Consider the following 144,179-nt stretch of genomic DNA (forward strand, 5'->3'; position numbering starts at 1 on the left):
TGTCTATATAAAATTGTGACTAAAATTTTATCCTTGAGTCTGAAAAAGATTTTGCACAAAGTCATTGATGTAGGTAGTCAGTTTTCTTGGAAGGTAGGGGTTGATGGACAACATTTTCGTAGCAATGAAGCTCCGAAAGAATTGAAAAAGAGAAAGATCAGTTGTGTTTTTCTCAAAGTCGACTACGAAAAGACATATGTTTTGGTCATCTGGGACTTTATATATTACATGATGAACAAGTTAGGCTTCTGGGGAAAATGTATTGAATGGGTTAGGGCATGTCTAGAATCTTCCTCGGTGTATGTACTAGTAAACAAGAGTTCTACTAAAAAATTCAGACTGAGGAAAGAGTTGAGACAAGAAGATCCTCTAGCCCCTTTTCTTTTTCTCATCGTGGTAGAAGGATTGGCCGGAGTAGTTAGGATGGCGGTCGAGAAAGAGATGCTAGAAAGCCTTGAGGTCGAGGACAGGGCAATTAAGGTAAACATGCTTCAGTACGCGGACGATACTCTTTTTTTTCTGCAAAGCGAAAGTGAAAAGCGTGTTTGTAATCAAAGCAATTCTTAATTGCTTTGAATTAGCTTCTGGTTTAAAATTTAATTTTGAGAAAAGCAGTATCGACATGGTGGGAGGTGATCAGCATAGGGTGCAACGTTGTGCGTCTATTCTGAATTGTGTAGTGATGAAGACTCCATTTAAGTACTTGGGCATGCTTGTAGGGGGATGTTACAAAAGAAGCAAGTTCTGGGAAGGGGTGGTGGATAGAGTGAGGAACAAATTAGGCAAATGGAAAGACAAGTTTATCTCCATGGCCGGAAGACTTTGTCTGATAAAATTGGTTCTATCTTCTTTACCTTTGTTCTATTTGTCTTTGTACAAAATTCCAGCTATGGTGACAAAGGAAGTGGTGAAGTTACAGAGAAACTTTTTGTGGGGTTGAGGCTCAGAGGGAAGGAAAATAGTGCGGGCTTCGTGGAAAGATGTATGTAAGTCGAAGGAAGAGGGAGGATAGAGAATGATAGAGATCAGGCGGTTTAACTTTGCTTTGTTAGGAAAGTGGATATGATGGTTGGGCTACAAGAAGAAGGGTATGTTGAAAGAGGTGTTGGAATCAAAATATGGTGGATGGAGGGACCTTAGGAATCAAAGGCATTGTAGCTTAAATTCTCTATGGTGGAAGGATTTGAAGGAAGTGTGGGCGCTTGAGGGGTGGAGAGGACGCTTTAAGGAGAACTGTACATGGGAGGTTGGGAATGGTAGGGAGATAAAGTTATGTGAGGACAAATGGATGGGTAACACGAGTCTCAAGGCTAAATTTCCAAGGTTGTTCAAAATTTGTGTTGATAGGGAATCTTTCCTTAAGTAGGGAGATGAAAGAAAATATAGGATGGGTTTGGAAGATAGATTGGAGAAGGAATTTGTTCGAATGGGAAAGGACTTGGGAACAAGAGTTGTTGTGTCAACTGGAAAAGGTGAGAGTCAACGTCGAGAAAGATAATACATGGGTCTGGAAAGCTGGTGAGACTAAAGAATTTACAGTCAAATGTGCATACAAAATTCTCAAGGAAGAAATTCAGGAGGATGCGGGGGACTTGTATGCGGGTTTGTGGAAGCTAAAGGCCCAACCTTCAACCCTTTTCACTAGCTGAAGGGTTCTGGAGGACAAGATAACGACAAAAGAAAATTTGGTGAGAAGAGGTATTGGCATGGTTAGCAGCCTCTGCGGTCTGTGTGGGGGAGGAAGAAGAAACTATGTCTCATCTCTTCTGTACTTGCAGAGTTGTCTGACTAGTGTGGTCAAAGTGTAAAGAATGGTTGGAGGTGACCTTGACAAAGCATTGTGAGCCAAAATAGCACTTTATTAATTTTAAGGTATGTGGGATGAATAAAAGAGTTAATCATATATGGGGTTTTGTGTGGGTTGCGGTGGTAGATAAGTTGTGGAAACACAAGAATAAGAAGATCTTTAATAGTAGTAGGATAAACCATATTGAAATTTTTACTATGGTGCAACTAAAGGTTTGGTCATGAGTAACTTGCAAAGTTTGTGGGATAAATTTTTCGTATTCTGATTGATGTCTTGAGCCTTTGATTAGTATGAGATCTGTTAAGGAATGATAAGTGGTATGTGCTTGGTTAGTGTTAGGATCTCGTTGTTTGGTTTAGATGGTTTTGTATAAGGGTTGAGGTATCTCCAAAATACCTCCATTTATTTATTCGTCTCCGATAAAAAAAAAATCTTAACTTGACGTGTCAAAATTGAAAGTATTTTAATTATTTAGATAAACTAAATTTTAAAAGTATTATAATCGTAGTAACGTGATAGTGAGTTTGGAAAAACAGTCATAATATCAAGTACTAAATAGAAGAGTGGGATAAGAAAAGAACTTATTAATATACGTAGTTAATAAAGAATAGTTTTTAAGGAGAGTGTGTAAAGGATATTTAATATAGTTGAATCAATTTAAAATAAACAATTTATGAGAAACTAAGTTTTATTCCTTTAAGTTTAAATTTTATGTTAAGTTGATTCACTAAAGCAATTTAGAATCCCTTGCCCAAGAAAAAAAAGGTTGAGTTAGTTATTTCTAAATGTGTAAGAGTTTGTATTAAGTTTTAAAAAGGTTGAGTTAGTTATTTCTAAATGTTTGAGAGTTTGTATTAAGTTTTAGGTAGTGTCTGGTAACATGAGTTAAATAAGTTCTATAATAATTTCAATTTTTTCTTTACTTTCTATGTATTTAGATTAAATTTCAACTATCTCCACAATTTGTAAATATATATATATATATATATATATATATTTATTCAATGTTATCGAGTTCCAAAATTTATTCTAAAAGAATCCATTAATTTATAAAACTTTCTTAAAAAGTTCTATTACAAGAACAATTAATTTCTCAAATAAAAAAAACACACGAACACACATACACCCACACACCAACATGTTGGTTCACTAATTCGAAGAAAAAAAAGGCAAATTGTGTACTCATGTCAAATCCCCTATATTTGAATACATTCAAATATATATATAAAAAGAGAAACAAATCAATAATATTTTTTCAAATTAGTCAGAACTAGTTGAACATTATTTTTTTCCTATTTATTTTGAAAATAAGATCATATTTTATTTTGTACGATGACAATTTATTTTGTACAATAAAGTACTGTGTCCTTCACTTCCTTCATTTGGAAAGAACTGATTTAGCGGAAGATAAGTTTCTTTGCACCCTCTGAGCAAAACTACCACCAAGCCTGATTTCTTCACTAAATCTCTCAAGAAATTGTTTTATGCAAGATAATTTATTTAGATCAATATCTTTTGCAAACAAAAATGCACAAACTAATATTAATATCTCGACTTATACACAATACTTCAAAAAAAAAATTGTAACTTAAGGTAGTTGTCTAGATATCATCCACATATATATCTTAATAGACTTAATAATTGATGGAGACTATGGACACTACATATAACATTTGTTGGATAAGAAACCAGTGTTATATGTAATTTTTAGGTTAAAAAAATTTATTTCCATATTATTAAGTTTTGTTCATTTTTCTATGTAATATAATACACTATTTTCAATTAATGTCAAATTTGAGTTTGAATAGATTGAAATATGTCCTTATGATGCAGAAGATTTTGATACTGCATATTGAATGATTGATAATAAATTAATATTGGAGTAATTAGGTCAAACACTTATGTTTGAATACATTCAAACTATATAAAGAAAAAAAGATCAATAATGTTTCTTCAAATTGAACTGAACTAGTTTAACTATCATTTATTTCTTTTAGAATTTAAGTTCCGTTATATAGGTTTTAAGTTGTAATGATAAATTAAACATTAATTGGATTTTTGCTTCAAACTCAAATGGAGAATTTTGAAGCAACACTATACCAACTTCTCTTAGCATGAAGGATTTTGCACCGGAAAATAATAATTATCAAATTATACGTCAATATTGTATGCAATATTGTATGATATTGTACCCAATTATATGCAATTAATTTAATAAATAAAATCTCATGATTTGTGGATGCTTACTTAATTAGATTGTAATTTTGTATTTTTAAGTTGTAATGATACAAGTTTTAAATTAAACATTAATTGGATTTTTGTTTCAACCTCAACAGATGGGTAATTTTGAAACAACACTAGAACAACTTCTCTTAGCATAAAAGATTTTTAACCAAGAGCACCATATTTCTTTAATAGAGAAGTTTGATAAAAAAAAGTGAAAATAAGGAAGCTGTGAGAAGGGAAATGGAGAAGCTGCATCACGAATATGACACGTTCAATACTGAAATTATGCACACAAAACTAGTTAAGCTATTAAAGAAATAATAATTATCAAATTATACGTCATTACTGTATGCAATATTGTACGATATTATACGATGTAGTACCCAATTATATACAATTAATTTAATAAATAAAATCTCATGATTTATGGATGCTTACCTAATTAGATTGTAATTTTGTATTTTTAAGTTGTAATGATATAAGTTTTAAGTTGTAATCATAAATTAAACATTAATTTGATTTTGGCTTCAACCTCAACCTCAGATGGAGAATTTTGAAGCAACACCATAACAACTTCTCTTAGCATAAAAGATTTTTCATCATGAGCACATTTCTTTAATAGAGAAACTTGATCAAAAAGGAGAAAATAGGAAAGCAATGAGAAGAGAAATGGAGAAGCTACATCACGAATATGACACGCTCGAGACAAAAATCAAAGTTGGGAGTATTCGCCTGCAAACAAAACTAGTTAAGCTATTAAGAAAATAATCATTATCAAATTATACGCAATTATTGCATGCAATATTGTACGATGTTGTACTCAATTATATGCAATTAATTTAATAAATAGAATCTCATGATTAGTGGATATTTACCTAATTATATTGTAATTTTGGATTTTTAAGTTGTAATAATAAATTAAACATTAATTGGATTTTTGCTTCAACCTCGAAATTAGATGGAGAATTTTGAAGCAACACTATAACAACTTCTCTTAACAGCAAGAATTTTTCACCAGGTTATGTAATATGCACACTCATGAATAAATAATTTGATAAGAAATTAAATATTCATTCACCTTTATCCAGTATCTAAATAAAATAAACAAAATCTAATTAAAGAGCATGGTGCATATGTGAATATATATGTGCACATTATTATTATAATGTTTATCTTTCCATGATTTGTAACATGCACCCTCATGAATAAATAAATTTTTTAGTGGTTAAATACCCATTCACCTTTATCCAGTGTTTAAATAAAATAAACCAAATCTAATTAAAGAGCATGTTGTATATGTGAACATATATGTGCACATTATTATAACATTTTTCTTCCAATGATTTGTAATATGCACCCTCATGAATAAATAAACTTTTTAGTGGTTAAATATCCATTCACATTTATACCGTATCTAAATAAAATAAACCAAATATAATTAAAGTGTATGGTGCATATGTGAACATATATGTGCACATTATTATAACACTTCTCTTCCAATGATTTTACTGGTTGAAAATATTATAAATTGTAATTGTAAGAATTATTAATAGGTTATAAAATAAAATTTCAAGCAGAATATTGGATTATATATATAGATATTGGACGTAAGAATTATCATTACTGAACTCACACGCTTGAACTTCCTCGCCTGAAACCCCAACAACTTCAACTGAGTTTACTGGGAAATCCGGCAATGTGCTTCTTGCGGCGATGCTAGTGTTGGGTCTATTAGTGTCTAAGTTCAAGAGGGGAGGGGTGAATTGAGCTTATAAAATTTTCGCAAGAACACACAATTTTTCAGTATTCCAGAGGCAAAAAAAACAGATTGTTTTTACATGAAACAGATTGATTCTTCAGAGCAGTCTTGACACAATTTGAATTTTGTTCAATGTAAAATTGTGTTCAACAAGAAATATAACAGAACCAGATCAGCTTAATATTGTGAGGATGAAGGATAGAGCTATGCTTAGAAATCAATCAAAAGCTACACAACACAAGATTTCAAGAAGTATGATCCTTTCTCAGGTTTTAATGAATGGTCAGTTTGTTCACAATTCACTTAAACCATTATATGCAGCAACCTTGTTTATGATCAGAAAACTTCAACAAATCAGGAAGAACAGTTTTCACTTAACCCAGAATTAACAGATTCAATTTAAAAAGAACAGATTTAGTTCTTGACAGAATTAAGCAAAAACCAGAAAAGAGTGCAGGGATGAGAATGCAAGATACACACGTTTTTATACTGGTTCACTCATACAGAGCTACATCCAGTCTCACCTTACCCCAAGGTGGAATTCACTAAAAAACAGTGTCAATCACTTACAAAACCAGTAGTTCTTGAACACTACAAGAACACCACACACAATGCTGAAAAACCCTATTTCAGCACACCTTGCACTCCAAGAAACCCTATCAAGGAGTGACTAACACTTACACCTTTACAAAACAGAATAAAGGAAAGATTACACCTGAAAAGAAGATGCAAGAACTCAAAACCAGTAGTTCAATTTGCTGCAGAAACTGCACCAGCACCTTCACCAAGATTCAAGGTTTCCTAGAACAAGCACACTTGAAAATCTCTTTGGAAAACCTTTCAAAAACCCTTTCAATCCTTCTTCTCACATGGAAATTGTTTGATCTCTGTCAAAAGTGTAATTGCTCAGCACTCTTTCATGTGAGAGAGACATTGTTTATATAGAAAACAGTTTCTAACTTCTTTTCAAAAAACAGTTTCTAACTTCTTTTCAAAAAACAGTTGAAAAGCAGTTAAGAAAACAACAGATTCAGTTTTGAACTTAACAGATTTATTTTGTAAAAACTGCCAACTCAGCTTAACAGAAATAACTGTCTGAGTGGTACCTTTGGAGCCCTAACTAACTTGTGAAAAACCTTTCAACTCACCAAGGAATAAACATGTTCTTTCTCAGTGAAACAGATTAAAGTATAACACACAGGCTAGCTCAGCTTAACTGAAATAACGAACTGAGTTTTCCCTTGGTGCCTTAACAGAAATTTAGAAAAGCCTTTTAACAGAGAAGAAATAAACAGATTCTTTCTCCATAAAACAGATTTATTTGTGTACTGTTTTAAAACTGTTAAAAACATTTTAAAAAGCTTTTCAAAAACCATTTAACCACATCATGTGCTTGATCTAGACTTGGTTAGGCATCTAGGATATGTTACACAGCAAAAGGCAATCATACACACTTACAAGCCTAATTACATATGAATCTAAAAACCTATTACAATCTTCAAAGCACCCAAGCCATTTTCTTCATCAAACACACATCAAGCCTTGGTAGGGAAGAAGCTTCCTCCAACTTCAACAGCTAGACCACCTAATCTTCCGTTATCTAACACGGCGATGACACCAACCTGGCATCAACCGATTATGTATACTGCAGAACGCCACTTCCACAAACGGTGACTATGTACACTGCAGAACGCCACTTCCACAAACGACACGACTATGTACACTTCAGAACGCCACTTCCACAAACGGTGATGCCACTTCCACAAACGGCGACTATGTACACTGATGAACACCACTTCCACAAAGCTGCAACACGAATATGACACACTCGATACTGAAATCAAAGGTGAGAGTATTCGCCTGCAAACAGAACTAGTTAAGCTATTAAGAAAATAATAATTATCAAATTATACGTAATTATTGTATGCAATATTGTACGATATTACCTCATTATATGCAATTAATTTAATAAATACAATCTCATGATTTGTGGATCATTACCTAATTAGATTGTAATTTTGAATTTTTAAGTTTTAATGATATAAGTTTTAAGTTGTAATGATAAATTAAACATTAATTGGATTTTTGCTTCAACCTCAACCTAGTGAAATCAAAGTTGAGAGTATTCGCCTGCAAACATAACTAGTTAAACTATTAAAGAAATAATAATTATTAAATTATACGCCATTACTGTATGCAATATTGTACGATATTGTACGATGTTGTACTCAATTATATGCAATTAATTTAATAAATAGAATCTCATTATTTGTGGATCCTTACCTAATTAGATTGTAATTTTCGATTTTTAAGTTGTAATGATATAAATTTTAAGTTGTAATGATAAATTAAACATTAATTGGATTTTTGCTTCAACCTCAACCTCAGATGGAGAATTTTGAAGCAACACTAGAACAACTTCTATTAGCATAAAAGATTTTTTACCAGAAGCACATTTCTTTAGTAGAGAAACTTCAAAGGGAAAATGGAGAAGCTGCATCACGAATATGATACGCTCGAGACTGGAAATGGAAATGCTGCCAAAATGTGTCATTCATGCTCGCTTAAAATCTCTTAGGATTTAGGTCTTTTAGTCTTCCAAACTGCACCTCAAAGAGAGTTGGCCGAACCTCTCACACTGTTCCTGCACATCTAAGGCTTACACAACTCTTAGGTGAGCCTTATTCCACCACAATCCATGGTTGCTTCCGCAAAATCTACCACAAAAACCGAAAGAAGAACTCAAGGTATCATTTGGTGATTTTGCACCGGGAGCACATTTCTTTAATAGAAAAACTTGATCAAAAAGGAGAAAATAGGGAAGCAGTGAGAAGAAATGGAGAAGCTGCAGCACGAATATGACACGCTCAAGACTGAAATCAAAGTTGCGAGTATTCGCCTGCAAACAGAACTAGTTAAACTATTTAGAAAATAATAATTATCAAATTATATACAATATTGTACGATGTTGTACCCAATTATATGCAATTAAATTTAATAAATAGAATCTCATTATTAGTGGATTCTTACCTAATTAGATTGTAATTTTGGATTTTTAAGTTGTAATGATATAAGTTTTAAGTTGTAGTGATAAATTAAACATTAATTGGAATTTTGCTGCAACCTCAACTTCAGATGGAGAATTTTGAAGCAATAATAGAATAACTTCAGAAAGGATTTTGCACGGGGAGTACATTTCTTTAATAGAGAAACTTCATAAAAAAAGAGGAAATAGGTAAGCAGTGAGAAGAGAAATAGAGAATCTGCAACACGAATATGACAGCTCAAGACTGAAATCAAAACTGAGAGTATTCGTCTGCAAACAGAACTAGTTAAGTTATTAAGGAAATAATAATTATCAAATTATACGCAATTATTGTATGCAATATTGTACGATGTTGTATCCAATTATATGCAATAAATTTTAATAAATAGAATCTCATGATTTACCTAATTAGATTGTAATTTGGAAAGAGAAAGTCTCCTACACTATTATATATTTCTTATACATGAAGTAATGCAAATATATACAAGAGAATAAAAAATTCTTCTTTATTCCCATTTTCTTACCTACAATTTTCTTATATAAGCTACACACTAATACAGTTAAGTTGTAGAGAAAACAAGTTTATTTGGTCAAAGAAAAAAATGAGAAGAAAAAGGTGAGATAATAACAAAATTGTTTTAAGAAAAAGATGAGGCACTTCAAGAAAGAGGTGAGATAATCCACCAATTTGAAATAGATGAGATAATAACAAAATTGGTCAAAGAAAAAGATGAGGCATTTGAACAAATTCAAAGAAGAGATGATGTGTAGCAACAATTGAGAAAGCGAAGAAGGATATGAATATAGAAATGCAGGACATTGAAATGTTAAAAGGAATGACAAATGTTCTTTACAACACTAGAAATCACTTTGCTTTCAGATTAGAAAATTAGTTTTATATATTTTTATCTTTTTCCAAATTCTTTCTTCCAATATATACCTATCACTTTTTTGGATGCATCATGCATTTTTTTTTTCTCGCTTTATATCACATGGCATGGCATAGAACATATGCCACACAAATTTTTAAATCAAAAGGTCAATTTCCAATAAGAGATGAGAAGCAAGTTGAATGTTAAAAGGCCAAAATTTTCGTTAGAAGCAAGTTGAATGTTAAAAGGCTAAAATTTTCTTCTCTTTAGATGTGAATTTGAGAAGTGATCTTATTGTTATTTATCAAATAATCAAAGTGCATGAACCAGTGAACTTTTGTACAGTATTTGTTTGGATAATTTTTATTTTCTAAACTAGTTTCTTGTTTATTATGTGAGTAGCATCATATTTTATTTTGTACGATGATCACTTATTTGGTATGATAACCATATTGGTCAAGTCATTAATTTTAATAATATGTTTACACTATATTTTTTTAAAGGATTTTAATTTGCAAATTGGATTGGAATGGATGAGTCATGTATGCATTCAATATTATTGAAATGGAAGAATTTTTTTTTTTAATCAGCAATAAAGAGTTAATAAATAGAAGTACTAGGAGTACTCCAACCCATTTACACAATTCCTTATACTAGAGAAAGGAGGTTTCGAGATAACATGCCTAAACATAGACATATTCTACACATATATCTGCTAATCTTAACCTCTTTAAAAACAACAAGATGTCAATACATAAACCAAAATAGCTATCAAGGAATCCTGCAACTTAATCCAATTCCAGACTATAGGCGTATCAGCTCAAAAGAAAGACTTTGCCTCCTTGCTATCTACTGCATTTTCCAAGCATCCATTATGATTAAAGTTGTACCCCAAGAACATTACTCTCATGCAAATCAAGAATCCAACAAAAAGCAAAGAAAGGGTGTTAATCATCAATGTATTGATTTTAAACATTCATATACATTAATACACCAATCAGAATAAGAGAAATTTGACTTTAGAAATTTATAACTTACCCATGCCCACGCCTTTACTTGGGCCAAAGCAAAAATTTCAACAGGATCCAACACTGCATTATTGAAAATTATCCTATTCCTATGATTCCAAATTCCCCAAATAATAGAAATCCACATGCATTTCCAAACACAATTTTCCAAGTATTGATGTTTTTGAATTGGTTATGTTTAATGTAGTGGTGTAGTTGTTTGATGTTTGGATAGGTTTTGAAATGGACAAATATTGATGTTTAATGTTTGGATAAGTTTTGAAATGGACAAAAATTGATGTTTGATATTTTATTTTAATTGAATTTTTGATGTTTTACTATGTTTGATTGAAATAGAAGAAAAGAATATTGAGGTTTAATGTTTTATATAATAGAATTTTTTTTATTCAATTATAATCAATTTATATTCAATTCTTTTATAATTATTGAATTTTATTATTCAATTTTTTCAGTAACCATGCAAAAAGTAACTTGCTATGTTTTTTCATTATTTTTCAAATTTTCTTTTTTCTTAACTTGATTAATTGATTTTCTTTCGTTGGTACTTGCTCGTCCATAAAGATATACGAAATTAATATTCTACTTTAGGAGATATTTTAATTAAAATTAAGAAAAATCAAATTTCTAAGCGTCTAATAAAAACTACAAATTTACTAAATTTAGTAAATTTTTGCCACTCAAGAAAGAATAAGAGTACTCAAATTTAAAAAATGGTAAAAGCTAGAAAAAAGTACGGAAGTGTAATTTTTTTTAATGTTTTTTCATTTTTAATAATTTATTCATTTCCTTTCCAAAAAGCAATTTAAATATTGCTATGAATAGTGAACTAAAAAAAGCTTATATAACATTTAAGAAAATAAAATGTATTAGAAACACAAAAAATATAAAAAAAATCACACTTTTTTTATGAAAAAAAATTATTAATATCCACCCAATAATTTTAATATTTAATAGTTTTAATAAATTTATATAATTTTAAGTATCTTTTTCTTTTTGAAATTTTACTTATATTAAGTAGATGATGTAGGTTGCTGAAAAAAAGTGAGAGTAGAGGTAGATACTAATATTAATAGGTTTCACTAACAAGTAATATGTAAATAAAAAATTTTGAATTTTACTTACATGATCATATGTGGGTAAATATATTTTTGATTTTATCAACTTAATAGTATATGTAAGTAAAAGTGTGTATATGTACAGATTTTTTTTTAGTGTTTTATTTTAAAATTTGCAGTGACTCCATCATATTTCTTATATTTTGTTTTAATTATTGATTTAACTTTTTTTCTTTCTAAATTTTAAAATCACATGATTTTAAAATTATATTCTTCATTTAATTAATATGAAGAGAGCACTAGAAATGGTTATTGTAACTAAAGGAATAAATTTATTTAAGTGAAAAAACCTTAAATAACTACTATTAAATATATATATATATATTTATTTTTTTTTGTCTTACTATCAAGATTGCTTTTATACCTAAAGTAAAAACTTATTCCTTTATCTTATTTTTTTTATTTAAAACAACTAGCCATTACAATACCTTATACTTTCACAACTTACATGACTATTATATAATATATAGTAATAATATTATCAATGTATAATTATTAATGTTGATAATTATATAAGTTATATAAAGTTATTTATTGAATAATAGTAAGTATATATGAGAGATTGGTTGTCCTTTAAGTTTTCATTATGGTAATTTTTACTTTTATAACAATTTGTTAGACTATTTTATTCTTTAACTATTTTAAAAGTTATGAATACTCTCTGAATTTTTTTCATATCAAATTAATAATATGAATTATTGAAAAGAATAAAATTATTAAAATTAAATTTAATATTTAAAAAAATGAGTTTACATGAACAGAGAAGAGAGGAGAAAATCCTCATCTCAGCGAAGCCATGGCAGCGACCAGTTCTTTCTCTCTGCTAAGGTACGCTTCCTCTTTCGCTTTCATTTTCTCTCATTTTCGTGTAATCCCTTTGGTTTCTCTTCGAATTCGTTGCAGGAGCTGCGCGCCACTGAAACTAGCAACACCTTTCGCTCGCAAAGCCTCCAACTTCAATCTCCTTCTCCCTCTTCAACAACGCAGGTTTCAGTTTCTTTCCTCACTTTTCTGATCGTTTAAGCACCTTCTCTTAATTTCTGAAATGACAGCAAAGGCTTATCGCTGAACGAACTTTCAATTTTTATAATTATCTACTTCTCATTTACCCATCTTAAATTGTAGTTTGCAATTTTTTTCAAATCTTAACAGAGAAAGAATGTGACTGCATTAGTCATTTATGAAAATAGGAATTAAAAGTTTAAAAAATGTTTTGTGAAACTAAACCTTTAGAAGAAGGCCTACGGACCTAATTATTGTTATAATTTGACTAGCCTCTTAGCCCCATAATCATAAGTTTAATATCTGGATCTTATAAAACCTAAAAAAGTTTTTTTTTTGCCTTAAAAATATTTATTTTTGTCAACAGTCAAATATAAGATTATTAAAAGTCTGAGTCTTAAAGATTCTTGCTAAAAATTGCGAGGAGATCTTAAATATGATATGATATTATAAGAGCTACAAAAAGAGAATTAAGACTTTTTGGAATGACTCTTGCAATACAGAAAAGAATATGTGGAGTCGGATAAAGTATTTGATGTGATGTGATACTTACGGGTTGAGGTTCTCCCACCTAATGGACTAGTTATTTGTGTTGAACTCTCCTCTTGTACTAAGTCTTAACAGTTTTTTTAAAGGATATATATATATATATATGTTATGATTGGCATTGTTACAAATGTTTGGGATTCATCTGTTATTAGTAAGACTTAAAATCGAGTGTTTCTGTTGATTTGAAATATACATGTTTGATTTCATCTTATGCAAAATCTTGATTTCATCTTATTAGTGACTGTACTCTGGGTGTGTACTTGCTCTGTGATCTATAGGTGTTTTTTGACATCTTGCTTAGTTGTTACAGGTTGGGCTTTAGTACTCATGCCACGAACAATGAAGAGGCTGCTGCAAAAGCAGCTGCTGTTAATTTTGACAGTGAAGCTCCTACAATGTAACAGCCTTTTCACCTGTAGCATAATTTTTTTATTATGGTTTTCCCCTTATTCATGGATGTATAGTTTATATTGTCATGATTATTGATTAAACTCAAATACAACTGAATGCAAATTTCACTGCATGATATTAATTTTCCAAAAAGATTCCACTAATATTGAACTTTTATCCCTTCGTCTTACTCTAAGAATCATGTTAAAGATGACATTGGTTTTACATTCAAGGAGTTCACTGGGATGTAAAGATTTTAAATCTCAATAATGCAGGTTTCCCTTGCAAATGATAACTGTGATAGTCAATATGAATTTCAGGAACTGGTAATTATAATCAGTGAAGTATGGCTGGAACCCTTTTGGGCTTCATACTATATTCGAGATCTGCATTTCTTGATATTTCTGGACTCACTGGCACACATACATGCACAGATGCATGCAAACTTATAATTGCTTAATCTTTTTGTTGTGTTTCTTGTTTTTGTGTAATTTTGTGATCTCCATTTCCTTTCCAGATTTGATAAGATCATAAATAAGGAAATCCCTTCGAGTATTGTATACGAGGATGAAAAGGTTCTAGCATTTCGAGATATTAATCCACAGGCTCCAGTTCATGTTCTAGTCATTCCAAAATTTAGAGATGGATTAACACAACTTGGGAAGGTCAATAATCGCCCTTTTTCTATGTGTACACTGACAAAAAGTTTTACACGATTATTCTTTTCAGTGGTTCTTTTGCTTTTCCCCCTGTTCTGGCTACTAACATCAAGAAAAATTACAAGGATTTATTATATATATAACTTCCTGTATAGTATTTAGGTGAATAGATTTTTGGAAAAAAATCTAATTTCTCATGAAAGTTAGTTTACTGAAATTGTAATGTCTTTTAAGATGTTTTTGCGGAGACTTGCAAATGGAAGATAAGAAGCATCATTGAAAATAGCTGAATATAGAACTTATAAGTGAGATCCCATGACAAGTCTTGATGAATTGAAATTCAGTAATTTCACATGCTTGTCTAGGAGGAAAACTAATATGAATTTAAACAGAACAAATACTGATTTTAGGTACTCTGAATATGTTGGTTTTGAATTTGTGAAGCATCTCATCCATAATGACCAGATTGCCTTATTTTCCTATTTGTCTCATGGTAGTCTAATTTTGAATATACTTTCACATTATAGAGCCCCTAAAAGTTACATTTTGATTCAAATTTTCTTATTTTCAATCTTTAATTAATATTATTTTCTTGCTGGTTGTCGGGTTTTTGGTTAATTTTGATCATTGAGTTATTTGGATGTCTCATTAGATGGCAATATTACACTGTTTTTTTTATGATCTGATTTGACGATTTTAAAGAACCTCTAGTGTTTATATGCCAACAAAGGAGCAAATTTTTCTTTAAGGCCACTCCACCACTGTAGGATATTTCCCGATCTCTCTCTTTGCAGCAAGGAAAAATTGAGTTCTTTTTACGTGATATATAAAATCTCCTTTTACAGGCTGATAGTAGACACGGGGAAATATTGGGTCAACTTCTCTATGCTGCAAAAATAGTAGCTGAGAAAGAAGGCATCGTTGATGGATTTCGCGTTGTCATCAACAATGGTCCAAGTGCCTGTAAGCTAGTTTCTGGTTAACAATGTCTGATTATTTTCACTTGCTTATAGTGGTGCAACAACCTACTAACTTCCTCTTCTCACATTTTTTTTTTGATTAGGTCAATCTGTGTATCATCTGCACTTGCATGTATTAGGTGGGAGACAGATGAATTGGCCACCGGGTTGAATTCTTGTAAATTATAACTTTGAAAATTTCTGATGAATCTCTTGGATATTTCTACTCCTAGAGTTGTAATTTCTGACCCACTTATAAATAATATAGGAACAAGTAATCCTTCAGTTTCTGGTTAACTGATTATTCAGCGGAAGCTTATCTGTAATTAAATAGAAATGGTGAAATACTCGTTAGTTTTTACTAGGAAAACCCAACCTTTTTATGTCTCGAAATCTCATTTTGAAGTAGGAAACTTTTTCTTAAACAATTTTAAGTTAAAAATAATTTTGGTGCTATACATGTCGCATTTTTTAATTTGGAACTTCTAATAAAAAGGTTTTAATTTACTCTATATTTGTAATTTTTCTTTTGTTCCTATTATTCGTTGTTCTCAAATACTGTGAAATTAACGTGAAGTTATTATGAAGTATAAAAATAAATTTAGAATTTATGGTTAAAATTAGTTATGGTTTGTGAAATTTGGGAGGTGATCCGTGAGAAAGTAGTAAGTGCAGTTACTTTATTATCAACATGAAGGCATTTCCAAATTGTTATTCTTTCTTAACTTTATTGAGAAAGACCTGAACTTTATGTTTTTGTATATATATTTATTCTAATGGTTTAAAATCAATTTTTCAAAACAGCTAGCTGCCTTTTCTGACTGAAAATCAATTCTTCAATCATTAATTTTCTCAAAATAAATTCTAACGCGCTGAATGACTTTTTCATATTTGCTTTGTTGACTCTAAAGAAAACCTTCGCATTTAAACCTTAAAAATAGAAAAAAAATTATGGAATTTTTTTCCTTTGATATCTAAGAGTTTTAGTTATAACCTTTTCAAAAAGAAATATTACTTTCTTACGCTTTCTCTTCTTTTTTAGCTTATACCCCCTCTTTTTCTCTGATTTTATAAAATAATGTAGAGAGAGGTATGACAATGAGAAAGATCAAACTCTATTTTTTATTGATATCATTTTCTTACTTATATTTTTGTGTTTTTATTTTAAGTGTTTTCTTAATTGGACACAAACAACTTATAAAATTACTTGTATAAATATTATTTTTGAAATTTTTTAAAGTAATATAAATTTAGAATAAATTTGCAGAAATTAAAGCAAAATTTTACAAATCATACAAGAGAAAATTCTTTGAATGTACCAATTTTTGAAAAAAATTCCAAAAAACTTTTTATTACCTATTACCTGCCGTTGACAAACGAATAAATTAACATTTTAATTACATTTGATTTATTTTTTAATTTAAAATATTATTATAATGGTTTCTCAAGTTTATGTCTTTTAAATTTTGGATGTGAACAAAATCTTTTCCTTTCATTTATAACCCATTCTTCCTACAAGTATGTTTTGTGACTCAAGATTATTATTACCAGTGGCATAGACAAGACTTTGGCCACATGAAACCGCGTCTTACTTTACAACCTGCTTAAGCAGTTTCCTCTTTCCTTGTCTCAACAATACTGTTTCTCGTTCTTCTTCTTCATCATCATTCATTCACCTTTACTATTTCCACATAAAAAAGTGGCCAAGCACTATCACTTCTCATGCAACTAATTACAAAAGGCTTCTCCTGAGACGTCTAGAATCTTCTGTTTGCTCACTAAAAGAGTCTCACGATCCTCATCACCATGATCACAAATGATTTTTTTTCAACATGAAGCTTAGCTTACTTCCAAGTGCAATTTTTATTTTTCTATTTGCTTCAAATCAAGGTACTTTATTTTCATTTTCCACTTCTAAAGTAGAAACTTAGTGACCTTTCAACGGTGTTTGGCAACATTTCCTGTAATCTGCTGGATCACGAAATAGGGGCCATCTGAACTCCACAATTTGGCAAGTTCGTTTGGTCTCTGGCCCTTTTGTGGTACTTGTTCATGTAAGTTTCCTAAATCCTTTCTGCATAGGGTTTAACAGATGTTGTTAGACTCTACATTGTTGCAAAAAAAAAAAACTTTGATTTTAATTGTTTAAATATGATTCATTTCCCAAGATAAAGTAAAAGTTATGAATTATTGGATAAGCATAATTAGAAACATGACTTTCATACTTTTTAGTACATAACCAATTATGAAGATAACAAAACTGTTTTGGGAGAAACTATATTGTTTCAAATCTTAATTCAACCTCGTAAAACCAAAACCAACTTATAAGGTGAGAGGTTTGCATTGAATTATATAATATGAAATGTTAATCTCTAATTGTGGGATTTCCAACATACAAATTTTCTTGTTCTTGAGTAGTACATAAACTAACTTTACTAAGTGTGTTCTTGAGCATATTCTAATGCTCAATCTGCTTTGCTACTGGAACTTGTTTAACTCGTGTGCTGAGGGTGAAAGTTGTTGTTTTGTTTCCCTTGAAAATGTACAAAGAATGTGGAACCTTGAGTATTTAGAAGTCAAAGACTAATTTTTTGCCTAGACTAGTCAACCCCTTTTCTGCTTTTGGATCCAGCTTCATTACTAGTTATTTAGCAATTCCTTATTTTCTGAATGATAGTACTGCAAAGTTTCATAACTGATTTTCTTTTTTCAATTGATATGGGAGGTATGTTTGAGATGTTCTGTAAGAAGTATGAAAATGAAATTATTTTCTTATCCATTATTCATATATCTTCTTTTGCAACTGTGTTCTTGACTTATGTATCAAGTTTAACTATTTCTAGTCCACTGAGTTAGGTCCCCATGGCGCTAACAAACAATATACTATTTGTTTGTAACAGAGGAAAACACAATGTCACTGATGTTATTTTAGATTTATGTTAGCTTTGCTGCTTAGCTTACCTGGACATTGAAGAAGATCATGACAATGCAAATCTCAAGTAAAAAGTTCGATCGAGCACCAAGCATTCGACAGCTGTTTCCACCAAAAAATCCTGAGGAAAGTAATGGATGTGTCATATGCTCTGGTCAGTCCTTCAATCATCAATGTAACACGCAAGAAACCAGAACCCATCAATGCTATGGTTCAAAACCACTTCTGTTAAAAGATGTGGCTCCTAGCCCCAGAAATTCCATATCTTCTGTTTCCAATGCCCTTGAACATACTGTACCTATGCATCAACTAGTTGATCGCTCAGCTACTTCACCAATTTCATCTCATCAAGTTGATTACCAATTGGATATTGACCACATTTGTTCTTCGGAAGCCCCCTCAAGTTCATTTCCTGCCTTTCGTAAGTTCATCATGCTGGCTGTACATTATTAGAAGTTTTGTGCTCCATGATCCATTACTTAAGCATCTTAGGTACTCATTGTTTCTAGTATAGATTTATAAGAATATTGTAGAACTCTGCCAGCTGTGGTAAGGAATTAGTGGTTAAAATGTGTTGATATTCAATGTTTGCATGACAGGAGATAAAATGCCAATGAGTCTTCGGATGTATTTGCCCTTATATAGAGCTGCTTTGAAAGGAGACTGGGAGAAGGCCAATGAGTTCCTAAATTTGCATCCTGGTGCGGAGAATGCCAGGATTTCAAGAGGGTGGGAAACAGCTCTTCATATTTCAGCCGGGGCTCGAGGCACCAAATTTGTGGAGGAACTTGTCAAAAGAATGGAAACTAGAGACTTGGAAATTCAAAATAAAGATAAGAACACTGCACTTTGTTTTGCTGCTGCGTCTGGGGTTACCAAGATAGCTAAGCTAATGGTGGAAAGGAATGGAAACTTACCTAGAATACGAGGTAGTGAAGGGGTGACACCACTTTATATAGCTACATTGCTGGGCCAAAGGGACATGGTTTGGTATCTCTATTCAGTGACCGATAAAGAGATTCTAAAAACAGAAGACTATTTTAGTCTACTAATTGCTGCTATATCCACAGATTTATATGGTAAATTTCGAAAACTGGTTATGAGTCCTTTTAAGAGACTTAGAAGTTGTAGTTAGTCATTCATGAACTTGGTTTCTCAGATTTTGCCTTACATGTTCTGGAGTGTCGACCACAATTAGCAACTTATCATGGCTTGAATGGGGAGACAGCTTTACATGTGTTGGCAAAAAAGACTTCATCATTTAGGAGTGGCACTCAACTGGGCATCTGGGAAAGATGCATCTATCCATGTAGGTATCACAGCATGAAATTGTGAAATTGTTACATTTTATGAGATCTTCTTACCTTATGCTTTGAATGTCATCTTTATAAAGTCCTTATATAGAAAGATTGTTAGGTCTGGCTAAACACTATACATCTAGATGAAGTGTTAATACCTATAAAAGAAAATGAGACCAATAAGAAGTTCATTTTTTTTTTTCAAAGGATGACTTGTTGAAATTTCTTTTTGAAGGGATCCAAGTCAAACTAGCAACTGAGTACAAATGCCAGTCAAACAACTCGCTATCCCAGGCTCCTTCAACTTTTCAAGGTATGTTAATTTTTTCTGCTGCAAAATATAAGGAGCATCATCCATAAAGAAATGAGCTTTCACATTCAGAGGAAGCTTTAGACTTCGTTAAGTTTTTTTTTATCACATTTATGATACATCATTAGAAAGATGATTGTTAAATTAAGATAGCTTAAAACATATAAACATAGAAAAAAACCATAACATGAAAAGAGAAGAGTGATGAAGAGAAACAAAACAATTTTTTTATTTTCTGCCTAACCACATCGTATTTCATACTCTAAATTATATTTAAGGCCACATACATTAGAAATGACAGTCCATCATCATTCTCATACATGCTGTCAGCAAAATATCATATACCCACTGCATTTAGAGTACAAATCTGTCCAAAATCAAAGTAAATGTATGCCAAAACATTACCACTTACAAACAAACTCACTGAAATAAGTAAACATAATTAAAATAGTAAAAAAAGAAGATTTTTGCAGCCCATTAATTTAACAATGATCTGACACAATCATTCTCAAACCTCTTTCAGTAATGACATTAAAAAACAAAACCAAAATCTTGCAGGGAATGGATTAATATGATCAATATAAAGACATCAACAATGGTATTTCCGTGGTCACCAACAAACATGAATATTCAACATAAATGATATATTGCTTCTCCATTATGTCTATGTAACCAGGATATTTGTCTTGTGATTCATTATTAAACTATGTATTATTGGATTGAAGTTGCAGACCTATTGGTGAATGGACTCTGTCGTGCTGTAAAATATCTTGGTATGCTGCCAGCCTGATTGTCTCACTATAGTTGTTTTTACTTGAGCTAATTTGCTGTACTTATAGTGCCAGGATTTGAAACCGTTCAGAAGAAAAAGATATTGAACTCTCAGGCTTTAAAGTTAGTGCAACATCTTTGGGAACTAGTAGAGTCATCAGACGAAATGCACTATGGAGACTTAATTAAAAGCCCTTTGTCACGGCCCCTATTTATTGCTGCTGAATTTGGAATACCTGAGATTGTAACTGAGCTTCTTTACTCATATCCCGATCTACTTTGGAAAGTTGACAGCCAAAATAGAAGTCTTTTTCACATTGCAATCATGTATCGCCAGGAAAAAATATTTAACCTGATTTATAACATAGGGGCACATAAGGATCTGATAACTTCTTATAGAGACAATAACAATCACAACATACTGCATTTGGCTGGAAAATTGGCACCTTCAGATCAACTTCATGTTGTATCTGGTGCAGCACTGCAGATGCAAAGGGAATTATTGTGGTTCAAGGTCATTGTTGAATCCTCATTCTGGATTCTGCTTTCTCAGTTTGGTTGCTCATTGAGTACTTAAGGTTGTTTTGAAACATTTCATTTCTTAAATTTTCAGGAGGTGGAAAAGATCATACAGCCTCTATTGAAGGAGATTAAGGATTCTGAAGGTAGAACGCCTCAAATGCTATTTACCGAGGAACACAAGGGGTTGGCCAAAGAAGGAGAAAAATGGCTGAAGAACACTGCGTCATCATGCATGCTAGTTTCAACTCTTATTACCACTGTGATGTTTGCAGCATTATTTACGGTACCAGGTGGGAACAACAACAGTAATGGATATCCTATTTTTATGCGCACTACATCCTTCAAAGTTTTTGCTCTCTCAGATGCTCTTGGATTATTCTCCTCAGTAGTATCTATATTGATGTTTTTGTCAATACTCACCTCAAGGTATGCACAGGAGGATTTCCTTGTGTCACTGCCAAAAAGGTTGAGTGTTGGCATTGCGACCCTTTTCTTCTCCATCATTACAATGCTCATAGCTTTTGGTGCAACCTTTTTCATCGTACTTGGCCATCAATTGGCATGGATTGTCATTCCAATAACCCTTGTTGCATGTATCCCAGCAATATTGTTTGCCTTTTTACAGTTTCCTCTTCTTGTTGATACAATCTCTTGTACATATGGAGCTGGTGTATTTGCTCGTTGAGGAAATTAGGTAAATACTATTCATCCTAGGTGATTAGCTAGAGTGTGAATTTTCATTTTGGTTTTGAAATTTTGATGACTCAATTCCTGATATACCAGCAGATTTTCTCATAGCGTTTCTCCAGAATTGCACCTTAGTCTCCTTTTTTGTACTTAGCAAATGCATTTTTGTAACTCTCTGTGGATTGATGTCGCACACGTGTAAGTTCTACATTGTAGAACACAGGGATCACAATCTGTCCATATTTCTCTTTGCATTCAAGTTTTGTCACAAGTTCTTCTTGTTGGTGTTGAGGGAATAAAACAGAGCAAGATATTTGTGAACAGAAAATATATATTTTATTTCACTGTTCTTTTTCAAATAAGAATACAATCTTTCTAAATAGTCTTACAATAGACTTCTCAAATTCTACCTTCTCTCTCATAAAACCTATACTATAATTTACATTTAAATCATAGTATAAATGATTTTCAAAACTAGAATTAAAGATAATAATTATTGTCTATTCAGATGCTAAAATAAAACTGATGACGGCTGAAGGCTTTGAGTTTAATGCTAACAAATTCCCCCTTAAACTCAAACCTTCCATATTATTCACTCAGATTGTTGCTTTTCTGATTGTCATCGCTCACACTGCCTCCAATATTTTCTTTCACTGCATCAATCCGTGCAGAATTTTGAATTGAATTACTTTTAATTTTCCAAACAAAATCTTCTCCACTTTCACCCTTTGAATTAAAAGGATTTAAGAAAGACTTTGACTTCAATGAGCTTCGAAGATAATGATTATACCATATTTCTCTTTCAGATGATGTCTTAACACCATTCCATTTATGGTCTTCTCCTAAGTCAAAACCATTATTTTCAAGTAAAACACATGAACCAAAAGGGGCTTTTAATTTGAATTGTAATTCATTCACCTTTTCTTTTTGTGCCAAAAGCAACAAATGGAGTTCTTCAACTTGATTGACTCTACTTTCCTTGTCTTTCTCCATATCAACATATTTTTCTTCCAATTTTGTAAACCTTTTTTCCAAGTTATCAAATTTTGCTTCAACACTCTCCAATAATTTTCCCATACTGAGAATATTATTCTTCAAGTCAGGTACATAAATTTCTGTGACATTTTCTTTGGATTTAAAGGCAATGTGCTCCTCCTCCATTGGATTGAGAGCAAAACTTTTTCCCTTCATTTCAACTTTAAACAAATCTCTGCCATCAACATCTTTGATTAAACAATGTTTATTTTCAAACATCACCTTATAGCCTTTTTCCAACAATTGACCAACACTCAAAAGATTTTGATCAATCTCTGGCACAAAAAGAACATCTGTAATGATTTTTATACCTTTATAGCTTGTGATAGCTATTGTGCCTTTTCCTTTTACTGCCAGGTGTTCACCATTTCCAATCCTCACCCTTTTAACATCAGTAGTTCTCAATTCCTTGAAGAGTTCCTTGTCATGTGTCATGTGGTTGGTGCAGCCACTGTCAATTAACCAAGATGCACTTGAAATATTGCTGCAAAAACCAGTTGCAACGAAAAGCACATCCTCCTCCTCATTTTCAATTTGAGCATCTACATCTTGTTGCTCACTTTGGTTTCTACAAATAATTGCTTCATGTCCAAGTTGATTGCACTTGTTGCACTTAGTATCAGGGTCTTCTCCAACACTTAAACGGTGGATGACCTAACTTGTTGCAATGCTTACAAGGAGGATAATTTCTACCTTTGTTTCTCCAGCCACCTTCATGTTTGACTAGTAAGGCTCCTTCTATTGCTCCATCTTGTCTCATGGCTCTCCTTTGTTCTTGTGCTTGTAAAGCATTTAAGAGCTCTGCAAGAGAAATCTTTGATAGGTCCTTTGTGTTCTCCAGGGTTGTTATGGTGGCTTCAAACCTCTCTGGAACTGTTACAAACAGTTTTTCCACAATTTTTGAATCTTTAAACACAGATCCAAGCAACCTCACTTTGTTGGCAATGGTTAGAAGTCTGTCTGAGTACTCTTTTATGGATTCCGACTCCTTCATTTTCTGCAATTCAAACTCTCTGATTAGATTCAGGGCTTGCATTCCCCGAATCCTCTCATCACCTTCATATTCTGCCTTGAGGTAATCCCAGATTTCTTTTGCTGACTTCAAGGTCATTATCCTTGTGAATACCATAGGAGATACAGCTGCAAATAGGCATGCTTTTGCCTTTGATCTCTTCATCTTTTTATCTTTCTGTGATTTTATTTGTGCCACCGTAGGGTTTTCTGGAAGGGACTGAATTTCATAGTCCTCTTCTACTAACCTCACAGATCCCTCAAGAAAATAGCTCCGATACCAATTGTTGGTGTTGAGGGAATAAAACAGAGCAAGATATTTGTGAACAGAAAATATATATTTTATTTCACTGTTATTTTTCAAATAAGAATACAATCTCTCTAAATAGTCTTACAATAGACTTCTCAAATTCTACCTTCTCTCTCATAAAACCTATACTATAATTTACATTTAAATCATAGTATAAATGACTTTCAAAACTAGAATTAATGATAATAATTATTGTCTATTCAGATGCTAAAATAAAATTGATGACGGTTGAAGCCTTTGAGTTTAATGCTAACACAGTTTAAGAAGCAATTTCATTGAAAGCACCACAAATAAAGACAAAAAGAATCAATTGTTTATACCTTCAAAAACTGCACCTACATGTTCACACAGCCAACTTGCCACCATAGCTGTTGACTTGGTCCCATAAGAAAGATAAGTGAAAGGGCCAAACACCCACTGACTACTGCTACAAGACTATTTGTCTCCGTGGCTGCAGGCAGCATGCTGGTCATTTAACAGACTTAGGCTTAAAGCCCATGCATCCATGCATGGATATCTTAACCACGAAAAAGATTATTTATTATTATTATTATTATTATTATTATTATTATTCATTAATTTTAATGATTCATAACAATATAAAATTTATTTCAAGAAATATGATAATTTATTGTGAGTTTGAGATATCAGGTTTAGTTATTTATTAATGAATTTATTTTCATTATTTTTCTTTTATTTTTTTTGTTTGTACCTCATGTGTATGCTCTTTTTCCTCCATCAACTCTCTCAAGTGCATTTGCATATATATATATATATATATATATATATATATATATATATATATATATATATATATATATATTCCTCCTTTACAGGTTCAACATTTGATGGCTGTGGTTGGTTATGAGCATTTGTTGCCATAACATGCGTTTCAGAATTTAAGAATGTGGAGTGCCTATACCTCTTTAATTTGTTTCTCTGCTTTTGAATGACAATATGTAAGTGAAAAAGGGTAAAACTCCAATTTGATCTGTGGCAGGATGTATCACAACCCCTTCTAATTTGGATGACAACCACCAAACATACATGTGAACAAAAGAACATGCTCATTGGATCCAACACTTGAGGGATGCCAAAAGAACCCCATATTAATTATTAGGCAATCTGTTCAAGGTCTTCTATCCTATTCAGATGAATACTAAGTCACATGATACAAACAAAATACAATTCTCTATCTGTCTTTGTCACTGCAATTGCGAGATCCACAAGTTGCAGAAAACACTGATGTTGGCCAAATACCACAGACACAATCAGGAATACCAACACAACTTCACTTTCCATCACCATAACAACCACCTGATCAATACTTTGACAATTGTGGACACTCTTTCGCATCAGCACAAGAATAAATTTTAACAATCTATTGGTGTAATGCATTTGCAAAGTATGTACCCTTATGACGTTCCATCTTTTCACTAGCAAGAATCTTATAACCAGCAAGAGACTGATACTTCTTCTGTTCCTTATGTCGATGAGCCTGCGTTGTAAGATCAGCAAAATGTTGATTATGAAGACAACCATACATGATATACAAAGACAACCACGTCACAATCCTCCACGATCACGAAACAGAAGATCTCCACCTTGTGAATCTGGCCACCATCTCAAACTCAGGTCATATTCTTTATCAATAACAGCACACACGTAATATACCATCTTAAAGTTTTGGGTATGCTTGATTCTATTGATTTTAATTGTGGTTTTTGTGTAAGAACATAGTTCTTTTTACCAGCAAGAAACAATGAAAATAAATCCACCCACTTAAGGGTGATACAACCCTCATATTGAGTAAGAAAGGATAAACAGTAATTTTCCACATACATATCAAAAACCATAAAGAAATCAACTACCATAAAGAAATCAACTACTGCCTTTCCCAACACACTACCTATTACAGAAGAAACAAAAAATCAAGAATCAACCTTATAGTGACATTAAATGGAATACATATAAAGAGTTTTAACCACCAGTCAGAACATAGTATGTCCATATGATTACTGTAAAAGTAATATGAACTCACGTTACTAAATTGAATGTTGTAATAATCAATCCAATTCTTATATGAAATATACACATTCTTCCAAATCAAAGATTTCATTGTAAACCACTGGACTAACGTACACAGTTTATCTAAAGTGTCAATCCAACAATGCTCGTCTGTGTACATAATACACTGTCTTTGTCACTTTTACCCTCACCATCTGTTATAGCGATGTAACTTCAAGTTCTCTAGTTGTTGATGGTCCTTCAGATCGACCAAGGATGAAGCAGAAAATGAATCCCAGCTGGGGCGAAGGTGGATCAGAAGAAAGATCAATAACTATACTCAACGATTCAACCGAAAAACTAAACCCTTCTTTCTTTGTTGTCTTATACTCCAACCACTCTGAAACACTGCTTCCTGGATACAAAAAGAGGTTGATAAGTACTGAAATAAAACCAGAGATTGTGAAAGAAGTTATAGAAACAGAAGAAAACAGAGAAGAGTTTTTGCTTTAGGTGAAGGAAGGAAGATTGGAGAAAAACTAACTTCATATTATATATATATATATATATATATATATATATATATAAATAGACAGACAATCAACTTTTTCATTGTTCCTGCTTACGATCAAGTTAGTACTTGGTCTTGAGTAGTTAGTAGTAATAAATGCACGTAACTTTGGATGATGTTGGTCAATCTATTTAGAGGAATGAGTTGGATTCCTATACTTTATAAGTCTGTATTAGAACAGTATTCGTGGTTAACTAACACCATGTATGATTTTGTCTCTAATCCTCCTTTAATCTTGCTATTAGGGTGTTAGAGTGAGGTTTGGTCAATTAGAGTGTTTGAGTGAGGTTTCGTCAATGTAGTTTTTCATGGTCGGGGTCTAACCCGGTGTGTACAATCTTAAAATAAAGATTATCTCTAATATTAACCTATCAAAACAGAGCAAATAGAAAATATGAAATATGATCTTAAAGTATCTTGACAAATCTCAATTACTAACACTTCTCCTTGAGATTTTCTTGGATACTCCAAACTTTGATCTCAGCATTTCAAACTTGTTCTTTGAAAGTCTTTTGTCATGATGTCTACAATCTGATTGTCCGAAATGCAATGCTTCAAGCTGATTTCCTTTGATTTCTAAGCTTCTTTAATGGCATGATGTTTCACTCTGCCGTGCTTATTTCTACCATGCTAGGTAGGATTTTTTACAATTGCACGTGACATATTATCAACCATATGGGAGTAGATTCATTATGAAATGTATTTACCTTCGACCATTGTAATCTCAGTTCTTTCATATTCTCTGATATCAGTGAGATATCTCTAAAGTTTTTGCAATGGTCAAGGTTTTAGATAAACGATCTGCATAATTTTGATGTGCACACAAGTCAATATAGAAAACCAAATAATGAAACAAAAAGAAGATACCAAATGAGTTAGATTAGTATTCCTTGAACTGACAGAAAATTGTAACAGTTAGAATACATACTTTTCATTGACTGGTTTAAATAAGTTTTAGTCCAGTTTTTTTTTTTTTTTAATTCTTACCTTTATGACCAATACATTTTCTGATTTATATGAATTGAATACCTTTCACCACTGAATTTCACTCCTACCGACAGATCAAGTTTAGTTTTCAAAGCATATATATAATTTAACACAAGTCAATTGATTCAACTAGGAGTTATGCTCACATCCAATTTGGAATGATAATTAATATTTGAAATATTATAAGTTATTACTTTAATTATTATACTTGATGGTATCTACTTTAAAATGTTTTGTAAAATTGTATATTATGATACTATAGTAGTTGTAATATATAATTTGATGTAATAATTTTAAAACTGAAAATAGAATGAAAAAGTAGGCCAAGTAAATAATAATAATAATAATAATAATAACTTTTCCTTATAAAAAAAACTTATAACTTATAGTTTTCATTTGAATAAAAAGATATTTCTACAAAATAAAAGGAATAAAAAATGTAACACTAGTTAAAATAGTATTATTATTTTAAAAAATATATTATGAATGTACAATGCATAATTTGTATGTATATACTGCAGGATTGGTGATTCCTCTAACAGAACAAAGATTTTGCTTTACAATGGCTAATGTTAGATCACCGTTTCAATATTGCTCCGAAAACAGCTTTTAACCTAACAACATCCTTCTTCTAACACACTTTGAACTTCCAAAGTACATTATAAGCTAAATCAAATTTTCCCAACAATATCTGGTTAAGCTTATTTACACTTAAGTTTTTTATTTTCTTAATTTTAGAAAACAGAAAATTGTTCTAGAAACAGTAAACAAACACACCCTTAATCTTAACCTTTCCAAATCTTTCTTAAATTTTTCTTACTTATTCTCACTGTTACCATATTCTCTGGTATCTGTATCTATTTTTCTCTAGTTGCTTGTTCTTCACGTGCCTCGGGCCTTCATTGATTTTCTTTCTCAAGCTTTCATTTCTTTTTGCTTTGAGTTTTTTACCTGCCCTCTATCATGTATTGAAGCTTACAAGTGGCTTTTCATTTGTGAAGAGTGTTATTTATATTCTAACAGTGGACTTGATCTGAATACAAAAAATTGACCATCTGCAAGTGAAAAAGGATAAAATCTTTCTGTGCAGGACAGCAAAAGTAGTTCAATCTCTTACTCCCACAATATAATGGCATGTATAAAACTCAACAGATTGGCCTATCACATGTTCAACACCAGAAAAGTTCACAGCACTGCCAATAAAATGAGCTCAAATTGGAGAGATCTTATGAAAAAGGAGTTAGAAAATGGAAATTGTGGAAAGCAAGAACAAACTCACCACCCAGTTTGCATATACAGGATTCCATCTAACTCGCGAAGGGTCGAACCAAAAGCCTACAGACCCAACAACATCTCCATCGGTCCTTGTCACCATGGAGCATCCCACTTGAGAAACATGGAGGCTCTCAAGAAAAGCTTCTATCGTCGCCTCTTCAACAATGCAAATGCAGCCAAACTAGACGAGGCTTTTAAGTTCCTAGAGGAACAAGAAACCAACGTTCGAGGATGTTACAACGAGGACATCAAATTCAACAGTGACGAGTTTCTACAAATGATGCTAGTTGATGGCTCTTTCATTGTTCAGCTCTTGAGGGATCTATCAGCGTGTGAATTCGGAAAAGTCCCCAGTCTCAGCCCATGGATGTTGCCCATCATTCGTCGCGAGATGTTAATGCTTGAAAACCAGCTTCCCATGTTTGTTTTGAACAAGTTGTTTGAGTTAACTAGTGTTGTTTCTGCTCCTTCGGGACCAAATATTGGTTTCAAAGATCTTGCTCTTCGATTCTTTTATCCTTTGTTGCAGGTGGATTCGGAGAATATGCTAGAAAGTAAGAAAACTGATGACTTAAGAGGGCTTCACTTCCTCGATCTTCTTAGGTCAGCCATTAGACCAAATATGGAGGGAGAAAAACAGAGAAAATTTCAACCTCACATGATTCGTTCTGTGACGGAGCTGATAGAGGCTGGTGTGAAGATCAAAGCAGATGAGAGTAAACAATTGCTTGACATAAGCTTTGGGAAAAAATGGGGTTTTCTAACAAGACAACTCACTATTCCTCCTTTGTATATCAATGACCACAGAGGCACTGTGTTTCGTAACATAGTTGCTTTTGAGAACTGTCACAAGGATTGCGAACCCGATGTGACAAGCTACTTGTTTTTCTTCAACGGACTCATAAACTCTGCTGGTGATGTCTCTCTTCTTCATTACAAAGGGGTGCTTCACCATTCCCTTGGCAACGACAACACCGTTTCTGAACTAATCAACAACATCACCAAAGAAATTGTTCGGGACAAAACTGAGTCGTACTTGTACAAAGTGGTCAACGAAGCAAACTCATACTTTGCCTCCTTCTACGCGAGAAAAAGAGCTTCCTTAGTGCATCACTATTTAACCAGCTGGGTGGTGGGAGTTTCAACAATTGGTGCGTTGTTGGCTCTTTACTTCACTTTCATTCAGACTGTGTGTTCATTTGCAGATTCGTTCAAAGCCTTTGAAAACCAAAGCTTTGGATCTGTCTTTGTAGATGTTTTTTGTATACCAGTTCGTGGCATTCCCACCAATCATAGTGAAAGTGAAAATAGTAAAACTGAAGATGCTGCAACAAAATTAGAAAGGTGAACGTACAGAATTTTAAATCTCTGCAGGAAAATTTGAGATTTGTACAAGGAAATTTGTTGTGGAGCTGAATAAGATAGCTCGGTAGTCTGTTGAATTAGTTTTGGTATAATAAGGGTAGAAGTTCATCTAGTTGTCCTGAGAAATCGAAGAATATATATAGCAGTGAGACAAAGAAGCTTCATAGTTTCTTCACCTGTGTTTTTAAAACTGCTTTTTTCCACCCTTATTTCATCACGTTGGTCAATTTTTCTATTTATGCACACCTCTCTAGAACAAGTATATTTTACTATTAGTTTTGGTTAGTTATACTATTTTTAATATGTTGATTTTTTTTCTTTTATTTTACTGCAACTTGCTGGAGAAACATATCAGTTTGTTCATGTGAAAATATAATGTTTAAATTTTATTAAAAAATCATAAAAGAACACCAAGTTTGTTAGCAGAGCCAGGTGGTTCTTCTTAACAGGCCTAATCGAATATGTCAGTAGTGAGCACTTTTTAAAACAACACCAAGTTTTGTCCTACTTATTCTTCTTTATCTTGTTTAGCCAGAGAAACCTAATACAAGGAGAAAAAAACTTGGTTTCATAATTATCTGTACGGATGTGTGAGTTAAGACAAATCTATATATTTGTCTCTAATTGATCCGAGATTTCGATAGTGTCCTATGGTTAGTTTGTGAGAATCCAAAACATAACCTGAAGTCATTCATTAGGTCTAATTTTTAAATTAAAATTCACTAAACTCAACCTATATAACGCCTAATAGTTTAATGAGATGACAGCTGTCATGAACACTATTAACTGTTATATACCAAAGCAAACAATAGAATGTAAAATAGTATAAAAACTTGTCTTACATGTGGGAACAAAACAAAGAATGAAAAATAACAACTAATAACAATAATAGTAGAAAAATAAATAAATAAATAATCTAAACAAATTTATGGTGGAAAACTACTTCCTCTTTGATAGAATAGATAATATAGGACCAATCTACAAAAGCTGATAGTATTAACCTAGAAATAGAAAATAATACTTATCAAATTACTTATAAAAAAAAACTAGTAAATAAAAAATAAACTTAAATATGTTTTCAATCGTGAAATATATTTGTATTTTTACTTTTAGTTACTAAAACTGTTTTAATTAGTTCTTTAAAAAAATGTATTTGATGATAAAAGTAAATTAATTATCCTTATAAATATTGATAAATTAAAAAGGAATAATGACTAGAAAAAAAAATAAAATTCAGATTTGTATTTTGATTTCTGATTTGTATGTTTCGTTTAAAAACAAATGACTTGTTTTAGATTGGTTAAGTTTGTCTTGCTGTTTGTTAGGAAATGTCTTTTTGTTTTGTGGAAAGACAAAAAAACAAAATAACAATGACTAAAATAAACAAATTGTAGATATCATAATTGATTTTTTTTTTAGTAAAAGATTAAGAAAAAACATATTTATATTAAGAAAATAGTGTGTTGTCAACACCTTCATGTCTAGTTGACTCTATATATATTAAAAAAAGATATCTATTTACTGTAAGACTAAGATCTCTTTGAAAAAATTAGTTAATAAAATGAATTGATAATTTATAAAATTATAAAATAATGTATTGAATTAAAAGTGTTTTAATTGAACACTACCTTATCAAACTCTCTACCCGATTAGCAAGCATATCTAAGAACCCGAATGATTTAGTTAGTGAATCGACGTATTTTGTACTTGAAATTAGATGGTAATAAGTTGACACTTGTGATTCCATCGTGCTTACAATTAACCATTTGGCTGACACTAACATTTTGTCGATTCATCTTTTTGGTGTGCAATTGAGTCTGTTCCAACTATAATGGCACATGTATCAGCTGTGTGCTTGGTGTTTGAATTTGATAAAACCAGTAATTTGTTTCCTAAATATTACTTACTAGCTAGCATCATTAGTCAATAATATCTCAGTAATTATTTATTAAGTATATGGATATGTAATGAAAACTGAATAAGTGCAAAGAAAGGTAAAAATAGCAGATAAGTGGGAAAATAAAAAGAAAAAAAAATGATAAAATGAAAGAGGTGCAGATCTTATTGAGAAGGATTGGATACAAAAGGCACACACAGAGAAAGAGAAAGAGAAAGAAAGAGCACGCAAGAAGGTAAGGGGCAAGGGTCTTATTTAAGTAGTAGCACATGGACTATACATAACAAGCAGGCATAGACATAGATACATAATGCATGCATGCATGCATATGTATGTATGTATGACTACATAGTTACTGATAGCATGTGAGTGTGACCCGTGAGATGTATAGTACATGCATGGAAAAGAAAGAGCATAGCATGGTAATATGGTGACCTAATTGGATCCAGTGAGGACTTTCTGTGCCTTTTCCTCAGGGTAGTGAGCGGGCTCATAGTAGAGGGAGGACTGAGCATCTAAAACAAATATTCCAGAGAGTGAAGCAGATGAGATGAGTTGTAGGGAACCCTCAACAAACACCTCCAGTGATATGTTATCCTTGTCCTTTGGATTAGTGCTGAACCCTGCCAAGAGCTTCTGAACAGTGAAGGTGTCTATTAGGGTTTTGTGGAGGTTCACAAATTCTAGTGTGGTGGAGACTTTCTCTTTGTAGTACTGGTAGTTGACCCAGTCGACACGGTCTGGGTTAGCCTTGAACAAGTTCTGGTAGTGGGAAAGGACAGGGTGTGATGGAGCAATGGAGACCACGAGTCCACTGATGTAGGTTTTGAGGTAGTCTATGACTTTGCCTATGCAGTAAGCAAAGTCATTGGATTCGATGTGCTCATAGTTGATATCAATGCCATCAATCAAAGTTTCAAAAGGACTCTTGTACTGCTCTGTGATAATGGATTTCAGTGATTTCTGCGCATTGTCAATCCATATTTCTTTGTCTTGAGGATTGAATGGAAAATCGCTGCCACGACCTCCAATGCTTATTACCACCTTCACACGCTCATAATTTGACTTTAGGATTCTGATACTTTGGGGATCGAACTTTATCACGTCCCAAGTTGCACGAAAGTTTCCCTTCCCTACTTTCTTCTTGGTGTTTGGATCCTCCACGTAGTCCTCCGAGGCAAAGGCCAAAAGGAAGTGGAATTCTGGGATTCTAGGGCTGATGATTTCCACTGGGAAACCTTTTAGGAGATCTGACTCAATAATGTATTCCCGAAAAATGGGTTTCACTTGGATTTTGGAAGACATTCTCAGTGGCTACTTCTCTTTTGTTTTGTTGATTTGATTTGGTTGTGGGATTTGATGGAGAATACCCAACTCTTTATGCCTATTTATAGAGTAATGCACCCTCTCAGTTTGCTATAGTTTTGTCACTAATAATTCATTCTTTATTCCTCATTAATTATACTTCTCTCAGCATATACGTCATTAATTAGTTGAAGATCAGATCATCTTCTATGCAGTAAAAAATATTATCTGAGTGACAAAATATACATGCTTCTACTTCTCTCATAAATTGCACTATGCATTATGTTCATACACTGGTTGTTACGCTCTCTGTCTAAGATTTTATGCCACCTGTGTGCATATATACGACAACAAACTTAGTTACTTATAACATCACATTTCGTTTTAGTACTTGTGTTCAATAAACAATATTATCTCACTGACGAAATACCGTGTACTTCTCTCATTAATCTTTGTTTTTTATTTCTTACATCCATCTATGCTCTGTGTGTACTCATCTTCTGCATACATTTTATTCACAATATTTGGTTGTTGTTTCTGCATAACTCGTTTTTATGTAGTCCATGTTGTCTACAGTATTTAATAAAAAAATTAGTTGATGATAATATTTAACTATACAGATTTCATTAGTATGTTTTTTGTGAATGGTGCAGTCGTAGTAGTAATAGTAGGATTAAATTAAGACGTTATTCTTTGGGTATCACACAACTAACAGTAATCAGAGGGTAAGACACTCTGATTTACAAGTTCCATTTTCTCTCTTTGGTAACCGATCAATGATGCAGAGGACGAAGGTGTTGTTGTAGAATATAGTACACAAACATAGAAAAAGGAAGACAATTCATGAATCTTGGACATTACTTATAGGAACTTTGTGCAATAAAATTCGGAAAGCTTTTTCTATTAAATGGTGAACGGATGCTATGAGTAAATCATCAAAACTCAGTGTAGATTTTATTTTTTTTGTAAGCCCAAGATTATAATATAATTTTTTTATAATGAATATTTTGACGATTGTATGGAAATATTTCACTTTTAAGGGAATTACAACTTTGAACTTTTCTTCATAAATAAAGAAATCCATCCATGTCATTATGATAAAATCATCAATAAATTAACTAGGAATTATCTAGTGTAGTGTTTTGAGAGAAAAAACAAGTTTTAATGTAAAGTGTGGTATTTTGTCGAGATAAAAAACTAGTCATTTTCTCTTTGACTGTAAAATTGCTTGGCACGTTTGGGTTCAATGTTTCGAGTGGTTAGGAGTGTCGTCGGTCACTCCCATCAATACTATTGCTCATTTCACACAATTTTGTAATGCTAAAAAACCTGTCAACTCTATCTTGGGAAGCGTGTGGATTTCAGTGGTGAGTGAGATTTGGTGCCATAGGAACAAGGTTATTTCTAAAGGAGGTGTGGTGGATCATTCATAAATCTTTACTTTGGCTCAATTGAAGGTTTGGTCCTGAGTAACTTCTAAAATACCTTCTGCTTGCTTTTCCTTCTCTCATTGCTATCTTGCTCCCTTGTCGATATAATTGGCCTGTTACTTTTTAAGGTGATAGGTATTTGTTTTTTTGTTGGATGTTGGTTTTTGTGGGTTGTTTGGCTGGTAGTTGGTTTGGTGGCCAAGACTTGTTGTTGTGCTAGTACGAGGTTTTTAGTGGTTGATTTATTTAGCTCTTTCATTGTGCTGGTTTGGGTGACTCAAGAAGTTGGATTATATTATATAAGTATGTATAAGGGTTGAATCACTAAGTGATTCCTGTTATTAGATTCTTATTGCTGATAAAAAAAAATTCTTCCAAAATAATATATTATATGATTAATTAAATTTTAGTCCATATATAGTATATTAAGGTTTAAAAGTGAATTTATATTATTTTTAAATTTTTAAAAAGTTTAATATAGTTTCAATTTTTTTTTAAACTATTTAAAGTAGTTTTTTCAGATAACAAATCTACCTCATTGATAGTGTCAATAAATATTGAATTGTATGGGTTGTTACATTGAATTGTTCTAAATATTGGAAGGTCTTTTTTTATCTGCAAAAATAAATAAATAAAACTTATTTGAGGTATGATGCAACTCTTATATTATGTAATATAGGAACAAACATTCTTTCTCCAGACACACGAGACCCTCACCAACCAGAAACCCAATCACACAAAAAAAAACTACCAGCGAATCTAAACATTTCATAAATTTTTAATCGAAGGCTCGTAACTGTTCCCTTGCATTATTGATTGTTTGGTTGTCTTGAAGTAATACAGGTTAGGAAGACTATTCATGTTTTTCTGGTGATGTGAGTCTTTTCATTCTATTTGAAATCTGTTTTTATAGGGAATGAAACACCTATTTGTACTTCTATTTAATTTTGCTACTTCTATTTAATTTTTCTGATTAAAAAAATATCGAATCATTCTAAAATTAATTAAAACCACCATATCGAATAATTATTTTAAAAATTATGACTTAATTTTAAAAAAATCAAATCAAATTGAACTCTTTAAAAACAATTGAAACGACATTTAAATTTTTAAAATTTAAAAGACTAGAAGCATAATTAAGCTGTCTTATACTCAATTCAAGTTCATATGGATGTTAAGGTAGGATGTTGACGTTATGTTTTACATTTTACTAGTTTGAAAAGCTAACAATTTTTTTATCCATAAATAAAAAATAAATAAATATAATCCAGTTCAAGATTGATCTAATCTTATAAAAAAACAAATACAAATGTAAAAAATACTCTCTTCCAATCGAAATAAGCTCTCTTCAATCCATAATCACCATATATTTTGTGCTAGAACGCCACATTATTATTATTTTTTTAAAAATGTTAATTGGTTTGTTTTGATATATTTGAAGGAAAATGATACAATGACAACCTTGTTCAAGTATACAACTCTCTTTCTTTACCTAAAATTTCAACTTTTGTATGAAATGACAAAAATACCCTTTTTTATATCATAAATTAAGAGTTGTATAGTGGAGCAAGTTGTCCATATATCATTGTTCATGTTTGAAAGATTAAGGTTTGGTCTTGGATCTCTTAAAAAGTACCGGCAATTAGTTTCTCATTCTCTAACTTGTGCCTAAAATCCTTGATATGTATACATTCAATTTAATGTTACTATAAGGGTAATGAAGTTGGTCCTTGACCTTTAAGTTTTTCTATAGTTGGTAGTATTGGGGTAGGCAATTGGAGGTTTCATTTGGGTTTTTTGTTGTGTAGGAGTAAAGGTACTCTTTGTCTCTCTTATTTTGTATGAGAGTTTAATCACCCCTTAAGTGAGCTTTGTTTATTTGAATTGCTTCTTCCTAATAAAAAAAATGTCTACAGTTTGAATTTTCAAAACCAACGTAGAACACACTAAACCTTTAATATATTTACTATATAAATATTATATATATATATATATATATATATATATTAAATGGTGTCTTGATCCATTAGTTTGTATGTTTTCGATTAAAAACAAGTGAATAGTGATAGGTTGGATTGATGTTTCCTTCTGCTGCTGTTTGTGAGGGGTTGTTGTTGTTTAGATTGTTGTAGGTTTTTTACCAGAGCCACCCCTAAAATGATTCATATTTATTTATTTATTTTTGCTGATAAAATTAAAACATTTAATATATTTATTATTATTATTATAATAATATTATCAATAAATTATACATTTCAAATAAAATCTTTTGCAAAATTTTTTTTCTTCACACTTTTGATTTGAAAGCTTTATGATTCTTCTTTATTATTAACATTGTCACCTACACTTGAGATAGAAAACTTCCACTAAAATAAAACAAGAATTTTATCATATTATAATTTTTATTATATTTATTATTATTATTAATGTGAGTAACGTGAAAATTTTCATAAGTATGTAGCTTAAATATAATTTAACAAAAATTATATTAAAACTTTCAAAAATTTAATTCATTTTATTTTAAATTTATATAAAAAATAAATAAATTTAATGTATAAAAAATGTATATAATTTATAAAAGAAACTTTCTTTAATTTATAAAAAAAATAATTTATTTTATTTATTCAACAAAAAGTTATTTTAATTTATACAACAAAAACTTAATTTCATTTATAAAACAAAATATATATTTAATTTATACAACAAAAAATATACATAATATTTTTAAAATTTAAATATGTATTTTTTTTACCCAATTATTATTTTTCTACATATTTCAATTCTTTAAAAACTTTATAAGATAATTTCTTTAAATAATTTTAAATTAAACACTTAATCAATTTAATAAATTTAATTTAACTAATTTATATCTAAATACTTATTATAATATTATTAATGAAATTAAATTAAAATAATTAATTTGAAAAAAAATTAAGTATTTTATATAACATTTAGAAATTTAATTAAATTTTTTTGTTTTACTCAATTATTATTTTTTAACATTTTTCAATTATTTTAAAATTTTTTAAGATAATTTTTTTAAATAATTTAAAAATTAACACGTAATCAATTTAATTTAACTAACATATACCAAAATTATTAAAATTAAAAAAATTATTATAATATTAAAAAAATTAAAATAAATACAATAAACAAGTAAAAATTATAATATTTATTACCATGTTATACATTAAATAAATATAAAATCAATAAACTAAAACTATGCGTGGACTATAACCCATGCTTCCTATTATTTACATTGGCTTTGCGTCGGTCTTAGCCCATGCAAACTGAAATATATTTTTTTATTTAAATCTATACTTGCGTCCATTATGCGTCGAATTGCCAAAAAAATTACTTTTGCACCGGCTTTGCATGGGTTTTGTCCACGAAAATCGTGTCCACACTTAGCCCACGCATACATATGGAAACTAAATCACCGTTTTCTTGTAATGTTCAAATGTCACATGTCCTCTCTAATTTTTTTTATTAAATAAATATTAATTTTAGAAATCAAAATAATTAATTATAATATTAACTAAATTAGAAATCATCTTATAAACTAAAAAAATCATTAGTATTTAACATCCATTTATATTCTCTTTTCTAATCTCACCAATTCCTTATTGATTTCTTTATGGGTAAGAGAAGGTGACATTATGTATGAACACAATATTTTAATAATTGTATGGGAATATTTCACCTACAGTTTGTTAATTAGTTGCTGATAAAAATATATATTTTACTAAATTTTTAAGGAATGACAACTTTGAACTTTTCCTCATAAACATCCATGTCATTATGATAAAATCATCAAGAAATTAATTAGGGAATTTTTTTTTATCAAAAAAAAATTAATTAATTAACTAGGGAAATCTAGTGTAGTGTTTTTAGAGAAAAGCAAGTTTTGAGTTTTGTAAAGTGTAGTATTTTGACTCTGCGAATACATATAAAGGTTCTTCAAAGATAATATATTATATTCAGTTCATATGGATGTTAAGCTAATTGATTCATTCAAACTTATTTAAAAATTATTATGACATGTTTCAATCTTAATATTATTATAAAATAGGACTTGACATATTAGATAAAAAAAAAAAATCATTTTAAACAATATCATCAACAGGTTTGAAAACATTTTATATAAAACCAATTTATAAATTCATATATAGAAAGCAAGAATGGAGAAATTTAAATGTATGTAGACGACATTACAGAATAACAGATAATGCAATGAAATATTTTAAAATCTGTAACAACCATTGGATGAACTTGACCAAAACCTGGGAAATTTAAATTATATGTGTTGGCAAATAGACTAAAAGGAAGAGTTCATAAATAAAGTTATAAATTGCCTGGTCAATGGTTGTTACAGATTTAAAAATATTTCATTGCCTTATTTATTATACTGTAATGTGTCTAGATTTAAAAAATTATCCATTCTTGCTTTCTAGATGTGAATTTTAAACTGGTTTTATATAAAATATTTTGAAATCTGTTGTGCCTGATATTGTTTAAAATGAATATTTATTTTTATCCAATGTGAAGTCCTATTTCATAATAATATTAAGATTGAAACGTGTCATCAAATTGGTGGCATGCAACATATCATCAACATGATGTTTCTCACAGGTGAAGATAGTATAATAGGTTTAATTTTTTTATGAATAAAAAATAAATAAATATATATAAAAGCATTTGAGAGATACATTGGAGCAAAACAAATTGAAGTAGACTATGATGGAGATAAAACAAGATTGTCTAATCATATGCCTGTTTCTTTATTTTACACATTTTAAAATGCTGTGAAATTAGGTTGCCTTGTAGTATGTTTTTTTAATGTTTTTAAAGTTGGTGATATTTTTTAAAATGATTTTTCATATCTAATGTCAATTCCTATATTATGAAGTGTAATTTAAACATAACTTAAGCTCATAAAATCGACTTATAAGGTGAGGTTTACACTCACATATATATAATGAAATATTTTCATCTCTAATTGGGATCTCCTATTTTATAATAATATTAAGGTTAAAACATGTCATAATAAATCAATTAACATTTAAAATAATAATAATAATTAGCAAAATATATGATGATTAGTATCATACAAGAAAATCATTAAATAGAAACCAATTTTAGAGATAAAAAATAATTAATTAGTTGCTTAACTAAATTAGAAATTATTTTAAAAATTGGTTTCTAAATTAGTTTATATTATTGTTAAATAGTTTTTAAATTAGTATCTAATTAGCTATAAACAAAATTGTTACCAATAGAAACTAATTTAGATTTTTTTTTTAATTTTTAAAATAATCTCTAATTTAATCAATATATCAACTAATTATTTCTAGTGTATGATTGTTAGTTTTTCAAACTAATTTTTTTTTATCAACGAATATATAACGTTAAACATTTCATTTTCAAACTAACTTTTTAAAGTAGTGAAAGGTAAAACATAACGTGAACAGCCTACCTTAACACCCATATCAACTTGAATTGAATATAATACAGCCTTAATTATCCTTTTTAGTCTTAAGGCTAACAACCAATTTCATCTTTTAAAATTTAAAAATTTAAATGTCGTTTCAATTGTTTTTAAAGAGTTCAATTTGATTTTAATTTTTTTTTTAAATTAATTCCTAACTTTAATATGGTGGTTTTAATTAATTTTAGAACGATTCAATATTTTTCTTTATCAACAAAATTAATAAATTAAATAAAACATATCATTCTTTTGGTAGTGTGGTTGTGAATTGACACAATTAACGAGGTAGATCTGTTTGAATGAAAACAATTTAACAAAATAAATCATATTAAATCCTTTTAAACAAATTTAAGATTATATTTAACTTTTTTTTAAAACCTTCAAAATGTGAATTAACCTTTAATCCTTAATATATTATATATGGACTAAAAGTTAATTAAGCATATAATATATTATTTTGGAAGAACCTATGTATATGTATCTGCATTAACAAAAACTTAAAACTTGTTTTTCTCTCAAAACACTACACTAGATAATTCCTAGTTAATTTATTGACGATTCTATCATAATGACATGGATGACTTTCTTTATTTAGGAAAAGTTGAAAGTTGTAATTCCCTTAAAAAATTTATAGTGAATATTTTGACGATTGTATGGAAATATTTCACTTATTATATATATATATAGAATAAGTGAAATCGTCAAAATATTCATTATAAATTTTTTAAAATTTATTTACAAATTATTATATTTGGATATACATCTATAGATAAATTTAACACTACATATAGATTATTACCTATATATACATATTCGTTTTTTTTATCATATTCGTAAGTAAATTATCTAAAACTTTATATTTCTAGATAAATTCAGCATTACAGTAGGAACTAATTGAAGGAAATAAGAGAAAACAAAAGGTTGTAGAAACTGATTGAAGGTAATTGCAAAGATTGCAAAACTGATCTTTCATTTTGATTTACTTCAATAATATATATAATAAAATTACAATTATTGGAAGCTATAAAATAGAAATAGAAATACTATCAGCCCAGTAAACTGACCATTAATGCAATAATAACGGTAAAATAGTTTAAGGGTAATAAAATCAGAATTAATAACCAACAATTATTACTCAGATGCTTTGCATTAGCGGCTGGCCTTAGAGTGAACTTTCATAAGACAAGGATTGGAGCAATAGGTGTTCAAAACCAACAACTAAAGGTTTACGCCAATATGCTCAATTGTGCCCAAATGTCAATACCGTTCAAATATCTTGGCTTAAAGGTTGGGGGACATCCGCGAGGAAAAGAGAGTTTTGGAAGGAGAGGTTGTAGACAAAGTGAGGAGGAAACTAGCCACATGGAAAGGGAAGAAACTAACTTTTGCAGGAAGAGTTAGTATGATTAAGTCAGTCTTTATTGCTATCCCGCTATACTATTTATCTCTCTTCAAGGCTCCAATATTGATTTGTAAAGAAATTACGAGCTTGCAATTTGTATGATTAAGTCAGTCTTCATTGCTATCCCGCTATACTATTTATCTCTCTTCAAGGCTCCGATATCAATTTGTAAAGAAATTACGAGCTTGCAAAGAAGGTTTATGTGGGGGTGAGGTGTCAATGAAAAGAAAATTGCTTGGATTAAATGGAACACCTTGTGTAAACCAAAAAAGGAAGTAGGTTTGGGGATCAAGGATGCCAAAAGCTTTAATAAAGCGCTAATCAAGAAATGGATGCGAAAATTGAAAGTGGACTCTTTGGGAATGTGGAGAGAGGTGCTTAAGTCTAAATATGAGACTAATGCTAGGAGAAACATACTTAGTCATAAAATGACACATTCTTGGCGGTGGAGTGATTTGTGCAAAATTTGTGAAGTAGGCCAAACAGAAAGCTGGTTCCACAATCAGTTATCAGCAAATGACAAAAATATACTATTATGGGAAGATATCTAGTACTATTGAATGGGAAAGAGAACAACTGCTACAACTGGAAGTAGATATTCATGCTTGTATTCTAGAGCAAGATAGTCAGGACAGGGTGGTGTGACTAGCTGAAGAAAATGGTGATTTCTCAGTAAAATCTGCATATCGAAGTCCTACACTTGACGACGCCCTCGGAGAGTTGTAAAGCATTGGATATGCTATGGGAAATCAAAGTGATTCCTAATGCTTTAACATTGACTTTATTACGAAGTGGACTTTAAGCCTAACTCAACCCCATAAAACCGGCTCATGAGGTGAGGTTTGCACCCACTAATATTCTCATCTCTAGTCTATGTGGGATCTCCAACATACACCCCTCACGTCGAGAGTGACAGATCGTGCGTGGGACAACATATTAGGTGTGGTCCGATAAAGAACCGATAGCGGCTGACACGATAGGCCCAACAAACACTCGATAGGATAGACTTTAAATGGCTCTGATACTATATTACGAAGTGGACTTTAATCCTAACTCAACCCCATAAAATCGGCTCATGAGGTGAGGTTTGCACCCACTTATATACAATGAAATATTCCCATCTCGATGTGGGATCTCCAACAGGCTTGGAGGATTCTCAAAGGAAAAATTCCAACAAGAACTAATCTACAGAGAAAAGGGATTCTATTACCATCCCTTTTGTGTCCCTTATGTAACCGGAAGGAGGAATCAGTTAACCACTTATTGTGGATTGCAAAGTAGTTTTTTAGGTGTGGTCTATGGTTTCAAAATGGGTAGGACTACAATCAGCTTACCACAATGATCTAAAGTTGCATTTTCTCCAATTCAATGCAATCAGCTTACTACAATCAGCTTACCACAAAAAGGAATTGTGTATCGAGAGTGGTTTGGGTAGCGGTGTTATGGAGCTTATGGAATCATAGGAATGAGATGGTGTTTAAAGAAAGGAAGGTGGATGTAGAAGAGATATTTAGTCTTGCATAACTACAAACGTGGACATGGATGAGGATAAAAGTTAAAGATTTTAACTTTTCCTTCTCAGATTGGGTGTTATCTTAATTGTTTAGAGTCTCTTACTTGAAATGAAAGTTGTGATATTGAGAAGCGATTCAAGAGATTCTGGTTTTGGCCAGGTAGGAGATTCTGGTTTTGGCCAGGTTTAGCAGAGATTCTTACTTAAAATCTAAATCTATATATGTTTAGGAAGGGGAAAAGTGTTGGTTTCTTGCAACTAGCAAAGGAAGAAGAATAAGACACTAACTAATTCAATATTTATTGACACTATCAATGAGGTAGATTTGTTATCTAAAAAAACTACTACTTTAAATAGTTTTTAAAGAATTAGGTAGATTTGTTATCTCCTACTGTGGTACAAAGGAAGACTTGGTCTTGGGTCACAGTAAAAGAAAAATTGGTCGTTTTCTCCTACTCAGATTGGTGTTTGGAACCTCTTTGTTGTATGAGATATTTGAAAGACTGATTTTTTGCATTATTTAACTAACGAATTTACCCAAAATTGGTAGTAGTGGTGTATTTTTGTGCAAGTTTCAACGGTTTCTTCTATCCGGCGAGGTTGGATTGAGGTTTGTGGCCTTGGGTTGCGCTTGGAAGGTGTTTTGAGTTGTAAACAGGTCTATCTGGCTATGATTGCTTCTTGCAAGTCTGGGAGGATTTCTCTAGTTATGTATGGGTTTGTTGGTATTGGCACTTGGGTTTTTGGTGGTCTTCAGCTTGTTGTAAAGACTCTCTTTGTTGTTGGGTGTGTGTCTTGTACTAAGGGTGTGATCTATTTGGTATACTTGTTCCCTTTGTAGGATTGGTGTGTTGAGTTTTGTCACTTGGTTTGATACATTTGCCTGCTGGCAAAGATTTTGTTTAGTTGTGGGGTGCATGTCCTATTTTGAGAGTGTGATCTCTTGTTAGGTTGTTGTAATTGTATTTGTTGGGCTCCTATATCTCGAACTATTTTTTATGGTTGGTTTGTAGTGTATTATTGGTTGGAGCCTGTGTTGGTAGGGTGTTCGGAAACTTGTTTTGGGTGTTTTGTATAAGGGTTGGGACACTGCTGAAATGTCTCATTTTATTTTATTTATTCTTTGCTGATAAAAAAAAACTATGTTAAATAGTTTTAAAAAAAATTGAGACCATATTTAACTTTTCAAAAATTAAAAAATAATTGACACTAAAAGAAAATCATGAAATAGAAACCAATTTTTAGAGACAAAAATAATTAGTTGCAATAGTAACTAAATTAGAGACCATTTTAGAAACTAAAAAAAAATGGTTTCTAAATTAGTTTCTATTATTATTAAATAGTTTCTAAATTTGTATCTAATTAGCAACTAAGGTTTTAACTACCAATTATTTAGTTTCTAAATTTGGTCTCTAAAACCTTGGTTGCTAATTAGATACCAATTTAGAAATTATTTAACAATAATAGAAACTAATTTAGAAACCAAAATTTTATTTAGTTTCTAAAATGGTCTCTAATTTAATTACAATTGCAACTAATTATTTTGATTTCTAAAAATTGGTTTCTATTTCATGATTTTATTGTAGTGTGAATTCACCTTTAAACCTTAATATACTATATATGGACTAAAAGTTAATTAAGCATATAATATATTATTTTGGAAGAACCTATGTATATGTATCTCGACAAAATACCACACTTTACATTAAAACTTGTTTTTTCTCTCAAAACACTACACTAGATAATTCCTAGTTAATTTATTGATGATTTTATCATAATGACATGGATGGATTTCTTTATTTATGAAGAAAAGTTCAAAGTTGTAATTCCCTTAAAAGTGAAATATTTCCATACAATCGTCAAAATATTCATTATAAAAAAATTATATTATAATCTTGGGCTTACAAAAAAAATAAAATCTACACTGAGTTTTGATGATTTACTCATAGCATCCGTTCACCATTTAATAGAAAAAGCTTTCCGAATTTTATTGCACAAAGTTCCTATAAGTAATGTCCAAGATTCATGAATTGTCTTCCTTTTTCTATGTTTGTGTACTATATTCTACAACAACACCTTCGTCCTCTGCATCATTGATCGGTTACCAAAGAGAGAAAATGGAACTTGTAAATCAGAGTGTCTTACCCTCTGATTACTGTTAGTTGTGTGATACCCAAAGAATAACGTCTTAATTTAATCCTACTATTACTACTACGACTGCACCATTCACAAAAAACATACTAATGAAATCTGTATAGTTAAATATTATCATCAACTAATTTTTTTATTAAATACTGTAGACAACATGGACTACATAAAAACGAGTTATGCAGAAACAACAACCAAATATTGTGAATAAAATGTATGCAGAAGATGAGTACACACAGAGCATAGATGGATGTAAGAAATAAAAAACAAAGATTAATGAGAGAAGTACACGGTATTTCGTCAGTGAGATAATATTGTTTATTGAACACAAGTACTAAAACGAAATGTGATGTTATAAGTAACTAAGTTTGTTGTCGTATATATGCACACAGGTGGCATAAAATCTTAGACAGAGAGCGTAACAACCAGTGTATGAACATAATGCATAGTGCAATTTATGAGAGAAGTAGAAGCATGTATATTTTGTCACTCAGATAATATTTTTTACTGCATAGAAGATGATCTGATCTTCAACTAATTAATGACGTATATGCTGAGAGAAGTATAATTAATGAGGAATAAAGAATGAATTATTAGTGACAAAACTATAGCAAACTGAGAGGGTGCATTACTCTATAAATAGGCATAAAGAGTTGGGTATTCTCCATCAAATCCCACAACCAAATCAAATCAACAAAACAAAAGAGAAGTAGCCACTGAGAATGTCTTCCAAAATCCAAGTGAAACCCATTTTTCGGGAATACATTATTGAGTCAGATCTCCTAAAAGGTTTCCCAGTGGAAATCATCAGCCCTAGAATCCCAGAATTCCACTTCCTTTTGGCCTTTGCCTCGGAGGACTACGTGGAGGATCCAAACACCAAGAAGAAAGTAGGGAAGGGAAACTTTCGTGCAACTTGGGACGTGATAAAGTTCGATCCCCAAAGTATCAGAATCCTAAAGTCAAATTATGAGCGTGTGAAGGTGGTAATAAGCATTGGAGGTCGTGGCAGCGATTTTCCATTCAATCCTCAAGACAAAGAAATATGGATTGACAATGCGCAGAAATCACTGAAATCCATTATCACAGAGCAGTACAAGAGTCCTTTTGAAACTTTGATTGATGGCATTGATATCAACTATGAGCACATCGAATCCAATGACTTTGCTTACTGCATAGGCAAAGTCATAGACTACCTCAAAACCTACATCAGTGGACTCGTGGTCTCCATTGCTCCATCACACCCTGTCCTTTCCCACTACCAGAACTTGTTCAAGGCTAACCCAGACCGTGTCGACTGGGTCAACTACCAGTACTACAAAGAGAAAGTCTCCACCACACTAGAATTTGTGAACCTCCACAAAACCCTAATAGACACCTTCACTGTTCAGAAGCTCTTGGCAGGGTTCAGCACTAATCCAAAGGACAAGGATAACATATCACTGGAGGTGTTTGTTGAGGGTTCCCTACAACTCATCTCATCTGCTTCACTCTCTGGAATATTTGTTTTAGATGCTCAGTCCTCCCTCTACTATGAGCCCGCTCACTACCCTGAGGAAAAGGCACAGAAAGTCCTCACTGGATCCAATTAGGTCACCATATTACCATGCTATGCTCTTTCTTTTCCATGCATGTACTATACATCTCACGGGTCACACTCACATGCTATCAGTAACTATGTAGTCATACATACATACATATGCATGCATGCATGCATTATGTATCTATGTCTATGCCTGCTTGTTATGTATAGTCCATGTGCTACTACTTAAATAAGACCCTTGCCCCTTACCTTCTTGCGTGCTCTTTCTTTCTCTTTCTCTTTCTCTGTGTGTGCCTTTTGTATCCAATCCTTCTCAATAAGATCTGCACCTCTTTCATTTTATCATTTTTTTTTCTTTTTATTTTCCCACTTATCTGCTATTTTTACCTTTCTTTGCACTTATTCAGTTTTCATTACATATCCATATACTTAATAAATAATTACTGAGATATTATTGACTAATGATGCTAGCTAGTAAGTAATATTTAGGAAACAAATTACTGGTTTTATCAAATTCAAACACCAAGCACACAGCTGATACATGTGCCATTATAGTTGGAACAGACTCAATTGCACACCAAAAAGATGAATCGACAAAATGTTAGTGTCAGCCAAATGGTTAATTGTAAGCACGATGGAATCACAAGTGTCAACTTATTACCATCTAATTTCAAGTACAAAATACGTCGATTCACTAACTAAATCATTCGGGTTCTTAGATATGCTTGCTAATCGGGTAGAGAGTTTGATAAGGTAGTGTTCAATTAAAACACTTTTAATTCAATACATTATTTTATTAATTTTCCCTGAAGAGATTTTAATTAGTCTTGTAACATCCTATATTTTCCGATATCTAATAATCATAGTTTGTATGAAATATTAAAATAAATATATAAACATAATACAAATATATCTAAAATTTCATTGTTATAATGTTTCAAATTATCTCTATCTACATAAGACTTGAAACATTTACATAAAATTTAAAACAAAATTTCAAAAGAAAAATAAACATTTTTCATCATCTATCTTCTCACCGAGAAACTTTATCACCTGTAACATCATCTGCTCTTGTGTACAATACACGATCATCACAGATTAAAGAAAAACAACCACAAAACACAACAAAGGGTAAGCTAGGTATTTTTAAAACTTATAACACAAATATAACTTTAAACATCCACATAAATCCATCCTTTCTCATGCATTTCACATAACCATCAAGTGTCTATCAACAATTTCAATATTCATCTTTCTCATGTCAGACTTCTACTGACTCATAACACATAGACACTTGACTCTACTTCCGAAAGACTCGTGTATTGAAATTAGCATCCAGAGACCTGCACCTGTCATACTACTGCTGTGAAACCCACAGTCATGCACATAATTATCTCAATATCTCATCATCTTCATGTGACAGGGTAAATCCATTTGATCTGCTTTGATCAGTTCTTTCAAACCTCAGACTCAGCCAAATGGACCTCATTCAACTTTCACCAACTGAATAACTTCATCTATGTGATTCCATTATATCAGTAGAGCCAAGATCATCTCATTCACAAGACACTCACAAATCAATACACCCTAATAACAATCTCAACACGGTATTTTCTTTCCTGAAAATACTGTGTCTTGATTATAATTCATATTTTGAACCTCAAAATATCCAACATCAAACAATCAAATCATACCAATGTTTAGAATTTCCAAAATACACAAGAATTCATTGACTAATTATATAAATGTCTAATTAAAGAGATTTTCAATTAACTATACATGAAATAAAAGTTTACATACTTTATAAGAAAAACTATATAGAAATAAATCAATCAATCTTTTAAAAGCAAATAAAAATTAGTTTAATATTTTTATTTATTTATTTATTTATTATTATTTTTAGACTTTAGCTTGAGCTAGAATTCGCTAGCTTGAGCTAAAATCCACCAAAGAGCACCCAAAATTTTTAGCTTGAGCTAAAATTCGCTAACTTGGGCTAAAATCCTCCAGAGAGCACCCAGAATTTTAGCTTGAGCTAAAATTCTTCAGAGAGTATCCAGAATTTGCGCTTGAGCTAAAATTCGCTAGCTTGAGCTAAAATCCTCTAAAGAGTACCCAAAATCTTTTAGCTTGAGTTAGAACTTGCTAGCTTGAGCGAAATCTGCAGAAAAATTCTGCATAACTTAATATACTTATTAGATTATAAATCAATATCTCATTCAATTCATAAATTATAAATCTACACATTACATTGACAGTTACTGTTCAGTGTGATACAATCACTCTCATTGAATCATTGAGTTATTATGTCCATCTATACATATATATGATTTCTGATTCCGAAACCATTTAAATCAAACAACCAATTCTCAATCACAACACTTTCAATTTCAATTAAACTAAAATCTACTGAAAACAAGAAATCTTGCAACAAAATTTGGAATTGGTGACCACGTCACACTCACATTCAAATCTTCTAACCTAGGGTTCTATTGAAGATTTTAAACTAGTTTCCCTTACCTGGACTTTAGCAGATGCTCACTAAGAGTTTCAAACCCACCAAAAGCTTAAGGATACCCTAACCTACACCACAGTCTTGATCACAAATCCAACTATATCACTAAGACCCTGAGCTAACAAAGACTAATTTTGAAGATAAAAACCTCACATGCAAACTTAAACTAAAAGGCAACCTAACCAGATCAAAACTAACTCAAAGGAAAAGGAGTCAAGAAATAACTTACTCTATCTAATATTTTGATCGGACAATCTTGTAGAGTTCACTGCCAGGAGTCCAATGGTAGACTCCGATCATTGATCTGATGAGCGAGGAGGTCAAAATTTTAGAGAGAAGGTAGAGGAAAGGAGAAGCGAACAAAAATGAACTTACTTTATGAAAGATTCTAATCGGGCAATCTTGTAGATCTCGCTGCTAGGAGTCTAATGGTGGACTCCGATCGTCAAACAAATGAGCGAGGAGGTCAGGATCTTAGAGAGAAGGGAGAAGAAAGGAAAATGAAACTGCTAGAGATGGTGGTTCTTTTAAAATGAAACCTGAATAACTAATTTTCTATTTATATAGCTTTTTCATTTTAATAATAAAATATTCAGGTGTCATTTTAATTGTACCATTTCTACTCTAAGACTATTTTTCTCGATCCTTACAAGTCTTAGAATAAATAGATATCTTTTTTAAATATATATATATATATATATATATATATATATATATATATATATATTATTTAGAGTCAACTAGACATGAAGGTGTTGGCTCGTTGGGACTACTGCTAGCAAAGTAGCCAAACTGCTTAAAAGTGGAGAAGTGAAGGATGTGTGAACCTTTTTTCTATTTATAGAAGTTTTTGGCTTTTTTTTTCATGCCATTGATTTTTGGCTTATTGAATGGGGGAGGGTACTTTTTTTTTATAGGAAAATACTTTTCATGAATACCTTTAAGTGTATAATTATACTTATGTTCTTTTTTCTCTGTTTTAAAGTTTCTATAGGAAAGCTTTTTGTTGGGGTGGCAAATCTATTATTTTTTTCTACACAGGTTTTTGTTAGATTTGATAGGTGATGAGAATCAAAAAGATGTTATCAATTGAAGAAATGGACAAGGGTCAAAGCATTTAAAGTTCTTCTTATTAGTCTTTGTAAAAGATGAGGCCCAAGCTCAAAGCCCAAGCCCAAGAAGGCCAAGCCCAAGAAAGCCCATGGTATGAGTTGGATAGACACTTAACCAGAAACAACACTTTAAGGAGGCTTAAGGACAAATCAATGGAGGACAATGTCATCCAAATGAAGAGTCAAACTCATATACATCATGAGTGTCATGTCCTTATCACAAACACTTGGTGGAATTGAAAGGAAAGCAAGAACAAAACAAGAACACAAATAGAAACACAATTGAAATGTGTAAACTGGAAAAATGGACAGAATTGAATCAAGAAATGAATCTACCGATTGAAATCATCAAAGGAACAAGATGCACCGAATAGAAACTTAAAACAGCACCTAGAACAAGAATAAACGGTAGAAATTGAAGAACAAGCTAAACTACCGATTGGAAATGAAAATGGAGATGAAAGAAGATGAAACTTATGTGGATGAAGACTTGAATGAGATGGAGTTGGAGATGAACACGCCACTTGGTGATGGAGCTCCAAGATGAGTGCAGAAAGCCGCCACTTGAAGCTCTCCAAAAGCTCACAAGATAAGACTATGGAAGAAGGAGAACCAAATCTCACAATTCTCTCTCAAATTGAGTAGAGTTTCTCTATATCAAATATCCAATCTGAATTTTACAAAGGCAAACACCTCTATTTATAGCCTTAGAGGTGCTGAAATGAGAAGTTAATCAAATTCAAATTTCCCTCTAAATGACACTCAAATTGGTGCCAACTAGAGCATGAGGAAAGTGTGACTTCCTTTCTAGTTTTGGCACCTCCTATATTACGCCTACACTCTCCCCCTAAGTCACATGGACAATGTGACTTTATCTAATACATTTACACCTATTTATTTAATATCCACACCTCCCACAACTATACAAAAGTAATTCAAATGATGCTCTTTTATTTAATGTTTGGCCTTGCCCTTCATGGTTTGGACTTGGGCTTTCTTGGGCTTGGCCTTCTTGGGCTTGGGCTTTGAGCTTGGGCCTCATCTTTTGCAAAGACTAATAAAAAGAACTTTAAATGCTTTGGCCCTTGTCCATTTCTTCTATTGATAACATCTTTTTTATTCTCATCAATAGGGGAAGGTAGTGTCTATTTCTTCTTTTATTTAAGTTGAAGTATTCCTAAAATATTATTTTTTAAATTAAATTAGATACTACTTTATAAACTAAATAAATTATTGATATTTAAAGTATAATTTTTATTATTAATAAATAATTTTTATTATTATTAAATGGTTTTTAAATTAATATGACAGAAAGTTTAAAAGATTGTTATCTCTATAAGGGTTGGGATACCCTGAAGTATCCCTATATTTATTTATTATATTCTTTGTAAAAAAAATATATGACAAAACTTTGATTTTGTCTCCAGAAAATTATGAAATAGAAACCAATTTTTAAAGACGAAAATAATTAGTTGCAATAGTAACTAAATTAGAGACCATTTTAGAAACTAAAAAAAATGGTTTTTATTATTGTTAAATAGTTTCTAAATTGGTATTTAGTTAGCAACCAAGGATTTTGCTACCAAATTTAGAAACTAAATAATTGGTAGTTAAAACTTTGGTTGTTAATTAGATACCAATTTAAAAATTATTTAACAATAATAAAAATTAATTTAGAAACCAATTTTTTTTAGTTTCTAAAATAAAAGCTCTAAATCCTCTTATCTCGTTGGGCATTAACTGTCTAAAGCACTTGTTAATTATTTTTTTGTAATTTTGATTTTTTTACTTAAATTATTTTTATTTTTTATTTATTTTTAATATTATAATGTTATATATTTTAAAATTAATTTAATACTTAGACATATTTTATAAAAAAATTACTATATTTAGAAAAATATCATAAAATATGAATTAACCGAATAAATAATTTAGATTTTATTTTTATTGTATTCTTTTTTATTTTAAGTTTTATCCAATAAAAGAGAAAACAAAGAGAGAGAGAAAAAATGAGGATAGCGCTTTATATTTGTATAAGCACCCATGTGTCTTTCTTCTATTTTCTAGTGAAATAAGAGACTATGAGAAAAAGATAGTTTCCTTATCTCCTCGCAAATCCACTCAAATCACTGAATACAAATACATTGTGTCCCTCAAATCTATCGTAACTAACCTGAAACATACAGAGGATAAATAATTTAAGAGTTGTGTTTAAGATTTTCAATAATTTGAAAATTTTATTTATTTCAAAAAATTTATTAAAACAGGACATTAAATAATTTAATAGTTTGTATTAATTTAGAATTTTAATAATTTAAGAAATTTATTTATTTTAAATTTTTATTTAAATAGAACATTAAATAATTTAAAATTTATATTTATTTAAGATTTTGAATATTTTAAAAAATTTGTTTATATTTTTTTTAATCAGCGATAATAAATTAATAAAATAGAGTCTAGTCTCCAATCCATAAACATGATGTATCATATTGATTATCCTATAGAATATTCCCTCAAACAGGTATATTAAAGAATTATGGATGCACATTATGGAGTTTTATTTATGTGAAATATACGTGTTAAAATTTGTGAAATATATTCTCAAACTCTTTTTTTTTCACTTTCTACTAACTTTCACTTTAAATCCAGTCCCTTATACTGTGTTTGCTTCTTGTTTCGACTTCAAGTCGGTTGAAATAGTATCGCTAAGATCAATTACTACATTCGAAATATTGTTCTCTTTAAAGTTTTTAAGCTCCGTCACAACTTTTTCCTTAAAAGGTGCATCGGTGGGTTAAGGAAAAAATGTATATTTAAACTGTCATTGACCTCGACTCCAAGTGATGTGGGAGTATATATTGGTCGTACCGAAACAGTTTTATTGATCACGTGGGAGGGAGGATTGGCGAGCCTGTGCGAAGGATGTTTAATTCTAGTGATTTGGAGGTGATTTGGAGGGGCTGGCGTAGATGGGGCAGCAAGGAGCTTCATTTTTGGGTCATTTGTGATATAGAGAGATTTTAGAGGGTGTCATGTAAGCTTCAATGAATTTACTCACATACCCTCTCTACACAGTTACCTCCTCTAAGACACTGAGCCAATGTGACTCAAATCAATTTTGCAAGCAGTGTTTTAAGAAGGAAAATTGATTTTCTCTATTTTGTTATTCACCAAAATCAATTCTCACTCACGTTGTAATGAAGTGAGAATCGATTTTGCACTATGTTGCTACATATATTGTTGCTACATGTAATGAGAATCGATTCTCTATTATCTTGTAATGCACTAAGAATCAATTTTTGACTTGGGTTATGCTTAAAGGGAAAATCGATTCTCAGTGTTGTTGTATTCTCCACATAATTGATTTTGTATCTTTGTTGGTGAACCAAAATCGATTCTCATTTAAATTAATTTTCAAGATGATTGAATACAAGGAAGAATCGATTCTCTTCTTCTTTTGTTTGTGTAGAATAATTTTTTTTTTGTTAATTTGTTACGAAGTTTGAAATGCAATTTTAATTTTGAATATTTCAGGAATTTATATATTTCATATTTTTATTTAAATAGGACATTAAATATTCATGTTTTTTATTTATTTAAGATTTTGAATATTTTATAAATTTTATATATTTCATAATTTTATTTAAAAATGATCCGATCGGTCATCGGTAGACGATGACGTCAGCAGTAGATAACCACGTGGACCACTCGCAGGGTGACACGTGGACCAGGTGACAGAGAGATCAGGGAGGCGATCGCCCAGAACGGTGATCGGTGGTCAGTAACCAAGCGGCCACCGACAGATCAGGTGGCAGAGAAGTCAGGGGACAGATAGCCCAGAACGGTGATCGGTGGTCATACCAAGTGGCCACCGACAGATCAGTTCCCAGATGAACACCTAGGGGCAGAACGCGAGAAGCAATAGAGCACCTATCAGTCATCGGGGTTCATGGTCATCGGGGTCTCGTGTTACACGCAGTTAAACTGGGACTGAGGTTCCCAGCGAGAGCGTTACGCATGGACCTCGTATGATCATATCTCAGAGAAAGAGGAGTTGCTCGCCGGTAGAGTCGTGCACGAGAGTGGACTGAGGGAGCTAGTACACCGGTCAGTGATTGGTGACTCCCTCAACCCATTACGTGCATGGCACCGCAGAGGGGAAATCGTTTACGCAGAGAGCAATGCTTGGTGAGTGTGCCTAGTCCAGCCACACCTGGCGTTCTCCTGGGAGTGTGCGATTCACCCAGATGAAAGAAACGCGTTAAGTTACTCCGCAAGGGAATAACTTAGGCGCACAAAGAGACGCACTAGAGCCCTTCAGGTGGTGGCACATGTACGGTTAGATGTGAGTTACATGCCTCCACGTGTCACCATCTGAGTGAGGCGCGGCCCAGAGAAAGGTGCACTCCGTGTCGCTAAAGGTACAGACAAACGCAGACACGCACAGACGCTCATGTTTCACTGATTCTGGTGGTACGTCTCTGCAGAAAAAGAATAACAGAATTCTGACACGCACCAGAAAAGTATAACAGAATTCTGTTAGGCACAGATGCAGAGAGAAGTATAAAAGAGAATCAGAGTGAGACTCAGAGAGAGATCTTTTTTGATCACACACATTTTTACTACACTCTTTGATTTTTGGTGGTTCTGTGACCTAACTTGAGCGTCGGAGTGCAAATGGCCGCCAGCGGCGCCGTCTGTGTTTTTTGCAGGTTGCGTCTGAAGTTCCCGGAGACGGTTCCAAGAGCGTTCTTGTAGATTGCACAGTTGCATAGACGGGGCAAGGGAAAGCAACGAAACATTCCCTCCACGCGAGAGTTAGCGGCAGGATCAAAAAACAATATTAAATATTTAAGATTTGTATTTATTTAAAATTTTGAATATTTTAAAAAATTTATACATTTCATATTATTATTTAAATGAGACGTTAAATATTTAGAATTTATATTTATTTAAGATTTTGAATATCTTATAAATTTCATATATTTTATAATTTTATTTAAATAACACATCAAATATTTAATATTTATATTTATTTTGAATTTTGTTTTTAATTATTTATTTTTATGTAATAATTTCTAACTTTTACATATATAACCCTAATGTTACTTATAACCCAAATATTATGTAACTTGTATTTTTCTAAAAAATAATTATTCAAGAATAGTTTACAACAATTTAATTAACTAAAATCTATATAAAAAAGTTTCTTTAACCACAAGAAAAACATGAAATAGAAATCAATTTTAAAGACCAAAAAATAATTAGTTGCTATAGTAACTAAATTAGAGACCATTTTAAAAACTAAAAAACAAATTGGTTTCTATTATTGTTAAATGATTTTTAAGTAGTATTTAATTAGCAAACAAGGTTTTAACTACCAACAAACATTCGCTAGGATAAGCTCGAAAATGATTATGATATCATATTACAAAATGGACTTTAAGCCTAACTTAACTCCATAAAACCGGTTCATGGGGTGAGGTTTGCACCTACTTATATACCATAAAATATTTTCATCTCTAGTCGATGTTGGATCTCCAAAGAAAATCTAAGATTATGAAGATTAAACTATTTGAAAAAATTTGGGTCAAAATTGGGTTTTGAAAAATTGAAACCAAAGTCTTAAAAAAGTTAACCCGACAGAGACAGACTTTGCTCTTACCTATTTATGTTCAAGAGATGTTTTTTGAAAAAGGAGGGTGTTAGGGTAACCTAGACTTTGCTAGTTGAAATTGGGTTTTGTAAGTTGAAACTGGGCTTTTAAAAATTGAATCTGACCATGATTCACTTTACTCTTATGTATTTCCATTGGCAAGAGAAGATCGGGAATGACATAGTTGTTGAGGTTAAAATTTTTTGTATGAAAAAAATATTTTTTAATTTTTTAATTTTTATGTGGACCCCACATGCATTTGAATGGCAAAGTAGTACGTGAATTTACTCTTTCATGCACATTTTTCATGAATATAATTACAAACTCTTTTAATAATAAAATATTATATTTAACTAGTACAAATAAATAAAATTTTAAAACAAAATGAATTATTGGTAGTTAGATGAGAGTGTAAAAATAAATTCTCATCCAGATTTAGAATAGTGGGACTCACTCTTTGCCTCTCTCCTTTCCTTGTTACATAACTTCTCATCCTCCTCCTTCACAGAGTGTTGGGTGTTTTAATACCATAAACAATAGAAAACGTATACTTCATAAACCAATAAAATAATATTTTAATTATAGTTAATTTTTTTTAGTTTTAAATATTATAATATGATGTTAAGTGTATGTTTTTTTTAAGTATGTGATGTCAAAAAAATCTTTTCCACCTTCCAATGCAAGTTTCCATTCACAAATTTGAGGAAATAAACCATGAGATCCATGTGCATTTAAATAATTTTTGAAGAATAAACATAAAGCCTAATGAAAGCAAAGGTGAAAGTTTAGGGTTTAGAGAGTAAAGATGAAGATTTAGGGTTTAGGGAGAGACTAGCTTCCGTTTCTTTTTCATTTAAGCTTTTCTGCAACTTTTTCTTTTTTAATGCCTTGTCTGCACAAATACGTGCATTGTGTTAATGTGATTGAAAAAGACACAAATTTAGAAAACGAAAACGATGTGAGGTAAGGTGAGTGGTGAGGGGACGTGAGAGAGGAAAAAAAAGGTGAAAGTGTGAGATGAATGTAGGAATCTGCAAGGGGAGAAAAAATAAATGTGATCGGTACCTATGACTCTGTTTGTTTCTATGGATGTATTGTTTATAAGAAAACAAGTGAAAGGATATCAATGGTTTAGATCTAGGATTTTGCAGGAAAGAGGAGGAGAAGATATACATGTGAATAGTAAATATCTTCTCCCTCCAAAATGAAGAGATGTAAAGGGAAAGTCACATCAACATGTGTTATTTTCGAATTTAGCTTCATTCATCAGCAAGGGTTTTTAATATTAAAAAATAGTATTTTTTATTTATTTATATAAGATGTGATTTATTTTCTAATTGTATAGTATATATTTAATATTTTAAGAAATTATTTGAAGTTCTCTTTTTATTTAATTTGTTGATGCATTTATATTAATATTTTTTTTATAATTATTATGTTTATCAGTTAGTAATTTATTTCATAATATTTTTTATGAAATTATTTTCTATTATTAATTACATTATATTTTTTTTAGTATTTTTATTTTATTTTTCATTACTATAGGGTTTTTAATAATAAAAAATATTATCTTTTATTTATATAAGATATGATTTATTTTCTGATTTATTTTCTAATTAATTTTCTAATTTTATAATGCATATTTAATATTTTAAGAAATTATTTGAAGTTTTTTTTATTTAATTTATTGAATAATTTTTTTTTCTAATTATAATTTTTAAATTATATCTAATTATATTTAATATATATTTATTTTCTAATTTTAATTTTTAAATCTATGAAATATGTGAAAGTTGTTTATTTTTAAACAAAAATAACTCATTTCATTATTAAAAAGTTTTAATAGGCAAGGATAAATTTGTAAAGTAACATTTAACAATTTAAAAAAAAAATTCACTCACAACCATCATATCACTCACAAACTTCCATAAACTTTCCTCACACATTCGGTCTAACATACTCCAATCCAAACAACTTCACTTTTTTCACACTTTCTTCTCACATCTTCACACATTCACTCCCTCAAATCCTCACACATCCACTCCTCAATCCAAACACACACTAAGTGAAAAAGCTAAATGGATTGTGGGGCGTGTAAAAAGTTAATCAAGAGGTATGGAGAGAAAATGTGAAGTGTTTTTTTTAAAAGCGTGTACTTCATGAATGGGCTAGGTCCAGAACAACAAATTTTTTTAATGTGTATTTATTAAAAAGGACTAAATAAAAATTACCATTTAAACTTTTAGTAATATGAACAATTTTATCATTTTAAGATTTTTTTATTTTTTTATTAATTTAAATTTTTTTATTTTTAACTTTTTTATGAACAAAATTTATTTATCCAGACGAAATCGGGTGTTAAGGCATACCATTTGAGTATCTTGGACTTCCGGTGGAGGGAAATCTAAGGAGAAAATTTTTTGGGAGCCAGTCATGACAAAGTTACGATTCAAGTTATCAAAATGGAGAGAGAAATTTCTAACATTTGCTAGGAAAGTCTGTCTTATAAAATTTGTGCTTAATGCAATCCCTCTATATTAGCTATCCTTCTTTAAAGTATTGGTTTCAATGTGCAAGTTGATTACAAATATACTGAGAAATTTTTTATAGAGTTGGGTGAGCCAGTTCTCAATGAATTTACTCACATACCCTTTTCCCACAAGTGTCAATGTGTAGTTTTTCACTACAAGAAAAACGCGAATTACCACTACAAGAAAAACGCGAATTACATACAGATTTTTACATACGGATCAAAATCCGTATGTAAAATCAACATTATATACGGATTTTTACATACGGATTAAATTCCGTATGTAAATATAAGCACCATAAAATTTATGTAAAAAGTTGTTACTAAATAACCCTTTCTACTAATATATAAATCATAATGACAAAGTGATTAAATAATTTATAATTTAAAATATTTTAAAAATGATACATTATATCAATTTTAATCTATGTAAGTAAATATTTGAAAATAAGATTTTTTTTATCGACAAAGAATAAAAAAAAATTAAACAAAACATTTTAAGGATATTTCAATCCTTATACAAGAATCTCAAATCAGAAAAGAAGTGTAAGATACAAGCACCTATATAGCCATCTAACAAAAACTTCACAACTACCTATAATAACCTATATTTGAAAATAAGATATCAAATAATTTTATATTAATATATATATATATATAATATGAAAGTAAATTTAAATTTAACCATGAGTTTTAAAAAATTAATGATCAAATAAAGAAATATATTAATCAATATATATGTATTTATAGTATTAAAGTTATATTAATATTATATAATTTCTTCCTTTTTCTCTCTATCTATCTATATCTGAATAAAAGTAATATTACTCAAGTCAAATAAAACTACTATACACACACAATAAATATCTAAATGTATATTTATATCAAAATTAATATTAATAATATGAATATAATATTGATAATATGAATATAATATTAATAATATTAATATTAATACTAATAATATAAATACTAATAATATTAAAAAATATTAATAATAATATGAATATTAATATTAATAATAATATTAATAATATTAATATAATGTTAATAATAATATTAATTATAAAATTAATAAATATTAATAATATGAATAATATTTATAATAATATTAATAAATATTAATAATATGAATATAATGTTAATAATAATATTAATTATAACATTAATAAATATTAATAATATGAATAAATATTAATAATATGAATAATATTAATAAATATTAATAATATAAATATAATTTATTTTTTTATTATTATTATTAATAATTATATTAATATGTATAAATTATATTAATATGTATAAATGAATGCTTCCCCTGGTCACTGGAAAGATTTGGGTTCGAATCCCGACTGCTGCAGTTTGCTTGTAAACATTATTTAGGGCTTGGGTTCGAGTCCTAGCCTCTACAATTGCATCTTTTTTTCTTGCTATATGTATGTTTGCATTGCAACAGTGTTTTTATAATTTGTTGCGCTTTTAGTATTTATTTATATTTTACAATTTTTTAAATAATTATTCTAATGTTTATTGTTATTTTTTTACATTTTAATACATTACGTAAGCAAATGAAAAATACATTTATTTCACATTTTGAAAAATATTTTCTAAAGATATTTTTTTTACGCTACTTTTTTAAATAATATATTGATGAAAATGTTTTTTAAAATATTATCTATATTTATTTTTACATTTTGCGAATTATTATATGAAGATATTTTTTAATTATATTTTTTCATTTATATAAACAATATTTAATATATAGACCAAAGTGTTTTTTAAATATTTAATATTTAAAATTCAAAATTTAGATTTTAAAAAAATTAAAAATTAAATATACAAAATTCACAATTTTAAATTTTAAATTTTAAAATTTAAATGATAGTTAAGAGGAGATCTCCTGTATAGGTAATTTAAAATTTAAAATTTAATATTAAATATTTAAAATTTAAAATTTAAAATTCACTATTTTAAATTTAAAATGATAGTTAGAGGAGATCCCCTATATAAAGATAATTTAAAATTTAAAATTTAATATTTAAAATTTAAAATTTAGTTTTTAAAAATAAAGAAGTCACAAAATAACAAATATCTCCTCTCATATATTTTTAAAATAATAAAATAAAACATAAATATTATAAGGATAAAATTTGAATAAATACTATTAAATAATATATGGATTAAAATGTTTTTTTAAATAATTTCATATTTTATATATTTATTTTCACATTTTGAAAAATATATTCTGAATATATTTTTTATTTATGCTATCTATTTTTTCCATCTAAATAAATAATATTAAATTGTATATACATAAAAATATTTTTTAATATTATCATATTTTATGTATTTATTTTCACATTTCGTAAAATATTTTCTAAAAATATTTTAAATTTAGCTATCTATTTTCAGTCACATACTTTCTTTTTTTTCTTGCTATATGTATGTTTGCATTACAACAGTGTTTTTATAATTTGTTGTGCTTTTAGTATTGATTTATATTTTAGAATTTTTTAAATAATTATTCTAATGTTTATTATTATTTTTTTACATTTTAATACATTACATAACCAAATGGAAAATATAAGTGCTTTTTATACATTTATTTTCACATTTTAAAAAATATTTTCTAAAGATATTTTTTTACGCTACTTTTCAAAATAATATATTGATGAAAATGTTTTTTAAAATATTATCTATATTATCTATATTTATTTTTACATTTTGCGAATTATTATATGTAGATATTTTTTAATTATATTTTTTCATTTATATAAACAATATTTAATATATAGATCAAAGTGTTTTTTTAAATATTATCATATTTTATATATTTATTTTCATATTTTGTAAAATATTTTCTGAAAATATTTTTAATTTAGCTATCTATTTTCTGTCACATACTAATTTTTTTTTCTTGCTGTATGTATGTTTGCATTGCATTACTGATTCTTGGTTTGCAACAGTGTTTTTATAATTTGTTTTGCTTTTAGTTTTGATTTATATTTTAGAACTTTTTAAATAATTTTTCTAATGTTTATTAGTTTTCTACATTTTAATACATTACACAACAAAATCGAAGATATAAATACAAAAGATGAAGAGTAGAACGACAAAACCAAACTTGAAGCTAAATATTGCAAACATAAGACGAAGAATGACCATGGAACAAAGGACAAATGAACTATCTACACAAAGCAGAAGTTATAAAGAAAGGAGATTGAAATCAATTCGACATTTGGCTCGATCAATCAATAATGCAGGTAACAAAGATGTTATATAAACATTTAACTTTTCACAATTATTATTATTATACAATTTTGCAGAATACCTCATGCGCATTGGAGATGGGATTGAACCTACAATTCTTGATGATATGGTGAAAATACCCCATGAACTAGCAATACCATGGGAAGGAGAAAGTTCAATACAAAAACTTATACAAGAAACATTTCCCCAATTGCAATTTCATACATGGGATGCTTCTTATATGGTTCAGAGAGTCATATTGACTCCAAAAAATGAAGATGTTGAAATAATTAATAACATGATTATCGATCATTTTCCAGGAGAACAACATAATCTATTGTCATTTGATGAAGTTGAAGGAGACACACATAATCTATACCAACAAGAGTACTTGCACTCCATTGCTCCAGGTGGCTTGCCACCTCATATTTTCAAGCTTAAAAAAGGTGCACCATTAATGTTGTTGTGAAACATAGACCCTAAATCTGGGTTATGTAATGGGACGAGATTATTGTGTCGTGGGTTCTACATGAACATGTTGGATGTTGAAATCTTGACAGGTCAACATGCTGGAAAAAGATCTTTCTTACCAAGAATTAAACATAAAACAACAGAAAGTGCAGGTTTCCCATTTGTGCTTATTAGGAAACAATTTCCTGTGAAATTAAGTTTTGCTATTACTATAAATAAATCACAGGGGCAAACTATACCTAATGTTGGAATTTACCTTCCACGACACGTTTTTAGTCATGGTCAATTATATGTTGCACTATCAAGAGGTGTTTCTCAAGCTTCAACAAAAATTCTTATTAAAGAATGACACCTTCAGGGAGAAGATGGAAATTTTACAAAAAATGTTGTTTATAAAGATATTTTGTTATCACAAAATCAGGTATTGTTCGTTTTATTTATGTGTGACACATAAAGATAAGTATAGGTTATTATTCTACTTACACTATTTCTTATATATATATATATATATATATATATATATATATATATATATATATCAAAGGTAACATAATATACAAGAAGCCCTTACAGTTGAATGAAGATAACAAAATAGGGCATTCACACATTTATTTACACAAACAGGTAATTATCAATATATGTATATTGCATATATTTGTGTGTGTATTTTACATTTATTCATAATTGACATTCTTTCGTAGGGAACAAAATATGTAAAGACGTGAATAATTATAAGGATGATCAATCATTCGCATTGGTTAAGCCAATTGACATCATCAAGGTATAATGATTTTACATAATGATGATGATAATGTAACTTTTTTATTCATAATGTATTATAAATTTATATTGTTAATATAAATGTGTGAAAAATAGCATTTTTTTATTTTAATTTTAATATTAAATATAAATACAATATAAATGAACACATAAAAAATGCGGATACACAGGCGCGAGACGCCTGTGTGCCCGCTAGTATTAATAATATGAATATAATATTAATAATATTAATAATATGAATATAATATTAATAATATGAATATAATATTAATATAATATTAATAATATGAATATAATATTAATAATATGAATATAATATTAATAATATGAATATAATATTAATAATATGAATATAATATTAATAATATGAATATTAATACTAATAATATTAATAATATTAATAATAATACTAATAATATTAATAATATTAATAATAATATTAATAATATTTAGAATAATTTTAATTACAATAATAATATTAATGATAATATTTATAATAATTTTAATTATAATAATAATATTAATAATAATATTAATAATGTTAATAATAATATTAATAATAATAATAATAATAATATTAATAATATTAGTAATAATATTAATAATATTAGTAATAATCTATACCTATATATAAAGGGGATTCCCCCTTAACTGCTTTTGATTTTTTTTCCAATTTTATCCTTATATTAATATTTAATTTTATTATTGTATTATGGTCATTGTGTCATTTCTTATTCCCCTCTTAACTGTTCTTAAATTTTTTTTCCATTTTATCCTTACTTAATAGTTTATTGTATTAATTTATTTTGGTTATTTGGACATTTTATAATATCAAAAATTAATAAAATAATTTTAAAATTTATTTTATTTGTTATTATTTAACTGGAGAGTGGAGAGAGTGGAGAGAGCGAAGAGCGTGGAGAGAGTGGTGAGACTGGAGAGATTGATTAGTTACTTTTCTATTTTAAAGATCTTCTTCTTTATTAAATAAAAAATTAAAGATATTTGTAATATTTTGTGAACTACTTTAGCGGGGAGTGGAGATTTGTTATGTTACTTTTTTTTTATTTAAACTGATATTCTCTTTTATTAAAATTGTAGAATTTTAAAATTGATTTAAGAAAGAGATTTTATGATTCTCCACTACACATAACCCACGTATCCTACTTCTCACTTTCTCTCTCATATATACATACTCCCCACTTTCTCTCTCCACTACACATATTTTAAAATTTTATTTTATTTGTTCTCATGGGTAGGTGAGTGGAGAAATTAGTTACTTTTTTTGTTTTAAAACTAATATTCTTCTTTATTAAATAAGCGTTTTTTAATTTTAAAATTTTATTTTATTTGTTCTCACCTAATGGGCAGAGAATGGAATTGCTAATTTTCTTCATATTTCATCTCTTTTATTTATCTTATTTTGCTTTTCTATTTCTTTAATGTATACATTTTATTTTATTTTTTCCAATAGAGATGTTTAGTTTATTTTATAAATTAATAACTTCAATTTCTTTACTCATTAAGAATCACATTATTAAAATAATATTACATTTGATTTATTGTGATAAAAAATATAATTATTTAATTAAAATATATATATCTATACCTATATATACAGGGGATTCTCCTCTTGAACAACTCTTAATTTTTCCCTATTTTATCCTTATATAAATATTTGATTATATTATGGACATTGTTGTCATTTCTTATTTTCTCTAAAATATGTAATATATGTGAAGGAACAATTTTAAATTGAAATAGAGGTTGGAGACGGTTTTGAATTGAAAAGTGGTTACTTTTCAAGAAAGAAGAATGTCTCTTCAAATTTGAGAGAAAGAAAAATATTAGTGAAAATACTGGAGAAGATGAACGATTTTGAATTGCAAAAGTGGTTAATGTGTGTGACATTCTTAGAAAATAAAATTTGTAAAGAATAAAACACTTAGAATGATGATCAATTACTCGCATTGGTTAAACCAATTCACACAAGTATAATAATTTTACATAATAATGATAATGTCATTTTTTATTTATAATATACTATAAACTTATATTATTAAGATAAATGTACAAATAATAATATTATTTATTCAAATTTTAATATTAAACATAAATATATATATATATATATATATATATAAATGAAAAAAATAAGAAATGCGGATACACAGGCGTGTGAGCGCCTGTGTTCCCGCTAGTATTAATAATATGAATAATATTAATAAATATTAATTATATGAATAATATTAATAAATATTAATAATATGAATAATATTAATAATATGAATATAATTTATTTTATTATTAATAATAATTATTATATTAATATGTATAAATTATGTTAATAATAATAAGTATAATAAAAATGATAATATGACCAAAGAACTTGTCTGGTCTAGTAGTTAACTCTTCTCATGGGTACTGGAAGGACTTGAATCACAAGAAGATTTAGCTCAATAGAGAGAGATTAGTGAGAGAAAGAGAAGAAGCAATGCACTGAGAATCAATTTTGACTTGGGTTGTGCTTAAAGGGAGAATAGATTCTCAGGGTTGTTGTATTCTCCACATAATTGATTTTGTATCTTTGTTGGTGAACCAAAATCGATTCTCATTTGGATTAATTTTCAAAATGATTGAATACAAGGAAGAATCGATACTCTTCTTGTTTTGTTTGTGGTAGAATGAATTTTTTTGTTATTTTTTTATGAAGTTTGAAACACAATTTTAATTTTGAATATTTCATAAATTTTATATATTTTACATTTTTATTTAAATAGGACCTTAAATATTCATAATTTATATTTATTTAAGATTTTAAATATTTTATAAATTTTATATTTTTATTTAAATAGAATATTAAATATTTAAGATCTTGTATTTATTTAAGATTTTGAATATTTTAAAATTTTTATACCTTTCATATTTTTATTTAAATAGGACATTAAATATTTAAGATTTATATTTAATTAAGATTTTGAATCTATAAAAAAATGTTAAATATTAACATAATCGATAGGTATATATTTTATTATCCATTAAGAATAAATAAAATAAAGTTAAGCAGTTAAAGATAATTGACCAAAACACTAATAGTAAAATATACTCGTTCAAGATGGGTGTGCAAAGATAGAAAAATTGACCAACATGACGAAATAAAGGGTGGAAAAAAGTAGTTTTGAAAACACAGGTGAAAGTATGAAGCTTCTTTGTCTCACTGCTAATCTTTGATTTCTCAGGACCACTACATGAACTTCTACCCTTATTATACCAAAACTAATTCAAGCAACTCCGAAATATCTTATTCAGCACCACAACGAACTTCCTTGTAAAAATCTCAAATTTTCCTGCAGAGGTTTAAAATTGTGTTCACCTTTCTAATTTGTTGCAGCATCTTCAGTTTTACTATTTTCACTTTCACTATCCTTGGGGCGAAAGCGACGAAATGGTTTACAAAAAGCATCTGCAAAGACGCATCGAAAGCTTTGGTTTTCAAAGACTTTGAACGACTCTGCAAATGAACACACAGTCTGAATGAGAGTGAAGTAAAGAGCGAAGAACGCACCAATTGTTGAAACCCCCACCACCCAGCTAGTTAAATAGTGATGCACTAAGGAAGCTCTTTTTCTCGCATAGAAGGAAACAAAGTATGAGTTTGCTTCATTCACCACTTTGTACAAGTACGACTCAGTGTTTTCCCGAACAATTTCTTTGGTGATGTTGTTGATTAGTTCAGAAACGGTTTTGTCGCTGCCAAGAGAATGGTGAAGCACCCCTTTGTAATGAAGAAGAGAGACATCACCAGCAGAGTTTATGAGTCCGTTGAAGAAAAACAAGTAGCTTGTCACATCGGGTTTGAAATCCTTGTGACAGTTCTCAAAAGCAACTATGTTACGAAACACAGTGCCTCTGTGGTCATTGATATACAAAGGAGGAATAGTGAGTTGTCTTGTTAGAAAACCCCATTTTTTCCCAAAGCTTATGTCAAGCAATTGTTTACCCTTATCTGCTTTGATCTTCACACCAGCCTCTTTCAGCTCCGTCACAGAACGAATCATGTGAGGTTGAAATTTTCTCTGTTCTTCTCCCTCCAGATTTGGACTGATGGCTGACCTAAGAAGACCGAGGAAGTGAAAGTCATCATCAGTTTTCTTACTTTCTAGCATATTCTCCGAATCCACCTGCAACAAAGGATAAAAGAATCGAAGAGCAAGATCTTTGAGACCAATATTTGGTTCCGAAGGAGCAGAAACAACATCAGTTAACTCAAACAACTTTTTCAAAACAAACATGGGAAGCTGGTTTTCAAGCATTAACATCTCGCGACGAATGATGGGCAACATCCATGGGCTGAGACTGGGGACTTTTCCGAATTCACACACTGATAGATCCCTCAAGAGCTGAACAATGAAAGAGCCATCAACTAGCATCATTTGTAGAAACTCGTCACTGCTCAATTTGATGTCCTCGTTGTAACATCCTCGAACATTGGTTTCTTCTTTCTCTAGTAACTTAAAAGCCTCGTCTAGTTTGGCTGCATTTGCATCATTGTCGAAGAGGCGGCGATAGAAGCTTTTCTTGAGAGGCTCCATGTTTCTCAAGTGGGGTGCTCCATGGTGACAAGGACCGATGGAGATGTTGTTGGGTCTGTAGGCTTTTGGTTCGACCCTTCGTATGTTAGATGGAACTCTGTATATGCAAACTGGGTAGTGAGCTTGTTTTTTCTTTCCACTGTTTCCATTTTCAAACTCCTTTTTCATAAGATCTCTCCAATTTGAGCTCATTCTAATGGCAGTGCTGTGAAGTTTTCTTGTGTTGAACATGTGATAGGCCAATCTGATGAGTTTTGCAGATGCCATTGTATGATCGGAGTAAGAAGTTGAACTAGTTTTGATGTCCTGCACAGAAAGATTGTATCCTTTTTCACTTGCAGCAGGTCAACTTTTGTATTCAGATGAAGTCCACTTTAATAATATAAATAATAAAACACACACTTCACAACTCTCTATATGTTAGGTGTATGTATTTAGTATTCACCTCTACCTCTCTTCGTAGGCACAGTCTAACCTGGTAATGGTTGTAATGGAGTTTATTCTTATACACCTACAATTTTTAAAATTTCAATTTCACTATTTGTTTGAAAAAATATCACCTGCATTTTTTTAATTACAGATTTGTCAATTCGGAATGTATTTTTTGCATTACGCATTATGAAATCACAACATATGTACTGTGGAAACGAAAATTCGCAATAAAAATAGAACTATAGATTTGAAAACCAACAAAAAATTACTTATTTTCTTCTTCGAACAAGAACCGTAAAGAGAAACTACCGAACTACCACCAAGTCATTGGAAACACCATCGATTATCACCAAAAGAAACGTCTTCTTATCTTAAGAGATGGAGTAGCACCACCATTGAGAGAGCAATGTAGTCTGTCAATGTGAAGTCTATGCAAAGGATGATGAAAGAGTAGAGTGTGGGTGTTGTGTGCATTTTAGGGTTTTTTGAAAATAATAGGAATAGGTTTGTCTTTACATAACATTGTGGGGGTGCATGAATAAAAACGTAGGGATGCAAGAAGAAATTGTCTAGTTGTAAACGGGATAATTAAATAAAAAAATTAGAAAACAAGAGTTGATGAGTGTATAAAATAAAAAGGGTGGCAGGTAGCAAAAGTGTGGTGGTGTAGATAAAAAAGCGTGGGAAAATTAGAACGGTGGGACAGTATGGGTCCAGGCTTTTCTTAAAAAAGTTGGTGCGGATATTAAAAGCGCAAGTGGTAACTAGAAAATCTTCTGGGCTGGTCAAATGATTTCATGCCCGTTTTAGTAAATGTGGTGCTGATATAAGAAGCATGATGCAAATAGCAGAAGTGATTAAGGTGGTGATATTAACATTAGGGACAAAAAAGCAACTAATGCATGGAAAAACAAAAAAATGTAAAAACAGTGACCCCATTTTTATGACGTGAATCCCACACGCACATTGATAACTCAACAAATTAAACTAAACAATGTAGACTTCCACACGCATGTGAATGGCAAAAGCAATACTTGAATTCACTCTTTTTTAATGCCTTGTCTGCACAAATATGTGCAGTGTGTTAATGTGATGGAGAAGACACAAATTTAAAACAGGAACACGATGTGGTATGAGAGGAACAAAAAGGTGAAAGTGTGAGGTGAATGTGGGAATCCGCAAGGGGAGAAAAAGTAAATGTGAGGGGTTACCAAAGGTAATAGTGGAGTCTCTAACTGAAAAAGCTAAATGGATTGAGGGACGTGTAAAAAGTTGATTGGGAGGTGTGGAGAGGAAATGTTAGGTGTTTTTTTTTTTTTAAAAGCTTGGACTTCATGAATGGGCTAGGTTCAAAATAACAATTTTTTAACATGTATTTATTAAAAAGGACTAAATAAAAAATACCATTTTCTTAAATTTTTACTAATATGAAAAAATTTATCATTTTAAGATTTTTTAATTTTTTATTATTTTTTTTGGGGTCGGCTTAAGGAGCCAACCCTTAAGTTTCCATAAGTTTAAAGTTTTTGTCTTTAACTTTTTTATAAATAAAATTTATTTATGCAGACAAAATCGAGTATTAACACATATCATTTAAGTATCTTGGACTGTGGGGAAAAACTGAGGATAAATTTTTTTATTTGAGAATGAAATTAGATATAAGGAATGTATGAATAATGTATATTTAGAAGCGACCTAAATGGAAATGTAATATTTTTTTTTGTCTTCTAAACATATTTTTAATTGGATGGTTAAAAATCAAATCTTAAAAAAAAATATGAAAAATTGATTTAAGTAATTGATAATCATAAAAAAATATCTTTTAGTGACCATCAAAATGGATCCTTAAAGTGAAAAAAATATCATTAAAATGAGTTGCGATCGAAATAACGACTAAACACAATTTGTGTCAAACACCCTAGTTGCCAATTACTTATCAACTACTTTTTTCATCGATTATAAAATTTGTGACAAAAAAAAAATCAATTGTTATTCTGGTCGTAGAAGGTTTGGTCACCCTAATTTCTGAAGACCAATTCAACAACAAAAAGTTGATGAGAAATTCAATTGCTAAATTGATGTTAACGAAATTAAATTTAATAATTAAAATTAAATATTTTTTAGTGAATAATTCAATTCAATTATAATTATTAAGGTTGTTGTTATTATTATTATTAATGTTAGTATTAATATTTATTAATGTTAATATTATTTATTATTATTATTATTGTTATTATTATTATTATTATTGTGATTATTATTATTATTATTTTAATAATAATAATTATTTTTATTATTATTATAATAATAATGATTTAATAATTTAATTATATTATTTTTATTATTACTACTATTAATATTATTACTATATTAATAATAATCAAAATAATAAAATATAAATAAAATAATTATAATTTTAATAATAAAATAATTATAATACAAGTTATAAAACTGCAAGTTCACAAAAAAAATACAATTTGTGTCAAATTCTATTTCCTCTTATACTTATTTTGTTATTTATGTTGACTAGTGTATTATATGAATATGAATGATAATTACTCACGAGAGTTAGGACAAATCAATTTAAAAAAAGTATCTTGTTATATATAGGGTTGACAAATAATTATTTTTGAAAAATGATTATTTATTCCAAAAACATGCAGACAAATAACTTCAACTTCTCTAAAAATTATATTTTTTCTATAGATATGGATCAGATTAATAACTTAGTATGTATACCATATGAAAGAGATGGAGAACAAGTTTACCTACAAATAACTTTGAAATGTGAAAAAAATATACACTTAAAAAAGCAAAATAAAAACGATAATTTAGAATAAAAAATCAAAAAATTAAATTGCAAAAATATTAGTTTGATTTGCTTCTTATTTCTTTTAATGTTCAAAGCATATCGAGTCAAATTACATATAATTTTTATATTTAGTTAAGAATTATTTTTTACAAAAAAAATTGAACTAAACTACACTTAGTAGATAATTAGGTTAAAATAGTATTAGTGACGTGAAAATGTAGAGAAGCTACGCATGCAAGGTGACGTAAAAGGTTACACTCTTCTTTTGATAAAGTCATTTGTGGGCCCCAATACATAACTTAACAACTGTCATCTTCAATTATTAACCTCAATTCATGGAACACAAACAACCTTATCCTCTCAATAAGGTACAAAAATCGAGGCTGCTATGGCTTCACAATTATTTTACCTTTTCAAAAACCTTATATAACATAAGTTGAAATTTGTAGAAGGCAAAAGGGAAAGTATATGATTAATTGGAATCTGAAATTCCACATCATTGATTATACAAAAATATCTCATTGTGACTTTTACACAAATGAAGATCAAAATTTAAAACACTTCTTTAAATAGCATATAAAACAACACTGTAAACTAATAAAATAAGTTATACTACAGAACAAATCTGTTTTATTTAAACAAAACTTTTATCTCATAAGGAAACTAAATAAGCTTTGAGGTAGCTTGGTTATGCATTATAATAAAATTATTAAATAAAATTTAATTTTAAAGATAAAAAATAGTTAATTTTTATATTAATTAAATTAGATATTATTTATTTTTATCTAATATGAATTTTTTTATAATTTTTTTATAAAAATTTCTAGTATTTAAATTAATTTTTATTATTAATAAGTAAATTTGATATTTAATTAGTTAGTTACTAACATTATAATCTAAATAATATTGATAACTAGATACAAATTTCTAAATTATTTATTAATAATAAAAATCAATTTAAATATTAATTTTTTTTATTTTTAAATTAAAATTAATATTTAATTTAGCTAATATAATAATTAGTTATTTTTATTTTTAAAATTGGTGTTTATTTACTGATTTTTGTATTTAAATAATTTTTTATTTATATTATTAATAAGGGATAAAATGTGTGGCTTAAGAAATTAATGCATAATTTGTGGAAGAGTTTCAATTTGGACAAAAAGGGAAGAGTGTGAATTAATGATAAGCAGAAGGTGAAATATTAATATATTTGGGTTAATAGTGGGAGGAGTCCACTTTACTTTGGTTTTGTCTGTCACTGTATTATATTCATGGACGGTCGACAATCACACAGCATCATGAGAATTTTCGAATATTGTTTTATTTTGAGTCTTTCGAATTGTCATGTTGCTCCTGATTCATAAATAAATTAATGTTTTTCACCAAACACAGCAATCTGGTTTTGAATCATAGGATGATTAAGGTCACACACACCCACTTACACATTCAATCTGCAAAAGCTTCGTTTAAACAGTCTCTGTGGAAACCATGAAGAATGTAAAGATACACAAAGTGGTGTCTCTATTTCCTTGCTCCAGCTCTTAATTCTGTCTCTTCAAAATCTGGTTCGTATTCTTTTCTCTAATTCTTGTTCTTCTATATCTCAAACTTCCATTCCTGAATGGCCTTGCTTATATATATTTTGAAGAGTTTCAAAACCATTCCTTCTAATTTTTTTGGGGTTCATCACTTCTCTTCCCCTTTTGTTTTTTACAAGAGTTTTTCTTTGGTTTGAGGCACAGGCCTAGGTGGATACTAATCAAAGGCAAGTGCCTTTCTTTCTTAGTAAGAAAATTTGAATCCTAATTTATCAGAACCAGCTTCTATTATACCTTACCATTTGTATCTTTTCAGGCATATATCTGTTTTTCTCATTCAATCTATAATATAGAAAGTTAGTTTTTATTACCATTTGGTGCCTCTTGTGGATACTTTCTTTTTTAGCTTCTTCTTATGCTTTGCCTCTCTTTAGGTAGGGTAGTTTTAGTGCTGATACAGTTTTGTTTAAGCATCTTTTTGGAACTGTTTTTGGAGTTGTAAAGCTATAAGTTTAGATGTTATAATCTATAAGGGGTGTAATACTCTGGTTCTATATAAGGGTTAGAATACTTCTGAGTATCTCTTAATTTTATTTATTTATTACTGATAAAAAATTATTATACTGGTTTTCTCATGAAACTAACTTTGGTTAAGAGGCAAACTAGCATAAGAGAAGATTTGCAGAGACTTAAAATACGTTCAGGTTCAGGTATATGTGGAATACTGAATGAATATGATAAGTTTTGATTTTGAAATTCTTACTGGGAAGAGTAACCTTATGTTTGGATCAATGTTTTGTTGGGTCAATGTTTAAAAATTTGAAGCAAAAGATGATAATGACTCGCATTTATAATAGTATTAGGAGTAAAGTGGATTAATTGCAATATTATTTTCTTCCATTATACTTTTTTTTTCTTCCTTTAAGAATAAATGTTATATAAAAATTGAGGAATTATTAATATAATGAAAGAAAGAGAGAAGCGTGAGAGCCGCCCCCATAATTAGTGTGACCTAACCTGTCCCCTGAAAAGGATGCCTCACTACACCAAATATCTTCCTCGTTTCAACTTCAATTCTACCAATCATTCTACTTTCAGTTTTTGTTTATTATCAATAACTAAAATATAAATAAGAGAATAAAACATTTGAAATGTCCCAGCTCATATAAAAAAAACATAAATAAGTTCAAAAGAAAAGTAAGTACACATCCTTATAAATCTAGATCTCTTTCCCCCAAAAAACAGAACTTCATATTACAATTGGCACCCCACTAAGAAAGACTCAAGAAACACAACACCAGGTAGAGAGACTACTGCCTTTAGATGTCGGCACTAACATTGTAGAAAGTGAAGTACCCCTATGATGAATGTTACTTCAAAGAATATCCTTTTGGGTGACCTTTTCTATGTAGGAAGTTTTTCATTAAAACACAAGCTATGTATTATAAATATTAACACACAAAAATAAAAAATAATTAATTGGCTATAGCGACTAAATTAGAGACTATTTTAGGGACTAAATAAATTTTTGGTTTCTAAATTAGTTTCTATTATTGTTAAATGGTTTCTAAATTGGTATCTAATTAGCAACCAAAGTTTTTGCTACCAAATTTATAATCTAAATAATTGGTAGTTAAAACTTGGTTGCTAATTAGATACCAATTTATAATTTTTTAACAATAATAGAAACTAATTTAGATTAGTTACTATTGAAACTAATTATTTTAATCTTTAAAAATTGGTTTCTATTTGATGATTTTATTGTAATGTATTATATAATTATAAATTAATAATAAAAATTTATGTACACAAGTATGTTTCAGCTTTTTTAATAGAAATATGTTTTTCATGACTGATTCAAAATAATTTGTTTCTTATTTTTATAATCATAATAAAAATTTATACAATAAATTTGAATTTTTTAAAAATTAATGTATTTTTTCGTTTTAAAATTGTGTTAGAATTGTCAGATATTCAACAAATATATTTTGAATTGGACACTTCACGAATATGTGTCATACGAGTATCTTACGAATGTCATTATTCATACGTGTGTTCAACACGGATACGTCATTCATTTAAGAGACGTGTCTGAATTTCATAAAACACAATTCATGATTATAAAATTGAGAAGTAAGGTTATCTGATGAACATGAAGGTTATGTTCAAAGGTTAATGTTAGGTCATTTAGCTAAAAAAATGAAAAGAAAGAATCCTTTACTTAATTTTTGTTGCTTTCTGTTTTCATTTTGTTTTTAAATATGTGTACATACATTTTTTTTTGCGAATTCTTAACAAAAATCTGATTGGAAACAATTATTATTAAAAATTGAAAATGAAAAAATGAAAACAAGAAAAATAAATCTTTTCGTTTCTTTTTTTTATACCTTTCTTCCTCTCCAAAACTAGTATATCTTGAAGAACACACCCTAAAATGTTTCCTTATAAGTTTAAAGACTTGATGTTGGTTTTACAGAAACATGGACACAGTAAACGCGAACCCAGCATCGTCATCACCACAAGCACATGTGGTTCAGATTGCTTCAGCTGATCAACTTCCACACCCTTCTCGTCACATACTGCAAGATAGGAGTACTTGCTCTCTCTCTCTCTATATATATTTTTGTTCATGCACAATTCATAGTTCTTTTCGAAGGTGCAATATGCAACATTACAGCATCCACATATTTTACAATATCCTTATGCTTTGTTGAACTGAAGGAAATTTGGAACTGCAATTTCTTCAGGGGAATACTTACAGAAATGTGTACCCCTTTATAAGGTAGCAATGAGAGGTGATTGGAATGAAGCCAGACGCATGATAGAAGAAGACAGTAGTCTGTTGAACGCTGCCATAACAAAGGAATGGGGTACACTTCTTCATGTTGTGGCAGGAACAAACCATGTTCACTTTGCGAATCAATTGGTTAAATTACTTGACCTACCTGACCTGGAACTGCGAAATTTCAATGGAAACACAGCGTTTTGCTATGCTGCTGCATCTGGAAACATGGAAATGGCTGCTATGTTGATCAAACAAAATGAAGACCTACCCAAAATCAGGGGTGGAGAAGAAGCCACTCCTCTTTATATGGCTGTCTTGCTGAGAAAAGGTGAAATGGCAAGGCTTCTCTACCCTCTCACTACCAACATTTTGGAAGAAGATGACTTCACCATGCTGTTCTTCCGCTGCATAAAATCTGAATTGTATGGTGAGTTCATTTTCCTTACTTCTTCCTATTGATTCATCAAAGTTTACATGCTTTTTTGATAAATATCTCCCTATGCACATAAACATATTGGATCATAAACAATCAAGATTAAAAAATAATACGCAACTTGTTAAGTATCATATAACCAATTACTCAACTTTTGTCTTGGTCAACTGTGTATAATTATATGATTCAGATTTGTTACAGTGTTCTTATTTATTTTGATTTGTCACCTATATATATAACACGTGTGTGTCATAAAACTCATCCTGAATTTATTTCTTATTTAACAGTCGAATACCAAATTTATACCAAAGTTAAATATTTTTTCTCTTGTATTTTCAATTTGTCACTCAAACTTCTCTTAAAATATGAAACAAAATCCAAGTTCAGTTTTGGTAGTTTGAAATGCAGATTCATACTCCTTCCCTTACGTCCAATCATTTCTAAAACGTGAAAGCTACTTCAAAATTGCTTCAAATGAACTCAGTTTCCAAACTTGTAATGCATTTTCCAACTGAATCATTGTCTATTTTTTTATCAGTTAAGAATAAATAAAATTAAAGAAACATTTTAGGAGAGCTCCTACCTCATCGTTGTACACTATGCAAGCTGTCATAACTACTTCAAGACTTCCCTCTGCACAGACACGTTTTTGTCAAACTCTAACTTGATTTCCAGCGAGGATCTCTTCCTAAGACCCTCACTTACGGCTCCTACAGGTCCCTTGATGACTCTGGAAGTGCACATAACTTTGCAGCCTACACAAGCAGTATTATATCTACTCAAGCATTTTCCACCACTCCTAACATGTATTCTGCCCCTTGCTCGTGTATTATAAGTCAGATTTTAAGTTGTGCCATATAAAAGATTTATTCTCCTTGCTTATAAACAACACAGTTCCTTGATCCCAGATACTTCTCACAACAGCCGCGCCTTTCCAAAGTGGAAATTCTCAAAGTGACACCTCCTGATGTTAAATGCCAATCCATTTGTAACAGAGAGACCAGACTTGTTGAGCATGAATTAATGTTTCTTAGTCACATGCCATTTTCAAAGTATGTTCAACTTTTAATGTTGACTAAAGTAGAAGAATACATTGAACTTTCAGGAATTCAGTTAGATCAGTGAATATAAGTTAAAAGCGAATCTCGGTGTGTGGAAAGAGAAATTTTTATCCATGACAGGGAGAATTTGTCTTATCAACTCTATCATATCTACTATATCTTTGTATTATCTCTCCCTTTTCAAAGCCCCTGACTCAGTCTGTAAGAGGATTACCTCTATCCAAAGGAGATTCTTGTGGGGTTGGGGGAAAGAAAGCAAGCCAATTTGCTGGGTTAGTTGGGAAGATGTGTGCAAACCTAAAGAAGAGGGGGGATTGGGTTTAAGAGAAATACGAAAGTTAAATCATGCTCTCCTAGCTAAATGGAGATGACACTGTATCTCTTAAGAGGAAGGAAGGTGGAAGGAGTTATTGGACTCAAAGTATGGGTTGGAGCCTGGAAGCGTCCATACACTAGTCAAACTCCAATCTTGGTGGTGGAAAGATCTCTATAAAGTGTGCAAGGAGGGAGGAGGAAAATGACGGTTTCAAGAAGAACTAAGCTGGAAACTAGGGTGTGGAGGCAAAATAAAGTTCTGGGAGGAGGTGTGGGTTGGGAGCTCTGATCTCAAATCCTTGTTTCCTAGACTGTTCTCTCTATCCTTAAACCAGGGGCAAATAGTGGGTGAAGTTGGTGTGTGGATTAATTCGAATTGGAGATGGAGGCTGACATGGAGGCGTGCCAAATTTGAGTGGGAATCTTCACTGGAAGCAGACCTCTTTACATGGCTATTAGGGGCACTAATGAGAAGGAATGACGTGGATGTGCAGGTGTGGGGGAAGGAAGAACCAGACCTTTTTTCTGTGAATTCTGCTTATGAGTGCCTTGCCAAGCAGTCTCGTAGAACCCAATCCGATGTGTTTAATCTCCTTTGGAAGACTAAGACATTCCCAAATGTGATCGTGACAGCTTGGAGAGTGCTGTTGGATAGAATCCCAACAAGGGTGAGTTTGAGTAGGAGAGGGGTGATGATGGAATCTACGATATGTGCAATGTGTCAGCTTAAGGAGGAGTCTTGTCAACATATCTTCTTGGAGTGTAAATACGCACAATGGGTATGGTCCTTGTGCTTCAAATGGATAGGTATCTCTTTTGTTCAACAGAATGATTTAAATATGCACTTTATGAGTTTTTATCTGAGTAATGCTAGCAAAAAGCAAAACCTGGTATGGAAAGGTATTTGGGCATCTGTTATTAGGTGTATCTGGGACCAAAGGAACCTGATTGTATTCAAAACAAGGCTAGTAGATGCGGAGGAGGTGTTTCAGAAGGCTCAATTCAAATCCTGGCTTTGGATGAAGCACAAGGTGCATTCCTGTACTTATTCTTTCATAGACTGGATTCTTAATCCAATGCTTTGCATTAGAAGTTATAATTAGGACTCCCAGATGCCAAGAGTTTTAAGACTACGACCTATACTGGATTTATAGTTGGTTGGAGGTGTTGGTGGGTTTGTCACGGCCTGCAGCTGGTGCAAGATGGAAAAGACATATGTACTTGTATGCAAGGGAGTCAAAAGGAATGTTAAGGACATGATGGAAGATTCTGTTTTGATGTGTCTTTTAACAGACCAATGGAGGCAGGGTGTATGCTGGTTCAAGGTTCTTTTTGCAGGAAACAAAAACTGTGTTTTTTATGTGGTGTTTTGGTTGTTGTGGAAATCCCTAAGTGTGTTTGCTGATCAACTAGTGGTTTCACATGTGGATGGTAGCAGTAGAGGTTGTGGTGGGGATTCAGACATGTTGGGGGATGTAAGTCGAAGTTGTAAACTCCAACCAATCTAAGTGCGAGATGGACCTTGGCAAGTAGGAAGTTGGTTTCTGATAAAAGTGAGCTTAAAAGGAACAAACAAGGGGAAACCAAAGTCCAAAGAGGAGCGAATGGAAGATGCTGCGTTGAAGTGATTAATTCTGTAACAAGTGCTACAATCGTGTCACTGCAAGCTGAGTAGAAGGAATGTCATTGAGGTGGTGGAGATAACCAATATTTTGGTGTATTTTGGTGGTTTTGTAGTTGCAGTTTGCAGTGCTTATAGTATTCCAATATGAGCACGGTGCTAGTTGAAATAGGAATGTTTAGCTTATGCAGCAAACATTATCTTTCTATTGCTTCTGGGGTCTTTGTTCATCTCTTTATTCTTGGAGATTCTTAATGTGGTTTGGTTTATGTAAAAGGGTTTGTATCCCTCTTAATTTAATTTCATTCTTTACTGATAAAAAAAATATATTCATCTTTACTGAATTTTGAGGATGGACAAGATTATATATATATATATGACCACAAAAACATTCATGAGGACCACATGCTAATCACTCAGGTTATAATCTCTTAGGCTAGAAACACAGAATCAATCAAAGTTTTCACAGACACTTTTAGTAATATACCATGCAGCAATTACCTTCCTAGCTAACAAATTTGGAAAATTTTGCAGATATTGCTTTGCAAATTCTACAAGAACGCTCGATGCTGGCAGTGGCGAGGGATGAGAACAACGACACAGGCTTGCATCTCTTGGCTCGAAAGACTTGTGGTTTTAGTGTTGGTGATCAATGGTATCTTCCAAACCAGATTTTGAACTCTAGTAAGTTCTTACAATCACTGTGTTACCTACATGGAAAACTAGGGTACTGGCTTCATATTCTCCTTATACTGCTTTTCATACCCTCTATAGCCACTGCCTTTGCAAATTCTTATAACAATTCATGTGTAAATATTTATTCTTATATAATTCAAATTTATAACAAATATTTTTTTATAATTTAACTTATATCATTATTAAAATTTATAAAAAAAATAAATATGTTGAAGTTATAAGCTATATTTTGTATTTTAGATTTCACAATTTGAGTTATAATATAAAATTTTATTAAACTATTGACAATTTTCTTTAAAAAAACTTTTGAAATTTAATTCAGAAACTATGCATATTGAAAAAGAATAGACATGTAAGAAAAATAAACCTATAAATAAAAATAATAATAATAATAATAATAATTCAACTCATATTTAAAGAAATGTTTTTTTAGCAGCTCGACCATTTTCCTATGTTTTTTTGGCTTTTGTATTCCAGATACACGAAAACGATCAAAGATAAACTTTTTTTTAAAAAATTTTAAGTTTAATTAAATTATAAATCTTTTATAAATTTATATATTTTTAAGTTGTGTTCTTATTAAATTTTTATATTTTTATATTTTTTTAGTTCAGTTTCTTTCGTTTAATTTTTCAAAACTTGTTTTTAAAAGCTAAAAACTGAAAAGTTCTTCATCTGTTGAAGAAGACAAAACTTTCCACCCATTTTCATTTTCTCAAATCTAAAACAGTTTTAAAATTAGAATTATCAATCAAGATATCTTTCAACTTATTTTCAAAAACTTTTATTCAAAATTAATGAATAAAAACTAGTTTTAAAATCTAAAAACACAAAATTAAACATATGTGTCTCATCATTATAACTAATGACAGTCATTAATTACGAGAAACAGGCATGAAGGCAACTCCATTCGTCCAACTTGTTGAGTGTCTTTGGAACATGCTTCTACAACAAGATTACGATGAAACACAGTTGAGGACTTTCATAAGTCAACCATCACAAATAACATTTGATGCTACAAAAGTTGGAAATTTTGAATTTTTAGCTACACTTATGAGATCTTACCCTGATTTATTATGGGAAGTGGATCATAAAAACCGAAGCATAATTCACATTGCTGTTCTTCACCGCCATTCAACCATCTATTGTCTAATACACGAACTAGGCTCAATCAAAGATTTCATAGCAACTTTTGAAGACGATGAAGGAAACAACATATTGCATTATGCTGCTATGTTGTCACCTCCAGACAAACTCAGCTTAATTTCCGGAGCAGCTCTTCAAATGACACATGAATTACTATGGTTCCAGGTATATTCATACAAGATTATATGATCCTATATTATGCATATATTGATCTTTCTCTTTCAATTTTGGTTTCAAACTTAAACCATGCATGGTAGTTTATAATTACTCTAGAAAGAATATGAACCTGAAAATTTTGCTACATGATCCAGAGGAATTGTTGCTGCATAATCCATAGGAATTGCTGCACAAACCAGAAACACTTAGAAGCAATACTGTTGAATAAACTTTAAATGTTAGTTTGTGGATTTTAAAATTAGAAGTTACTAGAATATTATAGAATGAGGGTTTGGATAGGTGAAAGGTCAAAAGTTGTAAGTGGGATTTTAATTATGTTGTTGCTACCACGGTTAACGAAGGCGACCAGATATGACAACTGGAGCATTCAAATGAAAGCTCTTCTCGGTTCTCAGGATTCATGGGAGGTGGTCGAAGAAGGTTGTGAAGAACCAACAAATACCACGGGTTATACGGCGACTCAAACCAAGGCGTTGAAAGAGACGCGATCGAAAGATAAGGCAGCTTTGTACATGTTGTATAGAGTTGTTGATGAGGCAATTTTTGAGAAGATTGCTGGTGCGTCCACTTCAAAGGAAGCATGGGACATATTGGAGAAGGTGTTCAAAGGAGCTGACCGAGTTAAGCAAGTGCGTCTACAAACTTTGCGTGGCGAGTTGGAGAACATGAAGATGATGGAGTCAGAAAGTGTATCTGACTACATCACGCGTGTACAGGCTGTGGTGAATCAACTCAACCGAAACGGTGAAACTCTGACCGATGCACGAGTTGTGGAGAAGATTTTGAGAACATTAACAGACAATTTTGGGAGTATTGTGTGCGCGATAGAAGAGTCAAAGGACCTTGCGACGCTCACAGTCGACGAGCTCGCCGGTTCTCTCGAGGCACACGAGCAACGAAAGAAGAAGAAGAAGGAGGAAACACTCGAGCAAGCACTTCAAACCAAGGCGTCAATCAAAGACGAAAAGGTACTCTATCATCAAAATTCTCAATATAGAGGGCGTGGTCATGGAAGTCGTGGAAACGGTCGTGGTGGAAAAGGCAGCAACCTTGAAGGGTACTATAAGGAGAAGGAACATTCTAGCCAACCAAATTGGCGTGGAAGAGGACGTGGTAGAGGAAGAGGCGGCCGATCGAATTATTCCAACATCGAGTGCTACAAATGTCACAAATATGGTCACTATGCGAAGGATTGTAACTCTGACAAATGTTACAATTGTGGTAAAGTGGGGCATTGTGCAAAAGATTGTCGTGCTGATATAAAGATATAAGAAACAACCAACCTAGCCTTGGAAGTCGAAACAAATGAAGGTGTTCTCTTGATGGCTCAAGATGAAGTCAACATTAACAATGACACTCTGTGGTACCTCGACTCAGGAGCAAGCAACCATATGTGCGGTCACAAGTACCTATTCAAAGATATGCAAAAGATTGAAGATGGTCATGTGTCATTTGGAGATGCATCAAAGGTGGAGGTCAAAGGCCGAGGTACGGTTTGCTACTTACAAAAGGATGGCTTAATTGGGTCACTCCAAGATGTTTATTACGTACCAGACCTCAAGACCAACATTTTGAGTATGGGGCAACTCACGGAGAAAGGTTACTCGATATTTTTGAAAGATCGACTCCTACACTTGAAGAACAAGCAAGGGCGTTTGGTTGCTCGAATCGAGATGGCAAGAAATCGGATGTACAAGCTGAATTTGAGAAGCATACGAGAAAAATGTTTGCAAGTCAACATAGAAGATAAGGCATTGTTGTGGCATCTCCGTTTTGGTCACCTACATCATGGTGGACTAAAAGAGTTAGCGAAGAAGAATATGGTGCACGGGCTATCCAACATGGACTACGAGGGAAAATTTTGTGAAGAATGTGTGCTCAGCAAGAATGTGAGAACCTCGTTTCCAAAGAAGGCTCAATATTGGGCTAAGCAACCTCTCGAATTGATTCATACCGACATATGTGGACCAATTACTCCAGAGTCCTTCAGCGGTAAAAGGTATTTCATTACCTTCATTGATGATTTCTCACGGAAAACTTGGGTTTACTTTCTGAAAGAAAAATTCGAGGCATTTGAGGTGTTCAAAAAGTTCAAGGTGATGATGGAGAGGACAACTGATAAACAGATCAAAGTTGTACGATCTGATAGAGGTGGCGAGTATACTTCAACGGTTTTCATGGAGTATTGCGAGGAGCAAGGCATAAGGCGATTTCTAACTGCACCATACACTCCTCAACAAAATGGTGTGGCCGAGAGGAAGAATCGGACCATTCTCGACATGGTTCGATCAATGCTTAAGAGCAAAAAGATGCCAAAGGAATTTTGGGCGGAAGCTGTGCAATACGCCATCTATGTGCAAAATCGATGTCCACATGTGAAGTTAGATGGTCAAACACCACAAGAGGCATGGAGCGGACAAAAGCCAACAGTTTCTCATCTCAAAGTGTTTGGTAGTGTGGCTTATGCACACGTACCAGATCAACGAAGAACGAAGCTCGAAGACAAAAGCAAAAGGTATGTTTTTATTGGATATGATGAAAAGACAAAAGGGTACAAGCTACTTGATCCAATAAGCAAGAAGGTGACGGTGAGTCGTGATGTGCAAATAAATGAAGCAAGCGAGTGGGATTGGAAAAATTCTTCAGAGGTTATGATTGAAGTTGGAGAATCATCACCGACAAGTATAAATTTCGAAACAACCGATGATGAAGATGAACCACGACAACCTAAAATTCGAAGTTTGCATGATTTGTATGATTCGACAAATGAGGTACACCTAGTATGTCTTTTGGCAGATGCAGAAAATATCAGCTTTGAAGAGGCGGTGCGAGACAAGAAGTGGCAAACTGCCATGGATGAGGAGATTAAAGCGATTGACCGCAACAACACATGGGAGCTAACAGAATTGCCAGAGGGAAGTCAGCCCATTGGTGTGAAGTGGATATTCAAGAAAAAGATGAATGCTCAAGGCGAGATAGAGAGGTACAAGGCGCGACTCGTTGCGAAGGGATACAAACAAAAGGAGGGAATTGACTACGATGAGGTGTTTGCTCCCGTTGTAAGAATGGAGACAATTCGATTGCTCATTTCCCAAGCGGCTCAATTTCAATGGCCGATATTTCAAATGGATGTCAAGTCGGCATTCTTGAATGGTGTGCTTGAAAAAGAAGTCTACATCAAACAACCACCTGGGTACATGAAAATCGGAGAGGAGAAGAAGGTGCTAAAATTGAAAAAGGCACTTTACGGGTTGAAGCAAGCACCGCGGACATGGAATACTCGTATCGATACATACTTCAAGGAGAACGGGTTCAAGCAATGTCCTTACGAGCATGCTCTTTACGCAAAGAACAATGGAGGTAACATGATATTTGTTGCTCTTTATGTTGATGATCTCATTTTTATGGGTAACAATAATGAGATGATAGAAGAGTTTAAGGGCACAATGAGACGGGAATTTGAGATGACAGATTTGGGATTGATGAAGTTTTTCCTTGGCTTGGAGGTTAGACAAAAAGAGACGGGTATTTTTGTATCACTGGAGACATATGCAAAAGAGATTTTGAAGAAGTACAAGATGGAAAATTGCAACCTAGTATCAATACCAATGGAACCAGGTGCAAAACTCTCAAAGTTCGATGGAGGAGAACGTGTCGATGCAAGTAGATACCGGAGTTTGGTAGGAAGCCTTCGTTATCTCACATGCACGAGACCGGATCTTTCATTAAGTGTCGGCATCATAAGTCGATTCATGGAGGAACCAGTTTACTCACATTGGAAGGCGTTGAAGCGAGTCCTACGGTACATCCAAGGTACTGTATCACTTGGATTGTTCTACTCAAAAGCAGAAGATTACAAGTTGGTGGGTTACTCTGACAGTGATTGGTGTGGAGACATAGATGATTGGAAAAGTACATCGGGATATGTATTCTTTATGGGCAACACAGCATTTTCTTGGCTTTCAAAGAAGCAACCGATCGTGACGCTATCAACGTGTGAAGCTGAATATGTGGCAGCATCTTGGTGTGTATGTCATGCGATATGGCTGAGAAACTTGTTGAGTAAGATGGAGCTAAAGCAACTAGATGCAACTGTGATTCAAGTTGACAACAAATCAGCAATTGAGTTGGCAAAGAACCCAGTGAACCATGAAAGAAGCAAACACATTGACGTTCGTTTTCACTTTATTCGTGATCATGTGAAGAAAGGAAGTGTGGAATTGGTGCATGTGGCAAGTCAAGATCAAGTTGCTGATATCTTCACAAAACCGCTACCGAAAGTCTTTTTCGACAAATACAAGAAGATGATTGGCATGATGGATGGTAGAAACATTTAAGTTTATGGGGGAGTTTTGTTGAATAAACTTTAAATGTTAGTTTGTGGGTTTTAAAATTAGAAGTTACTAGAATATTATAGAATGAGGGTTTGGATAGGTGAAAGGTCAAAAGTTGTAAGTGGGATTTTAATTATGTTGTTAGTGGGATTTTAAGGTCATAATGTAGATCTTTCTAGAAGAGCTTACTAAAGCCTATAAAAAGGATGCTCTATCATTTGTAAGATGCACCACAGAAAGAAATACAATAGAGAGAATTACAAAGAAGAGTGTTTCTTTTAGAGAGAATTTAAGTGTGAGTGAGTGATTGCTTGTTTTACATATACTTCCGATCTAACAAGCATCAACATTAACAAGCATATAGTGTTTTTTTATCAGCAAAAGGAATGGAATAAATATTTGATCATTGAGTTTTTTTATCAACAAAAGGAATAGAATAAATATTTGATCATTTAAGGAATGCTCAATTCCGTATACAAGTAAACCTGATAATAGAACACTACAAGAAAATCATGAAATAGAAACTACTTTTTAGATACCAAAATAATTAGTTGCAATAGTACCTAAATTAAAGACCATTTTAGAAACTAAATAAAAAATTGGTTTTTATTATTGTTAAATAATTTCTAAATTGGTATCTAATTAACAACCAAGGTTTTAGAGACCAAATTTAGAAACTAAATAATTGGTAGTTAAAACCTTGGTTGCTAATTAGATACCAATTTAAAAATTATTTAACAATAATAAAAACTAATTTAGAAACCAATTTTTTATTTAATTTCTAAAATGGTCTCTAATTTAGTTACTATTGTAACTAATTATTTTCGTTTCTAAAAATTGGTTTCTATTTCATAATTTTTTGTAGTGGAATGATCATTTAGTTTGTATAACACATTCCACATTTAACCATGATGTTTTTTCAATAAAACCTAACAATCCAAATCTTGCTAGTTTATAATTACAAACCATAATTACTCTAGAAAGAATATGAACCTGAAAATTTTGCTACATGATCCAGAGGAATTGTTTCTGCATAATCCATAGGAATTGCTGCACAAACCAGAAACACTTAGAAGCATATACTTCCGATCTAACAAGCATAGGCATAAACAAGCATACAGTTTTTTTTATCAGAAAAGGAATGGAATAAATATTTGATCATTGAGTTTTTTTATCAACAAAAGGAATAGAATAAATATTTGATCATTTAAGGAATGCTCCAATCCGTATACAAGTAAACCTGATAATAGAACACTACAAGAAAATCATGAAATAGAAACCAATTTTTAAATACCAAAATAATTAGTTGCAATAGTAACTAAATTAGAGACCATTTTAGAAACTAAATAAAAAGTTGGTTTCTAAATTAGTTTTTATTATTGTTAAATAGTTTCTAAATTGGTATCTAATTAGCAACCAAGGTTTTAGAGACCAAATTTAGAAATTAAATAATTGGTAGTTAAAACCCTGATTGCTAATTAGATACCAATTTAAAAATTATTTAATAATTATATAAACTAATTTAAAAACCAATTTTTTATTTAATTTCTAAAATGGTCTCTAATTTAGTTACTGTTGTAACTAATTATTTTCGTCTCTAAAAATTAATTTCTATTTCATGATTTTTATCCATTTAGTTTGTATAACACATTCCACCTTTAACCATGATGTTTTTTCAATAAAACCTAACAATCCAAATCCAAACACAATACAAGTCAATATAATATAAACAAAAGATTCAAAACTTGAAAATTTCATCAAGTCGAAGTCCAGACCCAAATTCCAAACCTTTATTTGAGCAAAAAACCAACGACACACATTTGTACCAGTCGTTTTGAGATAGAAAGGATAGTTACCTCCTCCACTACAAAACATATAACACAACAACATCGAAGAAAAAAAAACCAGCAAAAAATAGATAAATTATACAATAAAATTCAAACATTGTATAGAATCCAACACCAATAAAAATAGGAAAAATTGCTTTTAGTGTATTTATGATTTATTCAAGTCCATACTTGCCATAATAAACATCTTCACTAGAATCGATCACATTGTCATTAAATATGGTTTAATTTGAGAAATCAATCATGACCTACTTTCAGGACTAAAAACACTTATCATATATAGTATGACATTATACTTTTACATAGTAAAAAAACATTGTAGTTTGATATTGCAGGAGGTGAAGAAAATAATGCTGCTGGTAAATATAGAGAAGAAAAATGCTGAAGGCAAGACTCCTCGTGAAATATTTGCTGAGGAGCATAAAGAACTATTAACAAAGGCAGAATCATGGACAAAGAGCACAGCTATTAATTGCATGCTTGTATCTACACTCATAACCACAGGAGTTTTCACTGCTACGTTTATGGTTCCTGGTGGCAACAATAAAAAATCAGGAAATCCCAACTATTTGCAGGAACAAGCATTCCTGGTATTCTCACTATCAGTTGCATGTGCTCTGATATCAGCATCAGCCTCCATACTAATGTTCTTGTCCATCCTCATTTCAAGTTATGCAGAGGATGAATGTTTCAAATCCCTCCCTTACAAGTTACTCTTTGGTATGGTCACACAAATCATCTCCATCACAACCATGATGATATCGTTCAGTGCTGCTTTTTACATAACATTTTCTCATGGTTTAACCAGGGTTCCATTTTCTATTTTCGTGCTTTCGTTTCTGCCAATACCCTTGTTCAAACCACTATGGTCAGATATTATCCGTTCTTCTTATCTTTGTATGTCTCTCTTTTGGCCTGGAAAATAAATCCTTGCCAAGTTGTTCATATGTACATAGCTTACCCTGTAGTCGTATGGTGTATGAATTCTTCTCCAAATAATAATGAATTTTTTAAGGCTGAGGAATTCAGACCTTGTGTTAATTACTTTAAAAAAATATTTATTTTGTTCAATTAAATAATAATTGAAATATCTGTTTTTTTTATAGTTTAAGTTCATGGTGTATACAAACTTACTTTGACTATTTATATATAGTTGATAAAATTAAAACAGTAAATATCAATAACGAAAAGGATTACAAAAATTAAAAAAAAAAGTTTTTTCAAGTTTGGCATCAATTTTGTAAATTTATATAAATTTAAGAGAAATTTAATACTACCAAATATCATCCTTCTACTTCTCTTACTTTTTTTTATCAACTTTGGTGAATATGATATATGGAAAATATTTCCCAGATGGAAATGAAAACTGTTGTTTTGGGAATTGACTCATTATTCATGTCTTGGGGACATGAGCAATGAGATGAAGGGAACAACTCGCCCGTCGACGAGGGGTTTCCCGAGTGGATCCTCGTCGAGAGCGGGGTTTCTTTAGGTCAGGAGCATACATGGCGAGTAGCATTGGCGGCAGGCGATTTTGCAGAGATTGTGTTCCTCGTGGCACTTAGTGCTCACCAGAGTAAGCTACATGGCGAGTTATTCCCTGCATGGGTAACTTGTCGTGTGGCGAGGTGAATGTAGGTGGCCTCGGTTCTGGGTGTTTCGGTAAAGTTGAATGTTGCTTTGAGGTAACTTGTTGGTTCTATTTTTGGGTACGTTTTTCTCACTTTATGGTTGTTCTGCTCCAACCATAAAGGAGAGTTTCTTTTGTAGATGATATAGAAAGTCCACTTGTGGTTACTGTATATGGGTTGGGATACCCCTCAAGTATCCCCTTTAATTTTATTTATTCATTGCTGATAAAAAAAAAAATCATGTCTTGGGGAGAATCTCCTCCTCGTCAACTCATGATTTCGCTTCTCTATTTCTAAATATTTCAAATTAAGAAAAAATTTCTTTAACACCTACAAAATAAAAAATACATATACTTGACAAACCATTATAATAACATAATAATATTTTAAATTAAAAAATAAATTAAATATGATTAACATATTAGTTTATTGAAGTATAAAGTGTATGTTTTTACTGTGTGTAGCATCTTCAAATTATTATCACTACAAGAAAATCATTAAATAAAAACTAATTTGAGAGATAAAAAATAATTAGTTATTATATTGACTAAATTAGAGAACATTACAGAGACTACAAAAAAAAATTGGTTTTTAAATTAGTTTTTATTATTGTTAAATGATTTCTAAATTGATATCTAATTACCTACCAATGCTTTTGCTACCAAATTTAGAATCTAAATAATTGGTAGTTAAAACCTTGGTAGCTAATTAGATATTAATTTAGAAACTATTTAACAGTAATAGAAACTAATTTTTTTTTTAATCTCTAAAATGATATCTAATTTAGTCACTACGTAACTAATTATTTTTTATCTCTAAAATTGGTTTTCATAATTTTCTTGTAGTGTATAATCTACGTACATTTTTACATGATTTTTTATCACTCAATCCAGAATCGTGACATGTTGAAAATCTTAGTAAATCTTTTATGTAGGTTTGTGTTTCCCTTATCTTTCCACATTAATTTTTTTTAGCAAAAAAATTATATATTTATAAACAATGACAAACTTAAAGTAATCAAATTAATATACTTGTAAGACTAGAACCTCTTAAAAATCATGTTGTAAAGCTCAAATTCTTTTCATATTAATTTATTATTCCTTGTTCTTAGAAGTGGATTCCTTAACTCTTCATTGTGAATTGAGATAGTTCTCATTCAAATCAATATTTTTTCAATTCATACGTGATTCACATATGTTGTCATTCCAACTTCTTATACCTTCAACTTTTTTATTTATTTTAAAATTCGAATTGTCATAATCTCTTATGATTTGTAAAGTATTTTTTTCTCTTCTAACAACCTATCCTCTCATAACCTAACCTTTGATCATTTACTTACCTTTCATAAGCTATTTTTATCAATCCAGTTTTGTTTTTCTCCTTCCTCGCATGCCTAATTTCTCAGATCCCTCCACCTTTGAGAATCCAATTTAATCTCATCCATTATGCATAACTAGATTTCAAAATATATATCTCCACATTCTTAGACTTTCTATTTCTTTTTTGTCACTTCTATTTGCAAAAAGTACGGTGACATTTCTATATTTTATTTTTGAATTTTCGATGAGAAATGACGAAGGTTATCGCTATAACCGTCGTTAAAAATGAAGTTGAGCACAAATAACGAAGATTAGTATACTGAATTGTCATTAATAATGGAATTTGGGCACAAATAACGATGATTAGTATACTGAATTTTCATTAATAATGGAATTTGGGCACAAATAACAACGATTACTCTATTGAATTATCGTTATAAAACTGAATATAAAAAAAAAAGCCCAGCTCGCGCTCTTCGAACTCACTCTTTTTCTCCCTCGTGCACACTATATTTTGCACATCACACATAATATTAATAATAATATGACCAAAGAACTTGTCTGGTCTAGTGGTTAACATTTCCCTGGTCATTGGAAGGACTTGGGTTCGAGTCCTGGCTACTACAGTTTCCTTGCAATATTAATTTGGGGCTTGGGTTCGAGTCCTATCCAGTGCACAATCTCACTCAAATGTTAATGGCGATTAAAATTTCAAGTCTATCTTATCTCCAACCCCCGCGTCACCATCGTCTTCTTCTCTCCTCCTCGCGTCTTCTTCTCACCTCCGCGCTCGAAAACAGTTGCAACACCCCAAAGGGGATTGGGGTGGACCAAAATTCCAAAAAACCACCCATTTATTATTGTTTTTTTTTATTTTTAAGTATTATTTAGGTATTTTAAGGTTTTATTTCCCATACTTTCACTTGTCAAAAAATTCTAAAATTTTGCATGATGTTTCCTACTATAAAGTAGAGATTTATTAAATCAAGATAATATTATAATACATTCACAAATTTATTACTTACTTATACATTACATAATGTTATGTGTTGTAACATGAAATCTTATTATTTCAGTTCTTATTCTGGATATAACATGTTAAGTCGGAGAAAAAGTGCAAATGCAAAGAAGCTCACTTGGATGCACCTTAACGTAACCATGTATAACAGATGAATTATTAGAATAACATAAAAAAATTTCATATATTTATAGAACTTTTTGTAGAATGTTATATGTAAATCTATTGTATGTAGATTTTCATATTTAAATTATGATATTAATGCATTATTGTTCTGGAAATTTGATATTTTATGCTGCTTTAGAGTATATATATAATAATAAAATATTTTAAAAAAATTATATTTATAACGACAGTTCCATCTGGGAACTGTCTTTAAAAGCATGTTTTCAGGTTTATAACGACGGTTCACACTAGAATCGTCACTAAAAATACACTTTTTTTTTCATTTATTTGGTAAAATAACAATAGTTTTTTTTACACGTGTTGTTACTATGGTTTTACAATGACGATTCTAGAACCATCGTTGTAAACAACTGATTTATAACGACATTCACAATAATAACGGTTCCCGCCCTCTTTATATGTTCTTTTTAACCGTCGTTAAAACACTTTTCTTTAGTAGTGATAACAATTACAAAAAATATTAATAAATTATGATCATACTACAAAATCTCATCCAAATGTTATTAAAAAAAACATTGATTGATTACTAATTGGAATCACGATAAGTTAGTTTTGAAAGATAACAAACACAAAGTCTCTTATGAGATACTATTTTTAGATTATTAATAATAATAATTTACATAATAAAAATAGCCATTAATTCTTATATAATATTTTTTAAAATGTTTTTGTATTTATAAATTTTGAATTATGATATTTAATAATTATTCAGACTAATTGTTCATTTTTGTACGATTTTGTACATGGGTTGGATCACTCCTAAAGTGGTTCTTATTTATTTATCACTTCTAAAGTGGTTATTATTTATTTATTTTTTATTATTGATAAGAAAAAACTAACTCCTTTAAATGATTAAAATAAAATATTATTTTTTTAGTGAGCCCGCCCCACGGATTTTGGTAGCAGCCTGCGGACCAGTCATGGCCCGCCTCGCCCCGCATTGTTATCCCTAATATTGAGAATGACTTGATATTACTGCAAAATCAACTTTCATTAAAGAAAAAAATTTACAACCTCACAGGTATGAATCGACTATTCCCCTTCTTTCTTGAGATTTGTTTAAACTATTTTAAGACCCTTAGAATTTGAACCTTTTGTCCAACCATGTATCGAAGGCATTTTACAGATCTTTTATAATATCATCATCAAAACTTCATGTTGGAAGACCAAATGAATGTAAAGAAGTTAAACATGTAGTGTAAGCCAACTATCAGAGGCGAGCATTAAGTTCGAAGAGAATCGAAATGAAGGCTTACTTGACTTGACTTATTCAGATGGTATGTTTATAATGCCAATCTTGAATATCAATGACTACACAAAAATATTCCTCAGAAATAAATCAATGCCCAAATGATAAACAAGTCAACATTGCAGAAGACTTCGTGGACGAGGACCTATTAGTCTGTTGCGCGGATAGCCGTGTGGATTCCTGGGTCATGGATTTTGATGCTTCATTTCATGCTACCCACAACAGTGAAACATTGCAGAATCTAGTTATTGGGGACTTTGGAAAGGTAAGACTAGCAGACAACAGAACTATTGATGTTACGGGCATGGGTGACAGTGTTGAAAACGCAATCGATTTCTGGACTTTGAAGGATGTCAGAGTTGTTCCAAAACTTGACAAAAAGTTTGGTTTTTGTTAGGTAGTTGGACGAACAGGGATATGATGTGGGAAATCAGCAGTGAAAGGTCATCAAGAGAAATCTTGTCATGGCTCGCAAAAGAAAGAGAGGTTTTCCTGTATATGGTCGAATTACCATCTGAGGAAGTGATCGTCCCAATTCAAAAGATAAACAAAGTCTGGTTCACAAAATCTAGTAGGCAGAAGAGAGTTGTCTTTACAAGAGAGAAACCCAGAGCCACAGGTCAGATTCAGGATGAACGAGCATGGAAAGGTTCAGGTAGACCAGTTAGAGGTACTTGTGGCAGTGGGAGCATGGGTTGTGTTTCAACTGAGGTCCCTAGACGACAGTGGGTTAGTAGAACTAGTATTCTAGCTGTTGAAACATCTCCAGAAAATTTCTTATTTGAGTATGTAGAGTGTTTGTTCTCAGGCTGTTCCAAGATCCGGCAGTTTGTGTAAGTGGGAGCCGACAGAAACAGAGAACGGGTCAGTGGCAGTTTCAGTCATGACTAACGTGTTGAAACTTAGGGGAGTTTCAATGAAGCCTTCAAAATGATTAAGAAGGTTGGTGGCAACTAGTGGTGGAACATTGAGTTTCGTTGACTGATTACAGAAGTACATGTACACAGTTGAAGCGCAGGTGAACATTGTTTTGTGGCTTCAAGTGGGAGATTGTTGAGTGTGAAGTCAGAACCAATTGGGTGTCTAAACACCATGTTTTAGTGAGTGGGCTTAATCATTGTGTCCCCTTTATAATCTCTATTTAAAGATATCATTGTACTTGTAATTGGGCATGCAAGAAGAAAGAAATAAAACCTAATAGTTGCCCGTGTGGATGTAGGTTGCAGTTGGTGATCGAACCACGTTAAATTTTGTGTCGTTTATTTTCTGGCGTTGTTTTGTGATTGTGTGTGTTTTTTTCGCGTGCATTTTTCCCATCACCCCATACCAATGCTCCTCTGCTTACACTGGATATCTTCCCCAGCCAACTAAGGCTGCTCTTTAAACAGAAAACAGTTGCGTGGCATTCCACATGCACCAAACAAATCCTTTCAAGTTTGCGTTACTGCTCCCTCCCTCCCTCTGCCAGCACTCACAGACCAAACCCAAAAGATCACCCCCTACCCCTTTACCCACAACATTTGATGCATAAAATGAGATTCAAATTCCAATCAGAAAAAGAAAAGGTAAAGGAATGTAACCTGTATTTCAACCATAACCAATATCTCAATTGTGTCATTTGAAAGATCTCTTCCGCATCAGAGACTCCTAGATTGAAGATGATTTTTTTTCTATGTTCCTATATACTTCTTACAACAGCCGCTCATACACCTTTCCAAATCATAGTCTGCTTAGAGCTCATGTGAACTAAGTAGAAATTCTCAAAGTTGCACCTCAAATCTTTGTGTTGGACAGATAATATACCTATCCATTTGTAACACAACTCTCACACTCGTTGGGCAGCAACACATTCCACAAACAGGTGTTGGGAAGATTCTTCCATCTCTTGACATAGTGCACTCAAAGACGAGCTAACCATCACCTCTCTCCTGATTAAGTTGCTTGTAGTTGGTAATCGATCCAGCAAGCTCCTCCATGGAGTAACCAAAACACTAGGAAAAGCTTTAGCCTGCCACAAGAGGTTGAAAAAGCCCATTTGTTCCCCTGTGGCATGAGAAGCTAAGCAATTATAAGCTGATTTCACAGAAAACTCCCCTGTACCACCTCCTCCCCACAATTGTTGATCCTGTTCCTCCTTGTTCAGAATGTTCGTAGATATTAACCTTAACATATCTTCTTCTTGAATGGATTCCCACTCAAATCTAGCTCTTCTCCACCTAAACCTCCATTGCCAGCCTGATTCTTCCCACTGCCCTACCTCACCCATTATCATCCATTGGTCAAAGGAAATAGAGTGCAACCTGGGAGACAAAGAACAAAGCTTGAAATTTCCTGCCCATGCATCCTCCTAGAGTCTGACTTTGTCCCCAGCACCTACTTTCCAGACCAAAGCATCATTGAACCAACCACCTACCTCGTCCTCTCCACAAGCTTTAAATAAATCCCTCCACCACCATGACTGATACTTTTTGGGCAACAGACATCGATTTGACTCAGATCCATATTTTGATATTATAATATCCTTCCATTTTCCTTGTTCTTTTCTCAGGAGGTGCCACTTCCACTTATCTAGGAGAGCTCCATTAAACATTTTAATATCTTTTACCCTTAACCCTCCTTCCTCCATAGGTTTGCATAATTTGTCCCAGCTCACCCAAGAAATAGCTCAATTCTCCTTACCCCACCCCCAAAGGAACCTCCTTTGAATAACAAACCAATTTTGGCGCTTTACAGAAAAAAAGATAAAAGAGGGGTAATGCTGTGATTACTGACTTTATTAAGCAAATTCGACCTGCCATCGATAAAAATCTTCCCTTTCATGCACTAAGTCTCGAGCTGATTTTATTCACAATTGGCTCCCAAAACTCCTTCCTCCTCGGATTACCACTAACTTCAAGTCTCATTATTTAAAGGGAGTCCTCATAATAGTACAGTTAAGAGATATTGCATAGCATTCAAGGTTGCTTTTGACTACATTTATACCTGCCAACCTAGATTTGTGAAAATTGATTCCTAAACCCTAAACCATAATAGTTGATAATAATAAAAAGAAATTATGATGACAATAATATTAATAATTTTTTTTATTATTAATTTATTATCACAATAATACTAATAATTTTTTTTATATTAATATATATTACAATAAAAATATTATTTCAATAATTTGGAATAATAAAAATAAAAATAATAATAATGAAGATAAATATTGATAATAATAATTATTATAATACAAAATTAAGATAATAAATATATTAATAATATCAATAAAAATAATTATGATAATAACAATAAGAATAATATTGAAAAAATTATGATAATAATTACTATAATAATATTAATAATTTTCTTATTCTTTATAATAATTTATCATATTAGTAATACTAATAATCTTACTTTATATTAATATATATTAAAATGAAAATATTAATTTAATAATATTATTATTAATAATAGTAATAATCTATTATTAATAATAATAAAATACATGAACAATCTCTTTTGCACTAATGAGTTTTCCCAAATTAGTATATAAATGGTATATTTATAATACTACAATTCAACATAAATATTTTAGGTGTCTCTTTTATATCCAAACCCTTGAGTTTGTCTTTTGCAAAATTTACTTTTATACACTAAAAAAAAATTATAATCCAATTAGAGATAAAAAAATAATAATTAATTACTATAGTAACTAAATTAGAGACTATTTTAGAAACTAAAAAAAAATGGTTTCTAAATTAGTTTCTATTATTATTAAATGGTTTATAAATTGGTATCTAATTAGCAACCAAGGTTTTAACTACCAATTATTTAGTTTCTAAATTTGGTAGCAAAAACCTTAGTTGCTAATTAGATACCAATTTAGAAACCATTTAACAATAATAGAAACTAATTTAAAAATAATAAAAAAATAATCTCTAATTTAGTCACTATAGCAACTAATTATTTTTTTGTTACTAAAAATTAATTTTTATTTCATGATTTTCTTATAGTGATAATAACTAAATATAAGTATACATTCCACCATCAATATGTTTTGGATTTTTGCCTAAAATAACAATGTGTCATCCACGACTTATATATTTACTTCTATCTCTTTTGCTCTCACTCTCATCCCCTCTAGCTAGCATATGCTTTTAGACTTCTTGTCTTGTTAGCTATTATTAGATATAAGAAAGGTGTCATCTCCTTCTCTTAAGTCTTTCATTGGACTGAATTATTTGTATGAATTCTTTGTATGACTATATCATTGGCTAAGACTTTTAAAGATTGGAATGACTGATACATATTTACCAACTTGAAAAGGATAATATTATTTTCTTGTTTTTAAAAGTATAATTATTATGAATAGATGATGATAATGTTATAGCTCTAATTGTTATCAATAATATAATTATTTATTTATTTTTACATAATTTCAGTATTGTTATTGAATAAAATAATTAATTATTTTCTTATAATATTCAAACTAATATGAAATCTATATATTTTTGTGATATTTGTTGTCGGTGTTAGATTAAGAGTGGTTTATTTGTAATAGTAACATTATATCAATTATAACATAATTAAATTATAAGATAAGTAGATACAAATATATTAACTTACAAATTCAATTTTAAAGGATTCAATAAATTTACTTTCTAAGATCATTCATCTTCTCACAAGTTTCTTAATATTTATATTCCGAATAACATTGATTATTCCTTCTTGGTTTTTTTATTAGCAAAAAAATAATAATAATAAATACAGAGCATACAATATACTGTAACAAAATATTACTATGAAAATATCCTACTATGACCTAAAATATAATGGATATATGCTATATTTGTACTCTCTTTTCAACTATCAAAACCAGCAAACTATCAGAAACACAACTATTTAAAACTGCATTTATTTCTATATTTTCATATCTCTCCAACTATTGTCACCTAAAACATTTCCTAGATTTTTATAACCCCTTTTTTTTGTGAATTTGGTTGAATTTCTCACTTTTTTTATTAAATTGTGATCGTTTTCACTGAAAAATAAACGTTTTTCCGAATAAAAATGAAATAAAAATATTGAAGAAGTTGCAAACTTTAACACATTTAAAAGAACATAAAAATGTGAATGAAAAAGTAGAGTGGACCCATTTCTGATTCACTATAGGGACATGGTCACGCGGATAGAACGTCACCTTCACTTGAAAGGACTCTTCAAATTATTTTATGTTCTCCCACATACTTTTGTCTCAATAATATATAACTTCATTTTAATTTTATCTTATTATTTTCAATATTTTAATTTTATTTACTTTTTCTAAAATAAATCAATACAGTAATTACATATTATTATTTAAAGTTACTTTATTAATGAAAGTATTTACTAATAGTACTTTTTTTAAAAATTTAGGATTATGTTTATGTGATTAAAGTCATTTTTTGTAAAATAGAAAAAACAAAATTAAAACAAACCATACTAAATATTTTAAAGTAAGTAGTAAATATTATTAAAAACACACATAAATAATATATTTAATAAAATGGTACAGTCAATTGTTTGAGAGTTTATCCCACAAGTTTTCTAGTTTATCTTCTAAATGTTTACCTTACTTTGACTACCAATTCCTCCAAATATATACCTCATCTCAATTGAATTTAAATCATTTAACCATATAGAATACTTATGGCCTTTAACAACCCAGCTTCCATCACTTTGTTCATACAGATTTTAAAATTAAAAAAAAAACAGTGGAAAAAAAATGGAGTCATTTGATTGAGGATAGAATAAAAAATATGTTAATTTGTAAGATATACAAAGTGATGGAAGTGGCTAAGAAAATTATACACTCCCTTTCTCTTTATATCTGCTTCATTTGGTACCTTACTTTCATTTGGTAAGGTTTACTTTCATTTGGTCCCTTAGTTTGTAGAAGTTACTTTATTCCTTTGTATTTACAAACGTACGAGAAGAGTTGAATGACAGAGATTTCGTATCGATAAAATATTATAACATTTTTTATAATATATAAATAAGTGAAAATCTTATTTTATATAAGGTAAGTATGTTTTATAAGATTTTTTAATAAAAAAAATTTAAAAGAAAAATTATCTTTTTTATTTAATGTGGGTTCAAGGTAGGAACATTGAGGTAGAAACAAAATGTAGATGTTATTAAGAGTTTTGTGAAAATTTTAGATTAACGTTTGAGTTAAATTTGACGAGTATTTAGTAGGAATGACAAAATGGTCAAATTTATTTGTTTTTGCTCTAACTCGCTTTTTATCTATTAAAAATGAGTGAGTCGAATTAATAAATATAAATTATACGGATTGATATTGGCAATTCATCTTATCATAGGATAGTTTGACGAATTGACATGTGGATCCGTCAATTTTCAAAAAAAATTGTAAATTTTTTATTTTTTATTTTGAATTTATTTATTTAGTTAGTAACTTATATAATTTTTTCAAAAATAAAAATAAAATGACAAAAACAACAATAAAATTAAATCAATTAATATTGTAATAAAATAATATGTAATACTTAATAAAACAAAATAAATACCAATAATAAATCAATAAACTAAATTATATATAAAAAAGTTAATATAACTAAAATTTTTATATAAATTATTCAGCACCACCAATTTTAATTATAAAACTTTGATTATTCAAATAATAAATAATAAAGGAGGACGGTTAAACATATTTTAAACTTTTAAAGCTAAGGCTCTTAGTTCTTATATAAAATTTATTTACTTTTCTTTATATTTACAGAAAATATGTATTTCTACATCATTAATATTTCAGGGAAAGATTAAATAAAATTAAAAAGTATAAATGGAATGGACGGCTAAAAACGAAACATTCTTTAAAATAAAAAGTCATATTCATAAGAACAGGAACATCTTTAAATGGAAACTATTAAAATAAATTGATAGCTACTTTAAACAGAAAAAATGTTTAAAGATTCCCACTATAGTACAAAAACTATTTTACTGGGAGACTTGAAGTTGGAAGACTAATCTATTTTAAGTTAAAATAGTATTTTACACTTATAATGAATCTTAAAAATTATGCTAATGATCATTAGTTTTTATAGTGTCAATTTTATATTCTGATGGTGTATAACTATTAAATATATAAATAAACATATAAAACAATAGAAAAATATATTGCTATTTAGTTACGTCAAAAATAGATTGCTATTTTAGATTATTTTAATTAATGACGAAATCACCAACCAAATTGAGTTAATATTTAGAAGCCTAATTTTTATTTAATCAGGATTTAAGATTTAGGTTTTAAAGAGGTTTATTTATCACTGTATTTTATAGCAATTATATATACTTAAATTACCATTTCATATTATATTGGTAATGTATATTAAGAGTGACCAATAATTGCAACTACAAACTTTGTAAAAATTTTGATAACTACTTTTATTTTTTTAAGAAAAAGTATTAAAAATCAGTTACAAATTTAATTACAAAATTATAAATTTTAGTCTCTAATTGCAAGCTATTTGTCAAAACAGATGATTTTAGTCACTATTTTCATCACTATTATTGGTATTTTTAAAAGGATGAAAATTTATACCAATTAATAATAGTGAAATTAACATATACTTATTAGACAAACTAAGGAAACATGATTTTTAGTTTTTAATGACATCCATAGTACTTCATTTAAAACTCATAATATAGAATAAAACAAATAAAATTGTTACATCAACATAATGTATGAGTATATTAACACATTGGTTTGAAATCAAATGCAATAGTACTCTATGGAGGAAGGTTTGACACTATATTTGTTGAATATATTCTTGTATATATATTTGTCTCTAAATAAATATTTTTTAAATCATTAATTACTAAAAATATGGTATCTATATTAAGATTATAATTTTTTTAATTAGAATAAATAATAAAATTTTGATAAAATGATAATTTATAATTAACGTACATATAATATTTTAAAGAATATTACTTACATAAATATATTACGAGGTTTGAATTATATGTTATGTAATTTTAAATTATTTTCTCAAGTACAATTAATATATATATATATATATATATATATATATATCATTAACTAAAAGTAAATATATCTTTAAAATTTTAGTATATAAATTGAAAGTATATATTCAACAACAACAAATTACCATTTAATCAAATCAATGCATAAATGAAATAATTTATATTCATTATACAAAAATATATTTTAAAAAATTATATCAGTTTCTTTTTATTATTTAACAATATTAAGTAGATTAAATATGATATATTAATTTTAAATTAGAATAAATAATAAAAATAATATAATAATTTTTGAAATATCATATAAAATGTTAAGATAAATTAATTATATAATTATAAACATTTCAAATATAAAATAATTAATACAAATACGAGGATTAACTTGTATTTTAAGTAATTTTGATTTCTTTCTTAAAGACAATTTAAATAAACGAAATCAAAAGTTTAGGAAAGAAATAACCTAAAATTACAATTCTAAGTTAGAGAGTAAAAGCTAAGCTAAACAATATTATTATATTAGTTTCTTTCTAACCGCGATATTCTAATTAGTTCATTTCCATAATAAATACTGACGTTTAACTATCTTATAACAACCTAAATAATGATTTTTAATAAAAAATAAGAGTATTTATTTATTTTTCATTAAGAAAAATATAATATTATTATATATTATATAATATAATACATTAATTTAATTTTTATTTTGTTTAAATATAAATTTATTTAATATGTTGTATGCATAATGTTTTAAAAATTTATATAGACAAAGGAGATTTATTGTTATTTTAAACTTTTCTATACAATAAATATATAATTTTACTATCTATTAACTTTAATTTCGAATATATTTTATTATAAATATAAATATAATATTTCTATTATCAATTAATTTAAATAAATTTAACTTATATATACGTCATTTTTCTCTTAAGTAAACTAATAAAAAAAATATTTTGATAGTTTAGTAAATTGAGTTTTCACTCAACAAGTTAAAGTAGAATTTCCATAAAACACATTTATTTAATATTTTAAGTATATTTTTTTATAATATTTATAGCCACTAAATAAAAAACAATCTAACAAATCGAATTTGATAGAACTTTCACACTTGGCCGTTGTAAATTTTATAATTTTTGTTAACACAAACATATGAAATAGAAACCAATTTTAGAGATAAAAATAATTAGTTGCTATACTCATTAAATTAGAGACCATTTTAGAAACTAAAAAAAATGGTTTATAAATTAGTTTATATTATTGTTAAATAGTTTCTAAATTGATATCTAATTAGTTATACACATTTTTATTTTTTTATTTATATGTATTTATATTTAATATTAAAATTTGAGTAAACAATGTTATAGTTAATACATTTATATTAACAATATAAATTTATAGTATATTATGAATAAAAAATGTCATTATCATTACGTATATTTTCATTTTTTATTTTTATCATAATCATATGTGTATTCAAATTTATTGAAATGAAGTAGAAACTTATGTGTATTCATATTTTTTAAACATCAATTTGTCTATATACATATGTTCTAAAAAAAAATATGTCTAAATAACCAAAATAAATTAATAAAATAAAATATGAAATAAAAATAAAATAAGAAAAAAATTTAGATAATATCTTAATTTTTTATTTAATAGAAAAGGAGATCACTTTAAAACAGAAAAAAAACTTACTAATCTCTCTAATGACAACAAATAAAATAAAATTTTAAATTTTATTAACTTTTGAAATTATAAAATGTTCAAATAATCAAAATAAAATAATAAAATAAAATATGAAATAAGGATAAAATAGGAAAAAAAAAAAGTTCTCTTTTATCAGCCGTGCGAGATGAAAGTCTCATGCACGGTATTATGAAATATCATTTCTCTTTTTTCTAAAGAAGCCCTTCCTATCGAGCAACTTCTGGTTCGTAGCACTGGAACCAGGTATCCCAACCCCGGACCTGAAGTTATAGTGGAGTTATATATGGATATTGATAAGTATAGATTAATTTTATTATTATATAATTTTTTTGTCAAAAAAAACATTTGATTGCAAAATCAGTTATTTTATAGTTATTCATCGGACTGCGAGGAGCACGCCTGAACGCGGTGTCTGTGGAAGAATATTCTGGAGAAAAGGATGCACAACCTTTGACTCCAATCAGATTCATCTTTGCTCAAATACATTTTTTCTTATAACTTTATTTTTCTATATTTAATTTTATTCTCTTCCTATTACTAACTTCTTTATGAACATGATGAGAGTTTTGATTCTTTCTACTGAAAGCTTTTCAAAAACATTTGGTAGCATTACATAAAGTTGTTTGAGCTAGTATTATAACTGTTACTTCATTCCACCACTTTCTTAAACACAAAGAATTAGACTCATGATAACATTCTATAACCAACCAAATAAAATATGAAACCAATAAGTGGACACCATGTATCAACAAAATCTTTCGTTTTTTAACCTTTTATTTTTTATCGATAATAGTTAAAAATTTATTCATTCTGTTTTTTTCTGAAAAAAAAAACAGAATTATATAATCTTTATATCCTATTTTATAATATAAGAATCTCTTTACCAATGAACATGAAATCTTCTATACCATTCCAAAGCTCACTCCCAAAACAAAACAAAAGAGAAGATTGAGAGTGAGACTAGTGACAAAACAAAAGATAAAATTATAAAATTGCCCCATCATATATATGTCATGCCCCCATGTTCTACTTGCCCACCATGACTTAGATTCTAAATTGTTGTTTCCAATGTTTTTAACCTTTTCATTAAGAGACAATGAATGCTTACAATAATGCATTGGGTTTATTACATAATGCTACACAACTAATGAATCAATATCTCTCTCCACCTTTCTAATTCATCATTTGTCACCACTTTATTTTGTTGAAACTTTAACACATGATGGAGATAGTTCATTGAATCCAAAGATAAATTAGGGTTTAAAAGTTTAGCCCCATTAAAATTTAAGTATGGATTAGAATTTAACATACAAAACATCATTATATTTTCGAGTGAAAACAGCTCTAATCTATTAACTTTTTTTCTATTTTGATGATTTTTTTTTTTCATAACATTTAATTTACAAGATAAAATAACGAGATATTGTTTAAATTCAATCATTAATAGAAAGTAAATACTCAAGTTATTTATGTTTCATGTCAACACCACTCTTAAATCAATCTGATCCAAATTTAACCCGTAAATTATTAAATTCATCTGAGTCTTATATTAGTTTAGGTATAGAAATTCAACACACATAAGATTTAAAAATAAACTATAATCAAACGTATGCAACTAATATTTTAGTTACACTTAGTGTGATAATACCATTCGATTCTGACTAAATATGTTTGAACGATTTTTTCCAATAAAAATTTGTAAAAGAAAAAAGTATGACTTTAGATAGCATTCAACCAATAAAAAAACATAAGTGATGGAAAATTAAAGCACGCCGTTTTTCAATAATTGTCTCAATGACTCGTTGATGACTAAGAGAACGTGGAGAACTTTGCTTCTTTTAGACATTCATTTCACCCTAGTGCTTTCGCAATTTCTCAGTACTGAAAAATGTTTAATTATATGCTTCATATTTATATCACATAAATATTAAATAGTTTGAAGGTGTAAAGTTTTTCCCTCAGCTCAAGTCATTGTTTGGCGGGTGTTGTCTAATAAGATTGCAACCAGGGCCAACTTGAAAAGGCATGGGGTCGTGGTTGAAAGTCTTTGTGCAGTTTGTGCAAGGTGAAAGAAGAGTCGTGTTGTCATTTGTTCTTTGAGTGCAAAATAACCTGACTTGTTTGGAGTCAATGTTACACTTGGCTTGGAGTGGCGTCAGGGGACCACAATGACTCAAGTTATCATTTTTTATAATTTAATTTGGATAGAGCATCTAATTCTGTTAATAACATTTGGGGCGCGATATGGATTGCTGTAGTAAGTGAGATTTGGAAGCACATGAACAATGTTATTTTTAAAGGTGGTGTGATTGATGTTTTTGAAATGTTTACTCTTGTTCAGTTGAAGGTTTGGTCGTGGGTGTCCAAGACATTATCATCTCTTTTTTTCTTAGTTTGACTGGTGTTTTAATCCTTTAGGTTGTATGAGGTTAGTTAAATGACACTTTTTTCGGCAGTGTTGGTTTGTCTCTTTGTTGGTATGTCGGTGTTTATCGGAATTGGGTTATCTATTGGTAGGAGGTTTTTGGTTTTGGTATAAGGGTTAGATTACTTCTGAAGTGATTCTTATTTATTCATTCTTTCTTGGTGATAAAAAAAATATTAATTTTATCTAATATATAATTAAAAGATTAGGTTTCTTGTAATTGGTTTGAATATGGAATTGTATATACTTTAGTTTATCATATATTTTTTACATCAATCATATCTCTATTACATGAGTCCTTTATAAGATTTTAATTTTAATAAAATTTTTGTTGCAAGTAGTTATTTTATGAGATCTTAGTTTTAATAAAATTAATTGTTGAAAGTAGTTATTTTATGAGATCTTAATTTTAATAAATGAATTGTTGAAAGTTATACGGTGAAACATCACTCTTAAGAACATATTTTAATTCAAATGCAATGGTCTTATAACATTCCTATTTATTAATGTTTTATTTAATTATTGGCAGAAATATATATTTTTAAAATAGAAAAATAATTTTTTATTCTTATGATCGAGTGTCTTGTTTAATATATAAATTTGTTTATGTTATGTTACCACAATAAAAATGTTTTATGAGAATAACATCATAATCTTAATTAAGACTCAATGTATAGCCCCTATAAATGTTCTTAGGTTGATTTAGTTAAGTCTATTTTTTCTATTTATTTTAAAAAATCGTTATTTAGTTTTTTTTTTAAGAAAAAATTGTTTCTAATGTTTCCCATACAAGTATCAGAAAATATAAAGCAAATTGAAAACAAGATACAATTTTATAATTTAAAATACAAGTGAGATTTCATGTGAACACTAAAAAAAAATTGAATAAGAATTAGTTTTAAAAATAAAAATTTATTAATTATTATATTGACTAAATTATATATTATTTTAGAGACAAAAAAATTTATTGATATCTATAAAGTAGTTTCTATTATTGATAACTAATTTTTAAATTAATATGTAATTAGCTACCAATAATCTAAATAATTGTTAGCTAACTAAATACAAATTTTAAAACTATTTATCAATAATAGAAATTACTTTAAATACTAATAATTTTTTTAATCTCTATACACTATAAGAAAATTGTTAAATAGAAACTAATTTTAGAGACCAAAATAATTTGTCACTATATTGACTAAATTAGAGATCATTTTATAAACTAAAAAGTGCATATAAAGTAGTTTCTATTATCAATAAACATTTACAAAATAGTTTCTAAATTGGTATCTAACTATTAGCTACCAAGGTTTAACTACTAACTACTTATGTTCTAAATTAGTCTTTATCAGTCTTTTAGAGACTAATTTAGAATATAAAATATTAGTAATTAAAACTTTGATAACTAAGTTAGATACTAATTTAGAAACTATTTTATAATATTTTATTAATAATAAAAACTACATTAGATATTAATAATTTTTAGTATCTAAATTAGTATCTAATTTAGTTAATATATTGACTAATTATATTTGGTCTCTAAATTTTGTTAGCTATTTAATGATTTTCTTGCAGTGATACTAATGTCTAAATTAGTCAATATAATAATTAATTATTTTAATTACTTTTTATTTAATGATTTTCTTATAATGGAACAAACTAATTAGTAATGCTTATTATTTTTTTTAATTACAAAGTTGTTAATTTTTAAATGTTATTCTCTTATATGTATTTGTATGAAATTTTGTCATTTTAACCAATTTGGAACTCCAAAGTTCATCACCAATATTCTACTCTCTTAAAGATAATGATATTATTAAAAGCAAACAAATATAATACAGTAATGAAAATCTACATTTTGGAAGTTCAAATCGGTTTCTAAAGAAATCTATGTCTAATACAAGTTTTCTTGTTGATTAAAAATATGTATAAACAAGTGGAAGTGGACAAAGTCTTTAAACCAAAAAATCTTTCCTCACTCACATTAGTTCCTAAATTTGCTAGTTTGTCAATACTTTTATTACTTTCTCTCTGAACATGAGATATAAAAAATATTACCAATGAAGAGATATTTTCTTATATAGCATTTAATAATGTTTATTCTGCATAGTTTGGATTGGAGAGTAGAAAGTTGAGGGTGTAGAAAAGTGAAAACGTGAGAATTTGAAAAGAAAATGTGAATAAAGTTTAGTGTGCTTGGATTGATATATGTTATAGTGGATGTGTGAGAAAAGTTTATTAAAGTTTGTGAATAATGTGATGGTTGTGAGCAATTTTTTTTTATTAAATGTGTAAAATGTAAGTTTATAAATTTATCTTTATCTTTAATATATTTTGTAAAATTTAATTTAACTAATTTTTATATAAAAAAAATACAAGTCTCTTATCATTTTTAGAACATAAATTTTTTTTATAAAAAAAATTATAAAATAATATGATGACTGTGATTGAAAAAAAATTAAAATTCACCATATAATATATAAAAAAATTAATTAATTAATTAATTGATTTATATAATTTATATAATTAATATTATTTATTATAATATTTTTTTATATAAATAATTATATTTATTATTATTAATATTTAATACAAAATAAAATAAAATAAAAATAATTAATAATAATGATAATAATATTTATTAAAATTAATTGATTTACAATTATTATCATTATTTTAAAAATTTAGTTTATTTAATATTATTATTTAATATTTAATACAAAATAAAATAAAATAAAAATAATTAATAATAATGATAATAATATTTATTAAAATTAATTGATTTACAATTATTATCATTATTTTAAAAATTTAGTTTATTTAATATTATTATTTATAATTTTATTATTATTTTATAAATTAATTTTAAATATAATTATTATTTTAATATTTATATTAGTCTTAATAATATTTTTTTATTATTATAAATATATAAATGTATTTATATTATTATTATATTATAAAATAATATTATATTATAAAATTATATACATAATCAATTTCTTTCGATGTTTTTTAACCAACATAATCAAATTCTTTTTTAAGATTAACCTGGACAAAAGCTTATGTCAACATCATCCAAACATAATGTTAATCATTATATGGTGAGGATATAGGAAACTTCCTAAAATGTGTTAAAGTACTTGAGAAAAATGAAGTTTTCAACAGTTATTCATAACCCATTTGGATCTATTACCTGCATACATAAAAAAAATTAATGCTTTGGCAGATAAAAAAAAAGAGATTTATCAAATGTATGTGAATTTTTTATAGGGCATACTTTTTTCTTTTTATTTTAAATAAAGGTTTGATCACCTCTAAAATATTTATATTTATTTATTATTTTTATTGATAAAAAAAATATCCATACATAAACACAATAATATGCACATCTGAATTTGTGACCTGCTACAATATATGATGCTCTTTAGAGCATCATCAAAGGAGAGTACTTGATATTGTATTTAAAATTCAAAATCAAATTTGTTCAACAATTTTACAATTAAAAATTAGTGCAACACAGATTCAATATATGCATGATATGTTGAGAGGTATAGTTGGTTGATCTTTTGACTATATGATTGCATCTCTAGTTCATGATTACACTTTTTTATTGTTGATTGTTTTAATCTGATCAGATGTGAAACTTCAATCAATCTTTAAAAAGTCTTTGGAAAACATTCATTAAAAAATATTTTTTAATGAACATATGATCTATTATTTTAAGTTAATAATCCATTATCTGAATTAAAATTGAATTTTATTTTGTTAATATATAATCAATGTTGTTAAAAAAATTCAATATTTTTTTAATAAATTGATTAGTCAAAAGAATAATCTATATTGATTAAAATTAATTTTTATGAGTTTTACAAATAATTGGTTATTTTAACTATGCAATCTAAAGGTTATACTTTAGCATATAATCCATTATGTTTAATAATAATTTATTGTATGATTTCAAAATATTATTTTGGATATTTTGAAAAGAAAAATAATTTATTATCATTAAAAATCAATTGATTATATTTGTTAGTAACCACTTTAATGTTCAAATTTCTTTTAAAAGATAAGCATTTGATTGTTTCAAGAACTACTATTTTCAAATACTTATGAATGATTTTAGTTGTTTTTTTAAACAAGAATTCTTGGAATATCATCTTTTACATTTTGAGAAAATTAAGATCATTTATAAGAGCTATAATTTAGTAATATTACAAATTTTAATTGATAAAATAGTTATACTTCAACCCCTAATTTAAACATTTTTACATACTTTTGATTATAAGATGGATGTGAACGATTTATTCTTAAATTTGTGTTAATTTCAGGATTTTAGTGGAAAGTGGAGATAAAAGGGCTAAAGGATAATGAATAAGGTGAAAAGAGAAAGTTGGAACATTAGAAACTCGCCAAAAACTTGTCCAAGCGATTTCACTCTAGTGAAATTGAGTTTTTTCTCATCAAACTCGCTTAAACAAGTAATAACTCGCTTAAATGAGATGCCACTCAGCCTAAACCCAATTAGGTTTAGTTTGATCCACTTGATAGATAATTATTCACCAACTTTCATGAAATTATTCACTAACTTTATACCAATCTTATTCATTGAAAAAATGGTCTAACCACTTTATAATATAATCTTTTTATAATATCTTTTTTCATTTATAACATTTGGATCCATATAACTTATTTAAGGGAAAAGAAATTGGTTCAGATTAATGAGTTGAAAACATAGGGTAGATTTTTTTTATTATTATTAGATTTTTTATTAGCAAGAAAGAATAAATAAATGTGAATCATTTAGAAGTGATTCAACCCTTATACAAAAGGAAAGAACCTCCAAAATCTCCCCCTAAGAAAAAAAAAACACAGACTCCTACCAACGTCAACTAGCAATCCACCACACAAGGAAAAAACCAACACTAAAAGACAACACTAAATCAAATTCCTACAAACCTAAGGATCAACACACCAGTCAGAATAAGAAAACGAGCTAAAGGTACCTGGGAAGTGACCCAAGACCAAACCTTTAATTGAGTGAGCAAACATTTCGAAAACATCCACCCCCCCTTTAAAAATTACATTGTTCTTGTGCCTCCAAATATCACTTACTACATCTATCCAAATGCTCCCCAAACATCATTAACAGATTCAGATGCATTACACATCCTAAACTGTAAAAAATGATCACAAGAAACATAATGATTCACGAACGCCAAACCTAAAACCTAGCATTGACTCCAAACAAGCAAAAATGTCCTACACTCAAAAAACAAATGACGACAAAACTCCTCTTCCACCCTGCACATAATACACATATTGCTTTCGACCGTCACCCCTCTCCTTTCTAAATTGGCATTGGTGGTTATCTTGTTTTCCAACACCCTTCAAGGAGTGACTTGGACTGAAGACAACGCTTTAATCCTCCAAAAAATTTACGTACATGGAAGTGTTTTCCCCCTCCAGTTCACCCCTTAAGAAAACGTAAGCAGAATTGACTGAGTCAGTTGAAAACTCACCATCCTTCCAAACCCAGCTATCTTCCATTTCCAACTCGATCCTCAACCTTTGAAGTTTCTAAAGAAGTTGACTCTCTAAAGTCTTTTCCCACTCAAATAGACTTCTTCTCCAAGCCAATTATCTTCCCAAAAACTAATTTCCTTCCCGTTACCAATCTTCCACTTGAGTCAATCTTCAAACCTCCTTCCCCAGCTCTCCAAAACCCAAAGTTCCTTCAAGTCTTTCCATCAAAGGGACAACAGACAACTTAATACTATTCCTTTGCACTCTCGGACTCCTCCAACCCCCGTATATAGACTCAAGAATATCCTTCCACAAGCCACCCTTATCTGTCCCTAAACGTTAAATCCATTTTCTTGATAAAGGTACATTTGCTATAAGAAAATCACTAAATAGAAACCAATTTTAGAGACAAAAAATAATTAGTTGCTATAGTGACTAAATTAGAAAACCATTTTAGAGACTACAAAAATTATTGATTTCTAAATTAGTTTCTATTATATGATAAATAGTTTTTAAATTGGTATCTAATTAGGTATGAAGGTTTTAACTACCAATTATTTAGATTCTAAATTTGGTAGTAAAAACTTTGGTAGCTAATTATATTCCAATTTAGAAACTTTTATCAATAATAGAAACTAATTTAGAAACCAAAATTTTTTTAGTCTCTAAAGTAATATTTAATTTAATCAATATAACAACTAATTATTCATTTCTAAGATTAGTTTTTATTCAATGATTTTCTTATGATTAAACATTCTTTAATTAAGACCAAGACCACCGGTCTCATAAGCAATCTTTCTTCCGACCCCACCTCCTCCTGAAGAAATTCCTCTGAATCCTCCCTGTCTCCTTCTAACACCTATTAGATTATATTCTCGGAACAATTTAAAAATCACGTGTGTCGTGCTAAGTTAACATACTTTCTATTTTTAAAATGCAATTGCGCTTAGAACGGCTTGTCTTGTCTGTTTTCAACAAATGGACAAAGAGAAAAAGGAGTGCACTCAATTTCGTGAAACTTTCCAGTTTCTTACTATAAAATCTGTTTCTCACTTCTGCTTAATTTACTCCACTGCACTTCTTCTTATGATAAGTGTAAGTTTGCTGTGCTCCCTCCTAAACTTTCTCTCTTTCCCACTTTCTTCCTTCTTTCATTCCTTTTTAATTTGCATGCTTCATTCTATTGCATTATATATATATATGTGTTCACTTCATTAGGTTTTTTTTCATCAGCAAAGATTAGGGTTCTTCTATTAATCATCTCTCATTATCTTTACTCTTTTGCTTATTGTAATCAGTAATGTATATGTTTACTCTGACGGAAAAAGTTTAAAGATCTCTCTCTGGCACACCGCATGCTCATAAAATTACCTAAGAAACTTTATAGGAATCTCATACAACTAGGGTAAACAAATCTTATTAGTGTTTTTACATGTTTTTTGTCAGTACATTCTTCTCTTAATTCCTCTACAAACTCTTTCATTCTGTTTCTTATTATGTCTTGTATTCTTGGACACAGTTTCTTCTGTTACTGTCTATAGTCTGAAAGATTTTATTGCTGACAATCATTTGTTCATATTTGTGGCTGGCATGTGAAGCAGAAAAAAGGTTGTTTGAAAGACTTGGAAATCAGGTATCAAACAACTGCTAATGAAAATTTCATGGTGCACAAGATTAATGAACACAATGAACACATGCTGATAAAAAAAATTAACACATTTTTTTTTCCATGACGTAGCTGCTTTGATGAGGTGGGGAACAACGGTGTTTTGTAATCCACTTTTGAAAAAAGTGTGTATTCATAGTTTACTTTTATAGATACGATTTTAACGAACAAAATTACCATGTGGAATCTTGTGTTATCCACGTATTATTGTTTGCTTTCTCATGGAGTGTTGCATGGTCAAGACCAAAAATGAAAGGAGAAAAAAAGTTATACTTTGAAAAATCAGAGAATTGTAATACAATATTTGATGTGACAATTTAAAAAGAATATAATAAAACATAAATTTATAGTTAAATTATGCAAATATTTTTTTATATTATTTAATTATAAAAAAACAGAATTTTTCTTAAAATAAAGATTTCGTCACATTTCAAATATTAAAAGAAGTTATTAAATAAATTTTAATTTTAAAGATAAAAAATAATCAGTCTTTATATTAATTAAATTATATAGTATCATAATATATTATTATAAAAATTAAAAAAATTATTGATTTTTTTATGAGATTAATCATAGGTCTTTCAACTATTTTTTTAATTTATTTTTATTTTACAGTGAAATGGCTATGGCAGTTGGAAATACAACAAATCCAGAAGAACTACAGATAGTGATTCATAGATTTGGTTCAGTTGAATGCAGAAGTCCTTCATGTGATCTATTACAGAATACAAGTACTTCCTAATCTCTCACTCTTAAGATACTAATCAACAACATATTCATATTTTTTTTTATTGTTTTAAAGAGTGACTTTTGCTAAACATTTTCTTACGTGCCTTTACTCCTTTCTCCTTTTTGACTTGACCTTCTTTCTCTTACGTCCTTTCATTGTAAACAATCATATTTGCATGTCAATCATACTGAAAAAAAAAATCATTTATATTATATATATATATATATAATAACTATATAACTATATTGATTTTTGTAATAATTATTTAAAAATCATATTAACTATTGTCAATTACATGAATAACAACATGCATAATTATAATTAATATTTCTCTTTATATAGATATAAATAAAAACATATAAAACTCGAGTGTTTAGATACTTGTAGAATTCTATAAACGCACTCGATTGGTTGAATTCTATAAATTGACTCGATTGCTAAACTTTTAAAAGTTTATATTACATGAAAAAAAATAGTTATATCATAACAATTCTACTTTGAATACTATAATTATAATTAGTGAAAATAGTAGAAAATAATTCAATAATTTTAAAATAAGTAAATTAATAATAAGTGAGATTTAGAGACTCAGAAATAAGGTGATTTTTAAAGGAGGAGTGATGAATGTTTCATAAGTGTTTGCACTTATTCAACTAAAGGTTTGGTTTTGGGTTGCATCAAGGAACCTTCAGTTTATTTTTCTTATTCTGACTTGTGTATTGATACTTTAGTTTGTCTGTATCTGATTTAGTGTTGTTTTTTAGTGCTGCTTTCTTCTTAGTTGTTTGGTTGGATGTTGGCTGTTGTACTCCCTGCTGTTAGTAGGTGTTATTGGTTTTTATGTTTAGTTCTTTGAAGATTCGTTATTGTTCTATATAAGGATTGAAGCACTCTTAAAATAGTTTATATTTATTTATTATTTTTTACTCATAAAAAAAATAAGAGTGTATAATACATGAATCTAACATATTTTCCTTTTAGGGGATTATGTGAAGAAATGTGCTCCCATTTACAACCTTGCAATTAAAGGAGACTGGAAAGAAGCTAGAAGCATGTTATTGGCAGATAGCAGGTTGAAAACTGCTGCCATTTCACAGGGATGGGCCACACTGCTTCACGTAGCAGCAGAAGCAAATCAATTGTACTTCGTAGAGGAGCTGGTGAATCAACTCAACCCAAATGACTTGGAAATACAAGACTTCAAAGGCAACACAGCTTTCTGCTTTGTTGCAGCAGTTGGCAATGTAGAAATTGCAGAAGCAATGGCCCGAAGAAATACTAGTTTGCCAACTATAAGAGGAGGAGAAGGACTCACCCCTCTTCACTTCGCTGCTTTACAGGGAAAAACTGAAATGGCATGGTATCTATATCCTCGTACATTTCACATTTTCAATGGTGAAGATTGGGATTTATTGTTCTTTCTTTGTATCAACACTGCCATTTATGGTATGTATACGCATATTTTTGTTCCTCCCCCCTCTTCCTTTGTTTAATTTCTTGAAAACTCTTTGAAATTTTGCAGATTTAGCTTTAAAGATGTTAGAAGATAATCCAAAGTTAGCTGTGGCTCGGAATGAGAACAAGGAAACAGCCTTGCATGTTTTGGCACGAAAATCTTCTGCTTTTAGTTGTCAAGGTCGAAGGTATCCAAATCAGTTCATGAACTCACGTAAGTCTTCATAATCACTGTTGTTCAAAACCTCATGAGCGTCTACAAGGGTCTTTGCAGGAAAAAAAATGGTTAAATATATATTTTTTTAAAACTACCACATGTGCATGGTACGATTCATGAAGATTGTTCAGAACAACAACAATCTTGTTTATTTCACATAAAAGTGCACAACATTTTATTCATTAGAACGTATAAGGGGAGAGATAGTATATTTCTTCATATTCTAGGTATAGCTATTAGCTACTATGAGATTATTGATTTCATGGTCATTAGTTTATCATAATATAACCAACATGTGAAATTATTTGTAATAGGTAAGAATCCAAGTTTGGCTCTCCAACTTGTAAGGTGTCTTTGGAATGCCCTTCTTTCTCTTGATTGCGCAGGGATGCAAATGATAAGAGTCATAAGCGAGCCGTCTCATGTAATATTCATTGCCGCTGAAGGAGGAAATTTTGAGATTTTAGCTGAGTTGATTACATCTTACCCAGATCTCACATGGGAAGTTGATGCCCAAAATCGAAGCATTATTCACATTGCTGTTTTGCATCGCCATGCAGCCATATTTAATCTCATACATGAAATAAGATCTATCAGGAATTTTGTTGTAACATACGAGGATGCAGATCAAAACAACTTACTGCATTGTGCTGCAAAATTAGCACCACCAAATCAACTTAACTTGGTGTCTGGAGCAGCTTTTCAGATGATGCACGAGTTACGGTGGTACGAGGTATCTCTTCCTAAAGCCCACGCATGTTGCCCAAGCTTCTGTTTATTTCCTCTGCATGTATTCTACATTTTTGTTTCCAAATGAAGTTCATTCAAATTTAAGTTTGTAAACTTTACTCCAAACAAACACCAAAATTATATGAACAAATTTCCAACACTGGAATTTCATGGATGAAATGTACGTCATAATTCATGGTACAATCTGTTTCTTGTCTCTAGACGTATCTATGATACTGATTTATATATTTTTGTCTCTATTTTCTAATTCTATGCTTCATCTTATAGTAGAACATCACATTGGTTTGATGTTACAGGAGGTGAAGAAGGTCATGCCACCTTGTCTCATAGAGAAGAGAAATTCCAATGGTAAAACTCCTCGTGAACTTTTCACTGAAGAGCATGCAGAGTTACTGACAAAAGCAGAATCTTGGATGAAGAGCACGGCAAAATCTTGCATGATAGTTTCAACACTTATTGCTACAGTAGTGTTCACTGCAGCATTCAGCATTCCACGTGGTGATGATGATAAAAGTGGAAACCCCAACTGCAATGCTATCATCTTCATAATATTTGCAATCTCAGATGCAACTTCACTAATCTCATCTTCAATCTCAATTCTTATTTTCTTGTCAATGCTTACCATAGCACGTTATGCAGAGGATGACTTCTTCATGTCACTGCCAATGAAGCTTATATGTGGACTGCTAACACTGTTTATCTCCATAGCAGGCATGATGGTGGCATTTAGCAGTGCCTTCTTCATAACATATTCCCATGGCCTAAAATGGGTGTCAATCTTCATTTCTGTACTTGCACTTGCACCAATCACATTGTTCACATTTCTTCTGTTTCCCTTATGGTCAGACATTGTTTACTCAGCCTATTTCTCTAGGTCTATATTTCGGCCAAATAAGCACGTTCTTTACTGATGTTTTAGTACTGTAAGTTATTCTCGCAAATTACAATGAAAGAATAAGTTATTGCTACACTTGCTTTTCTTCTTATCATCCATTTCTGGTTATTATTCCACTTGTGATGCTTGCTCTACAAGTACAGTTTCTCAAGTTTTGAAGATGAGTTCTTATATATCCAAGTATTTTACAATGAAAATCAACTAAAACACATGGTGTAGTTAAGTAAACGATGGTGCAGTGCATTCAGAGAAATAAACAGGCTAAAGGAATATGCAAAAGCATAATACTTGTCAAATTGTAACCAAGCTTTTCATATATGGATTTTGATCAGTTTCTTCATATATTTACTAACTAAACGAACCATTTTATTTCATAGACTTAATCATAGTTTTATTGTTTTCAATATTTTATAAAAATAGTTGTATGACATCAAGTTTATTTTTTGTTTCAAGTGAAACATCAACTTGACTCTAAAATCATATACTGATCAATTCAGTAAATCACATTACCAAAAAGTAAATACTTATTGTTAATCTTATACTGATCAATTTTTATTGTTTTATGATTGTTTCACAAAAATGATTTTGAGAGATAATGTTTTCTCATGAGTAAAGCATCAACTAAACTCCTATAATTGTATATCAACCAATTTGTTTTCCGTAGTATTCTTCAGTTCAAACATAGAGCTAAAATAGGCTAATTAGAGTTAATTTAACCCTAAAAAAGAAAATATTAGTTAAGATGATAAAATGTTTTAAATCATGTTGATTATATATTTTTAAGTGTGTAATTCAATTAAATAATAATTTTTCTTTTATATGAATAAGATAATTACTTATAATTTTTTTATAATTTATAATTATAAAATGTATTTTGCATTTTTTATAGTTTCATTCTTCACTCAACAATTTTTATTTAACAATGTACTATTCTAAAAAAATATATAATTTACTTATACGCTTATAATTTTTTTAATAGTTTATTTTTTATTTAAGGAATATAATTTTAAATTATTATTGTATAATTTATGTTTTTAATATATAAAAAATAAAAAAAACAGTAAATTTATTAAATATGTTTTATATATTTAAATTTGTTTATTATAATATATTCATTTGTATAAAATATAAAAAAAATGATATTTTATTTCTTTTATCCTTACATAATTTAAAAAGAAATTATGTTCATAATATATTAAATATATTTTAATACCAATCATATTCTTTATGTATTGAATTTTATATGCATATACTTATTATGTAATATAAAATAAACAATATATGTAGTTACCTTTTTTAAATGATATTTTTTAGTAAAAAATAATGATTACTTAATAAAAATAATGAAAGATAAAAAATAAACAAGACAAAAAATTTCAAAGATAAAAAAATAATAAAAATTGTAAAAAATAAAATGATCATGTATAAATATTTAAAATCATATTTATGACAAAGTAAAATTATGGATTTTGGATTCACGTGCATGTTTCTAGTTATTATTAACTAATTATATATATATATATATATATATATATATTTAGTTATTACTTCGCAATACCTCATAAAAAAAATGTTATTATTACACAATTTGAAAATTCATCAATATAGTTTGAATTGTTTTAAGAAAGGTGACCATAACATTTAATTCTGATTTTCCTTTTTTTAAATTTAGGCTAAATTTGATTTTTATCTTTAAAATTCAAAGTAAAACTCAAATTTAGAATGATAATAATAACAATACTACTTTAATAGTTTAAATTGATAATCTAAGAAAAAATATTTCTGAAAAATATTTCTTAAAATTTTAAAAATGGATACTTAGAAACTAAATATATTTTAAAATTGTAAAAACTAATTTATTTTTTGAAAATTTGAAGAAATAAAATTGAATTTATCCCATAGGAAAAACATAACTTTTATAAAAAAGGGTAATTCTAGAAGTCTATGTTCTACTCTAGTAGCATGACGACCGCCGTATCATACTTTTGAAGAAATTCTTAAGGTCGTTGTTCATAGAGTGAAATGATTCTTCATTTCTTTCCTTCGCTTTCTTCTGATTTTCCCCTTTTGCTTGTAAAATCAGACATTGTTATTTCTGAAGATTGAAGAACCTCGATCATTGTTTTGCCAATTGATGATACCTAAGAGGACATAGATTTCTTCGTTTTCATCTCAGTATAAACTAAACAGGTCAATTAACTTCTCATTCTCCATTTGTTTCTTTATGTGCATCACAGAATCAGAATGCTTCTAGTTTCAAAGTTTTTATGATTTCAGTTTTAGGTTTTCACTGCATTCCTTTCATTCTTCACTCTTCGTTATTACAGTGTTCTAGTAAAATCAAAATTTTGCAAAATAGATACTTGTGAGTGTACAAAAGACTTCTCTGTGTATGTGGTGTTTTCTTTTTCCTTTTGCTTATATACTGGAATAACGCGGACAATATGTTAGGTCATTCATTTCTGTAACTATGAATTACGATTTCTTGAATATCTGTAGCATATTCTGTTAAAAGTGCTTCTGCACTCTATTTGGGTGAAGTTAATATTTATGATGGTGAAAGCTGGAGCAAGAGCCTTCATCTCTGTTTTGTTTGTATAAATGTTGGATGGATTTATCGCAAGTGTTAGATTGCGTAAATAATACGTATATCTCTTGTTTAATAATACAGGTGAGCTTATTGAATATGGAATGTGTGGTTCAGGGAATTATAGAGACACAGGTGAGTTTATGTTTTATTTGAATTGTTAATTGGAACCGGCTTTTTCGTTGAAGAATTGGGGAATTGAATTTATCTGGGTTAGCCATGGTCTCTTGATGTGGGTTATTATTGTTAATCTTGTTTCATATTAATGACATAATCTCCACTTTTAGAATGCTGATAGTGATTGCTGGCCATGGAAGGTAGCTTAATGATAAATTAACCCGAATGCCCTAGGCACCAGGCAGTAAAGAAAAGGATTGAGTAGCCACCTTAATGGTTCCTTTCTCAAAAAAAAAATGCAAAGGAAAAAGTTAAGTGCACAGAAGAAACAAATTTAGTTACTAAATAATCACAAGAATGATTTTATCAGTCAAAAGAGTCAATTTCATATGGTTAAAGCCAACATTATCTGCGTGCTTAAGTAGTCCCTGAGAGTTCTTGTGTGTTTCCGTGAATGTGAAATTCGTTGTGAAAAGTTATGCAAATTCATTGTGTATCCTTAACTCACTTCTAGATGATTTAAGACATGAGTTAAAGGTTAACTGCAAAATTCTACTTGTATCTTTACTGTTACCCATTTTTTTTAAAAAAATATTCACTAAAGCTTAGTTACCTTTTGCACGTATGTAGCTATGCATTTCTATCATGTTTGGTTGATAAAGGGATAATTATTTAAAATTTGAAACTTCTTTTAAGCTTTCATATGGGCTTTGAGAATTTGACATATAGTACCAATTGTTCAATTATCTGAATATGTCAAAGTGATATGCAAATAATGACCTGTTCCAAGCTCTATAGAATCAATTTTCAATAAAAGTATTACATTTTAACATTTACTTGCCATGAGCGAAAGTATTTGATTATATCATATCAGTAGAGGAGGGTGGGTTGGGATTTAAAGATATTCGAAAGTTTAATACTACTCTATTGGCTAAATGGAAATGGCGTCTCTTGACTGAAGAGAAAGGGAAATGGAAAGTACTGTTGCTTTCAAAATATGTCTCGGATCTAGGTAACTACCATATTCATATACATAGTAAATTTCAATCCTAGTGGTGGAGAGGCTTATTTAAGGTATGCTGTGAGGAAGGAGGTGTAGGGTGGTTTTGGGAGGCATTACATTGGAAAATAGGAGCAGGAGATAAAGGCAGATTCTGGGAGGATGGGTGGGTCGGCAACCTTAACCTCAAAACAGTGTTTCCTAGGTTATACTCCTTGTCAATAAATCAGGGGCAAAAGGTGGGAGAGGTAGGTGTGTGGGAAGAATCATTCTGGCGATGGAGTCTAAGGTGGAGGCGAGAGAGGTTCGAGTGGGAGTCCATTGTTGGAGGAAGAATTATTTAGGTACATATATAGGGCCAATTTGAATAGGGAGGTGAAGGATATCCAGGTATGGGGTAGTGATGATTCAGGGTTGTTCTTGGTAAAATCAGCGTATGGAGTGTTAGCTGATCACGCCAGAGGTCCACATAATGACTTATTCACATGTCTGTGGAAGATTAAAACGCTACCCAATGTGGTGACTATGACTTGGAGGGTTCTGTTGGATAGAATCCCAACAAGAATGAGCTTGAGTAGGAGAGGGGTGACGGTAAACCCAACAATTTGTGGAATGTGTCAAGCCATGGAACAGTCAAGCCAACATCTGTTTTTAGAATGCAAATATGCACAGAGTGTTTGGTCAATGTGCTTCAGATGGATTGGTACCCTGTTTGTCCAGCACAATGACTTGAAGTGCCACTTTGAGAGTTTTCATCTGGTATAGGTTAGTAGCAAACAAAACTTGGTTCGGAAAGGTCTTTGGGCAGCTATATTGAGGAGTATTTGGAAACAAAGTAACAATGTTGTTTTCAAACAAGGAGTAGTTGATGTGGAGGAGATTTTCCAGAAGGCACAACTCAAATTCTAGTTATGGATGAAACATAGGATACCCTCATATAACTACTCCTTTGTGGACTGGGTCCTGAACCCCCTTTTAGGCATTAGAAGCTATAGATAATTTAATAAGGGTAGAGAAAGGAGGTTATGGTAAAGACAATGTGTGTTGAGGAGTGTGGGAGCATCAAGGCAGGGGTTTTCTGTATGAACCAGAAAACTGTTCTGTTAGGACCCCTGCAGTGGTTCAATTAGTGCTCCAAATAACTACCTCTATGACCAAAGGGCTGAGACATGTTCCAGCAGCACTGTCTCTGCCATGAGGGCCAAGAGAAAACAGATCATATCCCCTGGAAGAGGTGTTATCTGCTCTGTGCCTTCTGTTTGGTTACAGCTTCACCACCAATACAAGATGATCTCTGGAGGAAATCATAACTGATGTTGAAAGAACTCACCTATGATGTGGTGAGGATGCAGTATGCCCTCCTTTCTTCTATGCAGACACGCTTATGTCTTCTGCCATGAGCTTGCCAGCAGCTATTTTCACCTGTGGCAGAAAATCAGATTTGGTTGTGGGGGTTACAGGTGCAGGATCTGCTTTCTGATTCTGCTAGGTATGGTTTGCTAGTTTGACCTTCACATTTGATAGGTGCTGGTGATGGTCCATGAGTGTGCGTCTTAAGGATGCTCATGGAAATTGTAACATACCACTGCCAGTCTCCAAAATGCAACTGGTGCCACAGTCTCTCCAAGGGTGCTACAGGTGTGGAGTTTTGGAGTTAGAAAGATGAAGTTGCAGCATAGACCAAGTTCAGACCAGTATTTGTGGGTATGGTGTGTTTTCATGTAAGCATGGAAGAACAAACACTACAATAATGCAGTAAGCATTGGCCAACCTTGTGGAGGCAGGTATTGCAGCAAGTGAAGTCAGGGAGGGGGAAGGATTCTGTGGTTTGTGGTGCAGGTAGAAGAAGGAAGAAGAAAATGAGGTGTAGGAATTCGGAATCTCCTATGTAGACAGTGTAGTATTTATATAGCTTTGTTCAGTGGCAGCGGAAGATCAATGTCTCTTTATGGGGGGCCTAATCTTGAAGACTTGGAAGCCAACGTATTCAATGCAAATGCTGCAGAAGTCCCAAAAGATTCCCCAGTTAAATTTAGTTCAACTTGAGGTGGTATATGAAGGAAGCAAAAAGGCAGAAGGAGTGGTTAAAGGAAAACTCTGGTTTAGACAGCAAATAAGAAAAGGTGGAATTACAGCACTAGCAACGGAGTAGGCTATGCTAATACACTATGAGTCAATGTCAAGATGCAAAGAAGGGCAAACTTCAAAATTATGCAGGTGAAGGAGCTGTTCATTGGCTCTGCTAGGTGTGATGCGCCAGTTTTTCTGTAGTGTGTATCTGCTGTGGAATTCTCCAGCATCTACATCTGCCAAATGTGCCAAGTGTGTGGAGTGCTACACTCTTTGCAGCACCTCAGTTTTGCTCTGTCAGTCCGTGTCAATGTTGGTGGTTTTTGAGTTCTGTTTTACGGTTAAAATGCATCTATAGTAGGTTGCAGTTTTGTCAAGACTACACAGCTGTTTGGGCAGTTTCTGGTGTTGTCTTGGTAAGTTTTGTGCTGCATTTGTTTAGGTGAAAGTGTGGAAGGTATGTATAAGAAGCCTAAGCCCATAGGTGGTGAGGGCCTCTTGTTATTTGTATGTGGGTTGGGATACCCCCGAAGTATCCCCTTTTATATTAATTTAATTCTTTGTTGACCAAAAAGAAAACATATCAGTAATTCAAATATCACTCTAATAATTGATTATAATAAGCTTATTATATGAGAATAAAAGCTAACATACATAAATAGGCGATTGTCCTCACAGTTTTCAAATATTAGAATCCCAAACTGATCATTTTCACTTCTACTAAAATATTAAAAAAAATTCTGATATCTGTTTAAAATTATATGTTGACACCTGGTATCGTCATTATCTTTCTCCTTGTTGCACAAATCTATTTTTTCCTGTGAATGATTCATTGTTTGTTTGTTACTCGTTTGGGCTTTCTCTGGAATAACTCGATCCCCTTGGTGTGAAGCTAATGTTGTTTTAGACAGTAACGATTGTCTAATAGCTTGGGTATGCTTGATGATATATTATCCTACTTTATTATTATTATTATTATTTATTAGAATCTACACATGAAAGACCGGTTGTCTCATGGAAACCATTCTAATTGTATGTGTTTTTGTTTATCTTAATTGGAAGAAATAATCACTTGTTTGTGTCAGTTTCCTCAGACAACTTGGGAAAAACAAGTGATTAAGTGTCAAACATGCACACACTTTTGCACTCATTATTTGATGGAAGGCTGTGGAATCACACTATTTCTTGAACAGAAATAATAATGTAAACATTCTTTTGGTCTATATCCATAATTCTTCTTTTAGATAATCTAGATATGTTCTGTTAGTATTACATTTTTTTCAGAAGGAAACTTTCATCTGGAAAGGCTGTGTAAGACAACCTTGACTTTTAATATTTATTATCCTTCGCAGCATGTTGAGGCCCTAGAGATTCTTCTTCAAGGACTATGTGGTGTTCAGAGAGAACGCTTGAGGATACATGAAATATGTCTCAAGAGTGGTCCACATCTGGGTGAGTGTTTTATTTCAATAATTTGATAATTTTTGGCTAACAACATTTTCATTTTCTATTGTTGTTATGAATGTATTTTTATTACTAAGTGGGAAAGCATATTCTGGGAAAACTAGCACGAAATAACTTGCATTAGAAGAGATGGAAATGTATGTCCTTACAAGAAAGCTTTCAATTGCTATATGTCTAAGAAGCAAGCCCCTGAGAAGCTAAAAGTTCATATGATATAAACAGTACTGAGAAGAAGGAAAGCCCCTGAGAAGCTGAGCGTGCATATGAGATGAATAGTACTGACAAATAGAGAGACAATTCTATTTCATAACAGCAACAGAAAAGCACCATCCTTCACCCAGCTCCACCAAAACAGAAAGAGGGCACTTCTGCCCAGAACCCTACCCAATTTACTCCCTCCTAAGCCTTGCCCAAATGCAATTTTGGAAAATTACTTCAAATTATGAAGAAATGCCCAGAATTGTTTGAAAGCCTGCAATGAATAATCTGGAATATCATATATGATTAGCTGCTGGCCATTATAAAATTGAACGACTTTATATTTTTGTTTAGTGTTGTCTGTACAACCGCATAATGTGTAGTCTCTATTAAATGTTTGTTTCAGTATATGTAGTAACAATTTCATTTAGAATGCTTTTGATTTGCTAAAAAATGAAGAACTAGATGGTACAAATTTCCAAAAATATTTTAAAAGAAGCCCTCAATTTGGCTAAACCTCATTATGGAGAACAATCATCAAGCCTAATCAAGCTTGTACCAAGCATGGACTCTTACTCCGTTTCTGGAACTGCTTATGTTTATTGACCACTAAATAGCAGACAAAGCAGAACACTTGGATTTGACTTTGCTTCAACTGAGTTGTTTCTCATGAACTGTTTTTTAGTGTGCATCAAGTGCACCCTTAAGCATTTGCACTGGACTACCATCTAAATGGCATGCTTCATGCCCCCTTTTTTACCCATGATGCTCTTTTGTACTGGCTTCAGTTTTACATTTCATGGTGTTGTTTTACTCCCTGTTCTTTGAAGAAATTTATGCTTATCCAAGGTGAGGTGTTGTTTTACTCTGTATTGTATTCATGAATAGAGATGAAATATCTTCAGATTTTTTTATTATTCCCTCTACATTTTTGTGTAATTTTGAATTATTTTGTGCATATATCCAGTTCTTTAGTATATTATATTTCGATCTTTTTCCAATTAATCATGATTTAATTGGCTTTGTTTCTAGGCAGTGTAACCTCAGAGGTTCGACTCCTGTGTGACCTAGAGCAAGCTGAACCTTCGTGGTAAACCATGCATCTTTACTTTCAAAACTTTGTTTGAATTTTTTTTTTCATAATCAAATACCCATTTAATATGTGATTGCTTGATGGGTTCAGGACTGTTAGACATGTAGGTGGTGCAATGAGGGGTGCAGGTGCAGAGCAAATTTCTGTTCTGGTTAGGTCAATGGTGGAAAGCAAAACAAGCAAGAATGTTCTTCGTTTGTTTTATACGCTGGGGTACAAGTTAGATCATGAGCTTCTGAGGGTGGGATTTTCCTTCAATTTCTACAGGGTTGCACAAATCACTGTAACAGTTTCATCAATCAATAAAATGCTGAAGTTGCATGCAACTGACGAGGCGGTGCCAGTTACACCTGGTATACAAATGGTCGAAGTAACAGCACCTGCAGCTGCTGAAACCTACACTGAAGTTGCTGCTGCTGTGTCATCTTTTTGTGAATACCTTGCACCGTAAGAATCTCTTTTCTCAATTTTCTATACCAATTGCAAATCTTTTTACTCACCATCATATTAGAATTAGTTAACGGTTATCAATTTAAGTGGTTTTGCAACCTTTTGAATCTGCAGAAAAATACCATGCATTTATATTTATTAGCTTCCTTCACATAGATCATTATAGATATATGTAACTCTTTGGTGTGAATTTCGCAGGCTTCTCCACCTGTCCAAACCAGGCATTTCAACCGGTGTTGTACCTACTGCTGCTGCAGCTGCTGCATCTCTAATGTCGGATGGTGGTGGCACAACATTGTAGTGTCACTGTACTGTTACCTTACAAACACACTTTATACTATTGATTTAAGGGATTTTTGAAGAGTAAAAAACGAAAAAGATATCCATCAAACAGCAACTTTATTTGACCGTTCTGAACATATTTAATTCTAAACTGTTTTTGAAAGTGTGGTATAGAAGTTGAACCACTCATTGGTGGGTGTTGTTATCTTATCTAATTGATATAAAAATTGCATGTGCTTTTGCTTTTCCAGTGAAAGCACCATTGTGGGCTTCGAAGGAGAAGCAGCTGTCACAAAGCTTGACGAAATTTCGAAGAACTTTAGTTGTGAAAGAAGTTTCTAAAAACAATAGTTGTGAACGAATTTTCGAAGACCATGGTTATGAAATTTGGTCTGATCATTTATAGTAAATTTAATTATTTTCTAAGAAAAAGATCAAGTTAAAGTAAAATTTAGTACATACTAATAATGTTAATCTGAATTTTATAAATATATATATATATATGTGTGTGTGTGTGTGTGCTTAAATAAAACCAAACCACATTATGCAACAAAATTAGACATTTTTTTGATGTTGTGGACGAACTTATGACTAAGATGAGAGTGGGTGGGTCCCAAGACAATGATAGACAAGGACCTACAACATCAATCTCAGAAGATCGTGATAAAACGTGATAAAACATGAGATAATAGATAAGGTTGGAAAAAAAAATTCAAATTACAAAATCCAATATATAATTATTCAAATTCATATCTCAAATCCAAATTCATATTTTTGGATTTTAAATCCAATCCATTTAATTGGATATGGATTAGATACAAATTAGATACATTTTTGGATTATCCAAATTGCATTTTGGGTTGGATTTTGACTTAGCTCGATTCAGGTTAAGTCAAGACAATTTGGGCTCAGGTTGAGCAAAGTCAGCCCAAGTCCACGTCGAGCTGAGTCTGGGCCCAAGTCGAATCGAGTCGGTATGGGCCAAAGTCGAACCAAGTCATTTTGGGCCAAAGTCGAGCAGAGTCAACCTTGGGCCAAGTCGAGCTAAGTGGTCGATATTGAGTTGACCCGAGTCGGCCGGGACCGATATCGAGCCGAGTTGGCCCATGCCAATGTCTAGTTGGCCGGTCCAGGCCCATGTCGAGATGAGTCTTTCGGGTTCGATATTGAGTCGAGCGAGCTCGGGCCGATATCCAGACGATTGGGTGAGGGTTGATGTCGAGCCGAGCGGGCCAAGGCCGATATTGAGCCGAGCGGGCCTGAGCCGATGTCGAGTTGAGCAGGCCCAAGCCCATGTCGAGTCGTCCGAGCCCAGGCTAATGTCGATTCTGTTGATCAAGAGTGATTAAGAGCTTTGAAGAATCCAAATCCAAGGTGTTTGATGAAAGGCTGGTGTTGTTGCTGTGTGTGGGTGGGATCTGGGTAGATTAAAGTGTGATCCACTCTTTTATTGAATCTAAAAATGATGTGAATTAAAACCTTTTTGAAATTAAATGTTTTTTTAACTAAGTGAAAAACAGCCTGTTGTTTTATCGAATCAATCGGTTGTTTTATCGAATCAACCGGTTGTTTTGTTCTTAGATGTTTTGAAAAAGGTTGAAAGTTGTTTGACTTGGTTGACTTAACTGGCAAACCAAATCAATGGGTGGTTTCGTGATTTCAACCGATTGTTTCTTTGAAAATTCTAACAGAATTTTGTTTTGAATGGTGAATCTGTCTTAAATGATTTCTAACTGAATACGCTCCTTCATTAAATGTTTTGACCAATCTTTGGAAAATATAACTAGTTTGTTATATGTTTCTAAAAAGTAAGAAACAGTTTTGAGAAATTCAGTTTGACAGTTTTGATCTCAAGTTTTCAAGATTCACATCAAGCTTTGGATTTTTAAGTGAGAGTGGAATATGATTGCAACTATATTCTTTTCAAATTGTACTTTGATCAGGTGTAATCCTTTCTCAATCTTCTGTATTTTTGTTGTTGTATTGCCAAGGAGTGTTGTGTGTTCTTGAGGTGTTCAAGATCAATACTCTTGGTGTGATTTGCCAAAGGTAGTGTGTTTTTTGAGGGGTTCAAGGTCACTACTTTGGTGTGTGGTGTTTGTAATCTGGTTTGATTTCTTAGTGGATTACATAGTGGTTTCTGGGAATTGGACCTAGCTCTTGTTGTAAGAGTGAAACAATATAAATTGTTTGTGTGCATTTCTCTTTCTCTGAACTCCTTTAAATTATGTTTTTAAGCTGTTCAAGTTTTAAATGGTATAAACAACCGATTGATTCGAAGAAACAACCGGTTGTTTTTCCCGTGTTTTGCTTTAAAACAGTTTGTGTTCTTGGCTAACTTGATTCCCCTTTTGGTTTTCTTCACAAAATTTCATTTAACATTCAAAAGTTTTTGTAAATCTCTTATAAACAATTCACCCCCTCTTGTTTAAGGTCATATATTCTAACAGATTCGTTCGGTCGATGTTGAGTCGAGCGGGCTCGGGTTGATGTTGAGACGAGCGGGCTCGGGCCAATGACGAGTTGTTCCGGCTCGGGCCGATGTCGAGTTGTTCGGGCCCGAGCCGATGTCGAACCGAACGGGCCTGAACCAATGTCGAGTCGTCCGAGCTCGGGCCGATGTCGAACCGAGTTGGTCCGCGTCCAGGTTGAGTAGGCTTAGGTCCAGTTCGAGCCAAGTTAGTCTGTGTCCATATGAAAATGGATTTAATGTAATTGACAAAGTAGATTTAATCTAATTAATAAAGTAAATTTAATTTAGATTTAATCCACTTTAAATGGATTTTAAAAAAATCCAAATAAATTTAATCTAATTAAAATGGATATGGATTTTAAATCCAATCCATTTATTTGGATTTGGATTTTAAAAAATCCAATCCATGAACGCCCGTAATAATAGTATAGTAGTGGTGGTGATAATGTAAATAAAGACTGACATGATTAGCCAGAAGAATTTCCTAAAGGGCCTTCTGACCTGTTATTGCTTCGTACTTGAACTTTGTAAAATTTAGATTGAGGTTTATTTGATCAAAATGTGGTAAATTGCTTCTTTCCATCACCTTCATGCCGAGAGTGACAACAGCTCGTGCGTGGATTAACATATTATGGGTGGTGGCCTGATAAACCCAATAAATACTCGCTAGGATAGGATCGAAATGACTCTGATACCATATTACAAAGTGGACTTTAAGTCTAACTCAACCCCATAAAACTGACTCATAGGGTGAGGTTTGCACCCATTTATATACAATGAAAGACTCTAAGTTTTTATATTCTATATCTACCTTCATTATGCCTTAACCTTATGAAACTAATTTTACATACGCTATCTTCGTTATTCTTGAATCCTAATTTTTTATAGCCCCATTTCTTATTCCTTAACCCCTTCTCATATGTTTTCTCTCATTTTTTCTTCTTTTGTAAAAAATAATAGAATTTCATCATAATTTCATTCTCAGTCCAGTGCCAGCAGGGTTTCCTATATGAGAATTGTCTGGGGAACAGAGCTAAGAGCAGTGCTGTGACCATGTGAAACCTCAGACAAGTTAAATTTAGAGTTGGATCTAGACTAGTGTTTTTTTTTTAAAAAATATTTGATGGCTCAGTAACTTCAGACAAAGAGCTTTTCTGACTGCTATCTTTTGATGAAACTGCAGGTTCACCATTAAGCTGCCCCTGTGATTCCAGAAGAATTTCGATGTGCATGTCTTACGTTGGTTGAATTGAGGTTCTTTAGGATGAGGGAAATGGACGGTTGAAACTCGCATTGAAATCTTAGCTGCAATAAAGCAAAAGAAATATCTCCTCTTAATGCTTGAATTCAAAGGCTACAAAATTAAAAATCTATAAGAATTAAAGATATCATTAAACACTCCCAAGAACCAGAGTCTAGTAAGACAAATTGATGAAGAAAATGTGTATTGACCACTAAATAGCAGACAAAGCAGAACACTTGGATTTGACTTTGCTTGAAATGAGTTGTTTCTCATGAACTGTTTTTTTTTTTTATCCCACATTGACTAGAGATTAGAGCTTTTCATTGTATATAAGTGGGTGCAAACCTCAACTTCATGAACCAATTAGTTTTATGGGGTTGAGTTAAGCTTAAAGACCACTTCTTCTGATGGTATCAAGCTATTTCAAATCTATCCTAGCGAGTATTTGTTGGGTTTATCAGGTTACCCGCTATCATACCACCCCTAAGCATTTGCACACCCTTTATATACTATTATCAAAATGGTAATGATATTTTAACATCTTACTCCACTTTACACCCACAATAAAATATTAAATTTATAATAAAAATATTTTTAATGAAAATTTAGACAAAATGTAAAATGTTAAAATAATTTTTAAAATTAAAAAATTAAAAATAATTCAAATATTAATATTTAGTGAGGTGTATCATGTAACCATGAGTGTCAAATAATCATTTTTCTAAATTGATATAAAAATTGCACGTGCTTTTGCTTTTCCAGGGAAAGCACCATCGTGGGCTTCGAAAGATATTATTTAAATAATACATTTAAAATGTTAAATAATTTAAAATAAAATAGATTTAAAACATTTTAAAATGACCAACTTTCTTGTCCAAACTAAAGGTATAAGTAATTAGTAAAGAAATTTGGTAGAACATGTTGAGTGATGTTTGAATCCACAGCTGAGTGCTGGTACTATTATTCATTTACTATTTTACTAATTATTTTAAATTCTAAAAGAATATTTTCATGAGCAAGTGTCTTCATTTTAATTGATTTTTCACAACGTAATATATTAAAAATAAGTATCCTCCATGATTGCTTGTTTGGTCATCTAAGAATATCACTCTTTTTTTCTTTTTCTTTTTTTCTAATCTTACATACTTTTCTTTTATTCCACTCAAGGTATCTACATTAAATTTTAAAGTAAATTCCGACTTTGCTAATGTACATATTACATGCATCTATATCATATTTCAGTTAAATTACAGCATTTGTATCATTTTAACTTTTACCTGCAATTTTACTCTTTTATTTATGTGTGCTTCTAATTTTTCAAATACTAAAATTCATAATTCTTCTTCATTCATATTTTTTTTTTGTATATTTTCATTTTATATAATTTAATTAATTAAACGATTGGTTGATAGTATTTTAAATGGTTAATTATCTTTTTAAAGAGAATTAATTTGGAGGTTTTAGGTTTTTGTAGGTACGGTTTTTAATCCTTATAAACAAATTCATGCAAGTAAACAATTTATAGAATTTTTCTTTTGTACAATTAAAGTAGATGGCTTTTTCATTATCATTTGTTATTTGATAAAACATATTTTCAAAATGTATGATATACAAGAAAAAATATAATAAAAATATACTCAATGTCAAATATAATTCAGTTATCTATGTTTGAATAATAAAATTATGCTTTTATATAACAATTAAATTGAAGTACAGTTTTTCTGAAAGTAACGACTTTAATTAAAATTAAAGTTTTATAATTATGAATATTACCTTTTTGATGTCTATATTTACTATATACCTATGATAAATAAATGACTGAAAGAAAAATGTAATTTTTATTGAAAAATAATATCTTCTAGTTATTGAAAGCCTGAATTATATGAAGTTATATATTTTAGTTTATTTAGTTTCTATTTCAAATCTTAAACAAGTATTTTGTCAAATATATACTTTTTAACTTATTATTAATAGTAATAATTTTATATAAATACAGTAAAATTATCCCTTATAAAATAAACATTAATCTATAAATAAAAACAATAAAAATTTCTAGATAACTTTTGTAGTGACTGGCACCATGCAACTTTCTTTTCCTTATTTTAATTTCTTGCTTTGTGATTGCCATGACCAACCACCATCTTGCATAATTTATTTATTTATCATTGACTTCACTTACCCAACAGCCTCAAAAGTAACCAAATTTTTCACTCACCAATCACTTGGACTATTCTTGACCAACCAAAACTCAAACCTCTCTCTGCAGAAGAACTTGGCATTCTGGAACCAAAACCAGTCACTCTTCAGAGCTAAGAGGACAAGGAAATCATTTTTTCTCAACATTTCTAATTCAGGTAATCAAATCTTGTTACCCTCTTCCTTCTATTTCTTGGATTTGAATGAACCATATATGTTTTTATAGACATCTAATGTTTTTCTACGTTGTTCAAACATATGCTCAAGATCTTCCTTCTCTCAATTTTGCTTCCTTTTGCAACTGTTTTCTACACAGTATTTTTTGGATTTGACTCAGCTGGTTCTGCAATTTTGAAGACAGGACATTATATGTAAAATTTGAACCTTGTTTACTCTCTTCTGGGATTTTAAGTTTTTTTTCTTAAATAATGTTCCAAATTAAGTTATGGGGGATCTTTTCTTCAGTTAGAAACAGTTTTTGAATAACGATTGTTACAAATTAGGGAAAGTGATTAAATTGGGTTTATATTTGCAGAGGGAGAAGATTATGGGGGAGTAGCTGTGCAGAAACGTGTGGCTCGCAGAAGAACATTAAACACAGACAGTAAAAGCTTTCCATTTTCAAATGACTGTGTAAGTATATCAATATATTATCATATAATAACATCTCCCAGGACCCACCTGTCTCCAACCTCTTTTAGTAAATAACTTATTAGGTTTTAAAGTTATTTTTTATCTTATTAATTTTTACAAAAATTAAAATAATTTTTTTTGCTATGGTAATGAATGAAGTCTGCTTCCTCCTAGTAATTTGGGCCTTAGAATCCCAACTTAGGTTTGGTGGGCTTTATAGTCCAAAACAAGTTGTCATCTTTATGGGTATATTTGTGTACATATGTCTTTTTTGTTTTATAATTTTATTTGTATTTATCTATTTAAGTTTTTCTATAATGTAACCATAAAGTACAAATATATACTAGTTAGTTAGTTATAGATAATAAAAGCAACCACTTTGATAATCAATATGTTAATATTTTAATTATATTTTTTATTTTTAATTTAAAATAGTAATATGTTATTATATTATTAAAATGGGTATTTTTTAATGGTGTGAAGTATATTTTTTGTTAGTCACATTCTTATATCTCAATCAAAGTTTAAGTTGGAATTTTGTGTAGTAGTTGGACTTTTTTTTTCTATGCGCCCTAATAGTTGGACTTTTTTCTATACGCACGCACTCAAGAGTCAACACCAAAACATTTTTTTCTGTGTTTTAGGTAACCTTTAAGAAGTAGTTTCACATTACTCCAATAGATGATAAAAATGGAAGATTGTGAGGCCATGGATACTGAAGTGCTTTTAACTCATTACTGAAAATATAGAATGTTACTTTATTGTAATTTGAATGTTCTGTTTGCAGAGAAATGGCCGTATCAGACTCAACATCTTTCCCAAGACTGTTTCAAAGGGTTGCTTCAGCTCACTTTAGGAGGCCTCTCCTCCATCTAGTGTCCACTAGTAAGCTTTCTGTCCCTTCTTATCTTTTCATAAAATGTGCATTTTTTTCTCCATGCTTGAACAAGCTGAATCATTGCAAAATCTGCTTCACTTTTGTGATCGTATACAATTTCTGCTACAAATCTTACGGACTCTCTGAAACAATGTTTAGTTCTATACAAGTGTTAAAAATCCCACATAAATAAAGACTTTTTTATAATTCACTATAAACCTTATTTTATAAAACTGAGTTAAACTTAAAATTTATTTTTTAATATGATATCAAAGTTATTTAACTTATCCTAACGAGAGTTTATTGATTTTATTATGTAATTTGAGTTGAACGTATCCTCTTATCTTGGCATCTTAAAATAAGTTTTAATGTAGGCAGAAGATAACTGTATGTTACATGTCATGGTTTCATAGAAGGTATACTATATGGAGCACTGAAAATATTATGATCAGTTCAGTACATGAGGAGCATAGAGAACCTAACATGCCCTTTCTCAACACTAATCCAATTATTGCCTTTTCTCTCCTTAACACTGATCCTATTGCCCTTTCTCTCCTTTCATGATACAGCTCTTAATAGAAACATTAATTGTTCACTTATGTTAGCTTATTTTTGTATTTTTAATTAAATAAAGCCCTATTTTGCAGGTTGAACTAGTCTAGCAGTTAGTTATTTTTTAGGTGTGCATAGATGTACAACAGCTTATAAAAATCGTACTGTTCTAATTGAATAAAGATAAAATATTCTCTACTTACCATTACCAAGAGTATATATACAAGTTGTGAGTCTTTTAACAACTTAAACATGAAATCTATCCACTTTATGTTTCTCATACTATACTCAAGGTAGCTGTCATAAAACATTTTTAATCTGTAAGGTGATTAATCTACGTAAAACTAATAATACTATCAATAGTTACCTACTAGGATCAACCTAATGTGTAGGGTTTGATTAATATACATGTTTGAGGTCATAAATATAATTTTAGTGTAATCATTGAACATTAAAAAAAAAATATAATACTATCAGTAATTATAATTGCAATCCTTGTGATTCAGCAGAATGCTGCAATCCTTAATTGTGAAGTGATGAAAACTTCCTTCAAATATATGGGGATGCTTGTTGGGGGAGTCACAAGTGAGTTTTGTTTTGGGATGGTGTATTAGAAAGAGTTAAGAGTAGGTTGGGTAGATGGAAAGGCAGATTTCTCTCGTTGGCAGGAAGAGTGTGTTTTATTAAGTTGGTGCTTTCTGCCATTCCGTTGTTTATCTATTCATGTACAAACTGTCTGTTGCTGTGTTAAAGGAGTTTGAAAAGGTACAGAGAAGGTTTTTGTGGGGATGGGGAGATGAAGGAAGGAAAGTAGCCTGGGTCTCATGGAGAAAGGTGTGTGAGCCTAGATAAGCTGGTGGTCTTGGAATTTTGAATTTAAGACTTTTCAATGCGGCACTGCTGGGAAAGTGGATTTGGCGTCTGGAGACTGAGAAGGAAGGTCTGTGGAAAGAAATTCTTGAATCTAGATACGGAGGCTGGAGAAATTTGCAAGAACAAAGGAGTAATGCTAAGGATTCCAGTTGGTGGAGAGACTTCAAGGGGGTTTGGGGGATGGAGGATTGGGGTAAATCCTTTGAGAATTGTTGCGAGTGGAGAGTGGGAGATGGGAAGGATATTTTGTTTTGGAAAGATGTTTGGGTGGGCAATGAAGATCGGAAAAGTAAATTCCCAAGATTGTTCTCTTTGTGTGGTAATAAAGAAGGTAGTTTACAGTCTTGTGGGGGGTGAGTTAATGATAGATGGGAGTGGAAGTTAATTTGGAGGAGAGGTCTGTTTGATAGGGAAATATACCAGGAAGTCCAGCGGTTACAAGAAGTGCATGGAAAGACCCCCTATCATGAATTCTGTAGATAGTCGAGTTTGGAAAGCTGGTAAGGATAGTGGTTTCTCGGTAAAATCTGCCTATGCTATTTTAAGAGGCCCTGTGGAGGGAAAAAGTGAGTTTGTCTCCTCTGGAAGACTACTGCTTTGCCCTCAGCACAGATTATCGCTTGGAAGGTGTTGATTAATTCGATTGCCACAAAAACTAACTTAGAGAGGCGTGGGGTTTTGGTGGATACCAATTTATGTAGTTTTTGTAGGATGGCTGTGGAGTCGACAAAACACATGTTTTTTTATTGCAGGATTGCCTGGTTAGGGATTGCGTCGGTTGACCATGTTGTCCCAACAACTCACTCCTTGCATTTTAATTTGTTAAATGCTCCTGTCCAGGTTAATGTAGTCTGGAATTGTGTTTGGATTGCTGTAGTTAGTGAATTATGGAAGCACATGAATAAACATATATTCCAAGGAGGGGTGATCGATTCTTCGGGAGTGTTCACTTTGGCACAATTAAAGACTTGGTATTGAGTAACTTCTATCACTGTTTCTGCTAGTTTTACTTACCCTGAGTGGTGCATTGATCCTAGAACTTGTATGTTTTCAATAAAGTGAGCTTTTATAAGAGTTACTCCTTCGGTTGGGTTGTTTGTTGTTCTAAGCTTCTGTTGTTCTTTTTGCCCCTTGTTGTGGGTGCAAAGAGATTGTATTGGGTTTGATTTTGAGTCTATTTGAGTTTGTACGGGTTAGATTTGATTTTGTACAGGTTAGTTTTGATTTTGTACAGGTTAGTTTTGATTTTGTACGGGTTAGTTTTTGAAATTGTACGGGCTGTACGAGTTTTTTAGTGGTAGATCTGTTTGTCTCCTTCTATTTGTTGATAAAAAAAATCAGTAATTATAATCATTGAGTTGTTGCATTAGTAGCATTAAAACTAAACAAATCATATGATAAAATTGTATCAAATGTTAGACCTTAAAATACACACTTCAATTGATATGTTGCAGAAGAAAACAGACAGAAGTACCTCACCCAATGTGTTCCCCTTCACAAAGCAGCACTAAAAGGTGACTGGAAAGAGGCCAAGAAAATATTGGATCAAGATTCCACACTGTTGGAGACTGCAATTACAAAGGGATGGGCAACAGTGCTGCATGTTGCAGTGGGAGCAAACCATGAACGCTTTGTGGAGGAACTCGTGAAAGAAATGTCTCGGGAACATTTAGAATTGCAAGATGATAAGGGAAACACTGCATTCTGCTTTGCAGCTGCAGTAGGAAACGTGCACATTGCTGAGATAATGCGCAGGAAAAATGAATTGTTGCCAACAATAAGGGGTGGACTAGGTGTCACTCCTCTTCACTTGGCTGTTTTACAAGGAAGAACTGAAATGGCTGAGTATCTGTTTGATAAAACTGAAGAAATACTTTGCGATGATGATTGGAATACATTGTTCCTCATTTGTGTCAACTCCGGATTATATGGTAAGCTTATTGCGTGTCTCTGTAAAACATATCTTTTTCATTTTAGAAAATCTTAAAGTTGGTGGACTTTGAAAGATTAAAACAAAGAAAGAAATCCTAGGATTTGATTGATTTCCTTCTCACTCTCTCTGGTTTTAAAAATTATTTTCTAAAGCAATTTTGTCATACTACTCAGTAATCAATTTCTCATTTGAAATTTATGAAGTTCATAAAATTGTTTCTAAAACAAGTATGTTAAAAAGTAAAAGGCAAATATAGCTATGAGATGTTTTCTCATCTTTTTCATCTGTTTTCTTTAAGTGCTATTAGGAGACAAACTTTTAGAAATCAGAAATGTATTTGCAGACACATACTCACAAACATGTTCAGGAATAACAATTTTTTAACACAGAAAGCGTTTTTGAGAATGAATAAATTCCAAATATTTTACTAGTGAGTTTAGAAGACTATTTTTTTATTGTTTAAAGGTATGAATTCTTCCTTTGCTTATGAGTGTGAACCACAAACATATCACTAAGTACTGTTAACTAAATTCCTCCTATAAATTTTACTGTCATCAAAGTTTGAAATTCAAATAATGTGTACTTGTTGCAGAACTGGCTCTGGACATGCTAAATAAGAAGGATTCGGTAGCTTTTGCTCGAGCTGAAAACGGTGAGACAGGTTTACACGTTTTGGCTCGAAAACCTTCTAATTCTGGTTCGAGAAGTCTACTACAGTATCCAAAACACCTCTTAAACAAGTGTGAGTGCTTATAATAATCACTTCTATCAGGAAAATCATTACATTGAATGTTATTATTTTCAATTGTTGATTATCCATTAATAGAATGTAGTGTGCTAGTAATATTTATTGTTGTTTCATTGAACTTTTCTCAAACCCACACTCAAAATCATGCATGTTATATTAACCTTCAATTTCAACTGATAAAGTTTATAAAGGTTAATAATACACATATACACATAGTAGTATGTTGTTGTTTGAGTTTAATTGTAATGTATTAATACTTCTGTGTTGTTAAAGTTATTTTTTCACGTGAAAGTGTTTGTGATTAGAGTTATATATATTTGTGTGGCTAGGCATGAAGCTGAAGGAACCTCCAGTCCTTAAACTCACAAAACGGTTGTGGGATATATTTCTTACCCTGGATGATTCTGAAATGATGAATGCAATAAGGGAACCTTCACAAATAACATTTCTTGCTGCAGAAGTGGGAAATTTTGAGTTTCTATCTGTGATTATGAGCACTTATCCCGATTTATTATGGGAGTTAAATACAATGGGTCGAAGTATAATTCATGTTGCTGCCTTTCATCGCCATGCCAACATCTTCAATTTAATACACGAATTAGGTCCAATCAAAGAATTCCTATTCACATTTGTTGATGATGAAGGTAACACTTTACTCCATTGTGTTGCAGAAATAGCACAATCAGATCGACTTAATATAGTTTCTGGAGCAGCTTTTCAGATGATGCTAGAGTTGACATGGTTTGAGGTATATTCCATACTATATATAAATATAATGGTAGACTTATGATCCTTTTATATGTTTACATAGAAATATAGTTTTGATGAATATATTTGGTTAATATTTAGTAATTTTAGAAAAAAGTAATAAAATTTATTTACACAAGATTGTAATTATGAAAATAACTTTTACTTAAGTATAAATGCAAGAGATGTTCACTTTTTATTGTAGTAATAAGAATAAAATAAAATGTGAGTTTTTATATATTCTTCGAAATTTAACATTTCAAATACTTTTCAAAATATGTTATATCTAATCACAAAACATTATATATTATAAATTGTTTACTAAATTTTAACCATAACTAAAAAAATATACAACAATTTCTTATTAGTTTATAATATAAAACCCTTAATATGTAGTGTTAAATTCTTGAAATAATCACAACTTTAATTTATATATAACTTTAATTTATTAAGAAAGAATAAATGAAATTAATCTAGAACATTTTAAAAATATTTCAATACTTATAAAAAAAGAGTTTAAATCAAGGTAGAATATTTTAAAGATATTTCCATTCTTAAAAAAATCAAGTATATTAACCTCCAAATCATTTCCAATAAATATCTTAATTTATACATATGTGATATTATACACATACTTTTTTATGTCTTTCTATCGATAATAAATAAAATTAATAAGTTGGAGTATTTAATATTTTTGATGGCTTGAATGTGATTTTGTCTTGCTTTGTGCTGCATTTACTGCTAGGACTAATGTTTCGTGGATGCTTCATAATCCATGGAATACTTGTCTTAATTTATGTAGGTCAATCAGGTTTAGGGTTACTCATATTTTTCGTGAGGGAAATGCATGTGCTGATAAGTTGGCTAATTTAGGGTTCATTCATAGAGAATCATTTAATTGGTATAATAGACTTCCATCTAGTTTGTTCTTAGAATTCTTTATGAATAGGTATAGTCTACCTATGTATCGTTTTTGTTAACATGTGAGTTTTGGTCTAATCCCCCCATATTTTTGTATTTTCTTTCTTTTTCCTTTTTTTTAATAATATTTTTTTCATGAGATGACAAATGATTGTTGTTACTTGAGATGTCAGCCTAGCTGAGAGGTCAAGTTGCATAATGATGCCGAACATGAAAACTTTAAAAAAAAAAAAAAACATACTCCAATCTTGACAAAGAAACTTATCTCACCTAGCCTCAAACATTAAGAATACCTTAAACATACTAGTTGGAAGAAAAAAGATGTCAAGCATAAGTTATGATATTTTCAACTTCACTTTCCCAAAAAGATAATTTGTGAAACAAAACGTAACTTTATTTAATTTATGCATGCATTCTTTATTTTATGCATGCATAGTTCTGTAAAGTATACATGAATAACATTGTGTTCAAACCCTTGATGTCATAGGAGGTAAAAAAGATCATGCAAACATTGTTTATAGAGCATCCAAACAATAATGGCATTATTCCTCAAGACCTATTCACGAAGAAGCATGAAGAATTGTTAAAGAAGGGAGAGTCATGGATGAAGCGAACAGCAAGTTCTTGCATGGTTGTTTCAACTCTAATTGCCACAGGAGTGTTTTCTGCAGCCTTTAGCGTCCCAGGTGGTTACAAGGATGAAACAGGATCTCCAAATTATTTGAAAAAACCTTTATTCACAGTGTTTGCATGCTCAGATGCATTGGCATTGATCTCTTCTTCCACCTCAACTCTGATTTTCTTGTCCATTCTAATCTCACGATATGCTGAGCAAGACTTTCTCAGTTCTCTACCATTCAAGTTGATCTCTGGACTAGTGACTCTATTTGTCTCCATAATCAGCATGATGGTAGCATTCAGTAGTGCTTTCTTCATAACCTATTACCATGGTTCAAAAGGGGTTCCTTTTTCCATTGCTGTACTTGCGTTTTTACCAATTTTCTTATTTATATGTTTGCAGTTTCGTCTTTGGCATGACATAGTGTATTCGCACTATATTTGTAACTCTTTGTTTAGACCAACTAAACGCATGATTCAGTAGAAAGATTGAGTTGTTGCTCAATAATCTATTTTCTTTTTTTCTGTTAATGCTGCTCAAAATGATAATTCTATAGGTACTTAGCAAAATACAATAGGTTACTAAATCACACAAAACTAAAATCTAGTTCTTGCTATCATATTTGTTTTGTTATTGTTTTTTTCATGAGAAAACATGCATTTGTAAGACTTCAAACAGCAATAAAAGGAGTGGATTAGGCTTCACATTAATTCATAATGCATCATTATGGACAATTTCAAATTGATAACCTAAGTATATTATCAATGAAGAAAACTTAAGGTTTTGATAAATTATTTGCCCTTTTGAAAAGGATTGTGCATTATACCTATTCTTCGGGAAAAAAAAACTCAATGCAAATAAATTTAGAGAATGAATAAAGTACAATATTCATAAGAGATTACTTTTCAATAAGATACATCAATCAAATGTCGTTTGATTTCTAATGCTTATGCGTGCTTCCTGAAAATAAAATTTAACTATACATTTGTGAAAAAATCTAGGAAATACCAGAAAATATATATACTATATAAAAGATCTTTGTCAAGAATTTAAAATCACAATATGAAAGAGATATTTCTTCTGACAAAAATTTAATGATATTTATATATTATTTATGACTAATTTTTAATTTATTTTCTTGTAATAAGAACATAATTAATATAAAATGTATTAAATAATGTATTGAATGTTTACAAATCAATTGTGGTAAAGTATTAACGTTTTCATTCACCGATAATTTTATACTAGTATCAAATGTATTGAATATAAAATTTATTCATTGGTGATAAAAAAATTTATAAGAAAAGTTTATTTATTTACATGATAAAGCTATAATTAATATTGGATGTTTATAAAATAACAGTGATTAAATATTATTTTTTTCATTATTATTATATCGTTATTGTTTAAAAAATTCACTTATTTTCTATTAATAATGATATATTATTTTATCACTAATTTAATGTATGTATGCTTTTTATTTATAAAAATAATATTTAAATAAATTCTATTATAATATAAATACATAATTTCATTATATAAAACTAATTGTAAAATAATTATTTATTTTATATTAGTAAAATAATCTATAATGTTAGTAAGATAAATAAATAGCAATTTATATATTCTTAGTGAGAAATTATTGTTACTAAAAGTTTAAAATATTTATATCAACTCGAATCATACTCATTATCAAATCGAAGTTATATGATAAAAATGAGTTAAAATGATTCCAGCCAAGTTAAAACTATTTGACCCTATAAATAGTTTTGCCAAACAATAAAGTTAACAATAGAAACAATATTTCATTAACATTATAACATATAACGTAAAGTACATAAGTTTAGTCATCATTAAATTAGCGTGAATGACATGTTTTCCTAAATCCAACGATTTATATCTAAAGAAGGAACAAAATGAAATGCTTGACGCATGCCTTTCTTGAACCCTTTTGTGTAACCTTTAAGATTGGTCGCAACAAGCTCGACATTTTTATCTTTTAAATCCACTTCATTTGTGCATTTTCTCCAATTCCCCTTGAAGGAAAATAACGTCAGCTTCCACCTCTTTTAACTTACAACCGTTAACAAGATGCAAAAAGAAAATCTTACCTAAAAATAAGGAAATGGGTCCTTGGTGAAGGGCACATTGAGGAAATATTTACTGCTTATAGGGTGAGGAAGGATTTTGATGATTTCAATACCTATTTTGTCCTAAGCCAAAAAAAAGTATTAGATACTAGACCTAAATTTGACCTACCTTTTCCAATACAAAGGAAATTTAGGTATGATCTAAGTGAAAGAAAAGGCGTTTCCAAGGGTCTTTGGACAAACATTTCAATTTTAAAATTTTATTTTTGAAAGAAGAGGTGTAAATGGTAAAAGGAGGATCGTATTGAGCTCCATTCAGAGAAATTCAATCAACCTAGAACCATGATTCAATTGATAAAAATACATATTTTTTTTTATAGTACAACTTATATGGAGATAATGATAAAGTACATGAAATGGTTTTAAAAAAACCTAACCATTAGTGTGAAGTTGGCTAAGAATCATATTCATGGTCGTAATCATCCTACTTTCAAAGGGGGATAAACAAGACATCAAAATCATTGAAGAATAACTTGTACATGAATTCGGTAGAGTCCTCGTGATTTGGTAGTGGTTTCATAAGAACTCTGTTTGAGCTATCACAAGCTTCCACCAAGATGAACTCGACTATAGATTCAGAACATATGTTGAAGGAGGAAAGAAAATCTTCGACAGATTATGTCAAGGTAAACTCGGAGAGATAGATATAATTACTCGATAAATTTATTTTCCTTTTGACTACATTTGGCTTTGTTGTTCCCAACACCTCTTGAGAGGAGGTTTTATGTTTTCTTGACGGAACAACAATAACTCTATTACCCATAAGCGCGTTGGAAAGAACTGCAACAAGAGTGTTGGGATGGAGAAAAATATTCCTTCACTAAATCCTCTCATTAGAAAACGAGTCAATACAAATTAAAGGTGGTTCATCTCTAATGAAAACAACCCCCTACTTACCAAAGGGTATCCCCCATTGGAGGAATTAAAAAAAGAAGAAGAGGTCATTAGAGCATACCTAAATAGAATAAGCGAAAGTGAAATGAGCAAAATGAGGTTTTAAATGGAGTAAAAGTACAAAAAGAATTTAAAAACACTTCACCTTTTCAACATGAAATGCCACAACTCTCAAATGACGTTAAAAATAATTTTATTATAACAAACTACGTACTTAATAACAAGTCACTTTAGATATTGACCTAGCCTAAAAGTATATAAATATATCTTGATTCTCCATTAATTATTCATTTAATTTTTCTTATTTATTCATTAAATACTTCTAAAAACTTTTCTAGCTCTTACAATATTGACCATTAGATATTCTTTTGTAAATAACCTTCACTTAGTCTTTTCTCAATAAACTTGCCTACCATTACCATCTTTTGAAGAATCGAGTTTAATTAAAGCTCGACTTTTAATATCTCCAAATCACCTCAAATTACTCTAAGTGAATGATAAAAGGACATTTATTAATTATGAGTGAGAAGATGCAATTTATTGAAATTAACACTTGTACTAATGTAAAATGTGTTTTTTTTAAGAAATACAGTAATGTATTATATGAAAATATGTTAATAAAATTGTATAATAGTAAAATGTTTACGAATGTATTACTTATCATTAAATTTGAAGATACGATTATTTACTTGATACTATAATATACACGTTGGGTATTATGTAATTGTTTTCTAATTTTCCATCAAGTGTGACCCCATAAAAGCTTTACAAACATGTCTTTTTGCTTAAGTTTCCACAAAAATTCCACATGCTTTTTCACAATTCTAATTCCAATTGTATGCTGTCAGCCACTTTTTACGCGATTGTTTCGATCAGTATGACTTATGCGTGCTTATTCAAACTTAACTTGAGTTCATTAAAATGAACAATGGCTTATTTCAATTTTCTTAAAAAAAAATACTTCTAAAACAATAATTTGATCAATCATTCGAGTAAGTAAGTGGATGATCGATACAACTATCTTAATCTAATAAAAAAACATTGATATTAACAATAAAACTACAGAAAATTATTTTTAAAATACAAACAATTTGGGTCATGGAATAAAATTAACTATAGAAAATATTAATCCAAAAATATCATTAACCATCAGCGCATTCCATTTTCTTACACACACACATCATTAAATAGAAATTATTAGTACATCAAACAGTTAAATTTTTTATATTGAAAAAAAATAAAAATAAACCTAGTCAATCTAACAATATCTTGATCTTAAACAGATGAGATTTCGACTAAAATCAAATTAATGCGAGAATACAAATACGTGAGACATGAATTTGAGTATAATTTTTTTTTTTAAATTCTTACTTTTTAAATAAAAATTAAAATAATCTAATTTTAATTAATTTAATTATTATCATAAAATTCTAAAATTTAAATTTTTAATAAATTTTGTATTTGTATCGAAACAACATATTTTATCATAAAATATTTCAATTTCTTTAAAAAATAAATTATTTTCTTAAAAGTCTTTGTACAAATATACTATCAAAATTATTCTCTTCGAGTGGTTGCCGATAAGAAAAATTTATCTTCAAGTCCACACTATGAGATTTGTTCTCTTTTAAGTCTTCACAGTCCACACGGTCATGGATGGCTTTGTCATGCCTTCACATTTTCTTGGTGACGATGATGTGCCTTTGTTTTCAATGTCTTCATAATGCTTGTAATATGCCTTTTCTTCATTGCGTGAATTTTTATTTTTATTGAAAAAAAAATAGGTTATAAGAAAAAAACAACAAAAACAAAAGATGACAAAATTATGAATTGCTGCTTCTGCCCAGAAACCCTCTCCACTTCACTCAAAATTACAAAATTACAGTTTCAAATCCAAATTTCAAATCTACATTTCAATGTACCTTACCCA

General features: G+C 30.4%; 12 protein-coding genes across 27 annotated transcripts; 9 read left to right on the forward strand and 3 right to left on the reverse strand.

The window, feature by feature from the left end:
• The first annotated feature begins 12,559 nt into the window (after window positions 1-12,559).
• Window positions 12,560-15,709, forward strand: LOC137821342 (14 kDa zinc-binding protein). Of its 2 annotated transcripts, none has more exons than XM_068625890.1 (6): window positions 12,560-12,681; window positions 12,757-12,840; window positions 13,706-13,801; window positions 14,312-14,459; window positions 15,299-15,416; window positions 15,517-15,709. In XM_068625890.1, exons 1-6 carry the CDS (start codon window positions 12,650-12,652, stop codon window positions 15,582-15,584), a joined length of 546 nt encoding a protein of 181 aa, XP_068481991.1. In that variant the 5' UTR covers window positions 12,560-12,649; the 3' UTR covers window positions 15,585-15,709. The 2 variants fall into 2 exon arrangements, with proteins under 2 accessions (XP_068481991.1, XP_068481992.1); XM_068625891.1 differs by having other exon boundaries at window positions 13,715-13,801.
• A 1,230-nt stretch (window positions 15,710-16,939) lies between these two features.
• Window positions 16,940-22,040, forward strand: LOC137821452 (ankyrin repeat-containing protein NPR4-like). Of its 11 annotated transcripts, none has more exons than XM_068626053.1 (8): window positions 16,940-17,466; window positions 18,345-18,765; window positions 18,944-19,423; window positions 19,504-19,653; window positions 19,878-19,955; window positions 20,684-20,725; window positions 20,792-21,237; window positions 21,337-22,040. In XM_068626053.1, exons 2-8 carry the CDS (start codon window positions 18,393-18,395, stop codon window positions 21,928-21,930), a joined length of 2,163 nt encoding a protein of 720 aa, XP_068482154.1. In that variant the 5' UTR covers window positions 16,940-17,466; window positions 18,345-18,392; the 3' UTR covers window positions 21,931-22,040. The 11 variants fall into 11 exon arrangements, with proteins under 11 accessions (XP_068482154.1, XP_068482151.1, XP_068482149.1 ...); XM_068626050.1 differs by having other exon boundaries at window positions 16,956-17,466; window positions 18,313-18,765; window positions 20,678-20,725; XM_068626048.1 differs by having other exon boundaries at window positions 16,956-17,466; window positions 20,678-20,725.
• A 6,273-nt stretch (window positions 22,041-28,313) lies between these two features.
• On the forward strand, window positions 28,314-30,732 carry LOC137823023 (UPF0481 protein At3g47200-like). The gene has a single exon (XM_068628091.1). The coding sequence runs from the start codon at window positions 28,983-28,985 to the stop codon at window positions 30,474-30,476; it is 1,494 nt and encodes a 497-aa protein (XP_068484192.1). The 5' UTR covers window positions 28,314-28,982; the 3' UTR covers window positions 30,477-30,732.
• Window positions 30,733-32,529: 1,797 nt separating this feature from the next.
• On the reverse strand, window positions 32,530-33,746 carry LOC137821765 (chitinase 2-like). The gene has a single exon (XM_068626512.1). It carries the CDS (start codon window positions 33,693-33,695, stop codon window positions 32,826-32,828), a length of 870 nt encoding a protein of 289 aa, XP_068482613.1. The 5' UTR covers window positions 33,696-33,746; the 3' UTR covers window positions 32,530-32,825.
• Window positions 33,747-46,398: 12,652 nt separating this feature from the next.
• On the forward strand, window positions 46,399-47,268 carry LOC137822450 (chitinase 2-like). The gene has a single exon (XM_068627336.1). It carries the CDS (start codon window positions 46,399-46,401, stop codon window positions 47,266-47,268), a length of 870 nt encoding a protein of 289 aa, XP_068483437.1.
• Window positions 47,269-62,195: 14,927 nt separating this feature from the next.
• On the forward strand, window positions 62,196-62,750 carry LOC137822451 (uncharacterized). The gene is made up of 2 exons (XM_068627337.1): window positions 62,196-62,295; window positions 62,359-62,750. Exons 1-2 carry the CDS (start codon window positions 62,196-62,198, stop codon window positions 62,748-62,750), a joined length of 492 nt encoding a protein of 163 aa, XP_068483438.1.
• A 3,841-nt stretch (window positions 62,751-66,591) lies between these two features.
• Window positions 66,592-68,581, reverse strand: LOC137823041 (UPF0481 protein At3g47200-like). The gene has a single exon (XM_068628145.1). It carries the CDS (start codon window positions 68,389-68,391, stop codon window positions 66,910-66,912), a length of 1,482 nt encoding a protein of 493 aa, XP_068484246.1. The 5' UTR covers window positions 68,392-68,581; the 3' UTR covers window positions 66,592-66,909.
• Window positions 68,582-72,559: 3,978 nt separating this feature from the next.
• LOC137821360 (ankyrin repeat-containing protein NPR4-like) lies at window positions 72,560-88,291 on the forward strand. Of its 3 annotated transcripts, none has more exons than XM_068625915.1 (6): window positions 72,560-72,936; window positions 75,386-75,501; window positions 75,692-76,121; window positions 79,659-79,808; window positions 80,713-81,131; window positions 87,660-88,291. In XM_068625915.1, exons 2-6 carry the CDS (start codon window positions 75,436-75,438, stop codon window positions 88,248-88,250), a joined length of 1,656 nt encoding a protein of 551 aa, XP_068482016.1. In that variant the 5' UTR covers window positions 72,560-72,936; window positions 75,386-75,435; the 3' UTR covers window positions 88,251-88,291. The 3 variants fall into 3 exon arrangements, with proteins under 3 accessions (XP_068482016.1, XP_068482015.1, XP_068482017.1); XM_068625914.1 differs by having other exon boundaries at window positions 72,602-72,936; window positions 75,657-76,121; XM_068625916.1 differs by having other exon boundaries at window positions 72,616-72,936; window positions 75,631-76,121.
• Window positions 88,292-94,552: 6,261 nt separating this feature from the next.
• Window positions 94,553-94,993, reverse strand: LOC137822452 (uncharacterized). Its single transcript, XM_068627339.1, has one exon. The coding sequence runs from the start codon at window positions 94,991-94,993 to the stop codon at window positions 94,553-94,555; it is 441 nt and encodes a 146-aa protein (XP_068483440.1).
• A 16,494-nt stretch (window positions 94,994-111,487) lies between these two features.
• Window positions 111,488-116,215, forward strand: LOC137821169 (ankyrin repeat-containing protein At5g02620-like). The gene is made up of 5 exons (XM_068625637.1): window positions 111,488-112,813; window positions 113,794-114,258; window positions 114,335-114,481; window positions 114,799-115,217; window positions 115,531-116,215. Exons 1-5 carry the CDS (start codon window positions 112,702-112,704, stop codon window positions 116,143-116,145), a joined length of 1,758 nt encoding a protein of 585 aa, XP_068481738.1. The 5' UTR covers window positions 111,488-112,701; the 3' UTR covers window positions 116,146-116,215.
• Window positions 116,216-118,055: 1,840 nt separating this feature from the next.
• On the forward strand, window positions 118,056-125,553 carry LOC137821225 (mediator of RNA polymerase II transcription subunit 18). 3 transcript variants are annotated; one of them, XM_068625719.1, is made up of 7 exons: window positions 118,056-118,131; window positions 118,213-118,319; window positions 118,801-118,851; window positions 123,256-123,355; window positions 124,598-124,655; window positions 124,749-125,105; window positions 125,307-125,553. In XM_068625719.1, the coding sequence occupies exons 3-7, from the start codon at window positions 118,816-118,818 to the stop codon at window positions 125,407-125,409; spliced, it is 654 nt and encodes a 217-aa protein (XP_068481820.1). In that variant the 5' UTR covers window positions 118,056-118,131; window positions 118,213-118,319; window positions 118,801-118,815; the 3' UTR covers window positions 125,410-125,553. The 3 variants fall into 3 exon arrangements, with proteins under 3 accessions (XP_068481820.1, XP_068481819.1, XP_068481818.1); XM_068625718.1 differs by lacking the exon at window positions 118,056-118,131 and having other exon boundaries at window positions 118,149-118,319; XM_068625717.1 differs by lacking the exons at window positions 118,056-118,131; window positions 118,213-118,319 and having other exon boundaries at window positions 118,723-118,851.
• A 5,685-nt stretch (window positions 125,554-131,238) lies between these two features.
• Window positions 131,239-139,735, forward strand: LOC137821425 (ankyrin repeat-containing protein At5g02620-like). Its single transcript, XM_068626012.1, has 7 exons — window positions 131,239-131,460; window positions 131,838-131,935; window positions 132,723-132,820; window positions 135,692-136,168; window positions 136,763-136,912; window positions 137,248-137,666; window positions 139,074-139,735. Exons 2-7 carry the CDS (start codon window positions 131,928-131,930, stop codon window positions 139,686-139,688), a joined length of 1,767 nt encoding a protein of 588 aa, XP_068482113.1. The 5' UTR covers window positions 131,239-131,460; window positions 131,838-131,927; the 3' UTR covers window positions 139,689-139,735.
• Window positions 139,736-144,179: the final 4,444 nt, after the last annotated feature.

This window comes from Phaseolus vulgaris, chromosome 9 (assembly GCF_000499845.2).
Source record: "Phaseolus vulgaris cultivar G19833 chromosome 9, P. vulgaris v2.0, whole genome shotgun sequence".
NCBI classification, from domain to species: Eukaryota; Viridiplantae; Streptophyta; class Magnoliopsida; order Fabales; family Fabaceae; genus Phaseolus; species Phaseolus vulgaris.

Excerpts from the sequence above, each read along its gene's own strand:
- LOC137821342 (XM_068625890.1), top strand. The coding sequence starts at position 12,650 with ATGGCAGCGACCAGTTCTTTCTCTCTGCTAAG. Across the intron at positions 12,841-13,705 it reads CTCCCTCTTCAACAACGCAG|TTGTTACAGGTTGGGCTTTA; the intron begins GTTTCAGTTTCT and ends CATCTTGCTTAG. Across the intron at positions 14,460-15,298 it reads GATTAACACAACTTGGGAAG|GCTGATAGTAGACACGGGGA; the intron begins GTCAATAATCGC and ends CTCCTTTTACAG.
- LOC137821452 (XM_068626050.1), top strand. The coding sequence starts at position 18,393 with ATGACAATGCAAATCTCAAGTAAAAAGTTCGATCGAGCACCAAGCATT. Across the intron at positions 19,424-19,503 it reads TATATCCACAGATTTATATG|ATTTTGCCTTACATGTTCTG; the intron begins GTAAATTTCGAA and ends TTGGTTTCTCAG. Across the intron at positions 19,956-20,677 it reads GGCTCCTTCAACTTTTCAAG|TTGCAGACCTATTGGTGAAT; the intron begins GTATGTTAATTT and ends ATTGGATTGAAG.
- LOC137823023 (XM_068628091.1), top strand. The coding sequence starts at position 28,983 with ATGGCATGTATAAAACTCAACAGATTGGCCTATCACATGTTCAACACC.
- LOC137821765 (XM_068626512.1), bottom strand. The coding sequence starts at position 33,695 with ATGTCTTCCAAAATCCAAGTGAAACCCATTTTTCGGGAATACATTATT.
- LOC137822450 (XM_068627336.1), top strand. The coding sequence starts at position 46,399 with ATGTCTTCCAAAATCCAAGTGAAACCCATTTTTCGGGAATACATTATT.
- LOC137822451 (XM_068627337.1), top strand. The coding sequence starts at position 62,196 with ATGGAACAAAGGACAAATGAACTATCTACACAAAGCAGAAGTTATAAA. Across the intron at positions 62,296-62,358 it reads TCGATCAATCAATAATGCAG|AATACCTCATGCGCATTGGA; the intron begins GTAACAAAGATG and ends ACAATTTTGCAG.
- LOC137823041 (XM_068628145.1), bottom strand. The coding sequence starts at position 68,391 with ATGGCATCTGCAAAACTCATCAGATTGGCCTATCACATGTTCAACACA.
- LOC137821360 (XM_068625914.1), top strand. The coding sequence starts at position 75,390 with ATGGACACAGTAAACGCGAACCCAGCATCGTCATCACCACAAGCACAT. Across the intron at positions 76,122-79,658 it reads CATAAAATCTGAATTGTATG|ATATTGCTTTGCAAATTCTA; the intron begins GTGAGTTCATTT and ends AAAATTTTGCAG. Across the intron at positions 79,809-80,712 it reads AAACCAGATTTTGAACTCTA|GCATGAAGGCAACTCCATTC; the intron begins GTAAGTTCTTAC and ends TACGAGAAACAG.
- LOC137822452 (XM_068627339.1), bottom strand. The coding sequence starts at position 94,993 with ATGGGTGAGGTAGGGCAGTGGGAAGAATCAGGCTGGCAATGGAGGTTT.
- LOC137821169 (XM_068625637.1), top strand. The coding sequence starts at position 112,702 with ATGGCTATGGCAGTTGGAAATACAACAAATCCAGAAGAACTACAGATA. Across the intron at positions 112,814-113,793 it reads TGATCTATTACAGAATACAA|GGGATTATGTGAAGAAATGT; the intron begins GTACTTCCTAAT and ends TTTTCCTTTTAG. Across the intron at positions 114,482-114,798 it reads AAATCAGTTCATGAACTCAC|GTAAGAATCCAAGTTTGGCT; the intron begins GTAAGTCTTCAT and ends TATTTGTAATAG.
- LOC137821225 (XM_068625717.1), top strand. The coding sequence starts at position 118,738 with ATGGATTTATCGCAAGTGTTAGATTGCGTAAATAATACGTATATCTCT. Across the intron at positions 123,356-124,597 it reads CAAGAGTGGTCCACATCTGG|GCAGTGTAACCTCAGAGGTT; the intron begins GTGAGTGTTTTA and ends CTTTGTTTCTAG. Across the intron at positions 124,656-124,748 it reads GAGCAAGCTGAACCTTCGTG|GACTGTTAGACATGTAGGTG; the intron begins GTAAACCATGCA and ends TGATGGGTTCAG.
- LOC137821425 (XM_068626012.1), top strand. Across the intron at positions 132,821-135,691 it reads CCTCCATCTAGTGTCCACTA|AAGAAAACAGACAGAAGTAC; the intron begins GTAAGCTTTCTG and ends GATATGTTGCAG. Across the intron at positions 136,169-136,762 it reads TGTCAACTCCGGATTATATG|AACTGGCTCTGGACATGCTA; the intron begins GTAAGCTTATTG and ends TACTTGTTGCAG.